Below are 144179 nucleotides of genomic sequence, written 5' to 3'. Positions count from 1 at the left end.
ATTTTTTCCAGTGTCCAAAATTGACAAATTTTATATGGAAATAAGGGGTTTTGACGTCTTTTGAAGCCAACTGTGAGGTTGGTTTGACCTCAAAGTGCGCCAAAATTAGAGACCCTCCTATTTTCATAGAAAAGACCTAAAAACAACTAGATCTATTCTGTCAAACCCTCCTTTTTCTCCAAATAAGAACAAGCTATAATAGGTCAAGTTCTAATGCCATGAAGGATTTGAGCAATACAAATCCATAAAGCCCAAAGAACACCTACATGCAAGAACCTATCACACAGAAGAAAATATAAAGAAGAGGCAAGTGTTTTGTTCTGAAAATATGGAAAATTATATTATCAGACTGAAAAGATGAATGAAATTTACAATTGATCAGTCCCTATAGAAGGAGATCGTAAAACCTAGAAGGGAAACCCTAAGAGGTAAATGACATTTAATAATTACTATTTAATTATTAAATGGAAATACAAGTGCATAAAGGGAAATCTTAAGAAGGGATTAAAGGTAATTTAATAAATTAAATTAAATTAACCCTTTACTCTAATGGAAACCTTGAGGATTTTTGACTAATAACCTTGTGTAACACCAATTACAAGCTTATATCAAAGGTGATGGAAAATATATTAAAAAGGGTTCTAGAATTGGTCATCTCTTCTGGACAAAGTGGCTTTTCCCCAGGAAAATCCATCTATGAAGGGGTGATTATAGCCCATGAAATGATTAACTCTATAAGGCTAGGGAAATATTAGAGAAAATGATGGTGAAGTTGGATATAAAGACAGTCTATGACAAGGTGGACAAAGACTTCTTGTTGAAAGTTCTTTTGAATTTTGTGTTTGATAAGAAATGGGTGGATTGGGTGGGGTGTTGCATTTCTACCCTACTTTTTTAGTCTTGGTGAATGGAATTCCACAAGATTTTTTTTGAAATAGAGAAGGAAATAAGACATGAGGACCCCCTCTCCCATTTTTTGTCAATAATTATGGTTGAGGTTTTAGAAAGATTGATTTCTAGGTAGAGAGATCAAAGCTTGTGGAAGGGGGTGAAGGTTGTAGTAGGTGTGGAGGTTGTTTCTTATCTACAATTTGTAGATGATAATTCCTTAGCAAGTGAAGCTTCAAAAAGGGAAATAAGAGTGATGAAAAGAACTTTGGGTTCTTATGGCAGGGTCTCAAGTTAGAAAATTAGTTGGAATAAGTCAAAAAGAAATTGTTTCAATGTCTTGGTGTACATGCAAAGAACTATTGGAAGGATTCTAAATATTCAATGTGAATCTCTTCCTAGTAAGTATTTGGGAATTCCTCTATTCCAAGGTTGTAATAAGGCTTATTTATGTAAAACTTTGGTGGAGAAGTGTGTAAAAAAGATGGATTGATGGTGAGTAAGATGGTTGACTTCAAATGGCTACATTTTGATGTTAAAATATGTATTATCAGCAGTCCTAATTATCTCTATGATGTGTATGAATATCCCTAAGAAATTATCCAGAGTAATAGGATAGGATATGAGATTTTTTTTGGAATGGGGCAAGTAAGGAAGATAAACTCCCTTTATTGGCTTGGAAGAGAATTTATCAGCTTAAAAAACATGGGGAATTAAGCTTACGGGATTGACATTTGATGAATGTACCACTATGAGAAAAGTTAGTGTGGAATCTTTATCATTATTCTAATTAGTTATGGGTGATAATATTTGGATTCTTAGGAGGTTGAAAGAATTTTAACTATCAAAAATCCTCCTTTGGGATCGACAATTTGGAACTTCATGTTATCTTGTTGATATGTGATCACAAATCATGTGTCTTGGCTATTGGAAGATGGAAGGAAATCTAAATTTTGGGAAGATCCTTGGAATGGCTATCCTGTGTTGAAATTACAATGGGAAAGGTAAACTTTTGGGGGGGTGAATCAATAATTTAAACTTGGACCCATAAAACTTTCACTACACATACATCTCATACATTCAATGAATAACATATAAATTATGTACATCTAAATCATGTAAACACAAATAAGTAATCACACACAAATGACACTAGATATGATTACCCAGAAACCTTCCAAGTGAGAAGGTAAAATTGGGGTGGGGATGACACCCATAGATCTTCACTACTATAGCAATAAAGTGTATCTAATGAAGGTTACAATGTTTTGACCATGAAACATGATCAACCCTATGAAAGGTTTGTCATGTTAAAGGCTTGCAAATACTGTTAGGTCTCACCTTGTTAGAGTATTTCAACACCCTATTAGAAGTGTACTTGGTTAAAGGACTTTAACTTACAACTAAGTAAGCACCCTATTAAAGGATTTCATACAGTCTGTTCGGACTACTCTGTTAAGAGATTTTACTGAAATCACCTGTTAGAGTGTCTCAGCATACATCTTGCGGTTGACACTTACTTGTCTAATAACATATCACCTCTAAACAATGTCTTCTTCATCCTTCTTGATTAGATTTCTCTTTTTTGTATCCTTTTCTCTATCCTTTGTTCTACTCTAACTAATTTTGCAATGTAGTTTCACTTCATAACTTCTAAGTCGCCATGAATGCTCTATTTTCACATGAAAACTATCCTCTTCACTCCTTCAACACTCTTAGAAAGTTTAGGGTTTTATCCTCCTGAAGAAGACTTTGGTGGCTTAGGGTTAGGTATGAATCTACAGCTGAGATTCATCCATTTTATCAATTAATCCCCCTATTTTCTAGTTGGTTGCATGTAATTGCATAGGGAATCCAACTAGAGATTTGTCCTTATCTCCAAAATATCAAAATTCAATCTTAAGTCAGCTCAAAAATGATTTACATAGTTGTTTGTACCTTAACAAAAAAATATGTCAAAACTATCTTACTTGGCATCTAAAGTCTCTGATGCTTAGTATACACTAATCTTTATGTTGTGACTCGACACCTGTATTGCTTGGGATCCACTATTTACTTGACTACTATGTCACTTGGCATCTAATTAGCACTTGAGTGACTCGACACATGAGTGACTTGGCACTCACTATGACTCAGCATGGTCTATTATTTACATGTTGTGCTCAGCATGTACTAGTAGTTTGGCATGAACTAAGTAAATGGCTTAATTGTGTTGACACTCACTTGTCAAAACCAATCTAAGATCAACAATCTCTCCCTTTGACATGAGTGTCAAAAACACTTGAGTATACATTATCATCCTTAATCTTATGAGCATAACATATCTCAACTTGGCTTACATACAAAAATTCAAAACATCAAAATTTTGTAATAACTTGTATACCTCAAAATTTGATAACTCCCCCTGAGTTGATAAGTCTACTCTATAACCAAAATTATGTACTCCTTTTGAGTAAATGTGTCTCTATTGATACACTTTGACTTCATGCTCTACTTTGCTAATACTCTTTCATCTAGTATCTCTTGTTTCATTCTCCCCCTTTGCTCTATTGCTCTCAATTTCTCCCTCAAAAATATATCTCCCCTTTTCTTTTAGTCTCCCACTTTTTGACACTTATGTCAATGGGCTATACACTTATTTTGTTTTTTTCTAGAAAATATTTATGGACATCCAATATTATCTTAAGGGCTACATTAGATTAGATTAGGTAGATTTTCTTTCATGCTCTCCTTCTCCCTTTTCCTCTCTAAGAGTAGTTAGGTGCATCCTGATAGTAAGAGGAAGCTAGCCTTCTCTGGAGACTCAACCTCACAGTTCAAGTCCCATAGCTTGGAGGTTGTTTCCATGTTTCACTAGGTTGTCCTCGTGCATAGGCTTTGGACAAGGGTGCAAACCTAAGTGACAACACCACCCAAACAAAGAGGTACCCATGATTGGTGGGTTGTAGACACATGTGGAAAAGGAGCTCAAAAAGTGCTCCACATCTCAAGTAATTCTTTAAAAATTGCCACCGTTAGCAAAAAATTGCCAATAATGCCAAAACTCATGGAAGAAGCCCTAGTGAGATCACCCAAACAGAAAATAACTTGTGTTTGGAAAGGAATGCCAATCACATGCATGGGAAAAAAAGATGGAAGTCATTCGAATAATTGCTCTTAAATAACGTATAGCATGCTATCCAATTACCATGACCGATGGCATGTAGAACATGTTGCTCCAAAGGCATTAACAGGAAGTCCAAAGAGTGCTACTAGAAGCTCCCCAAAAAAATGACATGAAGAGCCCCAAAAGTTCACTAATGTGGCTAGTGTGAGAAAATACAAGGACACATACGAGCCAAGGCAAGGATGTGCAACATGGTGAGCTTGATACCCACCAAAATGGAGGCACTCCAAAATAGTACACCAACTTTTTGGGTGATGTGGCCACTGTCAAAGGGGTTGCCCAAAATAAATCTCACCCCTGAATATTAAAAATTGTCTCCTCCCCAAAAAATACATGGCATCCAAAAAGAGAATCGAGACCCATCAACACATGAGTCTTCACGGGGGCATGAAAAAGTGTCAAGCTGGTAGGAGGACCAGCAAACATGGCAACAATAGAAGCCAGAAGGGCCATCCACATGAGAGCATGCGCAAGGGTGCAAAACACGAACAAATCTCGAAAGGGCATAGAAAAAATCATACACTCGGGCCTCCATCCATGCGATTTTGTAAGGAGAAATTTTTGTAATAAATTTTTTGATAACAAATAAACAAAAATATCATTGCCTAGATTTGTGTGCCCAGGTCAAAATGACCTCGTGCAAAACAATTTTGCCTTAGATTTCAACAATGTCCAAATTGGATGTATTTTATATGGAAATGGGGGTTTTTGAGCACTCTAAGCTCAACAGTGATGTTCATTTAGGCTCAAAGTGCTCTGAAAAATAGGTCCCCCTAAATCCAATAAAAAAAACTCTGAAAGCCATAGATCCAAAAATTGAAGCTAAATCTCTCAAGGACAAAATAGAGGCATAAAGATTTGGGGCTCTAATACCATGTTGAATTTTATGAAAGATCAACCCCACAGCTCCCAAGAATCACCTGCATGCAAACACCTATCACAGAAAGAGAGAAGCAAAAGCTATGGAGGCTAGAATTCCCAGATCCATAAATGAGACATTCTTGATGAGAAAAAAAAGAAATTGCTATTATCAAAAGTGAATCGGTTAATAATTACAAAGAGAGATAAAGAGATCAAAACCATAAAAAGGTCTAATCTAGATTGCATCATAATAAATAATAAAAGAAATAATTATTAGGCCTAAAATTTAGCTTAAGAAAACTAGAGTTACCTAGGAAATATCTAATTACTCTAACATACAAAACATGGGATAAATGTGCAACATGTGGAAGATATGGTCACATTGAAACAAAATGAAATAGGATTCACATGAGAGGAAGATGTAGAACTTGGAAGAATTTTGGCATGGCATGCTTTCATTGTCATCAGGTCAACCACCTAAGCAAAAATTGTAGGCACTAAGCATCAACACCTAATGATGAAGAAATGAAAGGAAAGAGTAAGGTTGATATTGATGACATCCAAAATTAGATGAACAAGACATGGATAAGGAAAAAAAAGAGATAGTGGAACAACAACTGAAGCATTTGGTGACACCTCATCTACCGGATAGGGTGACTCCACAACCTCAAACTAACCACAAGGTATGTATGGGAACTACATTTGAATTGTTAAATCATTTATTAGTTCTTTAGATTCATGGAATGATATCGATACTAACATATGTAATATGTAATAGGATAACTCATGTAAATTTGAAATTTAGTAAGGTTAGTGAGCCCAACTGAGCAAGATAGTTAATCATTGTTAATGCATTGTTAACTGAGCAAGGTTTTGTTAGTCAGGGATAAAATTTGTTGACATGCAACCAAGTTGGAAAAGTGAGCATTTATTGCACCCTACCTAACCCTAAAGGAACTTTTCATTATAAATAGAACATTCAAATGTTTCATTATTTGCCTTGCATACACGAGCATTTTAGATTGAATTTGAATGATCAGTGCAAGCAATTGAATTTTGAGCTATATCTAGTAAATTAGTCAGATATTTGAGTCATTAAAGTGAGTTGGTGAAATATTTGTGTGCACCTGAGAAAGTTCATTATTACATGTCAAAACCCTAGTTTGTCAAATTACAAAAAATTCACCTCTGCACATGTAAAGACATCGAATGTTAGCAAAGTGAAATTGGCAAGGAATGAGGATTGTGAAGAGTTGAACTATAAGTTGTATACGCAAATTTCCATAAAGAATGGTGAAATAGGACCATTCTCATCTATACCTTTGAGGGTTTTACTCATTCGTGGCATTCGAGCATTTACTCACTACAAAATTGGAGAAGTTAGTGATTACAAGTTGTAACAAGCTTATGCAGATTTGTGTCTAGATGGGCAGTCAAAGGATGAACATAAGAAAATTGAGATGAAGGGTTTAACTCACAACTTATATTTTCCAAAGTTTTTCAAGAATGAATGGATTTGCATTATCCTTAGCCAAGTGCATGGATAACTTATGTGCTTTGAAGGACTAATGAAGATCACTAGGGACATAATGCACATGGTTACCAATTATCCCTTCATTAAAAAGACAAAGGCTATGTGAGCATTAAGGGTGGAGATAGACAAGCACACTGATGCAACTTGGGTGGAAGAGGTCTTCCAGTATCCATGATTAGTGATCCTAAGACAAATTTTTCCATGTGTATGGTTGTCTACAAGATATTTTAGTTGAGCAGACTAAACAATGTGTCATGTGGAGCAGTAGATTTGGCATACAAGATTGTAAAGAAAGGTTTTGAGATAGACTTAATCGAGATCCTACTAAAACACTTTGAAGATAACACAAGGACTATTTGAGTGGCTGAGACCAACACATTGAAATATGGATCACTGTTGGTATGTATATTCTTTTATTTGCAAAATTAGTTCCCTACTATTATAAATTTTAACTGGGACACCATCAAACCTGTAATTTACCAAATCAATGAGTATATTGTTAGCTTGGGTGAGAATTTTGAGAAAGAAATGAATGAATATTTTGAGCAAATCAAAGTGATAATGCATCAAAGGTTCAAGATTCCACCTCAACTAGTTGAAGACTATAAGGAAACCATTGTTTTTTAGTTGACATCGACAAATGTCTGATAAATTGATGTACTATCAAATCAATATTGACCAAGCCACGTAGGATATTGAGGCATTACTAAATGAACCTATTGATATGAAGGCCAAGCCCTTTGGCACTTATGAATAATAAAAGAAAATAATAAAGATGGAAATTGATGAAGGGTGCTCCCCTTAATACCGTAAACTCATAACAGAAATAAAGAAATAACAGCAAATGCGAGAACAAAATATGGACTTCTTATTTGTGCCACAAATGCAGAATTCACAAGTACAATATGCTAACCCACATGGGCACCTTCATTACAATAAATTGCAAGACAAGCTGCGAACTATCACCTAGAGCTATCTTAGACAATGTTCAAGCCTTTCTTAAATAGGCAATTTTATGCCGCTCGGGAAGGTTATAGCTAATGAAACTGAATACCTAAGGTTGAAAAACCCTAATAATACATATAGAGTTGGCCAAATACATCTTTGACAATTATTTTAGATATTTTGGGTAGCCCAACTTTGAAAGACCGTAACTCATGAACAGTCTGACTGGCTATTATAACCACTTTTTAGAAATGTTAGCTCTTGATCTATAGGATCAAAACTACACTAGCGCCCTTCTATCAAGTTTTCAAACCTCATTCGGGCACTCTAAGGCCTCCAATAGTGAGCCTGAAGATTTTTCTACAATTTTTTCCACCAAAAATCCGCAATAACTTCTCTGATACTTATGCTTAAGCAATGAGATTTTTATGGTAGGCTTACAACTCTAAAATGAACCTTCCTATAAAAAATGGGAAAATTCTGAGCTCATATGACAAACTTACTAGAAATAGCAAGTTCCCAAAAATAGTAACCACCTTGTCTACTAGTCCTTATTAAAATAGAAAAGACTAAAATAAAAAATATTTTTGGGTGATGCAAGATTGCTCTTATACCCAAGATGCTCTTGCATCAAAAATACTTGTTCCTAAGGTAGGGAAATAGTCAAGGAAAATGGTAGATACAGTATAAGGTCAATTTGGTAAAGATGAAGGCAAATAAGTGTCATTTGAAGAGGCAACCAAGGGCAATGAGGAAGAGGCCAGTGAAGAAATTGAGGAGAAGAAAACTAAGGTAGAGTAGCCCAAAGCTAAGAAGGGTAAAAGAGCACACATTGATAAACCCCAAATTCCTAAGGTAACCTAGGCTAGAACTAGACATGTTACAACATCAACACCTCCTACTAAGAGAGGAAAGGAAAAGGACACATAAACTAAACAAAAAAAGTCTCAAACTTATCAGAAAAGAAAGAATGTTTAGTTGGTGACTGAGTCATCAAAGAAGTAAAATACTGTCAAAGGAAATGATGGTGAGAGGATTGAATATGATGGAGATCAATTTAGAATGGTAAAGAACTATATACCAAATACTATTGACAAACATGCTAAGGCAATAAGGAAATATCATGGATTTGGGTCTATGAATTTGATAAAGTGTCACAAGCTAGATGAAGAAGATAAGATAAAGATTGAAGAAGTTGTAGTTGATATTATGTATGCAAATAGGTATGCTCCTATTGATATTGTAGACAAAATTCTAGAGGAACTATATAATAAATTAATTGACAGATGGAGATATGCTCTCAACACTAAGAAACAACTAAGGGAAAGATCTCTAGTTTTAACTATGCCAAACTTGATAGTTCCTAAAATTTGGAAGTATTGGAAAACATAAGAAGATATTTATGACAAAGACAATTTCATTAAGGGTGGTGAAAGGAAGAACATAAAAAGTTGAAGAAGAAAGTGATAATTTTTAGAAAATAATTTATCATTTAGATGAGGATCCAGAAAAAGAAGACATTGGGCAATAACAAGAATATGTACAACTAGATAGTGAAGATATTGTTGATATGATTAGTGAAGCTATTGATAATATTCCACAAATGGTGAAGGGAACTGAAGAAAAAGTTGAAATTGTTGATATTATAGATAATAATCCATATAATTATGTCAATAAAGATCAAGATGTCATGGACAGTGTCAAGCAACAACTTGAAGACACTCCAATTACTAAGTCAACCAAAGCACAAGTGTTGAATGAAGTTCCAATTTTAAAAATTCATGAATATTCAGCCCCTGATTCAAAAAATGGTAATACAAATGCAAATGTAGAAAATCATTTTTATTCTTTGGCTACTAATGTTCCTTTTGATACAAATGATACAAACAAGTCAAGTGAGTAATTTCGAGACACAAATAAGGGTGAAGTACCCAAGGCAACTGAATAAAAAGATGAAGGTAATGTTGCCACTAAGCCAAATAAAGATGATACTACTGATAATGTAGTAGGAACATCTACTAAGGCATAGGCTCAGCCACACATACTATTAGGCAAGACACTGGAAAGGGCAAAGAGAATGAAAAAGAGAAAGATAATACTAAACAACCTACTAAAGAACAACCCAAACAATAGGAAGCTACCACTGGGCAAGTTACTGACACTGAGGCACTTACACAACTAGAGGATAAGAGGAAAGAAGGTTAATCTTCTAATATTGAGCCACATGAGAAAAAAGAGGAGCAACATGCTCCAGTGCACCAAATGACATCACCAAGCACAAGCTTGATCGCTTCTTAGGATAAGAAGAAGAAAGATTGGGTCACTTTGGATGAAGTCATTGAGATATCTCAATGTGAATTGACTAAAATTGATCTTGATAAATTAGGAAAGTATGGTGAATTTTGTAAGAGGAAATCTTTACAAGACAAGCTAAAACAAGAAGTAAAGAATAAACAAGTGTTGTCAAATGTTAAGGACATCCTATTGCAGATTGATCTATACACACCCTTGGATGAAAAAAAAAAATTATTGATCAACTTGCATTGCTTGTAGAGAAAGTGAATGCATCGAATGTAAATTCTTAAGAAAGACTGATGGAGGGAGAAGAGAAGAAGATGGAGCACAAAATCATGGAAAAGGTGAATGATTTCATTGTAGTTCAACACATTGAACTTGACACTAGGATAACTGAACTAGAGAATATATTGAAAGAGATTATCCAACTATTCCAAAAATTGTGTAATGTCCCCCACTTCACAAAAGACATTCTAGACAAACTAAAGAAAATAGATGAAGAATTGAAGGCTAGTGCCAAAAAAGCTAACCAAGGAACCTTGGTCATTCCAGGTTCATTATCACAAGGTTAAGCACTTCATGGGCATGCAATTAGAGTTAAGGAGAGAGGAGAATAAGTTGAGGGAAAACTTTCTTGAATTATAGGAAATCCTCATGGCACTTTTAGAAGTAATGAAAAAGAACATCAAGAAGGCCAAAGAGGTAATAACAACACAAGAGATGTTTGTGACTGATCATATGCTACAACTTTCATCACAACTACATGCACAACAACTAACATTACAAGCTTTAAAGGAAGTGTGGAACTCAAACCTAGAGAGTGCAAAAAGTGCATATAAAGTTTTTTTTGATAAAACATAAGTATATCTTGTACAATACTTTCATTTTTGGCATGACATTTTTGGCATTATTATCAAAAAAGGGTGATAGTATTGTATGAATAAAGGGGATAGTAGGTGAACAATTTTGATATGGTGATATGATGAAAAGGAGATATAAGGATGATATAATTTTTTTGGAAAACTCAAGAAAATTGAGGAGTACAAGTTTAGGGGGAGTACTCCAAATTTTGACTAAGTATAATTTTGAGCACATGAACAAGCTTTTGTCACTAATGCCAAAGGGGAATAATGCTACTCCTAAATTCTTTAATTTTTATCATTAGTTCCATATTGTGTTGAAGAGGAAGGTCAATTAATATAAGGTAGGGAGATCAATGAATCTTGACACTAAATATATGCAATGCTATCAAACAAAGGCAAATATCGAGTGAAGTATAAGTCACCAAACATAATGATAACTAAGCATAGTAATAAATAAGCAATGTATGGAGACCGAGAGAAGAGATTACCAAGCCTATCCTACTACTAAGCACAATTATGATTGAGCATGGGGAGTACCAAGGGTCACCATGCTTACCGAGCAACTTAGTTAGCATTGTCGATCAACATAAGATGATCATGAAAGTTAGTAAATGCACAAAATTCTATGTAGTTGAATCCTATCGAGCTAGGAAATGGTTTACAAAGATCAAAGATATGTTTAAGTAAGATTTATCAGGATTGATGCATGAATTTTTACATCCCAAGGTGCAAGAGTAAGCCAATGAAATAATTGCTTAATGTTCTTAATGATAAGGATGAATGAGGATCATTGATTAATTTTATCAAGCACTCTAGAAGATTCCAAACCTTAATTAGGCAATGTATTGAAGAAGCACCAATATTTCTTTGTAAGGATGGATCAAGATCAGATTTGAAGTTGTTGAAGGAATGACAATTTGAAGATATAGCTAAGTAAAAGAAGAAAAGATCTACCAAATAGAGAACAAGGATAGATTGGGTGAAATTCATCACAGGAAGGTGATATATCAATATAGAGTAGATTGAATCTAAATAGGCAAAGTAAGTTTCATATTATTATATCACTTTACTGTTATTTTCTTACCATTGTAGCAGAGAATCTCCTAACAGAGTGGACTTAACAGTCTTACTGTAAAATCTCCTAATCGATTACATACTTGAAGAGTGTTGTGAAATATTTTAACAAGGTAGACTTTAGCAGGTCCTATCGTATTACTCCTACCAATGTAAGTCACCAAAAGTGACATCATTATATGCCCTAATAGGCAAACTTTTTACTATAGTTGTGAAGGATTCGTGGGTATAGTCCTTGCCGCATTTTTACGTCTAACTAAGGGGTTTTGTGTGACCATATCATTGTGTCAAATGTGTTATGAATGTGTGTGATATATGGTTATTTAATTTGGATACTTTCATTTCTATTGAAGTTGATGAAAGATCAGCTCCGCAACTCCCAAGAATCACTTGCATACAAACACCGATCATAGAAGAGAGAAGCAAAAAGCTATGGAGGCCAGAATTGCCAAATCCACAGATGAGACATTTTTCATAAGAGAAATAAGAGATTTCTATTATCAAAAGTGAATTAATAAATTACAAAGAGATCAATCCTTATAAAAGGAGATTGGAACCATAACAAGAATCTAACCTAGGTTGCATTATAATAATTAATTAAAAGAATTGATTATTATATGCCCAAAGTTTAGCTTAAGTAAACTAGAGCTAATAAGAGGCTTAATAATTAAATCAATATGGTTTAATTAATAAGAAAAAACTTTATTACTCTAACACCCCCCCTTAAGATAAACTTAGGTAGTAGCTAAAAACCTAGAAACTACTACTAAAGGTAAATTTGGGTCCCAACAACAAGGCTTGATGAGGTACCCAAGCACAACCAAATCTTTGAAAAGAGGAGAAATAGATAAAACCACACGGGAAAAACCTACTCCAAAAAGAGATGGAAAGAATGTTCCAAAATATAGGAACAAAATGATGACCATGAAGAACACCACTGAAGCATGACGCTGCGGACATTAAAAAATTGTTGATCTAAAGAACCTCTACTGTACATACATGACCAAGGAGAGAAGACTAATTCTGAAGAGTTGATCAATCAAAGATGGAAGGCATCTTCATGGCCTCCAAAAATAGGAATCAAAGAATGTCTATATGGTAAATGATCCATCTCATCGAAATGCATAGAGATCTAGCCATTGTAATCACCTAGCACATGGGATCAAATACTGAATACATAGCTCACTCCATCAAACCAAGAAAGTAATAGAACCAACATAATCCCACTATAATGCTGAGAGGTAAGACATGAACATTGAAACTGAATGCAATATCTCCTGCAAAAAGAAGAACCAGGAACATCAAGAGTGCAAAAGAAGTATAAACACCTATAATGACGTGCATCATCGATACATCATGAGGCTAATGTCGTGGAAGGAACACTCACTTGAGAAAGGAAGATGACAAATGTGGCTAACATGAAACCCCCCAAGACACTTTATAACATAGTGTGAGTACAACAAAACACAAAGATGTGCAATATCCCAAAATGTAATAAAGTGACACTTTATCTCAATGTGTTTGCAAAAATACTACAAAGGATGTTAGCAATGATCGAAAGAGACATAAAACTGATACAAGAGATAGTACAACCCACGAAAAATATTCTAAAGCAAAAAAAAATGATCTCTAGACTTGAAACAACCATAATATCCACCAGAATGCAAAAAAAAAGCAAAAAATTGAATGGGATGTGCCTGGAGCAAAATCTAGAAAATAGAATACCTCAAGATATGTCTCCTAGAGTGTAAAATAGAACCTCTAAATTTGAATGTATAAACTAAAAACCAAAAAACATCAAAAGTCTAAATGAACTACATCATCATGATGGGCTCAGAACCAACTTCCTGGTGATATCTTGTTTGCAAAAAATGGACTCTGGATGAGCAAGTTATGACCAAAAAAACCACATGTAGGTCAAAATAGAGTTGGAAGGGCCCCCAAAAAAAAGTCTTAGGATCTGTGCCAAATGCATCAGAAAGCATGCCCATTAGCACCAGAAATTACCTCAGGAAACAAGCCAGTTTTGTACCCATGACTTGGTTTGCGAGCAATTTTTTTGATCCACGTGCAAAAATCTTGATTTGTGTGCCAAAAAATCTCTATTTTTGTTTCAAAATTCTTGATTTTTGTGCCAAAAAGCATAAAACTATTGCCTCGAGAAATGTACCCACTTTGAGAGCAATAATTTTTACCTCAAATTTCAACTGTGTCCAAATTAGACAAATTTTATATGAAAATAAGAGTTTTTGGGTACTCTGAGCTCAACAGTGATGTTCATTTTGGCTCAAATTGACTCAAAAATCAGTGACTCCCCTAATCCAATATTAAAAAGCTATAAAAAAAATTAAACCCTCTAAAAGAAAAAACATAGATCTGAAAGCCAAGCCAAACTTCTCATAAACAGTTTAGTTTCATGAAGATTTGGAGCTCTGATACCATGTTGAAGTTGATGAAAGATCAACCCCATGGCTCCCAAGAATTGCTTGCATACAAACACCTACCACAAAAGAGAGAAGCAAAAAACTATGGAGGTTGGAATTGCCAGATCCACATACGAGACATTCTTGATGAGCAAAATAAGAGATTGCTATTATCAAAAGTGAATTAATAAATTATAAACAGATCAATCCTTATAAAAGGAGATTGAAACATGAATCTAACCTAAGTTGCATTATAATAATTAATTATTATATGCCTAAAGTTTAGCTTAAGTAAATTAGAGATAATAAGTGACTTAATAATTAAATCAATGTGATCTGGTTAATAAGAAAAAAACTTTATTAGTCTAACAATTTCAACATTCAATTATTAAGTATATGCATGCAAGGCAAGAAACAATGTCCAAAGGTTGAAATTGTTTTTAGGGTTAAAAAGTTTAAAGAGGTATGGATTCACTCCCCCACCCCCCGCCCCACCCCCCCACCCCTCCTCCTCAGCACCTCAACTTTCCTAAAATTTCCAACATAACTTTAGAGTTATAAACCATGACGATGTTTACTTATCATAAAAATATTTCTAGATATCTGATTTTGATTATGTCTCTTTTGAGGACTTATTAATATTTTCTATTTTTTAAATGCATTAAAATGAGGTGTCGTGTAATGTCTACCCCTAGTTTTCTTTTCAATTATTATTGTCAAACTCTTTTAGGCTAGCTTTATGTTTATGCTTGATGATTAGTGACATTGTTTTCCAGATTGTTGGATATTATTTCATACTCAGTTGATTATATGATGAGTTACTCTAGTACTAGTTATTTCATGTATGCATGATTGTTCTTCAATGATGATGATAGTATACAGTGATTCGAGTTATTTCATGATGATAGTTAGATGGATTATTCATATGTGTTTTCTATGGATACTTACCCCATATTTGCATGTGTATGGTATACCTAGATGCTTTATTTTATGTGTGATGTTTCTGATATAGTTGAGGGAGGGAGACATTCTAGTTGGGATCTACATGATGCACCACGTTCCGCCATTGCCTATTTAGTTTAGAATATATGAGTATTTATGTGCATGGATTTTATGCAGATTATATGTACCAGGTATCAACTTCCCTGAATTGCTAGGATGAGCGTACCCTATATCACAACATTTAAATGGTAAGAGAGGGGAGATAACTCTTGAGTCCAAATCTTAACCTTCTACCATTTGTCCTAAAAAGTAGGGCAAGAATCTGAGTTGTTTATCTTCCGAATTCATCAAATGACGTAAATTTGTGATTATAACCCTTGAGTTTGATCTAGTTTTCTATACTTTATTACGAGTTTTTCATTTCAATCGTGTGAGTCTGTAATTATTTTATGTTATAATTAAATCAAATTAAAAGAATAATTAATGATTTAATTTAATGGAAATTTTATAAGGAATTTTTGATATTTAATTATACTTAATTAATTGAGAAATTAATTAAATAAAAGAATTAAATATAAAGATTTAGTTAAAGTCTAATTTTGGGCGTAATAATTTTTATTTAATTTAATAATAATATATTTAGAAATTCATTTTTAAATAAATGCTAAATATTATTATTACTTAAGTTAATAAATATTTTTATCAAAAACATCTCAAGAATTAATTAAAGAGAGAGAAAATTATTTAGTAAAGATATTTTAATTAAATGACAAAAAGGTTGTGCATGAATATTAAAATATATGTTAGAAAGGTTAATCTTCCCTTGGATGTATTTAATTGGGATATTCCAAGGATCCCTAAATGTAGTTTGTCCTATTGTACGCATGTGGAGGACATGTCATTATTTGTCCTTTATTCCACGTATGAGGACAACTCATTTTTATAATTCCTTATTAAGGAATTTAGTTTATCCTCCTTAAGAGGATTGTGACACTTTGCACACACCTATTATGAATGTGGCATTCATAGAAATGGGAGTTACACATGTGAACACATGCAACTCCTTTCTCATCTCTTTAAAAGAGATGCTCCTCTTTCTTTCTTCTTTACACATCAATTTGATGTTATTGTATTGAGCTATTTTGCTCCAACACTCTCTCTCTCTCTTCTCTAGGCATTTGCCTTCATTCATAATACTCACAAGGAGTTTTCTTTGCTTTCCCCTTATAAATCCTTGTCTCCATTGTTGAACTCTTGGTGTATGCTCTTGGATTTTGCTTATCTCATGGTAACATTGTTTCACACTTAACTTACTTGGATTATTTCTCGTTCTTTGCTCTACCTTTTCGTTTCTTTCATGGTATCAGAGCTTGGTTATTGATCCTCGTTTTAATTTTTGTGTTGAAGGTTGCCATTCATTGGAGCACACCTTATTTGGAGACGTTATTGAGAGAAGAAGTTTGTGTTGTGGTTGTTTGCTCATTCTAACATCTTTTATGTGCAGGTTTTATTGTATCATCTTTTTATCATTGTTTACTAACCCTCTTTGGAAGGCTTGCCGCCAAAGGGTTTTCCGTTCAAAAAATTTCAATTTTTTTTTGCTCTTATTTTGGAAGGTGTGCTGCCAAAACAAGAAGCATTACTTCATAACACTCATTTATTATAAATTGTGCAATTTTTTTAAAAAAATAAATTATTTATATATATAGATATATATTTTTTACTCTTATTATTTCTCCTTTATATTATTGAAGGAAATCATAATTTAAGTGTGCTTTTAAAAACTTAGGTCATTCAATAGATTAGTTTTTTTTTTTTAATTATATATTTCCTACTCATATTCTTTAAAATTTAATATATTTCATAATTGTTTTTGAATTTTAAATATATCTATATCTTAATTTATCTATTTTGTATTTAAAAACTTTTTTAAAAAATCTATGAAATTTTACTTTCTTTTTAGCTGAGTTCTCTTGAGTTTCTTTTAGGAACTTTCCCTGTCGTCCTTCTTGCTTTGAGAAAATTAGTCTCTTTCTTGTTTTTTGTTGGTCTTTTGTTCTGTTTTTCCTCTCAGCTTCTTGCCTGCTAAATTGGTTTAACTCCATTTGAGAGATCGCCCTTATCTATGCCTGCACCTCCTTGATCTCGCACGTGAGCTCCAGTGAATAGCGTGTTGTTGCAGCAATCTACAAATCACCATCCATCTCCTCATTCTTGCACACCAAAATCATTGCAGTCACCCCCTCAAGCTGCAATTTTCTCTATGGAACAGATTGGCTTGAAAGATATCTTTCTTATCGTTTCTCTCTTGCGAGTACTTTTTTTATTTTGCTCTATCTTAATCCCCTATCAATCGCCTTATTGGTTCTGTAAAACGCTCCTTTTCAATGTTTCCTTCTCCTTGCAGTCTTCAATCTCACGCTTTTATTTCTGCCCTTTAGCTTGCTCAGCCTGCTCAACTGGAAGTATAGCCGGTATCTCACCTCGGCTCTTTTTTTTTCTTTTGCCTTAAGAGGTACGAGTTTTTTTGAAACTTCTATTTTTGTGTCGTGTCTTTGTATTAACCCCTGTGCTACCATTGTTAGGTCTCTGTTCTGCGTACCTCTCGCGTTGTTTTCATTCTCACCTGCTCTTGCGTTCACCAAAAAATCAGCGCTTAGAATCCTCAAAGCCAAAGTAGCAGAATATCACTCCTGAGCCTGAGCCTGCAGCAGTTTCCTTAGCACGAGATTCGATCTCAGAACCAGCAATTTCCTTAGGTCGAGATTCTTTGACCGGTATTACATTTTTTTTCCTAAACCCTTGTTCAAGTCAGAATCGGAAGCTAGGGAGAGGTTCATTTTTTTTGCCCGAAATCCTCCTTAAATTTGCTTTAAATCGCTTTTTAGGTTCTGTATTAACATATTTTTTTTTAGCCTTATTAAGCTTTAAAAAGAGGTATATTACGTGTTTTTTTTAAGTTAAAAGTGTATTGCGTTCTTTTTAGTGTATTAACGTTTTTTTCAAAAAGTGTATTGGTTCTTTTGAGTTGTGTTAATTTTAAAACTATTAAGAGTTGTTAAAACTTTTAACTCTTAAGTCTTATTATTCCTTCTTAAAAAAAATTTAATCCAAGCTTTTGTTTTTTGATTTCAACTCAAACTTTTTAATAAAGTGTTTGTTTACCGAATCTTATATATTTATAATTAGTTATTCATAAGTAACTATAAGTTTTTTTTCCTTCAATCATTTTGAATTATTAGGGATCCTAATTATAGCTAATTAGAATCATGTGGTATTCTTCTTTTGTAATAATCATTTCATTCTGAAAATGCCTCTGCATTATTATTTTTAGATCAATCATTATTTCTAACGTTTCTTTGCAGGGCTGTATCATTCTTTTTTCAAGATCTTAATCATAGTTTCCTCACTAATTCCAGTTTTTCATTTCATATATCTATAAGGGGGACATTTTTTTTTTCATAAAAATATCAACCTTAATTCCAGAAATAAAACTTAATCATACTAATTATCATTCCTGGAAAACTCATATTTTGTTCATTTTTCATTCTAAACACCTCTTCGAGATAGCCACTGATCCTTTTTTTGAACCTGGTTCAGCGGCTACTCAAGATGAAAAAGATACTTGGAAACTTAAAAATGAAGAATCTTTAGGTTTAATTGGTATTTCCATTATTCCATATTTATATGTGTTAATTGCACACTATTCTAAAGCTCATGATGCTTGGTTAATTTTGCAAACCAAGTATGACAGTAGAGATGAATATCGCAAAATACAGTTGCAGGATCAACTTGAAGATTCTCAAGTATATAGATTTTAAGACTATGGATGATTTTTTGTTAAAATTTGATTATATTAAAAGCCAAGTTATTGCTTTAGGTTTTCAGTTAGATGACATTCGTTTAATTCATATTATTCTTAAAAAGTGTCTTCCTAGACAGTTTCAACAGTTTATAACTAATGTTCATGCACAGCTTGCTATTCCTACATTAACTACTCAGTTAACTTATGTTATTTTTCAAACTTTATTAAGATAGGAAGAAGCTAAGCTAATTCAGTTTGGTACCCTTAAATCAACTGAACATGCATTTATGTCTCAAAATTCAAATAATAATAATAATTTTTGTTCAAATAATAATAATAATCATAATCATAATAACAAAAACTATAATAATAATTCTAATAACTTCAATAATAAATCTCATGCCAAATATAACAATAATAACAATAACCATAACAATCATCATAATAACAATCGTAATAGTAATAATCAAAGGAATCATTCAAATTTCAAACCTCATTGTTCTTATTGTGGCAAAGATGGACATGTTGTCAATAACTGTTTTAAAAAGAAAAATGATAAAAAAACCTATGAACAACAGTAACCATAATCAAAAGTCAAATCATAAAAAAGGTAACTCTAATGGTTCCAATTCTTGTCATGCTTTTACTTGTAGCTTTAATGTTTGTAAACCTTTAGAGTGGATTGTTGACAGTGGTGCATCACAACATGTAACTTCTCATAAAGAAATTTTTTATTCTTTGCAACCTGATATTGCTAACATTCCTATTTAGTTAGCTAATAATCAGACTTGTAAAGTTGAAGGTTTAGGTGACGTAACTATTCCTAATGGTAAATTGCATGATGTATTGTATGTACCTGATCTAAAAACTAATTTGCTTTCTATTTCAAAGTTATGTTAGGACTATAAAGTTGAATTCTATAAAGATACGTGCTATGTGATAGATCCTCAAACTAAACAAGTGATTTCTCATGCTAAACTGGATAATGACAACTTATTTAAATTCCATGAATTTGCTAGTTCATGATATTCTTTACATACTTCCATTGATTTCAATATATGGCATGAAAGACTTGGCCATTTAAATTCGGATTATATTACTTTAATGCAAAAAAGCAATATGGTTGATGGTTTTCCTCACATTATTCCTTCTAAGATTGCTTGTACTGGTTGTATGAGTGGTAAGATGCATAGGGAGCCCTTTCCAAATGGTAAATCATGGCGGGCAACTCATAAGTTGCACCTTGTCCATAGTGACCTTTTGGGCCCCATGAAGAATAACTCCATCCAAGGTTCTCGGTATGCACTTACCTTTGTTGATGATTTTTCTAGACGAACTTGGATCTATTTTTTGCATAGCAAGGATCAAGTTCTTGATATATTCATTGAATTTCAATTATATGTTGAAAGGCAATCTGGCTTTAAACTTAAAATTCTCAGAACTAATAATGGAAAGGAATATGTGAATAATGCTTTTCATTCTTATTTGAAATCATGTGGAATTAAACACGAGCTTACTATTCCTTATACACCACAGCAAAATGGTGTGGCGGAAAGAAAGCATCGGACCATTGTTGAAATAGCTAGATGCATGTTGCATGCTAAGAATATGCATTATAAATTTTGGGCTGAAGCCATGTTTTGTGCAACTTATATTCTTAATAGGACTCCTACCAAAGCTCTCAAGGATATTACTCCAAAAGAGGCTTGGTCTGGTAGGAAACCTGATTTACATCATTTGCAGATTTTTGGATTTGTTGCTTATGTTCATATTCCTAAACAAAAAAGGCATAAATTAGATGCTAAGTCTTCTCCTTATATTTTTGTTGGTTATGATGAAAACACTAAGGGTTATCGAGTTTATGATTCTACGACTAAAAAAGTTCAAATTGCAAGAGATGTTTGCATTGAAGAAAATGGTGTCCATGAATGTTCTACTACACATGATGCAAAATTTAGTGGCACTAAAATTGTGCTAGTGGAGGACCAACCTCCTTCTCTTAACCCTACAACTCAAGCACCACCTATTATTTCTGCTTCTACTAGTAATGATATTCAAGTAGCTACTAATGATGCTTTTATTGATAATGATTCTTCCTCTAGTGATGATTCTATTACAACTAAATGTAAACCTAAATGGGCTCAAAACTTAATCAATGACAGTGATGACTACATTTCTAGATTTGGTGGAATTAAACATAGAAGGATTAATTATTGTAATTATGCTTTGATGACTACTCTTATGAATTCTAATGATCCTAAGTCTTTTGATCAAGCTAACTCTTAACCTCATTGGCAAAAGGCCATGCAAGAGGAATATGACTCTTTAATTGCTAATCAAACTTGGGACTTAGTCAATTTACCTTATGGAAAGAATATAGTTTCATGTAAATGGTTATACAAAACAAAATTGAATGCTAATAATGAAATTAGTAAATTTAAGGCTAGATTAGTTGCTAGAGGTTTTTCAAAAATAGAAGGATTAGATTATAATGAAACCTTTGCTCCTGTTGCTAAAATGCCTACTATTAAATTAGTTCTTGCTTTAGCATCTAAAATGAATTGGCATGTTCACCAAATGGATGTTAAAAGTGCCTTCTTAAATGGTGATTTACATGAAGAAATCTATATGGCTCAACCTCCTGGATTTGTTAAGAAAGGTAGTGAAAATCTGATTTGCAAATTGAAAAAATCTATTTATGGTCTTAAACAATCACCTAGAGAATGGTATTCTAAAATTAATTCTTTCTTTATTTCTCAAGGCTTTTCTAGAAGTAATAATGATCCTAATTTATATATTAAACATATTGAAGCTGATATTATCATTGTTATTGTTTATGTGGATGATCTAATTCTCACTTCTAGTTCAGATGCTTTAATTTCTGATATTAAGTTTCAACTTAAACAGAAATTTCAGATGACTGATTTAGGTATTTTACATTACTTCTTAAGTATGCAAATTTTCCAAACTCCTAAGGGTATCTTTCTTTCTCAAAGTAAGTATGCTCATGACCTTTTAGAAAAATTTAAGATGAATGAATCTAGCCATGTTTCAATTCCATGTGAATTAGGAACTAAGTTAATGGCTGATATGCATACTCCTTTTGTTGATGAAACTTTGTATAGGCAATTGGTAGGAAGTTTAAATTATTTAACTCTTACTAGACCTGATATTGCTTATAGTGTTGGTTTAGTTTCTAGATCTATGTCTAAACCCCAACAAACACATTTTAAAGTTGCTAAAAGAATCTTAAGGTACATTAAAGGAACTATTAATATGGGATTATTCTATGATGCCAATTTTGAATTTATTTTACATGGCTATACTGATTCAGATCTAGGTGGAGATCCCAATGATGAGAAATCCACTTGTGGCTATTGTTTATTTGTTGGTTCAGGTGCAATTTCTTGGAAAAGTAAAAAAGAACACTCTATTTCCCTTTGCTCAACTGAAGCTGAATACAAAGGTTGTACCAATGCAGCTAAGGAAGCTTTATGGATTAGAAGACTTCTTGACAATTTGGATCTACCTCAACAAGCACCTACCCCTCTACATTGTGACAATCAAAGTGATATTGCCTTGGCAAAGAATCCAGTTTTCCATGCAAGGACCAAACATATTTCACTTCAACATCACTTCATTCAAGAACAAGTTGAAGACAAGCAAGTTACTCTTCTTTATTGTAAAGGTGAACATCAAGTGGCTGATATTTTGACTAAACCACTTTCTAAAGAGAGATTTCAATTTCATTGTAAAAATTTGGGTTTATAACCCTTTGATGTAAACTCTCCAAGTAAAGATTAAGGGGGGGTGTTAGAAAGGTTAATCTTCCCTTGGATGTATTTAATTGGGATATTCCAAGGATCCCTAAATGTAGTTTGTCCTATTGTACACATGTGGAGGACATGTCATTATTTGTCCTTTATTCCACATATGAGGACAACTCATTTTTATAATTCCTTTATTAAGGAATTTAGTTTATCCTCCTTAAGAAGATTGTGACACTTTGCACACACCTATTATGAATGTGGCATTCATAGAAATGGGAGTTACAAATGCGAACACATGCAACTCCTTTCTCATCTCTTTAAAAGAGATGCTCCTCTTTCTTTCTTCTTTACACATCAATTTGATGTTATTGTATTGAGCTATTTTGATCCAACACTCTCTCTCTCTTCTCTAGGCATTTGCCTTCTTTCATAATACTCACAAGGAGTTTTATTTGCTTTCCCCTTATAAATCCTTGTCTCCATTGTTGAACTCTTGGTGTATGCTCTTGGATTTTTCTTATCTCATGGTAACATTGTTTCACACTTAACTTACTTGGATTATTTTTCGTTCCTTGCTCTACCTTTTCGTTTCTTTCAAAATAATTAAATGATAAAGGTAAAGGGCTTTTTGCGTGATTGCACAATCAAAGCTCTAAATTGGGGAAAAACTCTTTATTAGCAATTTAGAGTTCATTTTTCGAGGACCGAGTTTTGGAGGAGCAATTTTCTGAGAAGGGTTTCAGAAGAAAGGGGATTATTTGCGTACTCTATACATTTGTTGTATTAGCATCAGATTCAGGCAAAATCTTGTGGGTTATTTGCATAGTAGTTTTTTGTTCTTCGAATTCTTGTATTCTTTGTGTCTGGATAAATCTATTTTCAAAATCTTAGATTTGGTTGAAACTCGTGTTGAAATTTATTTTCCTGTTCTTGATTTCGTCTGTGCTTAAATAAATTGAAACCATTGTCATATATTTTAATTGTTCTTCGTTATGAGATTATCTGTACATGAGAAATTGAGAATTGGAAACCTCGTCCTGTGAATTTAATAGATGGGTTTTTAATCAAGTAGGGTTTTGGGAAGAAATTGAATCATAAAATGCAAAATTTGATTATTTATTTGGGTTTTTTCTATCAGTTTAAATTTCACAATTTTATAAAAATATATAAATAAAAATTAAATTGAATTGGGGGGGGACAAGTTTGTTTATTTTCATAAAATAATAAAAAAAAAAAATTATTAAACATGAGTGGGAGGTGGGCTACCACAGCCCACCTTCTCTCTTCTCTCTCCTCCTCGTTGGCAACGTACATAAACACTGTTGCGCAACATGTACCTCTAAACACCCCTGTCAATATCTTACATTTAATTTTTTAATTTAATTTAATTTTTGTTAATGTTTTTTAATAGTTTATTAATTATTAATTTATTAATAATTAATAATTTAATTAATATAGTTTTATATTTATTAATTAATTTAATTAATGTAGTTTAATTACTTTTTAATTAATAGTAAATATTATTTAATAAGTTTAAATTTAATTTTTGTTATGTTATTACTTAATGATTATGATTTTTAATAATCTTGTAATTATTTTATTAAATAATCAATTATTATTAGTTAATAATTATTTAAATAATTTAATGATATTTAATAATGGCATTTTTATTTTCAGAGGTTAATAGTAATGATGCATTCAAATTTAAATGTGAAAATGGGTTAAGTTGTAAGGGGAAAATTGTAAACTTTATCAAACCGAAATTTTACAATGAAATGAAAACTTGAACCTTACTGTTAACCAAAACTGGTGTTTTCAAAACCAAACAAATTATGAAACTACACTGTCAGTTGTATGCTTTCTTTGTGTTGGGTTGGGATCGACTTAGGAGTTAACCAGTATCAGGATGTTTACCAAAGACTTGGGGGTTTGTTCTGTGATATCATGATGATGTTTTCTATACGATCTTTTATACCCAACCTTGGTAATGTGTCATGTGTTTCTATAATGAGTTTGATCTATTGATTGTTATTACTTTCTAATGTTCTTATGTAGAACTAAGGTGAATGCTATGACTTTTTTGATATAACCTTTGAGTCTTCAATCAGTTATCTTTGGATTGCTTCTTAGTTGCTTGTATAGGACTGAAGTGATTATGAGTTATTATTTTTAGGTGATGTCATGCTTTTGTATATGTGTACTTGATTTTGGATTAGTCCTATTAGGACAATTGTATCGGTGAAATCTATGATTTTGATCAATGATGTTTTTGGTACTTTCCAGTTGCTTGTTTAAGAACTGATGTGTGGTTTGTGGTCGTATGAGACATTCTACTTTTACCAAGCTTAGGGTAGTTTATCTGTATGTCTTGTTGGGAAGTCGCTTGCAATGGAGGCTAGAGCCCTAAAGAGGCTACCTAGGTAACCCATTGAAGGTTATTTTAATAAGTGATAACATTACATTAAATGAGAGTAAAATGAATTAACAAGAGTCATTGTTCTTCCTCACCCATGTCTCGAGTGCTAGTATAGACTAAGATGAGAGTAGAGAGGATGCTTGGTTGCGACCTTGCTTCATTAGTATGCCTTGTTAGTACGAAAGGATACTAGTGCTACATAGAGTCACTAGGGGGCCAGAGTCCAGTCAGGCTATCAGGGTAACCTTAGAGTTGGCTCATGCGATGAGACTTGCCCACTTACATAGTAGATTTCTTACGTGTCATTGTTACCTCTGGGTTTATATGTCATTTGTGTCTTGGTACCTTGAGTTAGATTGCTTTCAGGTTTTCCTTGACTTGGATGTTGGATTTGGCTTTTGAGTTTGTTATCCTATTTGAGACTTGAAACTATCTCCTCAGTGTGGTGGGAGTGGACCCTTTTGGGTTACCACGAGGTCAGGTGGTAGTGATTTTTACTTTTACCATTGAGATCTGACAGTTTAATGTCGTGGCTAGAGTTCCTTGTTCTATATTTCCTTTCATTATGTTCTTGTGTACTATAATGGATGGCGTTAGTGTAAATAATTATTATTTACACTTTACTTAAGTTTACTTAGGATAAATGCATTATTTTATTATTTATTAGGTTAGACATCTAGGAGTGTGCATACTCATATGAGTTGTCTTGTTGACAACACAGGAGTAAGCAACTCTATTTTAGCACATGGTGTCTACAACACTATAGTATGCATAATCAGCTAAGTTGTCATGTTGACAACATAGTTATTCACACTCTTAATTAAGCACATGGTGTCTACAACATAATTTTACGTGACACACCTTTGTAGGCTTATCCTCTCATCACCGCACTAACTCCTGTGCTTAATGGAGGATAATCCACTCCTGGTGGACATGTGCTTAGTTGTGAGGCTTATCATATTGCTAACTCCTAGACATTTTAGAAGCATTCTAGAGGCCTTTATATGCAGGTACTCCTAGTGTACAATTACATCAATTGTATATCATATTGTTATTTTGATCATACTCTGTTGATCTATTTTGTGCTAGTTATTATGCTTCTTGGTCTTGGGTGATTTTGCCCTAAGGCAAATTCTTACATGGTATCAAAGCCATAGAAGTGTCATCTCATAGCCATTGGAGATCGTTCTTGCTTCACATCTCTGAGGACACCTCGATTCAGATCTGGAGTATCCACAGCTATTGGGAGCATCTAGAGCCAAAGCAGACTTCACCATTGCGTCTAGATCAGCATCGATTCGGTGAAAATTGACTATAAATATGCCTATATTGGGCCATAGTCAAATTTAAGGCAAAATTTTTTTGCAACCAACACTCGAAGGCTCGATTTGCAAATCCAGTATGATCATTTTTAGATTTACTTAATTTATTTTTCGATCTATATTTATTTTCTCTGTATTTTTCAGAGCATTTTGTTCAAAAAAAAAGGGCCATCAAGCCTGTAGAGATTTTTTTTTTGCAAGAACTGGGTAGTGAAATCCTAGGCTCTGTAGGATATTCAGTAGAATATTCCTTTTTCAACAAGCAAATATTCCATCAATCAATTTGGGCAAACACATCTACTATTTCTGGCGAACCACATTTAATCAACAGGCTAACACATCTGACAACCTTCACCAAACACGAGTGGCTTGTTTTGTTTTACATCTGCAGTTGAAGTGTTTTAAACACCCAAAAGGTGTTGCCACTTGCATGTGGGATAATCCCTCACTATCCTTTTAACCCTCTGGCGTCATGTTGTAGACTCTCGGTAGCACCTCCTTCGGCAGCTTGGATTTAACGCTCCCACTGCGACATAGAACTCTGGTACGGTATGTGTCACCCTCTAGTTAGGCCACATGACCAAATCACAAGGCACTAGCAAGATAGAATGCCACACGATGACATGTCATATAGAGCCTCCATGTCATCAGTGCTAGCACAAGCTCGAACCCGTCAACTTCTCTACCCAGTCAACAGGCCATCTCAGACCACCACCTCAACGTCGTGACAACACAACCCTTATACGTTAGCGGACAGTTAAGTGCCACGTAGCACTGCCACATCAACACATTTGTACGACATGTCAGGCATCCACGTCACAAGTCATATAATCTGACTCAACAGCTACATGGCCCTTCTATATGCTTTTGTACTATTGACATCATCACTGACATCACTACCACGTCACCTAAGGAGACATTTTTTGCTGACATCAACCAGTCATTGGTTTAAAATTAACGGTCATCTAACCATTATTTGTAGGCAAAATTGAACTATTGCGACGATCATTTGGATGTCAAATTTAACCTCACAGTTTGTTGATCAGATCCCTCTCTATATTCAGTTTTGATTTGACAATCCAACTTTGGGAGGCCATATCTCAGTTATCTGGGCTCCAAATCAAGTGTGATTTTTTTTATTTTGGCTAAAATTTCTTAAACTTTTTAGTGGTGCTATTATTTTCTAGTTTTGGTGAATGGATTTGTCAAAAATTGCAGTTTTGGTGACTGTACCTATCCAATCCTACATTTTGCAACTTCAATTGCTCCATACGGGCTCATATGGACTCCTAATCAGGTTTTGTTTTTTTTTTAAGTGAATTTTTTTTGTCTACTTTCCAAATTTGTAATTAGATTATAGGCTTGTGTGGACAAAAATACCACTTTCAAAATTAGGTCCTTTCTTTGCATTGTATTGCTTCAAAATTGTTGTACATTGCTTAGTTTCAGATTTGGACTCCAAAAGAAGGTTGTAAACAACAAATAAGAAGACCACTAAGGGCAAAATTGGTAAGTGGCTATTGTAATCACACTAAGTATAAAGTGTCAAAATCTTTCATTTGGGGGGGGGGGGGGAGGGGGGGTTTGATTGAGTGAACAGGGGGGGTGTCTCTTGGTGTTGTGTTCCTCTTTTCCTGCTCTTATCATGGGAAATCTTAACATTCCAAAATTAACACCACATAACTATGCCACATGGTCTATTAAAATATGGTGTAAATTGATGCATGATGAAGTTTCTCAATATGTAGATGCTTCCCTTCCTAATCCAATAGGTGATCAAGTATCCAAAAGTGATATTGATGCTTGGGTAAATGTAGATAGGAAAGCCTTGAGTGATATTTGGATGGGGGTTGAAGACAAGATCCTCTATCAGGCCATGACGTATGATACATCCAAGGAAGTTTGGGATGCCCACAAAAACCTATATGGTAAAGTAACTGAGGAGGATGTTTACAAAATTGAAGATCAGCTTGTCTCCCTAGATCCTAAGACCTTTGATTCAATACAAGATTTTATCATTAAGGTGAATGAATTAAGAACAAAGCTTGATGATTGCAGTAGTCCTATTAAAGATGACAGGTTGATCTATCTCATTCATAATAAATTGCCATTTGAGTACTCCACATTTGTTTCTTCTTTCAACACCACAAAGACTACATTAGGGGCTACATATAAGAAAATCACTTTTGATGATTATGCTCAGTTGTTAGAGGATGGCCAAACTAAGTTACAAACAATGGGGATTCTCAAGTCTTCGAAGTTTAAGGCATTGGTGGCTAATAATGAGGGTTCTCAAAATTCAACTAGTCAAAGTTCAAACAAAGGAAAGGGCAAGAAGAAGAAGTGGAAGAATAGGAAACAAGATGATACATAAAAAACAACACCAACATCAAAACAACAAGGTAGGTCTTCCTCAAATACTAACAAAAAGGGAGACACTAATTAGGAGAAGAAAAAGTGTGCCCATTGTAAGAAGATGGGTCATAATGAACATCAGTGTTATCACAAATAGATTGATGAGTTGAAGAACATCATGAAAAAACACAACGTTCCACTGCCTAATGCTTATAAGGAGATAGAATCTTCATCCTCAGATTCTAAGGGCAAAGGGCATGCTTTACTCATAAACATTGTTAGTCAAGGAGAATGGATCATTGATTAAGTGGCAGACATCATATGGGTGTGTTAAAGCGAGATTTTTCTTCCATGACACATTCAGAGGTACCACACATCTTTGTAGGTGATGATACCAAGGTGGAAGTTGAGGGTAAAGGTGAAGTTGAGATGAACAAGGGAGCATTCAAGGATGTTTTATATGTTCCTAATCTTACCTCCAACCTTCTTTTAGTCTACCAAATGACTCACTATGGAGGTGGAAATAAAGTTGAATTTCTTCTAGATTGAATGGTAGTGAAAACCATTAAGGATGACTCTATGATTGCAATAGGTGAAGCTAATCATGATTCAAGGCTTTGCACTTTCTCCTCCTTTGTCCCAAAATCAAATGCACAAGCCTTGTTATTACATTCAAATGCAGAAAGCAAACTGTGGCATGAGAGATTTGGACATCTTAACTACAGATATCTTGAGCAGCTTAGCAGCAAGAAAATGGTCAATGGTCTACCTCAAGTACAGTTTTCAGAAGGTTTTTGTTTAGGTTGCTCACTTGGAAAACATCTAGAAAAAATGTTCGCAAAGTTGAAGTCTTGGAGAGCATAATCTATTCTTGAATTAGTTCATAGTGATGTGGTGGGACCATTTCCAGTGCCATCATTTGGCAAGTCTTGCTATACATTCACCTTCATAGATAACTACTCTTGCTTTACTTGGGTCTTCTTCATGGCTCATAAGAGCGAAGTGTTTGAAAAATTTCTCAGCTTCAAGGCTCAAGTGGAAAAGTAGTCAGGGAAAGCCATCAAAGTTCTGCTAATAGATAATGGGGGGAGTATGTGAACACAAGACTAATAGACTTTTGCACTCAAGAGGGAATTGACCTTCAACATTCAATACCATATACGCCATAGAAGAATGGTGTTGCTGAGAGGAAAAATAGAACTCTTAGAGAGATAACCACTTGCATGCTACTAAACAAGTCTCTTGATCAAGTCTTTTGGGCTGAATCAATGAATTGTGCTAACTATATCCAAAATAGGAGTCCTCACATAGCTTTGGATGTTATAACTCCTTTTGAAGCATGGACTGACGGGAAACCTATAGTTAAGCACTTCAGAGTCTTTGGTTGTCCAGCATGGGCACAAATACCTCCATAGAAACACAAGGCATTGGAAGCTCAAAGCAAACCTTGCATCTTTGTTGGATATGCAGACTCGCATAAAGCCTACAAGTTAATGGATCCAGAGACACATGATATATTATATGAGAGGAGTGTACATTTTGAAGAAAGTTGTCCAAGCTTTACTTCTTCAACTTCTCCTCCTTCCTCCTTCATTGAAGAGAGTGATGGTGATAATAGTGACTTCGAAGATGTTCATCCCCAACCAACACAAAGGCATTAGCCAGTTGAGATTGAGGATACTCCCACTACATCTTCTTCCAATATACCTAGATGGGCTAAATAGACATTGGATGTAGCAAGACCATTGGTAGGGAATCCTTCGGATACAAGGAGGACAGGTGTTAGATTATGGTGACTAATCAAGAAAGTACTGTACATACTTCATAAATTCTTTGTGGTAAAATTTTTTTGGGCCATGGCTGACGTTGTAGCCAAAATATGGCCGACATATGGCCAACATGTTGTAACCCTAAAATGGTATAAAATACTTGTATAAAAGGGCTTAGGGTTAGGTATTTTTCATTATGTTATGTTGTGATGTGAAATTGGTTCTTGTGGCGATATTGAGCTGTAAGGGATTACAGATTGTAATTAAGCTGTAATCGTTGGATCATAATAATATCGAACTTGTTGTTTGGTGGACGTAGCCCAGGGATTGGGTGAACCACGTTAAATCATGGTGCCTTGTGTTCTTTTCTATGTGATCTATTATTTTTTTGTTATTGGTTATATTTGCATGTATTTGTTATTTCTGTTTGTGGTTTAATCCTAACAAGTGGTATTAGAGTGAGGTTGTCTTTCAATTATCCTTTGAAGGAAAGTCTCATGGTTGAGTGGGAGCAATGACAGACGAGGGTAAGCTGAGGGTTGACAGGTTTAATAGGCAGAACTTCCAGTTATGGAAGATGCAAATGGAAGATTATCTTTATCAAAAGGATTTATGGAAGCCGTTGGAAGGCAAAGCCAAGAATCAAGGATCTATGTCAAATGAAAAATGGGATCTTTTAGACAAAAAGGCACTTGGAAGCATTCGATTATGCCTGGCACAATCAGTGGCATTTAATATTGCAAAAGTGAAGATGATAGAAGAGTTGATGAAAACCCTAGCAACACTGTATGAAAAGCCCTCCGCTTGAAACAAGGTATTTCTCATGAAGCGTTTATTTAATATGAAAATGGCAGAAGGTGGATCTGTTGCAGATCATTTAAATGAGTATAATACTATTACTAGTTAGTTATCTTCTGTGGGTATCAATTTTGATGAAGAAATTAGGGCTCTCTTGATTTTGTGTTCTTTGCCTGAAAGCTAGAAAGACTTGGTAATGGCTATGAGTAATTATGTTCCTGAATCTAGTACCCTAAAATATGATGATGTGATCAGTGTTGTTTTGAGTGAGGAAACTCGTAGGAAATCCTCAGGTGGATCTACATCAAGAAGTGCTTTGAATGCACAAAGCAGGGGCATAACTACTGAGAGAGGAAGTAACCTTGGAAATCATGGGAAATCAAGAGGAAATTCAAAGGGGAAGAGGTCTCAATCAAGATGATCGAATGATTGCTAGTATTGTGGGAAACCAAGTCATAAAAAGAAAGATTGCTAGAATTGAAAGAAAAATGAAGGAGATAAATCAAATGGAGAAAACGAGGCAAATGTGGTAAGTAACAAATCTGAAGAGGATGCTTTGCTTCTGTCTTTAGAAAGTGTTGATGATTCCTGGGTTGTAGATTATAGTGCTTCATTTCATGCTACACCTCATAGAGGTTATTTCATTAATTATGTCCAAGGGGATTTTGGGCTTGTTTACTTGGGGGATAATGAACCCTGTTAGACTATTGGAAAGGGAAAAATTAAGATTAAGTTGTAGAATGGGAATCATTGGCCACTACATGAGGTAAGAAATGTTCCAAGGCAAAGTAGGAATTTAATTTTAGCAAGGCAACTCGGTGATGAGGGTTGTGTAGTTACTTTTAATGATAAAAATTGGAAGGTTTCAAAAGGTTTCCTTGTAGTAGCAAAAGGTGTGAAAGTAGGCATCGTATATCTTTGTACAGGTCATATTGTTCCTTCTACTTTAATTGTTTCGGAGAAAAATGAATGTTCAGGAACAATTGCTATAGTTGAGTAGGGAGAACAAATAGCTGTTGTAGATTCTGATATAGCGTTGTGGCACAATAGACTTGAGCACATGAGTGAGAAAGGTATGAAAGTACTTCATTCAAAGAAAGTTTTACTAGGTCTAAAATGTGTTAATATGGATTTATGTGAAAGTTGCATGTATGGAAAACAAAAGAGAGTGAGTTTTGTAAAGACTGGGAAGGAAAACAAAAAGAAAAAATTAGAGCTTGTGCATACTGATGTATGGGGACCGGCTAAGGTATCTTCCCTTGGAGGCTCTCATTATTATGTTACATTTATTGATGTCGCAACTAGAAAAGTATGGGTTTATTTCCTTAGATAGAAATCTAATGTATTTCAAACTTTTAAGAAATGGAAATGCTTGGTTGAAAATGAGACTGGTAAGAAATTAAAATGTCTCAAATCTGATAATGGTGGTGAGTATTACAGTCATGATTTTGAAGACTATTGATCCATTAATGGTATTTGTAGATAGAAAACTATTCCAAGGACTCTACAGGAAAATAGAGTGGCTGAACACATGAACAGGACTATAATGGAGCGTGAATGGAGCATGAGGTTGCATGTTGGGTTGCCCTTACACATGTGTGTAGAGGTTGTCAATACTGCTATATATTTGATTAATAGAGGTCCCTCTACTCCTTTGGGTTGTGGTATTCTAGAGGAAGCATGGAATGGTAAGCAGGTGAGTTATTCTTTTCTCAAAACCTTCGATTGTGAAGCATTTGCTCACATAGATTTTGAAAATAGAACCAAGCTGGAAGCTAAGTCAAAGAAATGTGTATTTGTTAGATATGGCATTAATGAATTTGGTTATAGGCTTTGGGATTTTGAAAATCATAAAATTGTAAGAAGCAGGGATGTCATATTCAATGAGAATGTGTTGTACAAAGATCTGTTGTAGCAACATAAGAAGAAAGAAGATGATTATGTAGTACTAGATGATACTCCAAAAGCTGATGTTCCAGCCATTCCTCATGATGTGCAACAACCACAACAACAAATACCACACACACCGATGAATGTTAGATGGTTAACAAGGCAAATTAGGCCTCCACAAAGATTTTCTCCCTCTTTGTATTCTATTTTACTTACTGATGCTGGTGAACCTGAAAGTTATGATGAAGTTGTGCAGGTGGATACTAAGATTCAGTGAGAGTTTGCAGTGAAAGATGAAATGGACTCTTTACTGAAGAATAAGACATGGGATTTGTGCACGTTGCTTGCAAGTAAAAAGGCTTTACAAAATAAGTGGGTTTACAAGTTAAAAGAAGAGGAAGGAGGTAAGAAAAGATTTAAAGCCAAGTTAGTTGTAAAAGGATTTGCACAGAAAAAAGGAATTGATTTTGATGAGTTATTTTCTCACGTTGTTAAGATGATGTCTATCTGTACTATTTTAAGTCTTGTGGCTACTGAAGATTTGCATTTAGAGCAGCTGGATGTTAAAACAGCCTTTCTTCATGGTGATTTGGATGAAGAAATATATATGGCTCAGCCATAGGGTTTTGTGGTCAAAGGTAAGGAGAACTTAGTGTGCAAATTGAAGAAAAGTTTGTATGGCTTGAAGCAAGCACCTTGGCAATGGTATCTAAAATTTGATAGTTTTATGCATGAGCATGGATATAATAGGTGTCATTCAGATTACTGTGTTTATTTTAAGAGGTTGGATGATGATAGCTATATTATTTTATGTTTATATGTTGATGATATGCTTGTAGCTGGGTCTAACATGGATCATATTAAGGGGCTGAAACGCCAGTTAGCACATGCATTTTCTATGAAGGATTTAGGGGCAGCAAAACAAATCCTTGGTATGAATATTTGTAGAGATAGAAAAAACAGAACATTGCCGCTATCTCAGGCTGATTATGTTGAGAAGGTGTTGCAACGTTTCTCTATGGAGAATGCTAAAGTTGTCAGCACACCTTTACCTGGTCATTTGAAGTTGACTAAGGAGATGTTTCCCAAGACACAGGAAGAGGAGGATAAGATGTCCAAGGTACCCTATGCTTTAGCTGAAAGAAGCTTGATGTATGCTATGGTATGTACTAGGCCAGATATTGCACATGCAGTGGGAATTGTTAGCAGGTATATGAGTCATCCAGGAATTGAGCATTGGAATGCAGTCAAATGGATTCTCAGATATTTGAGAGGAACATCCAATAAGTGTTTACAAATTGGGGGCTCTAGTACTAATTTATAGGGCTATGTTGACTCAGATTTGGCAAGGGATATTGATACCAAGCGAAGTACTACAGGTTATGTCTTTACTGTTGGTGGGGCAACTGTAAGCTAGGTTTCTAGGTTATAGAAGATTAATGCTTTATCCACTATAGAGGTAGAGTATGTTGCTGCTACAGAGGCAACCAAGGAGATGATATGGCTTCAGTTCTTCTTAGAAGAATTGGGACATCCTTAGAAGGATAATTATTTGTTCATAGATAGTCAGAGTGTCATTCATCTTGCAAAGAATTCAGCTCTACATTCAAAGACCAAACACATAAAGTTGCGGTACCATTTCATTTGGTCAGTTTTGGAGGATGGACAGTTAAAGTTGGAGAAGATACATACAAATGATAATCCAGCAGATATGTTGACAAAGGTAGTAACAAGGGAGAAGTTGCACTCCTCTTCAGCTTTGGTTGGTCTTCTAGATTGAACATGAATAAAAGAACAACAGAGTCCAAGGTGGTTTGATCCAGTGGGAGCCCCATGTGGTAGCGATATTGCTATAGGATCAGTCTCCAAGTGGGAGATTGTTAGATTGTGGTGACTGACCAGGAAAGTATTGTACATACTTCATATCATAAAATGGCATATGGTCGACATGTTGTAACCCTAAAACGATATAAAATAATTGTATAAAAGGGCTTAGGGTTAGGTATTTTTCATTATGTTATGTTGTGATGTGAAATTGGTTCTTACTGTGGTATTGAGCTATAAGGGATTACGGATTGTAATCAGGCTGTAATCACTGGATCGTAATAATATCAGACTTGTTGTTTGGTGGACGCAGCCCAGGGGTTGGGTGAACCACGTCAAATCTTGGTGCCTTGTGTTCTTTTTTGTGTGATCTATTATTTTTCTATTATTGGTTATATTTGCATGTATTTGTTATTTCTGTCTGTGGTTTAATCCTAACAGCAAGATCACAACACAACTCACTCCCACATGCTTATATTGTAGTTGTTTTAGATCCACAATCATTCAAAGAAACATCAAGTATTCTGGAATGGGATAGAGCAATGGAGGAAGAATATAACTCTCTTGCGAGAAATAATACACGAGACTTAGTCTCTCTTCCTAAGGGAAGAAAATTGGTTTGGTGTAAGTGGATCTATCAAACCAAATTTGTAGTAGATGGAAGTGTTGATAAACATAAGGCTCGACTTGTTGCAAAAGATTTTTCTTAGGTACTTGGCATTGATTACATTGAGACCTTGGCACTAGTTACAAAGATGAATTCCATTCATTTGACACTAGCTATAACAGCAGCTCAGTGATGGGTTGTTCATTAGATGGATGTGAAAAGTGAATTTTTGAATGGGGATCTTCATGAGGAGATATATATGGAGCAGCCACATGGATTCATACAGGATGTTACCTTGGTTTGCAAATTAAAGAAGTCTATGTATGGACTTAAACAAGCTCCAAGAACTTGGTATGACAAGATGGATTCTTTCGTTCTCTCCAAAGGGTTCACTAGATGTCATTCCAATCCGAATGTCTACATTCTTCAAAGGGATGATTCACATGTGCTTCTTGTGCTTTATGTTGATGACTTGATCATTACAGGGAGCACAACATCCATTATTGATAATGTCAAGGCTACTTTGTAGGATAGGTTTTCGATGATAGACTTGGGTCTACTACACTATTTCCTTGCTATAGAGATACATCAGTCTTCATCAGGGATAACATTATCACAACCCAAGTATGCTCTTGATCTACTTGCTCGATTTCGCATGAGTGATTGCAAGGTTGCATCTACTCCCTTTCTTTCAGGTGTTAAGTTAGAAACAAAGTGTTCCACTCCACTTGTTGATGTGACTTTATATAGATAGTTGGTTGGAAGCCTCATCTACTTGACACATACACATCCTGACATCTCATTTGCAGTTGGCATGGTTTCTTGCTTCATGCAAGAGCCACATGAACTTCATTGGAAGGCAACCGAAAGAATCTTGCACTATATCTAGGGTACACATACACATGGGATACACTATGCAGCTGGTACTAAACTTCAGTTATTGGGTTATACAGACTCAAACTATGTAGGGGACCTTGATTCTCGCAAGTCTACTTTAGGATATATGTCTCATCTTGGTTTTGGCCCCATTTGTTGGCAAAGTAAAAAGTAGAACACCATTGCTCTTTCATCAACTGAGGAGGCTAAGTATCAAGGAGCTATGACTATAGCAACATAAGCTATTTGGCTGCAGCAGATTTTGAAAGAGTTTGGTTTTGATCTACCTAGAGCCATAGTCATCCATTGTGATAACTAGAGTGCTATTGAGATCTCAAAACATCCAGTGCAACATTAGCGCACCAAACATATTGAGGTTCATATGCACTACATTTGAGAGCTAATTAATGAGTAGGTCATTGCATTGCAATATTGTCCTACAGAGCAGCAAGTAGCTGACATCTTCACCAAGCCCTTCACAGAGGTCAAGTATCTACATTTGCAAGATCTCTTGGGGGTGAGGGATTTTTCACTAGGGGGGGGTCACATGATCCTTTTCTTCTCTATTGTACATATCTCTCTTTTTGGGGGAAGGTTTTTCCCATGAAGTTTTCCCTCTTTCTCGATTTGCAGAGAGATTTCATTGCATTTGTACTTGGGTACCAACATGGCCTAGTAGCCGGGACCCATTATGCATTTCATCATAGCTTTTGTGAGCTTAAGTGCATTCCCCCAAGTTTCACTTAGGGGGGGGGGGTGTTAGTGTAAACAATTATTATATACACTTTACTTAAGTTTACTTAGGATAAATGCATTATTTTATTATTTATTAGGTTAGACACCTAGGAGTTTGTGTGCTCATATGAGTTGTCTTGTTGACAACATAGGAGTAAGCAACTCTATTTTAGTACATGGTGTCTACAACTAGTATGCATAATCAATTGAGTTGTTATGTTGACAACACAATTGTTCGCACTCTTAATTAAACACATGGTGTCTACAACATAATTTTATGTGACACACCTTTGTAGGCTTATCCTCTCATTATCGCACTAACTTATGTGCTTGATGGAGGATAATCCACTCCTGGTGGACATGTGCTTAGTTGTGAGGCTCATCATATTGCTAACTCCTAGACATTCTAGAGGCCTTTATATACATACACTCCTAGTGTGCAATTACATCAATTGAATATCATATTGTTATTTTGATCATACTCTGTTGGTCTATTTTGTGCTAGTTATTGTGCTTCTTGGGTGATTTTGCCCTAAGGCAAATTCTTATAGATGGTTGTATTGTATTTGAATTCATAGAGCTTATGAGATGATGTAATCTATTTTATGATGTATATTCTTTTAGCCTTTCATACCTTGTGACTTATATAGTGGATGATTGTGCATTCTGATTAATTGTCAAATGACATTTGAGATAATTGTATATTATTTAAATGGATTTGTACTTGTAGTTGTTCTTAATGTGGATGTGTTATATATTTGTTTTAGTATTAATTAAACTTAAATGTGATTCAACATCATGGGACCCTTAAGAACTGTAATCTGTTTATGTGTTGCTTATGTATGAGTGTATGTTATTGCTTCCACTATATTATATCTTTTGTTGTTAAGTTATTATCTTTCAAAAATTTTTTTTTTGGCTAACTTAGTGAAAACTTTAGATTAATTTCTTTTGGGTTCCCTAGTAGGGCGTTACATGTCACATCAATATATACATTCAAGGGGGTCTTTGTTTTCTATTGTGAGGATTTGTTAGTATTGACTTGTTGAGGTTTGAAATAAAACTTGAAAAACAATTTGCAGGGGAGTCACATAGACTTATTCACTTGTATATCTCATTTCAGAGATTATTTTAGTGGATCATTTTATAAGATTCATGAACAATGACAACTTCAGAGTAACATTCTACTCATTACTCATGCTTTGATAATTGTGCTCTTTGATCATAGTTATGTCTCTTGATATACATTCTCGAGGCTTGTTAATTTCAAAATACACTAGTTTATCTCTTGGTAGAATTTACAATTTTTTATATGCTTTAGGAGTTATTCATCATCATTTTCAACTTTATACGAGCCTCTTCATAGTACTCTCTCTTTCTCTAGGGAGCTTTGTTCCCATAGGGTTGTACATGAGTACGTTACTAGGCTATGTTGCTGAAATTCATCTTTTATTTTATTAGGTCACTCCTTAAGTTTTACTTAATGAAGAATGTGAGAGTGATAAAGTGTTTACCTAACTAGTTTGCTTTTAGTCTACTTAGTTGGGTCCTATTAACATAGTGGTTAAACTCACTTGGAAATTAACTAAACTCTTTTCTCACCTCATGTCCAAGCATCCAACACTTGTCCATAGAGTCCTACACTTATTGCATACTTGGAGGGGTAGTCAACGTTCCTCTTGTACCTTTCCACCTCTTCTTGGTTGCCTTTCTATACATGACAACTTCTATACATTTTGTGAGCTAATGATTTTTTCTTTTCAATTTTTTGTTGCGTATTGATGGTTTGTAGAGAGTATTATGTTTTGCATGTGATCTTGGTTATTTGAAATGAGCTTAAAGATAATTATGGAGGAAGAACTAACTAGATGAAAGAATAAATGAATGAGATATACTGACAAATAAATGAAGAAGTGAGGTATTAGTATATATGAATGTTCAAATTCTAACGAGGAAATAAAAAACACGAGAGAGTATAAAATCAAGATCACGACAAAGATAAAACAAATAGGGCAAAAAAAGCTTTTTAGTTTGAGCCACTATTTCCATGTGGAATTATGGGAAAAATGTTTGCGTGAGCGAATATTAGATGAGAGCAAAATTTTTGACAATTCAACTAAGAACAAGTTTGTCATCATCTCATATCTGAAACAAGTGGAGAAAGAGAATAAGTCAATTTTGTAACAAGTGAGTAGTAGAGACAAAATGACACTTCGCTATGAAGTACTTAACATACAACAACATTATAAGGACACCTTGAAATGGATAATTTAACTATTCTATTTGAAAAAACAAGGTTGAACAAATAGACAAACTTCATCATTAAAAAATCACTACAAAAAATCAATCTTAAAAAAGATTACAAACCTTTTTAGTACTTGCCGTAGGCATAGTACTATTGTAATCACTATTTGTTATCTAGTGATTAAAAACACTTTCTTCAACCAATTGAAATTGAATTTTTTTTAAATTTATCATACAATCACTATTTTATATCGTATAGATACATATTTTTTAATGTATAAATTTAAAAAAATAATTTTCAGCTATCTTATTGGCCTTTTTTTTTTTTGGGTCTTATACACAAATATATTGGAAGCAATATGTATGTTCAATTTTCACGGGATGCTTAATGGTTACCTGCACCATTAGCTAAACTTAGATATACAACAACTCTAGAAAAACACCAACAATATTAAAATTTCCATTATTATTTTCTTATGTTTACTTATATTGTACAAAGTACATTCAAGAATGAGCTATATTTCTTATGATCAATGCATCTTTAACTCGAAGTTTTTTAATTTGTGGGCCCCTTTCTCTCCCACCATTTTATCCAAGGCAAATAACACACCTTTTTCCCAACATTAAGAAATTATAAAATATATTATACTTCTTCTTTGAGTTTTATAAAACAACAATCCAATCAAACATAATATATATCAATTGATATAAATAGATAATTTTAGAATATTTTGACCAAAGAACAATAATATCTTGCACTCTATAATTAGATAATTTTTTTCAAAAGTTTTCCAATAATATTCACCCTTAAAATTATTACAAAAATAACACAAATACGAAGCTCTTCATCAAACCTTGAATATACAAAATCTATTCAAGAATGACTAATACTCCTTTGATGGAAGCATTTTAAAATTCCTCAATAGTCTAGATTTAACTATTGCATTATGATTGAAAACCTTTTTAAATGTCCATCCCCTTCTCTTCCATCATTATCAAGATGAATAACACACTTTTCTCAACAGTAAGAAATCATTAAATACATTAATCACTTCTCTAAATAATTTGTTGAATTTTACAATACAATTGAACATAAATCATAATTATATTATTAATATATTTTAAACTTAAAAGAAATATAATTAATTAATAATTATATTTACATATAAAATTTAAATTATTATTAACTATATTTAACTATAGACAAGTAGCACTTGTTAAATTTTGGTGTTGACATACTCTTAGGGCTTGTTTGTTTCACGGAATTGGGTTTGACAAAACCCGGTTTTGTCAAAATGGGTGTTTGGGTCAAAATTGTGAAAACGAAATTAGAATTGCAGTCTTCTAATTTTGACACAAAATGAGCACACTAGTCTTCCATCAAAATAGTAGGAATTGGGAATTGAATCCAAAGTTTGACATTTTGAGGATTACAACAAAATTGAAATGAAATTTTTTTGGCATTCGCTGAATTTCTAACCTAAAAGCAAACTCAAACCATCGCACCCATTTGTTCCCAAACTTGCAGACCCTGACTCTGTAGGATCTCTATTCAAGATCGACCTGAACAAAAAATTAAAACACATTTGCAGATTCTCACTATTAAATTTAGCCTCATTGGACTTGGAAAATTGTTGGTCAAGCTTAGCCCACATCTCTCCCGTGGTGGAATTGAACTTGGGAAACTACTTGTTTGCATTGGTTTCAAGTACATGGAGGTATAAATTGTTGAGCTTGGTGTGATTTTCTTCGAAGGGGTCCAAATAGGAGAGAACACTGTAGCCGTCGGTGAAGTTAGTGTTGGGCATGTAGATGTCGGTGAAGACATTCTTCTTCTCCACTTTATTGACATCGAAGAGTATGGGGAAACTCTTGGCGTAAAGAAGGATAATGATGCAAGGATTGGGAAACAAAGGTGGGTCAGGCAACATATTGACTCTGAATATTGTGCTCGTGTATTTCTCATTGTGCTTCTTGAAGAAGTTATCAACTCCTTCACAAAATAATTTAAGCGATTTGCAATGGCTCCTATGAGAGGCAAGCCATAGCTTCCAGGGACCTCTTGAACTACTTCATCGCTTGAAGAAGCCATGCTCAAAATCTTCTCAAGTCCTAAATAAATTTTATATTAAAAAAAAGAAAAAAGAAAAAAGACTAATTCCAATTTCAATTTTACAATCAAACATGGAAGATGTATCTTCCCACTCATCTTCCAGGTTAACCAAACAAAATTGTTTTCTCAAAATCAGATTTTGAAATTCAAAACCCGATTTTGACAAAATCAAGTTTTGAATCAAAACCCAATTTTACTAATTCCACAAAATAAAACCCTTAATTCCTAACCTAGTATATATGTTATTGCAACTGCCCGTCCACTAACTCGGTCTTTAACGTAGTTAGATTGTGCTGGCAATTTACACATATACACCTATAAAATATAGATAAATAAAAATATACCTTATGATATTGCTATCAAGATTTAACTTTGTGATTTTGAGTCAAACTCATTGACCCATGTTTCATGAGTAGTGATTCAACATGAATCCATCTCTCATGAGAATAAATGGAACACTTAGCACTCATTGGATCTAGGTGATGCTCACAGGGGTGAAGCAAGAAACTTCCCGAGAGGTCACCCATCCCAGTACTACTCCAACTTGAGCGTGCTTAACTACGAAGTTTCCTCCATGGTTAAACCCAAAGCTTGCAACCCCATTTGCAAAACCTTCACCAAGTGTTGTGCCTTATGAACCATTCATTATAAAGCCCCTTAAGCTCATCAATTAATAAGTAGGAGATAATTTCCACAACACATCAAATTATACTATTGCTATCAGGATTTAACTGTGTGATTTTGAGTCAAACTCATTGACCTATGTTTCATGAGTAGTGATTCAACATGAATCCATCTCTCATGAGAATAAATGGAACACTTAGCACTGATTGGATCTAGGTGATGCTCACAGGGGTGAAGCACCGGGACTTCTTGGGAGGTCACCCATCCTAGTACTACTCCAACCAGAGTGTGCTTAACTACGGAGTTTCCTCCATGGTTAAACCCAAAGCTTGCAACCCCATTTGCAAAACCTTCACCAAGTGTTGTGCCTTATCAATTGATGAGCTTAAGGGGCTTTCTAATGAATGGTTCATAAGGCATAACACTTGGTGAAGGTTTTGCAAATGGGGTTGCAATCTTTGGATTTAACCATGGAGGAAACTCTGTAGTTAAGCGTGCTCAGGCTGGAGTAGTACTAGGACGGGTGACCTCCCGGGAAGTCCTGGTGCTTCACCCCTGTGAGCATCACCTAGATCCAATGAGTGCTAAGTGTTCCATTTATTCTCATGAGAGATGGATTCATGCTGAATCACTACCCATGAAACATGGGTCAATGAGTTTGACTCAAAATCACATAGTTAAATCTTGATAGCAATATCATAATTTGACGTGCTGTGGAAATTATCTCCTACTTATTAGCAGGGAACTAATGTTTCCATTTGACCCCCTTCAATTAATTTTCATTGAATATATGCTTGAAAAGTCTAAAGTTTGGATGTGTTTATTTATAAATTAAATTTATAAAAAGCAATTGCTATTTTTCATTGGCTACAACCCATTTTCTTGGGGCTTAATTTCATTTTTCAATATAAAAAAAACAAAATGATAATCATGAGTTAATTACTTGTCACATCAGTCCACAGACACAATTCACCAGATTTCAATTATTACTGCCGAAACTATTTGTTGTGAGATCAGAATTATAAGACAAGGTAGTCACTTCAACAAGACATACTACCGACTTCAATTCATTGTTGCAAATTTTAGAAAAAAATTGCGTATGCATTTAAAGATGACAAGATAGGTCTCAAGAAATTTTTTTTGAATAGAATATATGTTTCAAATTCTTTTTAAAGAGCGGATATAAAATGTTTTAAATTATTATTATCTTCAAAACAAAAATACATGTTATTTAAAATCTTACTTTTTTATATTTTTAAAATGTAAAATTTAATTTTAAAGATATTATAATTATCTAATTCAAAATGATGATATAAAATTTATTTAAAAAAAAAAAAACAATCATCTAAATTAAAAATTTATATTGTATGAGTTTTGATTTCAAAATTTTAGATATTAACTATATTTTTAAAATATTTTATTATGTAAATTTAAATTTTTATTTTTAACATGAATTTACTCTAATTTATTTTTACTAATAAACCTCTAAATTTGTCATTCTAATTTAATATTTTTCATCAATATCTAGATTTGGTTTCATGACATAAATCACAATTATATTTAATTTTACATTTCAACTTAATTTAAAATTTCAGTTTTTATATCAATGATCAGATTAGCAAAATGGTTAAGTCGATCAGATTTATTGAACATTTTTATATTTCTCTTATTTTCCTATGTTCAATGACAATAAAAATGAACATCATTAAAACATCTACAAATATCTTATTGAAAGTTGCACAAAAAAAGCTCTCCTAGAGCTCTTGTCTACCTGTTGATGGGACAAAACACTGAAGTTCCTCTATTTCTACATCAGCGAAGGATCCTTCGAGTATTTAAGGCTTCCCGCCAAAAATTCAGAACTGAAATTTCCCCCTTTCGATTGGTAAATCACTCCATTTTTTTTCCTCTGAACCAACTTGAATCTGTTCCAGAAGGCACTGTTCACAGCCCCAAAAATGAAAGGCCAAAGTTCGATCAATTCTTTCTTCTCCAAGTCCGCTGAAAAGCCACCCAAACCCAAGCAAAACCCCAATTCGAATTATAAACAAATTTCGTACTCAGAAATGTTGCAGCGTCGCCAAGAAAAACACATTCAATTTTCTCAGCTCCAGCACAAATTTTCTCTTCCAGGGGCTCCGTCTTCTAGTGCGGAAGGGTTCCCATCCGATTTACCGGAGGCTCAGGCGATTAAAACGCCGTTAGGGAATAGAGAACGGTCTCTCGCTGGAGAAAATGAAGATTCCGGTCTTCATGCGTTGCAGAAAACCACGTTTAAGACTCCTCCATACAAAGGAGGATTTGAATTCGACAGTGATAAATATTCTGGCGTTCAAAGGTATGCTATTTATTAAATTTGTATAATTCTGAGGCAAGTTTTAGAGTTGTGAGAATGTGGAGGGTTCAGCCGGTGGGAAAGGATCGATATTTAATCCTAAAGGGAAAAATGAAAAATGTGAAATTTTAGGGAGATGGATGTTCAATCCGTCCGAGCTATAAATATTTAATAATAATGATAAATTTGACGAAGCTCTTTACAAGAACGTTGTGTTCTAGGGTGCTATTTAAATAATATTAACAAGAGATTAGGCTTAACCTGGATTTCATAGTTAGACGTTCTCACTTTCTCTCCTGGCGAATGTCATTACTTTATATATTAAAAGATAGTTATTTGATCAATTTAGTGACATTGTTCTGAGAGGTGGTAGTCATTTGATTAACAATTTTGTGATTTATTGGGCGGCTCTTTTGAAAACGAGTGGCATATTTAAAACCTATTTATCAGGAATTTTATTAGCCGATAGGCTATTATAGGTGAGCATTTCATATAAACCTGTCCGATGCTTGAAAACAAGTAATGGTTTTGGAGTGGTTTGCAGATTTCAATAAATGCAATATCTAGGGAAATCAAAGTTTGATTGGATTGCAATCTTTTGCAATAAAGGTGAGATCTTGCGCGGAAACAAAATGCAAAGGAACGACGCTTACAAAATTGAAAATAAGCGTACCTAGAACCTTAACCTGAATATACTCCTCTTTGCTCGTATTGCTTACATCGATATTCTCTGCTGGTTTATAAACTCACCCTTTCTTCCACATTTTGAGTGAAACTGAAGCGGAAAAGGTAGAAATTTAGCTCAGAGATCCTTCTGCACTGCAACTCCGATGTGAAATTCAATCGCTCGCAAATAATATACTCCACGCCGCAGATCGATTTGCTGGAAAGCAGGAACTTATAGACTGGTTTGTACAGACTACCATGGCTGCCTAAAGTGAATGTGGTTTTTTAGCTTCTGTAATTGCTTACCTACTCGCATTGATTAAATTCGAAGAAATTTGATAAGATTAATTTGATCAACAACATGCTGGTCCAAGAAATAATGTTGTGGTCGTTTAAATCTGCTGCCCCTTACCCATCGGTGATGTCAATGCAATGTTCGCTTGGTGCTTAAATTGTCGTAGGTTTTAATATTTAGTCCATGCTTTGTATTAGTCCTTGTGAACCCACGATATCCATCCTGGTACGTTTCTTCAGATTTTCTGTGCCCTTGCAAATTTTTTTAGTTTCCTGGCTGAGTCTTAGTTTGGACTTGTGAGCATGCTCGTGCTTCTCCTCCAGGGCTGGCAATTCCTTTAAGGCTTTACGACTGTCCAGTCTTAGCTCCTCTAGAGTTGGAAATGCTCCTTTCTTTCCAGACTCATCTTGACATAATGGAGATTAAGGAAGCAACAGGAAATTTCCTGGAGTTGAATCTGATTTGGGAGGGGAACTTCGGTATAGTGTACAGAGGCACTCTGGCCGACAGAAGGAAAATTGTTTTGAAGAGATTTGAAGGACTCTAAGCAAAGAGTGGAAGAGGAGTTCAACCACGAGGTCCAGGTCATCAGTAGTGCTAAATATCGAAATTTTTTACCGCTAAAGGGCCACAGCGTTGGATCATCGGTCAAGAGCCAGAGCAAAAGTGTGAAAATGTCTTTGAAAGGTTACTGATTTTTTCTTTAGCTTTACCCAGCCCTGTTTGACGTGGCCAATTATTTATTTACATCTTTAGCCTCCATCATATCTGCATACATATGTTATTTCCAATTTAGTGATGATCTTATCGATCAAGTCACTTGAGTATGCAAGGTCCTGAAAGGATAGTGTTTGAATAGTAAACTGACTATTGAGTAAATCAATATTGGTATTTTCACCGTCTTCAACTAAGTGATATATGGTTTTTTGTTTTATCAGTTATCGTCATCTTTTCAATTTTAGATCATTGAGTATAATTCAAGATGTCTATTGAGTATATAATCTATGATTAGAATAGACACATGAATGAACTTATTGTTTTGTTTGACTATTATTTTGAATCCTATAGTTTTTAGACTGTTTTCACTGTAATTCAAAGTGATTGAACATGTAACAGTAGGTAGTTTTTATAGTACTCCAAGAATGTAAACTGTTGTTAGTGGCAGTAATTTCAAGTTTCTTCCTACGTCAGAAGTAAATTGCGTTGAATTATAGATGTAATAAAAGAATAGAGATTTGGTTGCAACAAAAGGCTCAAAAATCTTAGCACATATAACAAAATACGTGTAATGTGTAATTCCTTACATTATAGTGGAACATGGGATGTATCTTGCATTTTCTTATGCAAAGAACTAGTTTCATCTGCCTCCACTACACAAAGGTCAATCATTACATTAAAACCCCATTAACCATGTGCATCAAGCTTGGAAGGACTTTGGAAGGAATTTTCATGGTGAAGAGCCTCTCTCTAGTCCATAGATGAATCAAGTCTACCATCTATTAAACTTTTCAAGAAATGTGACCAAGTAGAGGAAATCTATTCTCATAATTGAAGAGAGAGATCCATAACTGGAGTGAAGACACTAAAAAATGCACTTTCTAACTCTAGCATGATTGCCAAAGAAACTATAATCATTTTGGGCCCATTACAAAGCCAACCACCATTATCGAGGGCCAATCTTTCTAGCCATGGTGGTAGGAAAATCCCTTTTAGGAAAATCCACACACATCTCCTCAAAACGGATTTTCCTGCACCCCCATTTCATGGATGGCTAATGTATTGTGTTTTTCGTCCTCCAGTAATAGTCTTTGGAACTTACTAACCTCTACATTTGGACAAAAATCTAGTAATAGTAATTGTGCACAAATGTTCTACTAAAAGTGTACAAATTGGTCAATTAGCAATCAAAAAGTTAAAATATGATGATTCCTTAAATACTCTAATAAAATTAGTAATTGGGGATCAATTCTATGCAGAGCATGCGAGAATTACGCATGCTCTTCCCCAAAACTAATTGGTAGACTTTGACATTTATATTGTTGGTATTTTAATTGGTAAATAGATAATAATAAAAGTACTTTATAGAAAAATATACAAATAAAGGTGGATTATTTACATTTCAGTTATAATTAAATATTATACAATATTTTTTAATATTAATGTCAAAATGTATATTTCCTATTTTTTTCTCATTGTTTTAAACTTAATTTGTTCATTTTTTCTTTCTAATGCATTGATATGTGTCAAACCTAACTATCAAGTGAAGAAAGTAAAGTACTAAGTTTTTTAATTGTTCTATATGGTAGTTATTTAGGTTATACGAATTCTATAGGAATATTTTCAATATTAAAGATAGTTTATAAACTACATCATGAAAACCAAATTTATATCCATCCATAGTATTAGCAAAAAAACTAAACTATGAGAAATTCCATCAGAGTTTAGTTAGCTATAGTAAAATTATACATGTATTATATCGCATTAAAAAATAATAATTAATAGTCCTAAGCCTACTAAGATTAAAATAGAGCCCTCGTCATCAATAATCCCAAGACCCTATGATGTTGTTAGTTCCTTCAAGTTGATCAATTTCATATGTACCCAAGGGTGGTTCAATATCTGAAGCAACTTGTCTTTCCTAATTAGGAGCATCTTTTTGTTTAGGTACTCTATTTTTTGCACCTATAGATCAACTTTAGTAATGTGTCTATCCTTCAACACCCTATTCCAAGGCTTGGAGTTCATCTTTATCTAACATATCTTTATATGCACTAAATAAATGGGTAGAAATAACATCATATTTGTAGAGGAGCATAACACCAATTGAATACTGATAGCAATATTACAATTTGAGTTGCCATGGAAAATATCTCCTACTTATCAATTAAAGAGATTTTAAGGGCTTTCTTATCAATGGTTGATAAGGCACAATACTTGGAGAAGATTTTGCAAATGGAGTTGCAAGCATAGTCAATTTAACTATGGGGGAAAATGCATAGTTAAGTACGCTCAAGCTAGAGTAGAATTGGGATGGTTGATGTTCTACGAAGTCCCAGTGATTATATTAAATGTTTAACACAAAATATATGTGGCCAAACCTTCTTATCTCTACTTGCACCTTTTGTCACTATCGGCGTACCCCTTGCTCCTTCGGGTGCAAGTGCTAGTTATTATTTAAAGCAGACTGAAGGATGCTTTTCACTGTCAGACAGAATTACTTTTTGACTTTGTACATCCACTCGTGGGAACTACGAATAGTTTCGCAAAGAGTAATGTTACAAGGCCTAGACTGCTCAGCTTTCCCACCTAGATTTAGGACTTCATATTTTTTGCTCAATAAAACTTAGGTATAAATTCACAAATTGGTTTCTTTCTGTTCAAAATGTCAGTGGGCAGACCAAGTCGCCTTTTAGAAGAAGAATTATTATGAAACAAAACTAGTGCATGTCCATCTTCAAAATAATTTGACACGGGGTGCTGTTTATATTTTGTTTTTAAGTGATGTGGCTACTTAGAGAATTTGGTGTCAGCTCAGTTATTTGTTAATTCTGTTGCACTAGTGCTATCAACATGTGACGGTTTCTCGCACCCAGGGTGTAGGATGCACCTCTTAGTTCAAAACATATTCCTTCAAGATTTACCTTGATTCATGGTTCTGTGTAAGCTACGCCTACTGTTTTGATCTTTATACAAAATGTACATGATGGATTACAGATTTGTCTTTATAGATAATTTTTTTAAGACTTTTATCTTAAGAAGAATTCCACTAATCATTTCCTTACAGGGATTGCGACATTGCATAATTAGCATAAATGTTTTATGTGCAAAATGACCTATCTCTTAATAATGTTTGAATATACAGTGAACGGCCATGAGATTCATAAAATTCATTAATCAAAATATAAATAGTTAGCCTTTTTTGGTACAATATTTGAACCTGTATTGCTTTACTTATTCTTGGAACCATAGATCAACTTATTGCCGATATGTAGGCAATAAGTTTTCTTGACGTGACAAGTTCAACCAGCTAATAATTTTGCTACAAGATATCACCCCAAAATATCCCCTATAAATTGGCAACTTATCACCAACTTATCCTCAGACTTGGCAAGATGAGGAAGGAACACTCAAACCCTGGGAACACTCAAATCCCAAGTACTTATCCACTTGAGGATGCGATTTTGTATCCTATTTGCATTTATGTATACCTAGATCAGCTTGTTTGGTTTCTTTACACATTTACTGACTCATTAGATGCATCTCCTTATTGAATTTTGCAAAAAAAAACCATTTTTTAAATTGAACGATTTTTTAAGTTCCTGATATTTTCCAGATTTATCTCCAATAATTGCAATTTTTTTTTGCCCTCGGCGATATAATGATAAGTTGAACTATGCTTGGAACATTGGGGGCTTTGAAGACCATACTCCGTTCTTCTAAGCAAGGGAAAACATGTAGCAGATCAAATGAGCTCTTTCATAAATACAAGTGACATTTTAATTTGTTACATGCTTCTACACATCGCAACAAAAATAATAATTGATTATAGTAAAAATCTGTTGTAGGTTCATGGAATATGCTTTAGCTTTTATGATAACTTATCAAAGTTTTACATGTGAGAATTTCTTGGCATGTTTTATACAGTAGGCATTTCTGTTGGCTGTCTGCATGCTCCAGGGATCGATTTACTTTGTCATCTTGATTCCTTGAAACTATTTTCTCATGGTAGCATCTGATATTGTTTGCTTCTTCTGCAGGAAGCATGAATTACATGCTTATGAACAAACATTTGAAGATCGGTTAATGGCTGTGCAGAATGATGCAGAAGCAGGTTGTGATTGGCCAGATACACCTGCTGTGAAACCTTTTATACCTAGAATCAAAAGGATTCTTGAAGATGATTTAGAAGTTACCAGGTGTCAGGACCTTTTACCTGATTCAGATTCTAACAAAAGAAGAAAACTAATTGAAATTTTGGGGGAAGATGGGCTGAAGCAAGGGGGAGCCTGGGAAAAATCAAAATCGAAATTTGAATTTCTTGATCCTTCAGTCATAAGGGATGCCAAACTACGGAGGCCAAGTGATCCTTTGTATGATAAAAGAACTCTGCATATTCCCAAAGATGTTTTAGTCAAAATGTCAGCATCTCAAAAACAATACTGGACAACAAAATGTCAGTATATGGACACTATACTATTTTTTAAAGTGGTAAGTGGTTTGTCAGCATACCTACTGATGTTGTTATATTGCGGTGATTCTGTCATATCTTTGCACAGAACTACCGTTTTTAGATTCCTGGTAACAATATAGGATCCATTCATTTTTGTTTGTTTTTAAGGTGTTTGCTCACACCATTCCTCTCTTTTGTTTTATGTTTAATTGTATATGAAATATTTATTTTGGGCATTAGTATAGCAGATTGCTGGTTGGTTGTGAAAATATTAATTTTCTATATGGTTGGGACCTCTTTTTATATTGCTATATGCAAACTCAAGTATATCAAGGATGATATTTTTTTTTGTTATTTGCCCACTTAGTTGTTCTAGTTTGATATCTATAATGATGCCTTTGATAATTTTATGTACATTTTATTTTACATCATACGTTGCTTGATCTAAATAGAGAAATATGTTTTCTGGAGGTGTTTCATATTAGACTTAGATGTATGTTTCTCATTGCTACAATGAGAGTTTTTGTACTGATATGCATTCTCTGTTCTGCATAATTGGGAGAAATCAAATCTTTAGAGAATAATCAATTAATATCAAATGAAATATATAATGTTGAATTTTTTATTATAATTGTTTGTGATAAATATCTGAAAGTTCAAGAGAAACATATAGTTTAATCTATTGAAGCTTGTAATTTCATGCGTCAGATCACAGAAGTAATTTGATGCTTTTATTTTCATGGTTAATAGATTAGAAACAATCAACTCTATGATGTGTATCATTGCCCCTTGGATCTAATAATTAGCAGGTGATCGTTTAATTGTACCAATTGTTCTGGCTTAATATCTTAATGCATGCTTGTACAGGGCAAGTTTTATGAGCTCTATGAGGTGGATGCAGAGATTGGACAGAAAGAGTTCGACTGGAAAATGACTATTAGTGGTGTTGGCAAGTGTAGACAGGTAATACTGCAGAATTAGCAATTATAAACCTTAAAAAAAACTTGAGAACTGTTTTTAAGCTGCTAAATCAACATTATATCTTGAGAACTGTTTTTAAGCTGTTAAATCAACATTATATTGTTTTATTGTAGCACATTTGTATTTATTTCTTTTTGGAATAGGAGATCAATCTACAACGACAATTTGTGTTAACACAATATCAGTTATTATTCAGAAGTAAATTTCTCAGCTTTATTATTTATTATTTTTTGATAATTCAAAGGGAGGGTATATCTTTGAGGACTCTCATCTCATTCTAGCTGAGAACAACCCTGCAATCTGCAATTTGGATAGAAACAAAACTTTTTGCTGCTTTTATGAACCTTCAACTCTCCTTCAAAATATCAAATCACCCATTAGAAAGGGCAAAGTCTAGTTTTAAATGTTATACATTCATTATCAAATATAATTACTGAACTGTGCTGTGAATGTTTGACAAGATATCAGAGTGTTAATATTCAGTAAGTCCTGATGAGGACTTCCAATTACCAAAACTTAGCAAGTTTCAATGAGGACTTGCATAACCAAGTCTAAGATTCGTTGTGTATGTAGCTTCAACTCACATTCTTAGCATAGTCTGGCAGAAAATAGTCACATGTTTCAGTACTTTGTGTGTCCTGGCTGGCCGAATCTTCTCATCATGGAAAGAAAAGAAATTCAACTCAAACAGTTTAAAAAAACTTTCAAAAATATTATTTTGATTTTTACCCATATTTGTAATTTCCCAGTTTTGCTTATTTTTGTGCTTCTTTCTTTGCCAAGTCCAAGTCAGAAAACAAGTTGCATAGTTTTTGTCAAGTCGAAGTTTCAATGCTATGCAAAATATACACTTAGATAAAAAAACAACTTTCGTATATTCTGTCCCTGAAAATCTTCTCCACACCAAACTGAAACATAATAACATACTGACAAAAATAAGACTACTAACTAGGAATGCTGAACGATATAATAGTGGAAGGAATTTATGAAGCAAGAGAGGCAGCAGAAATCATTTTCCAACAAAAGCTGTCATGTTTATTTCTCTTTGCTGGCTGGAGACAACTTATTAAATGTCTATTCAAACAGCCATAGACATCTAGAAATAGAAGCTACACTTTTTTTGAAAGGTATTGCTCTTAATCAAACAGTGAGAGTGAAGGAGTCTCAATTACACTTATGACAGGCAAATAAAGCAGTCATCCAATATGTTCAGATATGACTAACATCTTTTTATATACTTTTTATAGTGGAATGATATGCTACTTAAGGATCCTTGAAATCCTTGAAGCATAATACCCCAAGACTGTCTCTAGCATTTGAAACTACAATAGTTTGTGTTGTCCTAGGGCCTTGTACGCATTGACCTTGTCACTTTTTTCCCACTGTACCAATCATATTCTTTACCTTTTTCTTGCCATGTGGCTTAATTGGCTTGAAAATTGACCGTTTCTGGGTACAATTCACTTTGGATTTGATTACATATGGAATTGATTATGGCTTGTACAAGGCTTGATTTGGAGCTGTTGGATTCACCTGGAAACACTGCAGCCTGAACTTGGGTGATTTCGAGGCTGATATGGTAAATCTAGAAAGACTCCATAATGAGTACAGAAGTTAATGAAGGTTCCAACGCATTTTACGAGTCTTCAACCAAGGAATCTTAACGAGTATTGGGCAATACTAAACACTATGCCCACAATTTTCTAAGGGTGGAGATTGTGAGAATTACATTTGTACATGGGTGATTATGGCATTTATCAATTGCAAATGTTTGGGCAGGGTATTTTGGGGTTGAAAACTTATTGAGATCTCACGCCATTTGCATGTTCCTATGCTTGTTCAAGTTTCGGGGATAGGGTAGAAGAGGTTGGGGAGACATGTTTGCAGCATGGGGGTATTTTTAGGCCATCTTTTGGGAACGGCTATTAAGAAATAGGGTAATATTTTAACAAATAGAAAAATTGTGATATTGCTATCTGGATTCAACTGTTTTTGAGTCAAACTCATTGATCCGTGTTTCATTAGTAGTGGCTCACAACAAACCCATCTCTCGTGAGAATAAATGGAACACTTAGCACTCATTGGATCTAGGTGATGCTCACAGAGGTGAAGCACTGGGACTTCCTGGGAGATCAACCATCCCTGTACTACTCCAGCTTGAGCGCGCTTAACTACGGAGTTTGTTGACTTGCTGTGGAAAATATCTCCTACTTATAAATAGAGGAATGTCAAATATTTATATTATAACACTGATAAAGCATTCATCAAAGACATTGTAGAAGCTTAATACATAACATTAGACTTGAATTGAAATTTTACATTAGAATTTACAAACATTTTTTTTTTCTATTGAGAATGATATAAGGAGCATTTACGTCAGTTATGGAGTATCATACACAAGTGTTCACCATTACAAAATCATATGCTTCTGATAAGGAGATCAGTCTACAAGGAATTGTAGTAACTAGCTAATACAAAATTAGAGAGGATTACTATATATGTATCAAGATTCAACTATCACTGGTTAGATTTCGTTGTCCTCGTGGTCCTTCCATGCTGACCATCCATTGCTTCCTCCCATCCACTTCAAGATCTTATCATTCTGGATGAAATGACAAACAAATTAACAAAATTCAAATGTTTTGATTCTCAATGTGCTTACATATTATATAAAATTTATAACAAAATGCCCAAAGGCTACAAGTTTTGACCATGAGATGACATAAACATAGAAAATATATGGATTTCCCTAATTAGCAGATGCAAAATCAAAATTGAAGCTTGAGTTTGAGGCACAACTTTTAGGCAATGGAACCCCAGCTGATCCCTCGTAATCAATTTGTATAGCATCTTTGGGATCAACATCCCTATGTAAGATTGGAGTCCAACGATATTTAAGAGTTTCATTTTGCATCCAAAACAAAAATATTTCTCAGCTCTGCCTGTAGCAGCGAATTCCGACCACAGAGACAGTGATCTTATCTATATTTGACATAGCCACATACTCTATGTATAGGCAGCAAGTACACCTGTAGCGGGCAGCAGATTATCTTGGGGTGAGATGGGTTGTCATTGGCAATGAAGTTTCAGTTTGAGGCAGCAGGAAGGAGTAATAAGTCTGACCTAGGAAAGAAACAATTCCATTAACTCAAGACATCAAATTTGAGGAAAAAGGGCGTGTTACTCTTGAAATCTGAGATGAGGAAGGTAATAAGGGTAAAACCTGGGATTTGTTTGATTAAAGGGATTCAGTTATTTCCAGATTTCTAGCTGTCAGACCAAGTGTATTTTAAAAATCCATTCTTGCTGAATGCTTTTGTTTCATGAAAATTTCAAGGCCTATTTCATGTTTGCTTGTTGCTTAATTAGCTTTATACAATCTCTCCTCTTGTTCTGCAAGGTCAATTTCGAAGGAAGAGAGGTTCGAAAGCTAGGAGATGCTCAAGACTCCCAAGTAGATGCTATAGGAAGACTAGATCAAGCCTGTGTTAGCATGAATGCTGATAATATTCCTAAAGGGGAGATTGTTAGCATGTTTGGAGAGATGATTGAGTGCTCATGTGTTGCATGCATGACTTGGTTTGTCATTGATGTCAATATATTGCCTTTTTGGACAAAACAGTCAGAGCTGCAGAGAGTTTTGTTTAGTGCAGTCAGAGGATGCAGAGTTATGTTCAGCGGGGTTAGCAAACTATTTTTGGATATGACTTTATGATGTATCTAAGTGCCGAAATAAATATGAGGATTTGAGTTAGTGACAACAGCTTTTCGGAAGATTGGTTGCAAGTCGGTGTAAAGGAAATTGTATGCTGATGTTTGAGTTGTATCTTTTCAATGAGGCTAACACTCATTTTGTGGGCTTGGATTTTGGTCAGAGACATGTTCGTGGTTATGTTTTTGAGGTAGCAGAACTGGTTGATCATTCCGTGAAGGTTGTGGAAGTGTAACATGTCGTATGTTCATTGTCAGGCCGACTGTGTTATATAATTGATGAAGTATGTATTGTAGTGTGTGGAGCTTAAGTGTAATATCTTATGATGGTCCTATATTACGCATTGTACATTGGGGAAGCCTCAAGGCCAACTCAATTAGTTGTTTTAGGACTATATAAAGGAAAGGTGTTTTCCTTGGTTGTAAGTGTGACTGTGCATCTCATTGTGAAATTGTGAATGTATGTGAACTTGATGAGATCGCAACAGAGGATGATGTATTGAGAACTTCAAGAAAACTGTAATGGCAAGATATAATTCTGAAGCATTTTGGACAGTGGGTTTAGTTGACTTCTTATGAGCTCCTAATAGGGTTGAAGCAACTCCTAACAGGGATGAAATCTTCTAGCTGGGATTCAAAATCTCCTAACAGGGACTATATGTACTGATTGTATTTGATTGAGTCCTAGCAGGGTATTATCCTTTCACAAGGAACTTTTTATATTAGTACATCATCTTGTTGGCATCGTTCCCGCTAGGTTTTACCTTTGATCAAGGGTTTCCCTAGTTAACATATCTTGTGTCATTGTGCATGGTTAACATGTTGTGGTTGTTGTATCTATTGCTTATATGTTTAAGTTTTGATAAACCTTATTTAAATTGCATAACTGATTCACCCTCCCTTCTTAGTTATATTGGTGGACTTTACTTTCTAACAACCTGTGGATTCCAAATGAGAGGAGAGAATTCAACATGAAGTCACCCAACGACCAATCTATATCAAGCTTAGTTACATGAGAACTTGAAGAAGTTCAATTGAGTTTACAACTCAAAATGCAATTTCAAGTGTGAAAAGGAAGATTAGAATGTTCAAGTCCAATTTAGGTCATGAGGAAAACTTTCAGAGGATGAAGAAGATTCATGAGATGAAGCCATGAGGAAGATTGAGCCATTGCAATCATCGTTAAGGAGTTGATAGTTTCATAAGAGTTAATTGAAGTTCGAAGGTTGAGTACCAAGAGATTCCTTCATCCAGAGATACTTTTTGACAATCGAGTAAGAAATATTTGTAGTTTTAACATATACAATCTAGAAGCCAAGATTCAAAGCACATTTTCTCAAATAGATCAATAGGATGAGGTTGATGAGGTGACACCTAGCTGCCTTCTCCAATTAGAAAATTCCAGATTCAAGCACATTCAATCATATAATATGAAATGTCTAATTTTCTCATTGGTTAACAAAATCACTGTAATTTCCTTATTGGCCCATGAATTGTTGCCTTCAGGTAATTGGTTGATATTCTTGCAACCCTAATTAGGGTTTGTAGGGAGAAATCGTGGCCTTCAATATGGAATTGATCTTGGCCCTTCATTGTAATTGAACACCTATAAAAGGCCAAGGCCTTTTCATTTGTAACTGATTAGATCGGGAAATATAATCTTAGAAGTTTAGATTAGAGAAGTAGAAGTAGGTTAGCTAAGCTAGAGACTTGATCAAATTGTTGCTATGACGTTATCAAAGTAATGGATAATTCATTGTTGGTTCTTCATGGTGGATTACTTAATATTGCTTTCAAGTGTTGCATGGTTTTGTCAATCTTTCACCTAGAGTAGATTTCTTTTCATGAAGTAGTTTAGTTGGATGAAAGTAGTTGTGGATGTTCACTTGCATGACTCGAATAATTTGGGCCACTAGCCCCTTGCTGATGGTAGCAGTGCCTTGTATGCTAAGCTGATGATTGAATGAACTTAACTTCAATTGATATTCAATCTTTAGTTTGCATCCATCTAATGGGATTGATGAGGAGTTTGAGTGTTCCTTAGAAGCTTGCACTAGGTGGGTGGAGTCACTGATTAAGCTACATCTGCTAAATTTATGTCCATCCATGATTTGTTGCATTCATAGTTATGAGCAGACGTATAACTTTAAGTTGAAGTGGAAATTGGAAAATCAAAAACTATATTTTCATTGCACATTATGAAGCCAAGTCTTTAGAAATGCAAGAGTTACTATTTAGTGAATGCATAGCGTAAGTCCCCTAAGTGATAAGCAACAACTCACATTATTTCATTGAGCGAGTATCTACAATTGAAGGAACCTTGAATTCATTTCATTATCTTACTTTGAAAGCGTGGCATGAGAGACAACCTTATATCAAGAGAGGATTGAGTATTTGATGTTTCACTTTGAAACATTGAGTGTTTGATTTTTTATGTCGTAGTGGAGGAAAACTCACACCAGTAGGGGGCGAGATTTCTCGTTTATTTCCCTTTCTCATTTTCTAAGGATCTACTTTCCTCAATATAGTGGCATTTGTTTATCATGTGAAATTCTTTCATTCTAAAGAATTGTTCAGTTTGATTCAGGATTCTCTCTTATACAAAAGGTTTGAGTCCTTGATCATAACCTCTTCTTTATTTGTAAAACTTTGTTCGTCTTGCACTCAAAGTATGTCATCCTTCATCAAGAGTCCATTTTTCACCTAGCATTAGGGGGCTAAAAGGGTGCATTCTTGTTCTCTTCCCCTCTTTGTCTTGAAGACATTATCTTTGTTCAAGAACTCCTCTTGAAGGCATCTTGCAACCAAGATCTCTTCCATTCAAGGGTCTCTTCACACAAGTAGAACATTATTTCATGATTATCTATTTTCTTAGCACATAAGAGTCAACACTATTAGTTGAGTATGTGGCATACATTGTTGCTTTCAGGATATCTTGTTGTTGTTGGAGGTATGTATCCTTGATTCTCTTTCCTTATGATGTCTCCTAAGTTGCTATCATAAGGAGTATACATAAACCTACCTTGTACATTATATGCAACATATTGTTTATCGATCCCTAAGGAGACAATGATTTCCTTAACCATGATTGTTTTCATGGATCCACGAGGCTGATCCCTAAGCCACCCCAGTGCACAAACCATTTTCAACGTCGATCCAGTGTGCAAATTTTTCAAGGTAGAGTTGACTAGCATAACACTGTTTGCTGGACCATTAGTTCACCTTTCTTTGTCTCTTTGAGATGAGTGAAACTTGTTAAAGTTTCCAACCAGAAATGAAGTTAAACAACAAAACAAAATAATGCACAATAAGACACAAAGAATTATATAGGGAAAACTCTTCGACTCAAGGGAGAAAAACCCAGCCACAATATATCACTTATATATATATAATGAATGTGTAAAAGACTGATTTAGAAGTTGCCCAAACACAAGCCAAAACTAAAGTGATGATAATAGCATGTATCGATACGCAAACAATAATAAATTCCTTTGTTGGTCTTCTTGAAAAAAAAAGATATCAAACTATCATCATATGAATTTCTCATAAAAGAATATATTAAATTGTCTTGACCCTTCATTGTCTTGTGATTATGAAGTGAAGACAATTCATTGTCTCGACCCTTCATTGCTTTGATGTTACAAAGAAGATTATGTGTTGAGTTGGCTTTAACATTATATTTATTTATTTTGAATATAGGAGAGAAAGATGACTCCCACAGCTATAACATCGACACTTCTTAGTGTGGGCAGCGAAATAAGTAGCAATGTCTTTTCAGGTGACTCCTGAAACAAGAACACCACACTAACACTAACAATTCACAATTTTTTTAGTGGCAAGTCCATACACTTGGCAAATTTTGTCACAAAGATTCCAATAAACTACATGCAGTCTCATTAGTAAGCTCGATGATAAAGGAGCATATAACAAATCATAGTCTGTGATAGCCATCGACTTATCAAAAATTACAACTTCTAATTTGTAATATCAATTTAATAATATGATATTATTTGAAAGCGCTTAGAAAATATATCAAGCTGTCATTGGCCCGTTGCTCGACATATGAAAGATCATGCCAAATCTTGTTAAACCACTCAAGAGTCAACATTAATGTTTCTCCAAGTCTATAAAATAAGTTAGCATTTCTCCTCCATGCACCTCTTCGAATCATTAATAAACTAGAAACACAAAAGGTATGAATGAGGAAGCAACATCTAGTAGTATGTAACACACACGAATGCACACACAATCTACTATAAATCACAAGTATAAACGCAAGACTACAAATGCGGATAGAGTAGAATATCATGTAGATTGTAATGTCAATCAAGGACAAGAAAGACCATGATAAAATCATAAAAGACCATGCAAAATGTAACTGTTAGAATAACACATGGACAACCTAATATAATGTATGCAGTCTCAACAGATGATACACCTTCTCAAGTGGGGCTAAGGCAGGATAACATGGTTAGATGCTCATGCAGAACAATGGAGATGCAATGTTTACAAAGAACAAATGAGAGATAACTCAAAATAACTTTACATTCATCAAGGTATTTAGAGGAAATACAAGTAAGAAATGGGAAGCACATGTATGTCAAAATGAGAATTCTATAGATTGCAACATAAAAGGTTTGAGATAATGCTCCTAGGGATACTATCTCAAGAAATTAATGAAATGATTTCAGAATGTGTTTTAAGTTGATAATCCTTGGACTAATGATATATTTTGTAGCGCATATACACAAAGTGTCAAAGCATTGATAAGGTACGTGAATGCTTAACATAGATAAGTTGTGGCTTGTAATAACCCCAATTGGTTATAACTTCGTGAAACACCAAATCCTTCTCAAATTCAATTGTTTGACATTTTGTCAAACACTTTGCAAGCAAGAGATATATTGCATATGTAAATTTTGATTGCTTTCTAAATGTCAAACTTTAATAAATATGCTTCCAAAGAACACATCAAACAACTAACAATGAAGATGCAATTGTTTTTGAACAACACTGATTATAGATAGGAAAATATGCATCTACATCAATAAGACATTAGGGCAACAAATTCTGATATAAATCAGATTACAATAGATTTTACAAACCCTACCAATGCCCTAAATATATATTCTCAAACAATGCAAAATGTAGTAGATAAAAACATAGAATTGCTCCAAAAACATGAATTTTCCTATAGCAAATCACTGTAGCAAATTCCAACTTATTCCTTACTCCACAAAGCTGGCCCTAGGCCACAAATTTGGCCCAATGAAAAGACTGATTTGTCTTCTCCAACAGTCGCAACCCTTCGAAAGATATCTCACCACCTCAGTTATGGAAATCAATGGGAGTGTTCGTTCCCAACAATCAATGAAACAACTGCAAAAACCCTTGGCTCCACAAGTTATTTGGAAGAGTAGAAAGCAACACATTCAATGCTCAACAATGAGACTGCCCTCTCTATTTATTCTTTTTCTTTACTCTTCTAGAAGGAAATAAAATATTATTTAATTGCACTCTTTAGAAGTTTCCCCCTTTCCAATACAATAATTAGTTATGCTTCTAGAAAATTAAATTAATTAAATATAAAGTCACTTTTGAATTTTAATTTATTTAATGACTTTATAAGAAATTAATTTAATCAATTTCTCATTATTTTTCCACTTAGCCTTTGGAGAACGTAAAGGCAAAAAACTCCATTGAGATGCTAAAAAGATGGGGACATTATAGTCCTCCCCTCTTGAAATTGCTTGTCCCCAAGCAATCTCAACTCTGGACGTTGCAAAATTTTTTCATTCTCCCAAGTGGCATCCTCTACTGATAGGTCCTTCTACTTCACCAAGTACTCCTTGATAGTACGTTTCCTCAAATTTCTCTCCCTGAACTCAATGATAGCCTCTAGTACTAAAACCAATTTCCCCTCATCGTCCAAGGGTGGAAGCACTGTAGAAGGAACAATCTAGTGTCCTAATGCCTTTTTGAGACGTGACACATGAAAAATATTATGGGCTCTGCTCTCTGCTAGTAAATCCAACTCGTAAGCCACCTCTCCAACTCTCCTTATCACCCTAAAAGGCCAATAATAACGTGGCTTAAGTTTTTCGGCACCACTCTTCTTGAGAGTGGATTGACGGTAAGGCTACAACATCAAATATACCATATCACCTACCTCAAAGGTCCGCTTAGTCCTCTTTTGATTAGCATAATGCTTCTGTTGATTCTGTGCCTTGGTGATGTTATCCTTAAGAGCCTTCACAATGTCCCAACTCTCCTGTAATAAGTCTCTAGCACTAGGCACTCTACTATCTGATAGCAACAGATCCATAAAACTAGGTACCTCATATCCATATAATGCCATGAATGGTGACATTTGGATAGACATGTGATAAGTGGAATTATAACAATGTTCACATAGATATATCCACTTAACCCAAGCCTTCTGTTGCCCTACTATGTAATTCTCGAGGTATCCCTCCACCCATTTGTTCACTATCTCTCTCTGACCATCTGTCTGGGGGTGGTAGCTAGTACTTAGAGTGAGTCCTGTCCCACAGAATTTGAACAACTTCTGCCAGAAGTGACTCATAAACCTGCTATCCCTGTCGTTGACAATGCTCCAAGGTAAACCATGCAACCTAAATACCTCTTTGAAGAATAAATATGCCACCTGTGTAGTAGTGTATGTAGTGCTGATTGGGAAGAAGTGGGCAAACCTTGTAAGCTGATCAACAACAACATATATACAGTCTTTACCCAGGGCTCTTGGCAGTCATGTGATGAAGTCCATGGATAAACACTCCCACTTCTTGTCAGGATCGAGAGTGGCTTAAGTAAGCCGACTAGGTAAGAGTGCTCTTGTTTATTCTATTGGCAAGTAGGACACTCTCTAACATATTGCAACACTTCATCTTTGAGCCCTTTCCACAAAAAATGCTCACGAATCTGTTGGTAGGTTTTGTAAAAGCCTGGATGCCTGCCATAGGTGAGTCATGATAAACTCTCAACACCATCCTCTTCACCTTTGACCTTGGCACTAAATAAATGTGCCCTTTATAAATGATGATCTCATTCACAAGGGTGAAATCATTACTCTGGATCAATCCATCTATGAATCCCGATGCCTCTGTATCCTTTGCATACTCTGCAAGGATCAAATGTCTCCAATCCTCTGGTATATCTGTCATCAAGCTCAAGTGGGGTCTTCGTGACAAGACATCTGCCACTACATTTTGTGTCCCCTTGAAATAGGTAATATCAAAATCATATGCCTGTAATTTACTTACCCATTTCTGTTGCTTGTCATTAAGATCTCGCTGCCCCAGGAAATGTTTCGGGCTATTGTGGTCGGTTTTTATGCTAAATTTGCTACCCACCAAACACTGCCTGAATTTGGCCAAAGCATGCATTATGGCCAACATTTCCTTATCATAAATGCTGAAGTTCGTCTCTGGCCCCCTAAGCTTCCTACTCTCATAAGCAATTGGGTGCTTATAGTGCATAAGAACCGCTCCAACACCTTCGCCAGATGCATCACAGTGCAACTCAAAAGGTTTGCTAAAATCTGGTAATGCTAGCACTGGACAATAAGTCATCAACTCCTTGAATTTATCAAAACACTCCCGTGCCTCAAGAGTCCATAAGAAAGCCCCCTTTCTCATCAAGCTCGTCAAGGGTGCTGCATGCTTGGAATACCCACTAACAAACCTTCTGTAGAACCTACACAATCCCAAAAATCTTCTCAACTGTGTCAGGTTTACTAGAGTAGGCCACTTAATAATAGCACGAATCTTTTCAGGATCCATGCGTACTCACTGAGCACTAATAATGTGACCCAGATATAATAACTCTGATAATTCCAATTCACATTTGGACTCCTTTGCATACAAGGACTCCTTGCTCAGAATGCTCAACACAGTGTCTAAGTGCCGCACATGCTCATCCCATGTCCTACTATACACCAGGATGTCATCAAAGAAGACTAACACCAATTTCCTCAACTGATGCTGAAAAACCCTGTTCATTGTGGACTTAAAAGTAGCTGGAGCATTAGTTAGCCCAAATGGCATAACGAAAAATTCAAAATGGCCACAATGACATCTAAATGCCGTCTTCTCTATATCCTGTTCTCTGACTCGGATCTGATGATAGCTTGATCTCAAATCAATTTTGGAGAAGAAACATGCTCCATGTAGCTCATCTAATAACTCATCAATCCGTGGGATGGGGTACTTATTTTTTATAGTTTTCTTATTCAAGACCCTGTAATCTATGCACATCCTAAGAGTTCCATCCTTCTTCTTCACCAAAACCATAGAACAAGCGAAAGGCGACTTACTTGGTCTAATGTGCCCCATAGCAAGTAGTTTCTTGATGATTTTCTCGATCTCATCCTTCAATCTCTAGGAATGCCTGTAGGGTATGATCATAATGGGTTTAACACCCTCCTCTAACTCAATAATATGCTCAATACCTCTATCTAGAGGTATACTTGGTGGTATTTCACTGAAAACCTTGTAGTGCTTGATTCTCAGTTTCCGTATGTCTGGTTGATATTCTGATTTTTGCTACCCTTGTGATGGCATTAAAGTGCAATGGGCTGCCCACTCAACCTGGTCATGTCTCAACAAGTTTTCCATGCGTTTGCAAGACATCATCCTAAACCCACTGTCACGAATGACCTTAAGTATATGGGTTTTCCCCTCTGATTGAAACTTCATCTTCATATCTCTCAAATTGAGAGTGAACTCCCCTATGTCATGTAACCAAGTCATACCCAAGACCAAATTTGCATCACCCATGTTAACAACATAAAAATCTGCTTTGAAATCAAAATTGTTGGCAGACCTATAATCTTCCTGTCACATTTGAGGATGTAGCCATCAACTACCCTCACTCTCAGACCCTCAAATTGCTTTGTGTATATCCCACGCCTCTCAATCAATTTGGAATCAATAAAATTGTGAGTAGCACTTGTATCAAGCAAAGTAATAACTTGTTGACCAGCCAATACCCCTCTCATCCTGAATGATCCCTCTTGTTGTACACTAGTGAGACGGGCCTCTTTAAGTCTACCCTCAATCATCTCATCACCTATATCATCTGTGCCTTTCTTTTTTTCAATTGATTCCTCATTTTCAGATTGTTGGACTGAATTTTCAGAATTAGAATCCTCATACTATGCCCACATAACCCTGTTTGCTTTCCCCTTTGGCCTCAAGGGATAGTCATGGTTTATGTCATAGGGTCCTTTGCAATAAAAACAAAGTTTTTTCTTCCTTAAATCATTCAATGTCTCTCTATCCAAATGAGCAAATGATTTATCTTTATTTTCAGCCTTTGTTTCATTCCTGTCAGATTTCTTGAAGAATGGTTTGTCTTTGCTAGATGATGCTCCCTTTGACTGAAATTTATTTACTAGGGTTGCTTTATTCCATACTTCTAGCCTTCTTAATCGCTTCATGCAAATTGAATGGATCAAAAGGTTTTTACAAAACCCTTCAGTGGTTAGGATAATCCCACTGTGAAAAAAACAACCAATCTCCTAGCTGATATATCTGGCATTATAACGGATAGCCTCTGAAAATCACTAATGAAATACTCCAATCCGCCTATTTGTCTCAACTGTGCCAACTCCTTGAAGTAGACATCTGGACCTTCTTATCAAACCTCTCTACCAACCTGTTCACGAAATCCTAATATGAAGTCACTTGGTTATATTGAAGGGTAACCATCCCATGGTACCACCAATCATGTGCAACTCCCTCTAAATGTAGCGTGGCATATTTTATTGCCTCCACTTCTGTCATAGGTCTTAGTGCTAAGAAGTTATCAAGCATGTGAATCCAAGCTTGCACTGTTATTTTGCTACTCCCATCAAATGTAGTCAAGGAAAGCTTCCCTATAGCCTGCTTTAATTCATTATCCTTGCCACAAGGTCTCCTATTTTGTCTGACTGCACGGTAGTGTTCTCTTCTTTAGTTCACAAACCTCTCAAAAGTCATTCTCTCTAGTACCTGCGGTGTCAGTAATTCCCATTCATCATTAGTAGTTATAAGGATATCTGCAAATGTCCCATCCTCAGCTTCCTTTGCTGGCTCCTATATTGGTTCCTCTCTAACAAACGTAGGACGTGTGGGCTTGTCTGCTGTTCTGGAAAGAGTTCTATGAGCTCTAGGTGATCCCACTGCACTCCTGTATCCCCATGTTCCTGATTCTATCTGTCTTGTGGGTTCATGCGCTCAACCATGGTGGTGAGTGCCTGCAAAGCTTGAGCCATTCGCTCTTGTCTTGTAACCATTGCTCTAAAAAATTCCCTTGTTTCCTGATCCTCATTCCTATTGTCTCTTGGTGGGCTATGCTCTTGCTTGTCACCCATGGTGTTTGGTTGCCTGTCAAAATCTTGTTCTCTGTCAAACAAAGCTTGCTTGCTAGTGGAAAATCTATGAGAGTCAACCCCAGGCGGCTGGATGTGATTGCTAAACCCTCAGGATGGCAGGATTTAGCTCTGATACCAATGTAATAAGCCAACAAGTTATAACTTCTTGGAACACTAAATCCTTCTCAAATTCAATTGTTTGACATTTTGTCAAACACTTTGCAAGCAAGAGATATATTGCATATGTAAATTCTGATTGGTTTCTAAATGCCAAACTTTAATAAATATGCTTCCAAAGAACACACCAAACAACTAACAACGAAGATGCAATTGTTTTTGAATAACACTGATTATAAATAGGAAAATATGCATCTACATCAATAAGACATTAGGGCAACAAATTCTGATATAAATTAGATTACAATAGATTTTACAAACCCTACCAATGCCCTAAATATCTATTCTCAAACAATGCAAAATGTATTAGATAAAAACATGGAATTGCTCCAAAAACATGAATTTTCTTGTAGCAAATCATTGTAGCAAATTCCAACTTATTCCTTACTCCACAAAGCCTCTAGGCCACAAATTTGGCACAATGAAAGACTGATTTGTCTTCTCCAACAGTCGCAACCCTTTGGAAGATATCTCACCACTTCAGTTATGCAAGTGAATGAGAGTGTTCGTTCCCAATGATCAATGTAACAACTGCAGAAACCCTTGGCTCCACAAGTTATTTGGAAGAGTAGAAAGCAACACATTCGATGCTCAACAATGAGGCTGCCCTCCCTATTTATTCTTTTCCTTCACCCTTTTGGAAGGAAATAAAATATAATTTAATTGCACTCTTTAGAACCTTCCCCCTTTCCAATACAATAATTAGTCTTGCTTCTAGAAAATTATATTAATTAAATATAAAGTCAACTTATAATTTTAATTTATTTAATGACTATAAGAAATTAATTTAATCAATTTCTCCTTATTTCTCCACTTAGCCTTCGAAGAACATAAAGGCTAAGAACTCTATTGAGATGCTAAAAAGATGGGGACATTACATGGCTTGAAGAAGTGCACACTAGACAATACAAACTATTAACAATGCATGTGGGAATAGCTAAATATTATGCGAAGGACATCAAATGAAATCTTGGACAAATCTTCATGTAATCTGCCGAAATAATTTTTCAAACACACATCTGCAAACCGAAAGTATTAAAAAATTAAACAAACACCATGTGCTCATTAGAAACTTGCAAACATTTGCAATAATCAAGCGAAAATAGAAGGGCAAAATCTATCCCACTGGGTGTGTGAGATGTAGATGAGGGAAATGAGGATTTATCTTTTTAAATCCTTCCAACAGCCAACAATGGAAATACCTTATTTCTTTGCATAAACCTCACTCTGATACCTTGTTAATGTTTCAAATTAGAAATGAAGATAAGAGACAAAACAAAATAAAGCACAACAAGATAAAATTATCTTGAGAAAACCCTCCAACTTGAGGGAGAAAAACCCAACCACAAATATATATATATAATGAATGTGCAGAAGATTGATTTACAATTTGCCTAAACACAATGCAAAAATAAAGTGACTATAATAACACCTATCAATATGTAGACAATAATAATTTCATTTGTTGATCTTCTTGAAACAAAAGTTATCAATCTATCATCATATGAATTCCTTATGGAAGATAATAAAATTGATATGTTGATCATTGTCTTGCCATTACAAAGTGAAGACCCTTCCTTGCCTCGACATTGCAAAGAAGATGATGTTATGTGTTAAATTGGCTTCAATAATATGTTCTCCTTTCTTTCTCTCTATGAGATGAGTGGAACTAGCATAACACAACCTTGTAGCCTTTCTAGTCATTTCCTTCTTCTCTTCCCATGAATCAACTAGCGTAACACAACTTGCTAGATTGTCAAATTTGTGGTCTCTCTTGTTAAAACTTGAGCCTAGAAAATAAAGATAATAAACAACAATAAAAATCATAAAATAGAAACAAAGAACACCAAAAGATATCCTGGGAAAATCCTTCTAGAATGAAGGGAAAAACCCAACCACACAACAAAATTATTTGATTGATCATAAAATATTCAAGTGCACAATGCTATCGCTAGATGCAATATATATATATATATATATATATATATATATATATATATATATATATATATATATATATATATATATAGAACTTAAGGAGACTCTTCACATTCCAACCGAAGGTCTCTTGAATTTCCCATAATATAACTCTTTATTTTAAATACAACTCTACGTATTTCCATTCCTTAATGCATGTTGAATGACACATGTCATTATATTTAATATTATAATTTAAACATAAGTGTCCTTTTCAGCTAAGGGAGACAATAATGCTTATAACGTCCATATTTCTAGAGATAAAGATCTCTATCGCAGCTACAATCTTGAACATCTCTCTCTTTCCATGCTCTTCTGGCTATGCTAGTGGGTTAGATTGTGACGTTTTGTATCATCTTTGGCAATGCTTTTACCCTTACTATGTGATCACTTGTGTGCTTGCAATAGATTTCTAGATATGATATTAGTGGATGAGACATTTTTGATGGAGATTTCTTTCTCTAGTTGATATGGAGTTCTATTTTTTTGTCCTTTGACAAAGTCAATAGCATCTCTCTTCATTGTAGGCCAAAAGATTCCATCCTATGGATTTTCTTAGCTAGTGCTAACCCACTTAAATGTGACCCACAAATTCCGTCATGAATTTCGTATAAGGTAGTTTTTGATTCCTCACTCTCTAAACACCTAGCAGTGTTCCATCAAGACTATATCGACAATTACTAACCCCTTTTGTGTGTTGTGTCTCTTGTCTTTCTTTTCTTTTTCTTTTTGCTTTGTTTTGGTGCCCTTGTGCATGGATATTGAGTTAAGATCCTTGGTTTGGGGGCTTACATAGTTGAACTTAATGTTGTCCATGATAATCTCTTTTTAATGGTCTTTCTTTGTCCATCTCTTCCTTTATCATGAGCATGAGCTTGTCTCACACTCTTACTAAAGTGGGGGCTAAATGTATTGTCCTAAGAAGTAAGCACTCAATTTGTGCTTCTTTTGGGGCCATTTTGTGCCTACTTTAGTGTGTTTCCTATGATAGGACCTCATATTGCACTTAAATGCATACTTAATTCAGATGTGGGTCCTTCTTCAATCTTGCTTTAACTTGAGGTTGGCTCTTACTTCTAGGCATGATTTTCCCATTTTCCATCCAATCCAATAGGCCATTTCCTCACCTAGAACCCATTCATTTGTTTTCTAATTTAAGGATCCGTCCTGACCTCGCAACAACTTGTATTTTCTCAACCCTCTTCTTATCACTTTCCTTGACCCCATGAAATTTGAGCTCATTTTAGCTAGGACTAGTTGACTAGTCGACTTGTCCTTTAAACAAGTCAACCAACCAACTTTTCCTAAGGGTTTTAGGCCCGAAATTTGCGTGGCACCTAATAATGGGGTTTTCCTCTGAGATTTAGGTTTGCAATAGATCGTGATTTGATTTGAGCCCCGAAATGGATGGAGTTCAGTATAAATGGACATCCCATCACCTCATTTGATCTATCCACAATTATGCCATCTACAATCGTGTAAGCAATCCATTATCAACAATTGTTTAGGCAAGTGCAACTCCAAGCAATCAAGCATTCAAGTGCAAGGAAGTCGTCAAGGGCCATCAAGCATTCAATTCATCATACAATCAAGGTGTTTCATTCCATAGATCTAGCTTCTTTCCCCAATTGGAGGCCAAACAAAGTATCTTTCTATCAAGGAAGTAGATCCACATTCATCTATCAAGCTTCATTGTTCTCTCTCTTCCCCTATCAAACATTGTGGTAAATTGCAACTTATATTCCACGGATTTTGTCTTACATGATTTCCTCTTGGGTTTTTTGTGTCTAGTCAAAGCCATTTCATCAATGGACTTGATCACATTTAAAGAAACAATTGCATATACATGGTATGATATTCTCATTGTCTAGATCTAGCCTCTATCACATGACAACACACGTTTCCTTTATTTCATTTTATTTTCAAGGTTGATTCCTAAATAGGGGTCTAACTGAGGCAAAACCCTTTCTTCAACCTTCTTCCCGATTTGTCTGTCTAGGATCAAGTTGTGGAGCAGCGATTCTGGACTTGTGTAGTATAGCTGCAGACTCAAGATCTAGAGAAGTTTAATTAGTTCTTGCTTGAAACAAGTCGGCTAGTCCACTTGTCTCGAGAAACCCAACTTGTTCCAAAAAAAGTCAAATTGTTTTGTACAATTTTTCAGTGAAAATCTCCAAGCTGGAAGTGGCAGGTTCGTGTTTGCCAGATCAGCAGTTACAGCTGGATTCCAGATTCCGGCAGCCAGAAAATTCAGCTTCAAAGTATCATTTCCTCCATTTCATTTTTGTTGATGTGAGTTTTGTATCACTTACATAACATATTAGCAATTGAATATTTGATATGGGATATCAAACATGCAACTCCTCTCTTGAAAAGTTAATGCTCATGAGACATGAGTATAACTCCAATGTTCCTTACACCGTTGGATACTCGCTCAGTTTTATCGATGTAATTTGCTGGTAATCATGTAGGCGGCCTTATGCTATTCATTCAAGGATGACTTGGACTTTGGTGGAATGAAGGTGATGGTGACTCGGTTTGTGAAATTTGCGGAGGCAGATAATGTTGATGGTGGTGATGATGGAGGGTGTGTTTGCCAATGGTGATGTTGATGGGAAAGTGATGGTGGTGGAAGGTGAATGGATGTATTCTAATGCTTGACCTACTCCTTCTAACTTCCCTCTCTAAACTTCAACTACCCAGCTACTCACTATTCTACTCCTTCTCCTATGAATGGAAGGTTAGCAAATGGACGGGATCGAACCTAATGAGAGCTGAACAGCGGCCTCACTTCCACAGGTGCAATGATTCAAAGGAATAATAAACTAGTTTGCCACACAAAGCTTCCCAACCAGCCGCTAGGATGCTAGTGGTTTAGTATTGATCCCTATTAAACATTTACCAATGCTACCATACAACTATTCATTTACTTTAACCTCACTTAAACAACTTGAAATGAAACCAACTTTAACAACTTGAAAAGAAATCTAACTAAGTGGAAGTAGAAAACATGCAATAACACCCAATGTTCTTAATCAACATGCAAATCGCAACAATGAAAAAGAGATCAATTTTGGTATTATCTTCGCAACAATTTCTCCAACACTTTACAAATGAGAGCAAATGGCCTTTTATAGGGGTCAAAAATACAATGGATAGTGGAGATCAAAACAAGATCAACAATCCAGATTGGATCCTCAAAACCCTAATTAGGGTTGCCACCCCATCGGCCAATGAGAAGTTGCCACTTTATCAATGGACCAATGAAAAAAGTGCAAAAAGTGGCAACCAATGAGAAGGCACCAAAATGGTGGCCAATCAGAAATAGACACTTGTCTTATTCTAGAAGAAAGGGGAAATTTGCCACTTGGGCTTACATCAAATGATCCTCTAATATAACTCTTCCCATTTCTTTCATTTTTTTAGCTAAGGCAATGAACTTAGCTAGCCTTTTGTTAACTTCTTCCATAAGGGGACAAGGTGTGTGTTTCGCTTTGAGTTCTGCTGACTTCACCACGCTGCTTGCTGCTTGTAGTATCCTTTCATGGTCCTTCTCATATTCCTTCACAAATCCAATAAAAGCATTGAGAGAGGAAAGGGTGCCCAAATGCTTCTTCTTGATGGAAACTTTTCCCAACTCATCCAACTTCGATCCAAAAATTTGTCTCATTGACATCCTCTTTGCCAAGGGGGATTGTCCTTCCTTTAGTCTGTCCTTCATCTGTATCATGTCCACTATACCAATATTGGTGTTGGTTATTCTCTTCATTTTTGAGAAGAAGGGCGTTTTGGGCATCATATCCTCTTTGTCTTTCTTAGTCTTGTCTGCTTGGGATTCTTACTTGCGCTAACATCCTCCATGCTCGTCGCCCTATTACGAGATGGTAGAGTGGTGGACCAGAAGGCAAGTAGAACCAAGGGAAACAATCCTAAGACTAGAACGAAAGAAGGATGTCAGCTTAAGGACCCCTTGCAACTCTAGATGATGAAAATTCACCTTAACCAATAATCTTACAGCGACTTTTCGGAATTAGGACTTGACCTTAAGAACTTCAAATCCCTTGCAAATCAGAAATCTATCATGCAATTCACCTCCAAATAAAATTACCCAACCTAGGGCAAAAATCGCAGCTTCTTGCAAAAATCAGAATTTTATCTTCCACAAATTTCAGCTCCCACAAATTTCACCAAGCAAGAAGAGTGCAGATCTGCTCTTGCAAAATCACCAACACCTTGAGAAGGAGAAGTGAGAAGTGAGGAAGAAATGGGAGAGAGGCCTCCTCTTATACCCAACTTTCTTACTCCCCCCAAGCTAGCCGACTTGGACCCTGGGAGCAAGAAAAAACAATAATTAATGTAAAAATTATGGCTCACAATTAAATACTTAGCTAAATATTAATTTTGATAAAATGAAAATTGCCTTTTAAAATTGCCAATTAGTTCTAAATTGCAAAAGGAAATTAAATGGTGCCTTGGAGATGTTAAATATTTCCATTTAATGAGGATTTAGTAATTAATACGTCATTAAAATTGGATTTTGGCTAACCAAAAGCCATTCTTCAATATTAAATTACCAATTTCATTAAAGGCAAAAAGTTTTCAAGGCAATTTTAATCTATTAAAGCCAATTTTTTGCAATTTTTACCCAAATTGATTTTGCTATGCCAATAATTTTTTTTTGACCAAAATAAAATAAAGTTTCTTCTAGAGCCAAAAATCGATTTTTGCAATTTTATTTTACCAAAATTAAAATTTTCACGAAATTTTTTTTTGAGATTTTCCAAAACTTAAGTCTAACAATTTTTTTCTCTTTTGAAAGATTATTCAAATTTACACAATTATATCCAGACTTTCAAAGGAAAATGTCTAAGTACAAACAAATTTACAATTTTATCCTGCCAAATATTGCTCTTTAAAATTTTGTTCGGCCTAAGGATGAAATTGGTTGCTCTGAAAAATCAAGTTGAAATCAGGTGAAAATAAGCTAAGCCTCCCCACATTTGTCCTGAAGGTGCCAAGGCGTGAAATTTTCAAAACTCAAAAATTTTGGGCAATCCAAAAATTTGCCGAGGCGATTAAAAAAAGGGGGGTCCCCAAAGAATTTGGGGCGATGGTGTGAGAACCTCACAAGAATTTCCAGGTGCACTTGTTCTCACTTCTTTTCCCTTGGACTTACTTTCTTAGATCTATCATTTACAATATATCTACTCATATTATATCATTAAGGAATCAAAAGCCCCACAAAGCCTAGATCTTGCATTGACACCCATCCACCTTTGGTTCTGCTAATCAAGTGAGTCTTGTGGGAGGTTTTCACATTCCAATGTATATATGAGTTGATGAGTGATCTACATTGTAGCATTGCTCACCATTTCCTATCATACATAACCATTTCCTATTATACATATTGTAATTCCAGAAGTGTAGATTTTTAAAAGAGGTAAATGCTGTCTACAGGGCATGCTGGTAATTCCGGAGTTTTTTCTTTAAGATTTAGTGTCATGTTGACTTCCTCTAAAGTCTTTGCATCTGAGGGCCCAAAACCTAAGTGATAGAGGAAAGGCTGGAATTTATTTAATGAGCTGATTTCCCTGGATTATCTCAAAGATATAAGTCGTAGGCAAATGTCTAGAAACTCCATGATTCACATATTATTGCAAAGAAAGCTACATGCTAATTAGGGTCCACAACATATTAGATTCTTTTATATGAAATCGATAAAGAGGAGCCTGAATCCAATCCTCGGAGGCTAGGGTTACCTCAGTTAGTAGCTCTCAACATCTTTGTGAATTTGGACTTGATTAGGATAGTTGCAAGAGTTTATGATGCTAAACTTAGACTTAAGATTGACTAGTTGAATTTTGCTCCCAATTATTAGAGTGGAGATCTGTGAAGTGTTTGATATGGAAGACTGTAAGGTATGATCAGAATTTTGATCTTGATAGCCTAAGAGCAGAGTACAAGAGTATTAAAGGAAATGGTTGCCAATGCATAAACCTAGGATTGGCAAGGATCTTCAAAATTTTAAGGATACAAAACCGGACCCTTATAGTGTAGAGTTGTTTCCAAATACTTTCAGATGACTTTTTATGCTTACTGTCAGGTGCTAGGTTTTGATGGAAATTTACATATGCTTGAATGACTAACAATACCAGTTTGTCATATTCAAAGCATTGCAGATAATAGACCTTTTGCTTATCCTCAATTTGTTGCAGAGGGAATCCATAATCCCCTAGCTAATATTCAAAGGGATAGTGCAGTGGTTACATTTAGGTGGTATTTTTCTTAATGCATATGTTGTTATTTGAAGGAAAAAAGTATGGTACTTGGAGCCACGGTCACATCAAGGTTTTTGATGGCAGAGGATTAATAAACCAGTACAATTGTGGGCCTCTGTATGGAATTACGGATATAAACACGCCCAATACTTTGAAGAATTTTTCGTTCAAAGGTTATATGGCATACTTGGCTATGATCCCCCAAAATTGCAGATTTAAACATGCAAATACTTTGAAGAATATTTTGTTCAAAGGTAATATGGCATACTTGGCAATGATCACCCAAAATTGTCAAGCAAGATAATGAGTTTTTTGAGGAAGGGGAGGGATGAAGAAGTTAAAGCCAAAATTGATCACAAATAGGCTGATTGGTACATGATAGAAAAATATACTGACATTAGGGTATATTGGTTTGAAGGTTAGACACATGTATTGTTTATGACAGTATCAGACAGATTGGCACTTTTGGAGCTTGTATGGTAGAAGTGTGAAACAACAATGCCCTTTAGGAAGCATACCAAGGGTTCACTTCTTCTAGCGTATTTATGCTCAGGTGACTTTCAATTTAATACAATGCAAGGATTTGAGCAAACAATTTAACTTTTGAATACATATAAGTTGTCATTGCGGTTAGAGGGAGCGAACTTTGATTTAGAGAATTATTTCAATTTTGTAAGAAAATATGTAGGCTTGGGTGCATATTCACATGAATTTCTATTCAAAGAAGAACTGATGAGGAATTGCCATTCTTACGAGGAAGGGGAAAGGAGGACAATAACATACTTGAAAATTCAGAAGATAAAGAATGTTAAGACGATGTTTGATATTTCATACAAAGGCGCTTTCCCTAATGAGGATGATCAGGTTAGAAGAATGGAGCTCTTCATTCAAAGTGAGTCTATGTTGACATCTGATCAACCTATTATTCCCCCACCTTCCCCACGTGTTTTATCCATTGGGATAGAAGGACCAAGAGCTGTAACACCTTTGGCCAAATGTTCCCTGCTCCATCAGCTGGAATAGAAGTGTCTTAAGAAGTTGGTGAGAGTACAGGGCCACATGAAGAAGTATTGCATTAGTTGCATTTGCAGCCATATCAGCCACCAAATGTTCAGAATGATGATATAATTAAGATTGCTGAGTATCTACTGAGGATGTTTTGAAGGCTTTTGAGGGATTCATGTCTGATGATGATTTCATAAATTTTGAGGAGATCAGGCTATTTGTTCATAAGATGAAAGGGAGAAAGTTACTTGAGAAAACCAATAGAATTCTCCCAGAACAACATGATGAGGTTACCAAGCAGTTTTGGGCTGGTTTTGGGCACCAGAAAAGGGGAAGAAAGTGCTCAAGGAAATAGAATGCATACTTCTCCCAGGAGTAGATTTGTCCTCTTGTGTAGCCTTTCTGCGATTTAAGGAGGTATAAGAGAGTTTATGTTAGGGTAACTGATGAAGGAGTTGATAAATTATGGTATGGTTCTCAGTTTAGGCCTGATGATAATACCTTATCAACACGGTTCCTTTATCCTCCATGAAAAAGGCCAATCACAATCACAGACCCACAACATATTTTGGGGCAATTTTTGGAGTTTACAGGGTACAGGATGTGTCTGCATGACAAGTGTCTGATTTGAATGTCAGTGCAACATTGTCTACTAGGGCCACAGTTGAGAGGCTTTCAGAGAAAAATGAAGAATTAGAAAAGTGGATCAATGAGCTGAGTGAAAAATTAAATACATCTCCACAGAAAGGTTTGTTGTCTGCAGAGTATGAAACTACAAAGCTGAAAACATATGTTGCTATTGAAAGAGAGAAAATAGTTGAAGCTCAAAGGCAACTTATTATGGCACAAGTGGAAAACATTAGACATAGGAAGGAGCTGAAGACACGCAAATAAATGGCCAGGTTTGCACAATTATTGCCTCCTATGCAGCCTATGTGGAAAAGATATCAAGAAATTGTAAATGGAGCTCAGCTTGAAGCTTGATTAAACAGATTTGTTGTTGGAGCAACAATTCTTGTAGTGTCTTGAGCAACATTATGATCATATTGAAGAAAAAGCTATAAAGCAACTGGTAGTTATAATTGATGAGGTGAAAATTATGTTAACAGAAGTAGAATCATTGTTGAAGGAGCATCATAAGTACTATGAATATGTAGCACAATCACTTGGCAGGTTCAATAAATTGCTAGATGATGTAGCTAAACTAGAGGAGACTTTGCTCAAAAAATTAGATTGGTTAGCATAGTTGGAATATAGTGTCAGATTTTTGAATAGACAAAATGCTATATTGGCCAACCAAGCTTATGACACTCATAGAAGGCTTGTGATGAGTTTTTGCAAAAGGATAAATGATGGTTTGAAGATAAATCTTTTGGTCAAGACATTTCAGTGCCTTGATCATTTCTTTGGTTATAGGTAATTTGTTGTTATCTGATTCTTCTCCAGCAAGACTCCACCCTCAACACATGTATGTGCAACTTAAGCTAGTTCTCCAAGTCAGTTTTTAACGATTCAACTAAATAGATCGATTCATGAGAGATAACCAGTTTGATTATATTTGCGCTTCCCTCTCTCAGATGATAGAATGTTGTCTAATGTGCAGCACAAATATGCCTAGTGGCATATTCTAGGAAATCAAACCAAATTTTGACACATGCAAATGGATTTGAATGTGATAGGACTTGTTTAGTGCTTTTGTCTATCCATAGCTGCTTTTTTCAGTTTTTCTGTTCAGATTCCTGAATGCTCTGAGGGAGACACACCACAAGGATTTTTGGCTTCATTCACAACCATTTGAAGATTTGATTCTCCATTTCTTTGCTGTATTTGAGCTTAACAATCTCGCAAGGCTTCTTTGTCTAGCTGGAGATTAGTTAGGATAGTATTGTGATCTGATTTGTAAATGATCTGAAGCTTGTTTGCATCCTTTGTTTTATAAAGGATACTAGGATTATATTTGCTTCTTCTGCAAATGATATTTAGACATTATAATAGAATAAAGCAGAACTTTTAGGGTGTAAGTCTAATGTCTTAAGTTGTGTGGAATTTATTGGTGCAATAATAATTTCAGGAATGGAGGGATATCATTCTGTCATTTCATTATCTCCTACATGAACTCAAACTTTCTTCTGAATTTAAATATAAAGGATGTTTGAGTTTGTCGACTCATTTCTTATGAGCCCATGTCATTTTTAGCTTTCTTTCAAGGAGAGAATTAAATGTTTAAAAATATTGACAATGAATATGGGTGCATTATGGATTTAGAAGTAGAATGTGATGTCAATCTGTGATGACTTTAATGCAAGGTATTGTATATTTGTTAATTCCTGATTTCTATTTTTACCTGCTGAGGGATTTGTATGAAACTCATTTTATGCGGCTCTTTGCCCCAGTGGAATAAGCACTATTGTAGGATGTTGAATCAACATTGCTACAGAAGAAAATCTCAAAATCAAATCAAATTTCAATCTCTATTTTAGGAGTAGATAAAGTGTAGTGTTTACCCTGGATTGTGAATTGATGATATTTGCCAAGAAATTAATAAATTGGAAGCTATGTTTATTGCCTTTGGCATAATTTCATTGGGTAATCTGCCTTGTTATGGCACATGTATATTTGAATAGTGTTGACTGTTGAGTTTCAAGGTTCAAAGGTATACTTCTATAAGTTTGGTAGAGCATAAAGTGCAGAAGGCTTTCATGCCTTGTTTGTTAGCCACTGAGTCCAGTTGTCTGTTGATAGGGGATGACAACCTTTTGGATTTTGTAGAACATTAGTTGGAGACTCTAACACCACCAGGGGGAGGAACCTGCCATTTAGCTTGTCTTCTCCTCTGTAGAGAATCTTCACCCACTAACATACATATATGACTTCTATATGTCTTTTGTATGGATGTACCCAGAATGCACCCAGCCCACCCAATTTTTTTCGGTGTAGCAGCATATTATGCCCACATACCCATACCTCACTCCAATTCGGTGACTTAGCTGTTTTGTCAATTTTCATCCCCACTCGAACAATGACATTGAGCCTTTTGATTGCTTTGGCACTCTAATTTGCTCAGCTTGGGTCTCTGATTTGATTACTTCGAGAATCTGATTTTATCAGTTTGCCTCTCTGGTATGACTGATCTGGATCGTCATTTTAAAAAGTTTTTGACCATTTAAAGTAGATGATTCATTTACATTGTTGCTGCAGATTGGTCTCTTTCACGGAATTTCTTCTTCCCTTTTTCTTCTCTTCTATATTCTCCCTTCATTTCTCTTAGATGAAAACCTGAACAATTTTCTTTCTATTCAATGCAGTCCAATCTTTTCTCCTGTACTTTTATTAGCAGAGCTCTGGTTATTGACAGACTTCTGTTCATTGCTAAGTGCAGGAATCAAGAACTATAAACCCCATTTCTCTCCATCAAACTAATGTTCTCTAGCTCTATTAGCTAGATGAAATTCATTTCCTTTTGCAGACATCCTTTATTCTGAGGGCCCGCTTTGTGTTCAAAGGAAGAACCTGCATAAACCTTAGTACTATCAGCTGAAAAATAATTAAAGTTTGATTTTGGGAGTATTGTGCCTCACAGTTCTCATATGCTATAGTCCATTGCACAGTTATTAGTCATCTTGTTCGTGTCAAGTAGCCTTGTAGATAATAAACTGTTGTATTACCCATCATAAAACAAAAGATCTATTGCTTGTATTTAAATTAATTGTAATTGCCAGCAAATTTGAATATGGTGAAAGACAAGTAGTTGCTAGGCTAAGTGCATACCTTGTGTAGAATTATTAGCCTCCTTTAATTCCATTATGTAAGTTTCAAATCTATGCTAATCTATAACATTTTTTGTCTTTTTCAAAGCTGCAAACACTTTTTCCTCTCTCAAAAGTCTGTCCTTGAGATATTAGTCCAGGTTTGCATTTTCATACAGGAATCATAAAGATTCAGAAGTTGCATGCTGTACTTCAGTTCAATAGAGCATCAAAATTTATTTGTGATAGTTTTGTTACACTTTTATGATAGAGATTGTGTTCTGATTAAACTTATTTAACAGCTTAATGCAATGTTAATCCTAACATTAATAGCATTGCTTTTCTAATACTATTGTTTAAATTTTTACTTTGCTCCATTTAGCTCCATGCTTGAGTTTCACTTAAACATTATTTATAATAATTTTCTGGTAAATCATGTTTTACTTGGTCAATTTGTTTTTTATTTTTAGAAAATGCTGTAATGGTTTGTAACTTTAATTATATACCTGTTCAGGTTGGTGTCCCCGAAAGTGGAATTGAAGAGGCTATTCTGAAGTTGCTTGAACGGGGGTGCAGTATTCTCTCTTGTGCAAATCTTTTATTATGCACTCTTGATTTTTGATATTTTTCAAGGTTATATGATATTAATGCTAGTATTCTTCAGGTACAAGGTTGGGAGGATTGAACAACTTGAAACCACAGAGCAGGCTAAGGCAAAAAGGGGCTCCACAGCTGTAAGTAGGATTAATAGCTCTGTACTGGAATGAACTTAATCTAGTTTCACGATGAATCTTGTTTCCTATACATGTTCTGAGTCCAGACAGAAGCGAGGCTGTATTGTTGCTAAATACTATTGCTCAATTATACGTAATCTGAAATGTGGTGCATGCTTGCCCCTAGGAGAATAATAAGGTTATCCCTTGCTAATGTGTCAAGATAAATAATCTCATATATTAAATCATGCGCTTTTATCATATAATAAAAAAGGCTTATTGTTTTCCTGGAAAATCTTCATAGATCTAGATAGTTATCTACAGGCCATTGAAATGATTGTGTAACATTGTTAATATTTTCAAGCTGCCTAATTTATCTTTCTTAATAATATTGCAGACAGTCCAGCGAGAGCTGGTTCATATTTCAACACCGTCGACAGCAATACATGAAAACTTAAAGGCTGAAGCAGTTCATCTCCTTGCCTTGAAAGAGGTGGCTTAGCTTTACTTCTTCCATCAATATTATGCCATTTGGTTTCAGCCTTGTGTTACAAGATGCTCCTCCAGTGTTTGATGAGATCTTGATGTACTTTATATTACTCAAAATCAATGTTTTCTGCTTTTGCATCTTTGCATGAAAGTAATAATCAGCATATTTTTCTTATTCAACTCTTCAAATTAATTGTGTTCCAACTCCTATGGATACTCTAACTATTAAGCATTAATCTATACCATTCTTCGACGAAATCATAAATATACAATACTAAAGATCTAGCCAGATCTAGCCACCATAATTTCCAAAGATAGGATCGTAAATGTCTGTTTTCATATATTCTATTGTTCACATTGCTTTAAATTTTTTTAAAAATTGGGATCTATGGGGAGCTACGAAGCTGTAAATTACATCTCGCAGGGTTCAGATTCACTTGGGTACCTCTTGCAAGAAAAAAAAACTTGCCTGGAATAGCTGACGAATCTTTGAAAAATGGCCATGATGATTGAAATGTTGGGGACACAAAATGGTATTTCTTTAATGTTATATGCTTTTCACGAATTTGCAGATTCACAAATATTCATTTTAGGGTCTTTTGAAATCTCAAAGTCATTAATAAAAGCTGGGAACTGGCAGATTGAATGTCAAGGGTAAAATTGATTACCCATGTAAAAGTATGACAACATAATGACAATAGGCCTTGTTGTCATGGCAGTCGTTACTTTTTTATTGATGAGCCACTCAGAAATGTTGTGCTTGTAAGCTGTAGTAAAATTAGGGAGAGAATGGACAAACTTGATGAGCAAGTCAAATTATGATATTGCGATCAGGATATAACTATGTAGTTTTTTCGTGAGAGATGGATTCATGTGTGAATCACTACTCATGATATGTGGGTCAATGAGTTTGACTCAAAAAACTACACGGTTAAATCCTGATAGCAATATCATAAAACTTGATGATGCTATGCATGACATGTGCCTCAATAAGACTACAAACTGTGGGAGAAACATGGAACATACCTATTCTTTGTCATTGAATGAATGATAGATTTTGGTGTCTTCTTTCTGAGGATAAACAATGCAAGAGCATCCTAATGAATTCTACCACATATGATTGTGTAACCTCAATTGGACTTGTGGCAGAGATAGAGTTGCACAACTTGTCATTCACAACATATCCAAATTTCGGCAACTTCAGATCAGCTGACAGAAAGAACAAGTTGACTGTGTTGCTAGTAGAAGTGCTATAGGACCAGTGTTGCGTCAAGAAGGGAGAGAAATGGCATATCTCAGTGAGAAGTTTAATGATGCAAAGAAGAGATTCTCTATCTATGATCAGGAGCTCTATGCCATGATTCAAGACCTGAAGAAATGGAAAGATTATTTGCATCTAAGGAATTTGTACTATATATTGACTATCAAACCTTACTATTCTTGAATAGTCAAAGGAAAATTGAACCAACGACATGCGAGCCAGGTTGCGTTCATACAGAGCTATACTTCTGTATTGAAACATGGGTAGGAAATCAAACAAGGTAGCAAATGCATTTTAAGTAGTAGAGACTTGTTGACAGAGATGAAGATAGCGGTAGTGGGATTTGAAGAGTTGAAACACTCGCATGAGTTTGATCTAGATATTGTGGGAGCATGGAAATTAAGTAGAGAACCAGTGTCAATAAATAGATGCAAGTAGCTAGATTTTTTCTTCCAAGGCAATATGTTATTCAAGGGTAACGCACTATGCATTCTTAGGGGTGCAATGTGAGAGAATTTGATTAAGGAGAAACATAGTGGCGGATTAACAGAACAGTTTGACATTGACAAATATGGTGGCCTTGGTAAGTGAGCATTACCTTTGGCCTCAAATATATGAGGATGTATGAAATATGTTCAAGAGTGCAAAACTTGCCAAGTACTTAACAAAGGGAGTTGTCATAAGACAAGATTGTAGAAGCCTTTGACAATACCAGAGAGACCTTGAGAAGACACAAGCTGGGTTATCATATTTGGGATTGCCAAAGACACGCATTAGAATATTGTAATGTTTCTTTAATGGTCATCTTAGTATTTAGTTTTTAGATAACATTAAAACTTTCCTGTTAGCTTTTTAGTACGTTTCTATACAGTTCTTAATTATTCTCTGTATAAGACGTTCCATTTCTAATTACTTGTTTATAAATAATGAAATATTGTAACATGGTATCATAGCGGGTCAATGGGCTTCTTTAAGTATTGACTAATTACTTTAAAGAAAAAATTATAGCCCTTTTTGTTCTGGATTTACTCCTGAATTTTTAAATTGTTTTTACAAATTCATTGGCCGATTTGAAGGTTTTTTCAGTAGTTGTTTCTGGAATCGATTGTGTAAGAATTTTTTTCATCAACGTTTTGGATCACACTCTGTGATCCATCATCAAGATGAAAGATATAAAGCAAAAGGAGAAAATGAGATGTGGTGCAGACTGAAACTCTCTAAAAATGGGGAGTTTGATGAGAATGGAGAAAGGTCAAAGGAGATATCAAGAAGTCAACACATGCCAAAAAAGGAACCAGAGAGATTGCAAGAACCATAATAAATAAAAATGGAACCCCAAACAGACACGTAAAAAATCAAAATAAAAGAAACAGCTTGGATACAAAGATATTTTGCTGAAAATTGCAATCTTGGTCAAGGGTTTTTGTCGCATGTTTTCCTGGTTTGAGCAAAGTCAACAAATTTTGCAAGTTGCATATCCTTACATGTGATGTTTTATCATGCAAAGTCTGGTGTTTTGCTGTGTGAAGGTTTCTATTAGGGGTTTTATAAGGTTTCTATGGTGGGTTTAAAATTGTCCCTAAATTTTTTTTTGGTGGGTTTTAATAAATATTTCCCATTAAAGATTCAGTAAGGGTTTTCATAATTTTTTCCACAAACAATTCAGAAGAGTTTTCATATTATTTTCCTGTTTAAAATTCTGGGAGGGTTTTATAAATTTTTGTCCTTAAAAAATCATGTTTTGTTTTTTGATTTTATCGTCAAAAATTGTTTCTGTGTTATGTAATTTACAAAGTCGTGTGGGATTCCTTTCTAGTCTCCATTTGTAATTACCCATTTATGAAAAATGAAATATTGTAACAACAAAAAGTGGACATAATTCAATATTTTGTAGCAGTGGATAATTTTTCTGGAATGGTTCATTCATTCCTCGTAGGAAACCACATGATGCTATGCATCTTGTCGATCTATTTCTTAGGGGAATTGTGAGCTTGCATGGATTATTACAGAGCGTTATTTCAGACAAAGACACCAAGCTCACAAGATATATATAGAAGACATTATGGATGAAAATAGACCTCAAATTCTGTTCAACATTTTATCCATATATTCATAGACAAATAGATGTATTAGACGGGAGTTTGGGCAACTTGTTTAGATGTTTAGTAAGAGATGATAGAAAACTGGGATGTGATTCTAGTGCAAGCAGAGTTCACATACAATAACTCAGTGAATATAAGTACAAGGAACACATCATTTGAGATAGTGATTGGATTGCATTCAAGAGGAGTAGTGGAAGCTAGAGACATTACCAAGGAAGATAAAAGGAGTATTAAAGCAAAGGAATCTGCATGATGCATGGAACAATTCACAAATAGGCCAGAGAACACTTGGACATGATGAACTGCAAATACAAGAGTCAAGCAGATGAAAAGTGAAGACACGGAATTCGCAGTTGGGGGATGAAATCATGGCACATTAAATAAGCTAAAGATGAGCAAGTTTGGTCCATTAAGGTTCTTCGGAAAAATGATTTTGGAAATCCTAATGAAGTTGAGTTATTGGAAGATCTCAATCAATATTGTGAAGGACAATCAAACATCAACAAGACAAAAGTTTGTAGCTAAAGATAAGGAAGTCTGGTCCATTAAGGTTCTTAGAAAAAAATGATTTTGGAAATCCTCGAGGTCAAGTTATTGGAATATATCAACAATATTGTGAAGGACAATCAAGCAGTAGCAATACAAAAGATTGTTTTTAGGAATAACTGCTGGATCAACCATAGGGGAAAATAGAGGAAAATGTGGATAGCAAAATTGGGCACAGCACTAGAAATAGATTGTATGCGAAATATCTTGTTAAATGGAAAGGAAAACGAACAGAAGATTCATCAAGGATTTCACAAGATAAGGTGGAACAATTTGGATTATCTACAAAACCAGCGAATTGTGGGATTCACTTTTCAAATAACCTGAGGTATTTGATCTAGGGGCATTCTAGTGAACCCTAATGCATTTCCTTGCTTAACCTCAATTTTGTTTGGGAATAAAAATAAAAATTATATAATGTCTTATTCACAACATATCTAGATTGTAGGCGCTTCTGATCAGTTTATAGAAAGTTACTATCTCCAGAAGATCACTGTGCAGAGTAGTTGACATTAAGTTCATCAGGTGAAATTTGAAAAATCTTTTTGCAGCTTGTGGTATTGATTTCAACGTATTATAAGTCACATGGGACTAGGGTAACCTTCAAATGAATCCAAAATGAATCTCACCAACTCTTGGAGCTTCATCCTTGGATTTAGCCTTTTAGGTCTACCTACATATTTCACAAAACATTGAGTTCTGGGATACCCTGCAACCAACATGAATCATTGTTTAAGCTTGGGACACACACTCACACACGCACGCGCACGCATGCACGCACACGCGCACACATGCACACGTACGCACACACGCACATGCGCACACAAACACACAAACACACAAACACAGACACACACAGAGACACACGCAGACACACACACAAACACACATAGACACACACACACACACATGCACACACATGCACAAACACACACATTCACAAACACACACACACACACAGACACACGCGCATGCGCACACACAAACACACATGCACTCGCACATGCAAACACACGCGCACGCACACACACAAACACAAACACACAGACACACAGACACACACATAGACACACACGCACATGCACACATGCGCACACACACATGCACACAGAGATGCACACATACATGCACACACGCATGCACGGACACACACGCACGCACGCACACACAGAGAGACACACACACACATAGATACACACAGACACAGACACAGACACACACACACACTATATATATATATATATATATATCTTGCATTCATGGAAAATTAACTAAAAGAGTTTTAGTTCTCAAGTCTTAGTTCCTTGTAGGTTAGAAAGTGAGTCAGGTTGTTGAGGTTTGAATTCATAACATTAGATATAAGTTTCACTATTTGCATGTAAGCTTGTAATAAGCCTGTGTTGACATGTGAGCCAATCATTAATTTTATTGTACCAGGTGAATGGGCATGTTGCAATCATTCTGTTGTATTGAATCAAGAGAAGTTCCTTTTTTGTTCATGAAAAGTTTTCCACGTTAACTCATGGTTGCACAGTTGAACAGTTCTTCTTTCTGATCCTCCCTTTGTGACTGCATCAATAACAGGCAATATCTTGAGTAAAAAGAGTTTATCCAAACAGCTTTAGGTTCTCTTTAGAATTGTCCTTTTAGACCTTGGGCGATTAATTGAAATTATAATTGTTGTTTTGAAACACTTGCTCGATTGGTTTGTGACTATATATAATTTATGTTTCTGAGTGAAATATGCTAAAATCATTAATCCTTCTTGAAAGGGAATTGTTTTGCCTCTTTTAACTTATTGCCACTGTTTTTGTGGTCATACATCCAGGAATCATTTGACAGGGCAAATGATGGTTCTGTCGCATATGGTTTTGCTTTTGTTGATGCTGCAGCTTGTCAATTCTTTGTTGGCTCAATATCTGATGATTCATCTCGTTCTGCTTTAGGAGCATTGCTTATGCAAGTGGGTATTAGAAGTAGTCTTTGTTTTCTTCCTTTATCAGATTTTCCAATTAATTTTGCACTAAATGTACTTTCAATAGTCATATTGATTAGATTGAAATTTTGATTTGTTTTCAATCCAGGTATCTCCTCGTGAGCTACTATTTGAGCTTGGAGGTACACTTTCTATATCTTTTGTTGCTTGTTTGTTTCCAAAACTGACGATGGCATGCTAGTTCATTTTATTTCTTAAAAGTTTAAAAGCATTGGTACAAATCATTTGAAGGAATAACTCAATGCTCATTGCAGGACTTTCCAAAGAGACTCAGAAGGCACTAAAAAAGTACACTAGTTTAGGTAAAAATTAAACCTTTAGAAGATCTATGTATCTGATATAGGAGCAAAGTATTACTTAATTTGTGGATATTAGTGAATTTGGCATTTCCTGTGATGCAGAAAAGATGATTTCATTTACGAAAGTGTTATCAAATCTTCACGTAGTTCAAAAAACAGAAAGAAGTACTAATTTGATAATGAGATCTAAAAAATGCTAACAAGCGTGATGATTAATTAATGAGGGCAATGAAAATTTGGAGCACTAAGATATTGCTTTTACAGCACTTTTGATCAATCTGAATTTGTGTCTGGTTATCTATATCTTATGGACCCCACCATTTGGGGTGTTCATGCAGAATTCAGTTGCACAAATATCTTATGGTATGGGGATTGTAGCTAATATCTTTGTCTACAATGTTCAGTAGAGTTCTTTATACGATTCTTAGTCTACAATGTTCAGTACAGTTCTTTATACGATTGTGTTTTTCTTTAGTCTTTTTATTGTAGCTAATTGTAGGCAATAACAATTTTTTATGTACACATTTATGGCTGTTGCCATTTGGAAACTATCTTGGCTTTTGATTCTTTGTTTTGTTTTTAGATCGGTCATAATAATTATTCCATTAATATCTACTGAAATAGAGTACATAGGAGTAATTACAAAGGATAAAGTACACCACTGACAACCATCTGGCCGTTACCTGCAGAATCTACCCGCCTACCTCTCAACCACCACTCAAACATCCCCCTGCGGAAATCACCCGAACACTACCAGCTTACAACACCAGCTATAAACCTATGTGAACACACATCCAGAAAGGAGACACAAACAGAGCATAACCCGTCAAAGCCTCTGGACAAGAGTCTTGGGAAGTTAGACTACCCCCCACCCAATCTGTAACAGCCAAAAATGTTTGAACAAGAATATGTCTAAAACAGTGGCTAATTCTTACAAAGAAAAAAAACAAAAAACAAGGAATAAGTTGAAGTGACTAACTTCAGAAATAAATAAACCATGAAATCATAAATGAACTTGCAAATGCATAAATTCAGACCAACTTAAGGAAGCAACAGCATTAAGAGTAACTTCTCATTATTTCTAGGCAGGAAAGCAAATTAGTTACTATGGAAACTTACATTTCTACCTAAACAATTAAAATAGTATAATGATAAATTGAAAAAGTACTTACAGAGCCTTAAGAAGCAGAGAATTAGGCTTCCCTGATTGGCTTTGACATGGGGTGGGGAGGGAGTTTAACAACCCAACCACAGATCAACCTGATCCTCCCTTGCACACTTCTACTTGAAGTGGGCTCGGCCCTCCACAAGGGATGGGGTAAATAGGGAAACAAGCATTCTAGGTTTTTCTCCAGAACCTCATCCTCTAGGAAAATGATAAAATATGTCGCAGATGAGATCTGTATAACGGTTGTGTTTATGAGTGAATGCTGGTTTTTCTTCATTTCAGTCAAGGCAGTTCAATCAAGCTGTTCTTTCATGTGAGAGTAGTAGAGGACATGTGTAGGATTGTTGAAGACTTCTGGTGATCTAGAGCATCTTGAGAAAGAAGATGAACTTGTATACTTCCAAAAAGTTAAAACTGATGTATTTTGATACTTCTAAGGAGTTTATTTCACTTCCTGAGGTGACAAACATGTGTCATTAGACCCACAAACTCATTAGCCACATTACAAACATTTGTAAATATTTTGGATTTGCCACATCAAGCTCATATCACTTAGGTTTTGAGCTGCAGCTTTTGTAGGAAAATTCAACTGCTCCAAATTGAACTTTGTCCCACAATTGATTCCATTATGTACCCAGTTTCTGGTATAACTTGTACTTAGAAACAAACATTTTTAGGTTGATTCAGTAACATAGATATATTTAATGGTGTTTAAATGCTTGTTTGAGGACTCTCCCCTTGTTTATAAGAACTATAACACTAATTGCATTCAAATGGAAGTTGATTTAAGTTGTTAACTTTTTGCAATCCGTAAGTGTAGAACTATTTGAGAGCTTTTAATGTAAGCTTACAGATCAATATTCCTTAGTTATTGGAAATTACTAATGTTTTTCATATTTGGTTTAAAAAAGTATATTATGCTGATTTATAATCAGTGCACAGATGAATTTATTGGGGACTGCAATCATTTGAACTTGTCAAGCTCTTTGATTGAAAAATAAGTTTGATTTTCAATCACTTTGCAATGCAATCCTGGTTGGTGGTTAGTATTTTTAATTTTTAAAAGTGATATGACATCTTCATTTATGCCATCTTGTATAACTAATGTTGGTCTAGGGTAAATGCCAACATCAATCACAACTACCTGCTTAGTATTATTTCTCATAACACTACCTTATTTTGTTGAAAAAATATTCGGGATAAAATCACCCCATATATGACGTAAATCACCCCATATATGATGTAATTTTAATAAGAAAATTGTGTTACAAGTTACAATCAACCAGAAACAAAAAGAATGCTAATATGTCAATAATTCAATGCTGCTCTTTTGTCATTAGTAATCTCTATAGTTTACACCATACCTCCATGAATCCTAAGGGCCCGTTTGTTTGCTGAAATACAATGGGATTAGGAATAGAAAATTAGAATTTGTTTTGTATTCTTTGTTTGGTGCATCAAATTGGGATTAGGAATAGGAATACGTATCCCCATTTTGACCCCAAAATGAGGTTATTTCCATTCCAAAAAAAACCTGTTATTGGAATAGGCCAATCCTATTCCCATTTGATTTTTTCTTATTTGATAATAATTTCAGATCCACTTGTGACAGGCCCCAATTTCAAGCTCCTGTTGAACCTGCGTAGCCAATGATAAATGATGCTCCATCACTACCAAATGCACATTGAGAAGATTGTGTGCTCAGCCCATTAATGGTGGATTCCCTTAAATTTTATTGATACCCAAATCAATGGGAAAATCGCTGGCTATGATTGAAAATAGTGGCCAAGCACTGTACAGAAATAGTGATTCACATCTTGATTCAAAAATCATGCCCCTTCGTCTTCAGTATACGTGCCCACACAGCTCACAAAATACAATCATTTCAAAGGAAGAACAAAGCTCATATATAAACCAGTGTAGGTTTTCCATCTGTATTTTAAGTACCGCCCCCCTCAAATAGTGATCTCCATTCGAACCAATAGATGTACATGCCTTGCATAGTTCAAATGGGAAAATAAATAATTTATTCATTCATATCGTGACCTCCTTTTTTACATTGCTATTCCAAATCATTGTTGACTGGCATTTCTCAGGTGCTGCTCTGTAATGAACAATCCCTATTGTGAACTCCGTAATCAGGTATCTGTCGTTTGAATTAACGCTGCCTTACAGCCTAACCATAATTTACCCCAATGAGATGCCATATTGTCCTGCTAATGTATTCATCCTGAGCAGCATAGGGTATTTCGGTCAGAGTAATTTCAATCGTTTGAATGCATTGTGTACGGCAGTTTGCTATATACTATTAAAAAATTTAAATAAATTACTAATATCAGTTTTGCACAACCAAACACAAGATTACCATATTCTCATTGTCATTTTCCATTCCTATTCTCTATTCCCATTTTCATTCTAATTTCTGATTCCTATGCCTGCAACCAGATGGGCCCTAAGAGTCAAACCTATGTTCGTTGGCATTACGAATGGCAGTCTCATAAGTGTATACACTAAAATTTCTACAAGTTTAGCTGTTCATGACATACAAATTTTAGCTAGACATTTATATGATGTATTAAAAATTTAAATGTGGATTGGATCATTGGTTGTTTCCTTTATTTTTTGTGATAGGTATAACTTCGGAATGAGAACAGGTAAAGTAATAAAATATTGGTACAATGCACATTGCATAAGCCGTATACATAAGAAAAAAACAGCGTACTTATTTTTGTAAGACTGACAGGATCTATGGGTTTGGAGTTGACTGCTCTTCAACCAGGCTTGGATTTCATGGATTCTTCTGCAGTATTCCAGTTGATCCAGACAAAGGGATATTTGAAAGGATCTGGTGCTACATCATGGCATGCTGTAGTTGAAAGTACAACCCATGAAAATCTTGTCTCAAGTGCCCTTGGAGGATTGGTTATACATCTGCATAGGATGAAGGTGACTGATAATTTTGTTAATCTACCTTTACATGCATAGTCGCAAGTTTGTTGTATCTGAGTAATGACATGCTGTTGTGTGTTTTCTGTGTGAATGCTAGCTGGATGATGATCTTCTTTGCAATGGGGTTGTTTATCCTTATGAAGTCTATAAGGGTTCACTTCGGCTAGATGGTCAAACTCTTTCAAACCTTGAGATTTTCAACAATAATGCAGATGGAAGTGTTGAAGGTTAGTTCACTATCACAATGGGTATGGCAATTTTTCTCAGCATTTAATTATTGTTGATTAGTTTAGATTTTATCCTAATATTATGGCATGCTTACTAGTTTATTTTCCAAAATCTTTGTAAACAAGCATCTCTGAATTTTGAAATTTTCTGTTTCAAGAGTTTGCTAGATTTATGGATTTTAAATTCTAATGGTGGTGATCATCATTTTGCAGGGACACTTTTCAAATATCTTGATCATTGTACAACTTCTTTTGGGAAACGCCTTCTTAGACGTTGGATTTGCCATCCTTTGAGTAATATTCAGGATATTAATTATAGGCTTGATGCTGTGGAGGAGCTCATTACTCGGCCAGAAATTGCAGTTTGTATCTGCGAAAGGTTACAAAAATTACCGGATCTTGAAAGACTTGTTGCCCGTGTTAGGGGATCAGCAGGGACATTATCTGCTGGCCTGGGGCCTTTGGTTGGGCTTAGAAAAATTAAACAAAGAGTACGTATGTGTTTGGTTGCTCTTCATTGCCATGTATGCCTTATGTTATCAAACATTTTTTTCTAACTACTACAGGCGTCTTGAGTAACTAGCTGTTTTTAAGTTTTGAAAAAGAATAAGTTTTTACCATATGTTCTGGATGTTTCATTCACCATGCATACCCTTCAACACAGCACAGAAGGCAACTGCTATTCACTGTAATAGTTGTTTTCTAGTACTCCCCATTCAAAATTTCAATTATTTTCGGAGTGAATTTTATGCCGAGTGCGCCTTGCTTTGGTGTCTCTGATGGGAGACATGTTTACTACTCATGTAGAATTGTCCCGTCTAATTCTATTGTACTCTATCATGGAGAGTCGTTTGATATGTAGATATGTCAGCCCTTGATTACCATCCCTTGTCAGCAGAATATCATATAAATTTCCGTATTGAATGTAATAATGTTAATCTAATCTGCCTTCTTTTCAATATTTGATCCTTATGATGTGAGTTTTCTGCTGCTATCAAACCATAATTCTCACAGTTTAATATCCCTACAATTCTGGTTTTGTGTCTGGTATTCCTCTTTGTCGCTAGAATTTGATTTTGTCCCATTGATTAGTATTCAACTTCCATTGCCATGACATTTTAATATTACTAACAATATTTATGGTTAAGCACTAGAGACTGCTTTGCATGGTACTTCCTTTGTTGTCTCATTAAATGTTTTTGTAAACTAGAATTTTCTTATATTGAAACCATATATTTATCTGCTTTTACTCAATAATCTTCTAGATAAATCCTTGTTGTCAAATTTTGTTTTTCTTTGTCAGTTTAGCTAGTTACATGTTTAGCAGGAGTATTACTTTTGGTCCATTGTTATAAGTACCAGGGACAATGTTTTAGCTTTATTGTTTGTAGAGCTTGTCTAGTTTTGTATTTGAAGTTGGTAATTTGTTACCTTGATTCTCTAACGTATATTATTGGCTTATTTATATAGTTATTGTAGTGTTATGTATTATATTCTGTGTGTAGGTTAAGACACTTGCCACTGCTGTCAAGGGACTGCGAGATGGAATGGATTTATTAAAGGTCCTTCACATTGGAGACCAGGATGGACCTCCAAAAACACATTTGCTTTGGGAAAAATCAACCTTGAGAAATATGATTCAGCTCAACCAACTACTTGATCAGATTGAATTGATAATAGAAGAGAAACTGTCTTTTGATGCAAATGTTCCAAAGCAGGTCAGTCAATATTGTTGTGGCACTGTAGTCGGAAATCCAATGCTATTTTTTTACCATGTCTAATCCATTTTTCTCAGAAATGGTTTATACTTGACTGGAAATGTTAGTTATGGCTGCTTCAGGCTGTAGATTGAGATAAATATCTGCCCTTTTGTCTTTCCTTTTCTTTGTCTCAGCATTGCATGCGGTCTTACATATCTAGCTTGTGAAAGATCTTCAACTTGTCCTTTTGCTGATTGAATTGCACACAGAAAATGCTATTGCTATCTGCCAGTTTTGTCTTTCATGTGTGAACATCCGATCTTCAATTCTTAGTTTGCAGATGATGCTATTACTCTGTTCATTAGTTTGATTTGTGTGTGATCGTTTTGGCTCATTGATACTTAAGAAGCATATGGTACTTCCCAGTTGTAATTCTGCTGCATGTGAAGGCAGTTAGGATCTAATATATTCATATCAAGTTTAAAGAAAAAATTCAGTATTTGTCAGTGCTTTCAGGGAGGTTACATTAAATCATTGAATTAGAGGTTGTTTTTGGTTGTTTAATTGTGAAGGCGATTCCTTGTCTTTTTAAACAGTGGCAATGTGACTTATTGTTATTTTTATTGTTCAACAATGAACAGTAGTGTACAAGTTTTATAGCTCTAATGTAGTTTATCTTTGCCAGGACAAGGATCTTGGTGAGGATGGGGTTGAAAGTTTGATTTCAATTGAAAACTTGTTTACTCAAGAGATAGCCTGTTGGTCACGAATTGTTGATGCCATAAGCTGTGTTGATGTGCTGGTAGCCTTTGCTAGATCAGCAATCTCAACAAATGGAACTGCATGCAGGCCAGTTCTTGTTTCTGTCCAGGAAAACAATAGTATGTTACATGGTGAAAAAAAAGGTTCTATTCTCAGCATGAAAGGGTTATGGCATCCTTATGCTGCAGGAGGGCAGGGAAGCCTGCCAGTTCCCAATGATATAGAGCTTGGGAATGAGAGAGCATATGGGTGTCCCCGTGCAATGCTTCTAACAGGACCAAATATGGGGGGTAAATCAACACTCTTGCGTGCTACCTGTTTAGCAGTGATAATGGCTCAGGTGAAGTTAAAGTTAGAAAATTAAGTCACAATAATGTTCTTATTTGCTATCAAGGTGTTTGTCATTCATGTTTTGCAATTTGATTTCCAGCTTGGATGCTATGTAGCATGTGAATCATGTATCCTGTCCCCAGCAGATGTTATTTTTACACGTCTTGGTGCAAGTGACCGCATAATGTCAGGAGAAAGTGAGTATGCTTATCTGTTTTGTGACTGATTGTTATTTGAAATCATATTAATGGAAATATATGTTTGAGATTGATTTGATATCTCTAAAATCATTACATATCAACTGGAGCATTTAAATAAATACCCAAACCATCTTTAAATATTCATAAAAAAATAATGAAGGGATGCAATGATTTATGTTTTCTTGCAGGCACATTTCTAGTTGAATGCATGGAGGCAGCATCAGTATTGCGACATGCTACACAACACTCCCTTGTAGTGCTAGATGAACTTGGTCGAGGAACATCTACATTTGATGGATATGCAATTGCGTATGCGGTAAGTCAAGCTGCCTTAAGACTGTTTGTACGACTTTGTCTAGCTGAGTACAAAGGCTTGAGTTTTGTTACACTGTTTGATGACAGCCTAGTGTTTAACAGGTTATCTTTCCCAGTCATTTTCATGCTTTCATGTCAGATCAAGTTTGTTATAACTTATGATTATATAATATAATCAATTTTCTTGAATTGTAGGTTTTTCGACATCTGGTTGAAACAAAAGATTGTAGGTTGCTTTTTGCTACACATTATCATCCTCTAACTAAGGAGTTTGCTTCTCACCCTTGTGTACGTCTAATGCACATGTCGTGTTCATTTGAGGCAAAATCCACATTTGCTGATTACACAGGAATGTCTAATTTGGGGTCACAGAAAGCAATCAAAACCAATGACAGTCTCAATTTGGATTTCTTTGACACTGAGAGGTACCTTGTCTTTTTGTATAAGCTAAGGTCTGGTGCATCACCAGAAAGTTATGGCTTGCAAGTAGCCTTACTCGCTGGAATGCCAAGATCTGTGGTCAAAGCTGCATTTGATGCTAGTCAAGTCATGAAATCTTGGCTTTCAAGCACTTTTGAATCAAGTGAGCAAAGGGCTGAATTTTCAACCCTACATGAGCAGTGGTTAAGGACTGTATTGGCAACTCCAGATGATAAATCTCTTCACAACAGCTTGGAGTTTACTGCTGAAGATGCATACGACAATTTGCTGTGTGTGTGGCATGAACTTAAGAATTTCACACAGAAAAGTGTTTAACCATAAGAGGCCACCCTGCTGCTTGAGTGGCTGTAGATTTTGTCAGCTGCAGTTTCCTCTTATGGATATTTTTTGTTGTAAGCTATACTTTTTGCATCAAGTTTTGACTCTTTAAATCCAGTTCGAACCAGTTGCTGTTATCAAGCAAAGTTTCTTCTTATGTTCTGGGGTTCTTGGCTCTAGAATTACAGATGCAAGAAATTGAATTTCTGGAGACTAATTGTAAAGGGGTTTGTGAAATTGTTGTGGTGCATTGTGAATTTATTAGCTTGGAGCATTTATTCCTTGCACTTCACTGCGTTGACTGTCAGATTTTGACAGAATATTTTTGCATGCATGCAGTCCAAATTTTGAGATAACTGTGGTGCCCTATTAATGCAGCAGTAACACAGTTTTTCGAAGAATCATCCCACCTCGGCAGTCTAAAATTTGGGTTAAGGTACCATGGGTCAGTGTGAAAATTTTATTAGTGCATTTGGCACGATGGGAAAATATGATGATTGTCATATCTGTTTTCCCAAGTATGTACTTTTACTATTTTTGATGGTGCCAAATGATAAAGCCACCATCCTCACAGTTGTCAGATCTAGTTTTTGTATATGCACACAAATATTAATCTAGTTGAAGAGTGTGAAATCTATATGGTGAATTTTTGATAAGATTCCGTTATCTTTTTGTTATGCATATACCAGCTTGCTTGGGAAAGAGCAGCTTCAAGTCTCATTCAAACTTGTGAGACCTTCCTGATAGCAATATCACAATTTGACTTACTGTGGAATTATCTCCTACTTATCCATCCATATTTGTTATTTTCCTTATTTGTAATTTCTATTACTTTTGTTGCTTCTCATGAATACTTTGAGATGCTGATTTATCTTGGTATATGGCCTACAGTACTGTTTATGCGTTCAATGGAGTTCTGTAGCCTGATTTATTCTCTCGCCTTGAATATATATGTAGCAAACTTCTGAACTACAGTAGCAAGGTTTGCCTTCTCGTTTGGCATACTGCCTCATTTACGATATGCCCAACCTTCATGTTAAATTCATTTTGAAAGAAATGTCTTAAATAATACAGGTCTTAATTTTTCCACACTGAACTGGCGTTTTCTCTTGTGGCGAATTTTTCATCATTTTAATTGTTTCATCCATCAAAGTTGGTTGCACCAATAGGCTATTTCAGGAGGTTGTGGAATCTCTAGTTATGGAATTTGCCTTGCTATAAATACAAGCATTCTTAGAATTTGAAATATGACTCACGAGTCTGCTGATGGCTGTCAAATCCCTCCTTGTGCTAAGGTGTCCAATATGAATAGCAGAATGTAAGTGCATGTTGACCACAAGCCTGCGCATCTATCTGCCTGGTATTCTGAGAATAAATACAGGAGAAGATTAAGGAAGTAAAACCTGCATTACTTGGCTGTTGATTTGGCAGCTTACTTCCTTGCAACTTGAAGCTTTATGTCTGCCCTTACTGATCTGATTTTTGGATGCTATATATTCTTCGATTTTGATTTAAGGGTAGAATGTGAAAATGGATATGCAATTGCTGCTTGTGCCCTGGAAATGTTAGAATTGGGGGACAGATTGAAGGCAACCATAAGAAATGATATGAATATTGGCTCTTGTTTAGGAAGAGAGAAAGTTCATGGTGTTTTATGATCTAGGTATTATAAGGTCTGCAGCATTTAGTTTTGTGGGCTGTAGGAAGGGTTGTTTGTGTCTTCAGGTGCATACTGATGTTGTTATTATCTGATGTCATATTGCTTGCTGAAAATATATATTTTGGCATTAAATGAATGATTGCTTTTATAAATGTTCACTAGACCAAGTTGTCTGTGGGACAAGGGTAGTACAAAATTGCATTTTATATAAACACCCTGATAGAAGCTGCCCAAATTTGCTAGGAATCTTTATAAAAAACTTAGTTGTGTTTTTAATCTTCTCTGTGCAAACATTGCATTCAAACAGGGCATTCGAGGAGCTAACTTTCAAGATGCTGATCTAGATATCTTCATAAGCCAGATATTCCACAATATAGTGCCATTTCAATTGTACTAATACCAAAATGAAAAAAAACCAACATATTCGATTTGCCTAATCTTAGGTGTTTTGTGCCTTCCATTAGGGGTGAATGAGGGATTCATATTGTGGAATCTATTCTCAATTCGCTCTGGTGAGTTTTGAGGATTATTTACAAGTAATGTACCCATTATGGAGAAGAGTAGCCGAGAAAATTGTCAATGTAGGGGGCTTAAATAATATAGCACGCTAATTGGAAAAATACCAACAACATTGAAATAGCCACATTTAGAGGGATGGCAGATCCAAACAGTGGTGGTCTTACTATTTTGTTTGGAGGTTTGTAGCAAAGTCTATTATTTTAAAGTCGGTGAGTGCTTGTCTTTTGTCTTAGAGCTTCCAAATATACATTTTATAATGGAAAAGAATCTGCGAACATATTTACTTAACAAATAATGACCCATTCTTGCACTCATGTATTAGTTTACTTGGAAAAGCTTTCAATAAGCCAAAGCAAAGTTGATGGGGACACAACCCAAGAACAGAATGGACACAACAGAAAGGGAAATTGTATTAACTGAAAAATAAGCTAGTACATTCAGTACAGAGAAAATAAATTTCAAAACATGCCCTAAGGGCTTACAATAGCATAAATGTGGAGATAATTTCTCCTTTCAGTACCTCCTCTCAAACTCCCTCCGAACTGCCTTTTACAATGCTAGGAATCTCTTTAAATAGACCCTGGAGGGTTAAGGACTAGGAATACATTCTAGAAGGTGCTAGTAGGTATCCACCGACCAAATAGAAGGGTCCAGAAGCTGCGTTAGAAGTCGACGCAAATCTAGAAGAATCCAGAAACGGTAATCGAACTTTCGGGAGACATAACTTTTGAACCGTAGCTCCGATTGACGAACCGTTTACATTTTCGGAAAGCTCTCGAAGCGCTCTATAGCCCTATGGACGAGCTTCGCTCGTCCACCATTTTTCGGCCCTTTTCGAGGTCATTTAATGCTCCTAACTTGACTTTGAAACATTCTTAGGAGGTTTCCAAAACTCGAAAAACTGCAATAACTTTCAAACCGTGGGGCCTTTTGACCTGATTCTTTTTTTGGAATGTTCTAAATCACAATTACATTCATCTGGCCAATTCACACCTTTTAGTTTACCAAAATGATGACCCAATTACATGCTCCTATTTTTTTGGGATTTTCTAGCACATTGATAGTGGGACTGTGAGAGTTGGAACCTTTATTTGACCCAAATGGGTGTCCAAAAACGAAAACACATGAAACAGAAACTAAGTCTAAGTACATTTTTTGGGTGACACAGGATTACCCTTATAACTCTGGATGCTCTTGCATCAGACACCCAAGGTAGATTGAAAAGTGACCCTGTCACTTTATGAATGGTAGAGGAAATCCCAAATGGAAAACCTCAGCTGCTGAAATCCAAGTTGAGTCCTCGATCGGTCGTCCTTTCCATTTGACCAAATACTCTTCATACTGCTTGTTTCTGGTACTCCTACCCACACGATGATCTAGAATGTTTTATAACTTCTCCTTTTTAGAAGTAGGAATTGGACATGGCTCTAACACCAGCTCCTCATCTGCACCATCATCATGATACTCTGTTAAATCTGCAATGTTGAAAATGGGAGAAATGTGAATACCATCTGGCAGCTCCACCTCATATGCATTTCCTGAGTCATGTTTCTTCAAAATTTTGCAGGGGCCAAATTTTTTTCATTTTCAGCTTGTAAGTACTGGCTGGAAATCTTTCTTTTCGTAAGTGCACCATGACTAGATCCCCTACTTGGAATTCCTTATGTCTTCTCCTTTGATCAACCCTAGCTTTATACTCTTGATTCATCTTGGTAATGTGTGCCTGAACCTCCTCATGTAGACGCTTGATATGTTTAGCAAATTCTTCTGCTTTAGCACTTGTCCTCTCCCCTTGCTCTATCTTCCTTAATTCTGGTGCAGTCCTTGGGCTATTCCCATATACAATTTGGAATGGTGATTTTCTAGTACTCCTATTTATAGAGTTATTGTAAGCAAACTCTGCTTGTGGTAGAATCAAATCCCATCCCTTGGGCTTATCCCCAACTAAACATCTCAACAAATTGCCCAGATTTTTGTTTACCACTTCTGTTTGGCCGTCAGTTTGTGGGTGATGCGTGGAACTGAATTTCAAGTTTGTTCTCAACTTTTTCCACAATGTCCTTCAGAAATACCCCACAAATTTAATATCTCTGTCAGAAACTATACTCCTTGGAAGTCCATGTAGTCTTACCACCTCTTTGAAAAACAAGTTTGCAATATGGATAGCATCATGAGTTTTGTGGCATGGAATGAAATGTGCCATTTTGGAGAACCTATCAACCACCATGAATACTGAGTCATTACCCCTTTGTGTCCTTGGCAATCCAAGAACAAAATCCATACTTATGTCCTCCCATGGCCTTGATGGAACAGGCAATGGCTGATATAGGCCAGTATTGTGACTAAACCCCTTGGCAACTTGACAAACCTGACAACTCTGTACAAACTTCTTCACATCCTGTGAAATTTGAGGCCAAAAATAATGTTCTCTAAGAATGGCAATGGTCTTATCTCGACCAAAATGTCCTGCCATCCCTCCACTGTGTTTCTCCTTAATCAGATTTTCCCTCATGGAACTCCTTGGAATGCATAATTGACTACCCTTGAACAACATGCCATCCTGAATCAAATAGTCCAACCACTTGGTTCTATCTACAGCAACAAGTTCTTTACAAGCTTTCCATGCTTTAGCAAAATCAGGATCCTCGGGGTACAAATTCTCGAGTTCATCAAACCCAACTACTTCAACCTGTATTATTGTAAGCAACAACTGTTTCCTACTTAGTGCATTTGCAACGCTGTTAGATTTTCCACTTCTATGCTTCAACACAAATATATAACTCTGCAAGAATTTTACCCACTTTAGATGCCTCTGATTCAATTTACCTTGACTATTTAGGTACTGTAATGCCTGATGATCAGTATACAAAACAAATTCTTTTGGCAATAAATAATGCCTCCATTTCTTTAAGGCCTGAACTATTGCATAGAACTCTTGATCATAAACAGAATACTTCTTCTTTGCATCATTCAATTTTTCACTAAAATATGCAATAGGCTTACCTTCTTGGCTTAATACAGCCCCAATAGCGCTGCCACTGACATCACAATCAACCTGGAAAACCTTTCTAAAATCTGGAAGTGCCAACATAGGTTGTTCTGTTACCTTCTTCTTTAGCAATTCAAGACTTCTCGCAGCTGCTGCAGTCCATTTGAACTCTTTTCTATCCCCTCTTATTGTATTAGTTAGGGGTGCACATATGCCACTGAAATTCTTAATAAACTTCTTGTAAAAACTAACAAAACCATGAAATGATCTTACCTCAGTAGCAGATCTTGGAGTAGGCCATTCCAAGATGGCTTTTACCTTCTCTGGATCCATTTTGAGACCTTCGAGTGATATAACAAACTCCAAATAGACTAACTCCCTTTTTGCAAAGATACACTTCTTCAGATTAATTAACAGTTTCTCTTCCCTTAGCCTTTCAAGGACACTACGAATATGCAATAAATGTTCTTCCAAAGTCTTGCTGAAAATTAAAATATCATCCAAACAAACAACAACAAATTTTCCCAAGAACTTCTTAAGTACCTCATTCATGAGCCGCATGAAGGTGCTTGGGGCGTTCGTCAACCCAAAGGGCATGACTAACCACTCATAAAGACCCTCCTTGGTCTTGAAGGCTATTTTCCACTCATCTCCTTCTCGAATCCATATCTAATGATAGCCACTCTTGAGATCTATCTTTGTGAAGTACTGAGCTCCACTCAAGCAGTCTATAAGATCATCCATCCTTGGCAAAGGAAACTGGTACTTGATGGTTATCCTATTTATAGCTCGAGAATCTGTACACATCCTCCACTTTCCATCCTTCTTTGGTGCGAGTACTGTAGGTACTGCACATGGACTCAGGCTCTCTCAAATCAAGCCCTTCCTCAACAGCTCCTGAACCTGTCTACTTAGCTCCTCTGTTTCAGTAGGAGTCATTCTGTGAGCAGCCTTGTTAGGCAAACTAGCTCCTGGAATCAGATCTATCTGATGATTGATTTGCCTTACTGGTGGCAATCCATCTGGAACATTATGAGAGATAATATCTCCAAATTCTCCTAGTAAATTTGAAACTTCAAGTGGTATTTCACTACTACCTTCTTTATCTTTCCTAGGAATCAAAGCATAACACATATGCTGATGTTTCATGCCATCTAAAAACTCCCCTCCATCAACAAGACAAATCCTAGCACTGCTACATACCTTTTCACCTTCCTTTTTCATGGGTTTCAATTTGTGGCGAACTCCATCCTTTGTCAGAGAGTATGTGTTTGCATGCCCATCATGTACTGCATGTCTATCAAACTGCCATGGTCTACCCAACAATAGATGGCAAACATCCATCGGAATAACATTACAGAGAACTTCATCATGGCAACTCCCAATTTTGAATTTCACTAAACATTGTTCACTTACAAAGACCTTATGATCATCTTTTACCCAAACAATCTGATAGGGCTGGGGATGTTTCTCCCTCTTGAGCTTCAGCTTGGAGACCATCTCTTCTGATACCAAGTTATCAGTGCTACCACCATCAATGATCACGTCACAACATTTATCCTCACACTTGCATTTGGTACGGAACAAACTCCTCCGTTGTCTTGGTTCAATCTCACCACTTAGTAGGACTCTTTCATTTACCAAGGTCTCTCCTCTTTTTGCATCCTCTGAATGTGATGATTGTGCATCCTCATCCACATGAGCAACCCTAGCTTGGCCCTCAGCTCTCCTATCTGTCCTTCCTTGTCGTTGAGGGCATTCAAAGGCACGATGACCTTCTTCATTGCAATGGAAACAGGTACCACAGAAGCCTCCTCTTTCTTGTCCACGTCCTCTACCTCTTCCTCTCTGATTTCCAAAGTCTTGATCATGGGAGCGGTTGAAACCCTCATTCCTCAGATTCCTGCTAATACCCACATCTTCATTTTTTTTTTGGGTTTCATTGCGGCCTCTAGATGATCTACCGCTTCCTCTTCCTCCTTGACCACACCCTCTTTGTCTTCTTTCAAACCTTTTATTCAGCTTCTCTTCAACTCGTAGGGCAAACTGGTATGCCTACGCTGGTCATTCTTACCAGACTTAATTCCTCCTAGATGCTAGGTCGCAACCCACTGATATAATGAGCAACCTTCTCCTTATTTGCTTCTGCATGCCCCACTCTAATCAAGAGTCGGTAAAATTCCTCTGTATATTCTTGGACTGATCTTCCTGCTTGCTTTAACCCATGCATCTTCTTAAACAAATCAAGCTCATAGTCCACAGGAATGAACTGCTTCTTCAATTTGTCCACCATGCGATCCCATCTTGTGATCTTCTCCTTTCCTCTTCTGTTTCTTTCCAATTGAACCTCTTGCCACCAGATTTTGGCATGGCCTTTGCAAACTTAACCCTATTTGGGTCCCTGATATCCTCATACTCAAAGTATTCTTCCAGTTCATTGATCCAATCGATCAACTCATTTGGTTTCAGATTTTCTGAAAATACACCCACTTCAATTGTAGGTTTTTTTTCCAAACTTAGTAATTGCCCTAAAAAGCCTTTCCTCTGCATGATTCAAAACTTCCCCATCAAATTCCCTTCTGGTCCCATTTCTTCTTCTTCATTGTCATCCTCACTGTCGTCACCTGTGGCAACATTTTCTCCTCTACGGAGCTCCTCTTGCAATGCCTGTACCTGCCTTTGGAGGGCTCTAACCTCCTCAGGATTAATAGCTTTGGCTCTTCCGCCACGCTCTCTTCGTGGAGGCATCTCCTAACTCGAACCCACAACCACACAGTCCTGGTGCAAACTGCCTCACAGTCGGCGCTCTGTCTACACACTCAGGAAAACTAGCTCTGATACCACTTGATGGGGACACAACCCAAGAACAGAATGGACACAACGGAAAGGGAAATTGTATTAACTGAAAAATAAGCTAGTACATTCAGTACAGAGAAAATAAACTTCAAAACATGCCCTAAGAGCTTACAATAGCATAAATGTGGAGATAATTTCTCCTTTTAGGACCTCCTCTCAAACTCCCTCCGAACTGCCTTTTACAATGCTAGGAATCTCCTTAAATAGACCCCAGAGGGTTAAGGACTAGGAATACAGTCTAAAAAGTGCTAGTAGGCATCCATCGGCCAAATAGAAGGCTCCAGAAGCTGTGTTAGAAGTCGGCGCAAATCTAGAAGAATCCAGAAACGGTAACCGAACTTTCGGGAGGCATAACTATTGAACCATAGCTCCGATTGACGAATCGTTTACATTTTCGGAAAGCTCTCGAAGTGCTCTATAGCCCTATGGACGAGATTTGCTCGTCTCCCATTTTTCAGCCCTTTTCGAGGTCATTTAATGCCCCTAACTTGACTTTGAAGCATTCTTAGGAGGTCTCTAAAACTCGAAAAACTGAAATAACTTTCAAAACGTGGGGCCTTTTGACCTGATTCTTTTTCTGGAATGTTCTAAATCACAATTACATTCATCTGGCCAATTCACACCTTCTAGTTTACCAAAATGATGGCCCAATTACATGCTCCTATTTTTTCGAGATTTTCTAGCACACTGATAGTGAGACTGTGAGAGTTGGAACCTTTATTTGACCCAAATGGGTGTCCAAAAATGAAAACACATGAAACATAAACTAAGTCTAAGTACATTTTTTGGGTGACACAGGATTGCCCTTATACCTTTGGATGCTCCTGCATCAAAAGTATTTAAGTGGCCATGTCAAGCTCAAACTTGAATGACAAAGGATGGAGGTGGTTGAAGTGGTTTGACAAAAAAACTGTTTTGCAGTGGTAGAATTTGATGACAAACTTGGACTCGAGGCATGACTAAGAAATGAGAAATGAAAGTAGCACTTGAAAAATGTGTATTACTAAGTCACATGACGAGAATTCCATTGGGGGACTTTTATAGAGGAACTGACTTGCTGTAGACAAGATTAGATTGGACTTGGAGTCCTATCAAATAAAGATGTAGTACATTCAGTTTTTTCAGTGACCTTGGTTATGCTTTTTAGGGCATTATTAAGTGGAAGTCTTCACAACTAAAAGGTTATAAGAAACAAATGTAGAATTTCTTTAACAATGCCAACAACCTCTTCTATAAAGACATGACCAATCAACTAATTATTAACAGCTACTTCTAAACAAGATAAATGCACATAACAGAAATTGACAACTTCAGAAAAGTTTCCTCATTATCTAGTCAACAGAAACTATATGCATATAGACCTTAGATACATGAGTTGATGGTATAAAATGTCCATGTGGATTGCACTTCTTCAATACACAAAAAGTGTCCAAGAGGAGTGCGGGACATATAGTGGTAGTGAAATTTTCAGATCACGACTGCCTTCACACAAGAAAGCAAAATTGTTCATGCATATAAAATATTACATCAACTAGCCACCCTAAATGCAACTTAGAGAAGAAAATAAATGGGTTTTTCAAACAAATCCCATGTTAGAAAACTATTTGCCCTACCAAAGAGGGAAAACAAAGGAAGGGTTAGGTACCCGAGAAGGAACAACTTCTTGAACCTCCAACAATATTTGTAGATAAAATATTTGTCTTATGTAAAGTTCTTGGCAAAGAGTTCACAATTTGCTTAGGAAATAGTGGTAAGTTAGTGGGACACTCTTGAGGTTCTTTCCATATAGAAAATTTGACTTGACCTAGATTCACAGAGTCTTGTAGTTTTCCACCTTGCTCCATCATGCCTATAGAAAAATGGAGTGGATAAATTGAAATGATGGGGGCTCAGGAGGCTCAATCTCAAGAGTCAAACATAAAGCCTCTAAGACTATGGAAAAATTGGAATAAGTATTGCTTGATAACTGTAGCGCCTCATTTGAGAGCACTGCAAATTATAGATTTTTCCCTCTAGTTGAAATTGAGGAATATTCTTAGATCTCCACTCAAATACTTCAAACAGAATATCCTAGGTCAATCTTGGGCTTGATGACAATATCTCTTGTAGAGTCTTGTTGCTGAGGCTTGGCCTTTAAGTCTTGTTTGTCATAGATTTTGACCATCTTCCTTCCTCAACTGACAAAGTGCCACTAAAACAAACTCCATTCCTAAGAAGAAAAATTACTAGCCCATATAAGTTGTCGAAATAGGGCATCAAACTCATGAATGATACTAGGGACAACTTGAGCAAAACACTTGTATAAATAACCTAAATAATTGACCTTAGAAGATGTTAAGCACAACAAAACACTATGTGTCGGTTGGGGGAGGTGGTGAAATAACATTCAATTTAAAATAAATTCTTGACATTATTAAATAATTAACAAATACCTTATAATAAATATATTAAATAATTAACAGATACCTTATAATAGATCAATAATAATGAAGACAAAATATTCAATAGGGAAAAACTACAATGATATATCTCATAATATAGAACACAATTTTAACTTTTTTTAGGGCTACAACGTAAGGAAGCAACAATTCTAGGAAATAAGTATACGCCACTACATAGGTGTTGGGTTTTCTGACCTTGATTCATTGGAATGCCAAGCAAGGTTTCCAAGGTAGAAGAAGGCTAGATCTTGGTCAAAGGTTAAACATTTTAAGAGATCTTCACCTTCTTTTGACATGACCCTTCAATCCCATAAGAAGGGTTCCAAAGTGAAATTTTAATGATGAATTGTTATTCCAAGTTGAGGGAGCCTATCATTAAAATCCTTATGTGCAAATTGTTCTTTGCCTACTTGTATGATTGTGTTCCACTGCATATAGGCTTTTCTAATGGGTATTTACTTTTTCCATGCAACATTCCATTTTGATGGGGGGAAAATTCTTGTCTTTTCTCCCCTTTCTTGGCTTTGTCTCAACTTTTCTTTTCTTAAATATCTTTAGATATGGGTTTTGTTGATGTTGTAGCTTCGATCAGATAAGTTTGATCAATGGAATAAAATGTTTTAACTAGTAAATTAATCTTGAATTCATTGCGTTCAATATATGAACATTATTACCACTAATTAATGTTTATTAGAATACACACACATGTGCGTGTGCGCGTGGGGGCGCACACCCACCAATGTTGCTATCAATATGTTTGACTGTACACACTCATGCATGCACAAACATGCATGCGCATGGCCCCATAGACACACACGAGCACATGCACGCGCACACACACATCATTGTTCCTATCAATTTAGTGGTATCAATATGTTTATGACTTTGTGAAATGATTTCATAACATACAATAATTATGTTGACAGTAACAAAGGATGACATTTCTAGGATAAGCGACTCCTTACCAACAACGATAATCATTGCCTTGAAATGACACCTTCTAATAGTGATATTTGTTATGAATCGGTCTGTAATATAGTCATGGGACATGTCTTATGAGACATGTCCCTACATGGACTAAGGTCATGTCTCTACATTAGATATGCCTCATTTGCACACATATTTTGAGATTTTCCCAAGCAGTTGAACATACAGAAATAACCAGTGTCATTACAAGTTGCAACAGTCTCCAACTTATACATTTGCATTCTATATTCAACGCAACCATATCATCTGTGTGTGTGTGTGTTGAACAATAAGACACATAAGAGGATCCTGACACTAAGCTTTAGAGGGAGATACTTGTAGAAGGTATTGAACTTATGGATCCCACTCCTTAACCTCATGAATATATTGCTAATAGGAAAAGACCACTCTAGGAAAGAAAAGTAATTGAAGAAGTAGAAAAGTATGCAACACCAAAGGATACCTTCAGAGAAAGCAAGAAACCAAGAGGTTATTCAAACAATGTTTCCCTTATGAATGAACTCATTAATTTTGAGCCTTCAAATGTCGAGGAAGCACTAAAACATCAAGTTTGGAAGGACTCCATGATCAAAGAGTACCAATCTATTTTGAAGAACGATGTCTGGGACATTGTGTGCAAGCCTAAGGGAAAGTCAATTGTCTCATCCATATGATTATTTAAATTTAAACATGCAACATATGGAAGTATTGAAAAACAAAAAGCTACATTTGCTTCTTGAGGATTCTCACAAAAAACAAGGATTGAATACAAAGAAACATTTTCCCCAGTTGCTTGTTACACTTAAGTGAGATCTATAATCACTATTGCTGCCACTAAAGAATGGAAATACATTAGATGGATGTAAAGACTTGAAGAAAATGTGGGACAAGCTGAAGACCATATATGGAGGTGATGACAATGTCTTGAGAGTCAAATTAGAGAGCATGAGAGGTAAATTTGATGACATGAGAATGAAGAAAGGGTTGAACAAGTATAATACTACACAAGAGTCAAAGAAATTGTTAATGCTATTCGTGGTGCAAATGCATAAATCAAAGATGAAACAGTGATAAGAAAGGCATTGAAGACTTTACTCCCTATATATGCCATTAGAGTATCTACTATTCAATAACTGAGATGCACACTAGGTGACACTTTGAATTTGGAAGGTGTAATTGGTAGACGATATGTCTAACTTTGATAACTATACACTTGCTACTATTGAATATGCTTTTAAGTCACAATTGGTTCTTAGCAAAAGGAAAAGAAAACATGTGAAGAGTGACAGCGACAATTCTAATGATGAACTTGAAGCCATTATTGCAAAAATATTTGGAAGAGGTAGACGTAAATACAAAGGTAAACTACCTATTATTTGTCTTACATGCAAAAAAGTTGGTCATATTGTTGCTAGGTGTCCTGAGAGAGAGGATAAGGATGAAATGAAGGAACAAAAAAAGTACAAAGGAAGAAGAGATGACCAAGACTACAAGAGAAACAAGGATGACAAAGGTAACAAATCTTTTTATATTGCTGAAGAAGAAACTGACAGTGAATCTGAAAGTAATGACGGTAATGAAAATGATTTTGATGAAGATGAGAAAACTACATTAATCTCATATGTGAACAAAAGTGACAGATGGATAATTGATAGTGGATGCTCCAATCATATGACTGGTGATAGAGATAAATTTGAAGATATTGGTCCATACAAAGGTGGATGTGTTAAATTTGGTAATGATATTACATGTGTTCTAAAAGGTTAAGGGATTATTCAACTGTTTGACAAAATAAAATGTGACAATGTTTATTCGGTTGAAGGACTTAACTATAATTTGTTGAGTGATTCATAGTTGAAGAAGTCAAGAGTTGAATTCCATCTTAGGAAGGCCAAGATATATGATGCTGATGGTAAGTTGATTGGAAGTGGTGATCAGCCAAGAGGTAACTTGTTCTATCTAGATATATCTAATGAGACATGTTTGCTTGCACAACAAGAAGATGTTTGGTTATGACACAAGAGGTTATGTCATGTGAATTTGGAAATATGATAAACATTAGTAAAATGAAGAAAGTAAGAGGGTTACCTAAATTGAAGAAGCCTGATAATGTTATGTATAAACAATGTCAATTGGGAAAAATGACCAAGTCTAGTTTCAAGAGCAAAACATACACTTCTAGTGATATTTTGGAATTGGTTCATACTGACCTATGTGGACCTATTGATGTTCAAAGTTGTTGTGGAGATAAGTATTTCATTCTATTTGTTGATGACTACTCTAAGATGATGACTGTAATGTTTCTTAAAGATAAATATGATGCTGTTCAATTATTTAGGTGGTATTTAGCTAGAGTTGAAAAAGAAACAAGGAAGAGTCTAAAGTTTTTGAGATTTGACAGAGGTGGTGAATTCATTTCCAATGAATTCAATACATTCTGCAATGATAGAGGAATCAAAAGATAGATGCCAAAACCAAGGATCCCTCCTCAGAATGAGATATCTGAAATGAGAACTAGATCAATAATGGACTATGCAAGAACATGACGATGGAGAAGAGTATCAAAGACATATTGGAGAGAAGCTGTTAGTACTGCTGTCTATGCCCTAAACAGAGTACAAGTCAAGAAAGGTGCAAATGCTACACCTTTTGAACTATAGTATGGGTATATTCCTAAGGTGAAATATTTCAAAATATATGGAAGTAAATGATATATAATAAAATATAAGAGGAATGGAAAACTTGATATAAGGAGTAATGAAGGTATATTCCTAGGGTATTCCACCAAAAGTAAAGCTTAAAAGTGTTTAAATTATAATACTAACAAAGTTGTGGAAAGTGCAGATGTGAAAGTTGATGAATTTATAGAAAGAAGTGGCATTTCATGCAAAGAAGACCCTGAAGATTACAATACATTTATCTATGCGGATGATAATGCTCCCAACACTCCAAATGGTCAAGAAAACGAAGCTACAGTTTCTCGACAGACAAAAAATGATGAAGTGCAACAACAAATTTCTGAGCAAAAGATAGTGGGTGCTGAGAAATAGATTGAAGATGCCAAGTCACAAATACACAATACTGATCATTAGAGAGAAAATGCCGAGCATGGAGAAATTGGATCAGAACCTGAACAAGAAAGAGCAAATGAACTTGAAATTATTTTTCAAGATGAACCCGTTGAAGAACAAAGAAGGAAAGCACCCGTGCTAACCAAATTTGTAAGAAGACATCACAAACCTAAACAAATCATTGGTGATCCTGAATCAAGTGTTATGAGAAGGAAAAGACTCAAAGATGATACAAGTTTACTTTATGAATTTGAGCCTAAATCACTAAAGGATGCACTAGACAATGAAGATTGGATTCAAACAATGAATGAGAAAATTGAACAGATTGAGAAGAACAAGACTTGGACCTTGGTACCAAGACCTAAAGACAAAATTGTTATTGGAACAAAGTGGGTTTTCAGGAAATTTTTTAATGAAAATTGTGAAGTTACAAGGAACAAGGCAAGATTGGTATGCAAGGGATATGATTAAGAAGGAGTTGACTATGAAGAAACTTTTGTTCCTTTGGAAAGATTTGAAGGAGTTAGAACCCTACTTGCATATTCAACCTACAAGCATTTCAAGGTATTTCAAATGGATGTCAAATCTGCATTTTTGAATGGTATATTTGATGAAGAAGTGTACATTGATGAACTTGAAGGATTTGTAAATCCAGACAAGCAGAATATGGCATGTAAACTAAACAAAGCTCTTTATGGATTGAAAAAAGCTCCAAGAGCATGGTATGAAAGATTGCATAATTATTTGGTGAAGATTGGTTTTGAAAGGAAAATGACAACAACAATCTATATTTGAAGACTGGCAAGAACAATGAAGTACTGCTATCTGAAATATTTGTTGATGATATCATAATTGGAGGAAAAGAAGCACTTTACAAATCATTTGCTAATAAAATGAAGAAGGAATTTGAAATGTCTATGTTTGGTGAAATCATTTTTTTGTTGGATTGCAAGTATATCAAATGAAGTTTGGTATTTTCATTACTTAGTCCAAATACATCAAGGAGAACTTAAAACTTTTGGAAGACTAGTGAGTACACCTATGTCTATAGGACATAAGTTATCTAAGAATGATGAATCTACTAATGTGAGCCAGACCTTATATAGATCCATGATGAATTTTTTTTAATACGTTCTTCATAGTAGACCTGATATTGCATTGGTAGTTGGGATAGTTGCTAGATTCTTAGCAAATCCTAATGATATTGAGATATCTAAAAGGTACATAAGATTATAGATTGTATTACAAAAGAAGTGATAGATTTGAGCTAAAGGTAATCACTGACTCAGATTGGGTAGGAAGTATTGATGACAAGAAAAGCACTAGTGGAGGTGCATTCTTTCTAGGAAAGAGATTATTGTCATTAACAAGTAAGAAACATAATTATATTTCCTAATTAATAGTTGAAGGCGAGTATGTGGAAGCTACAATGAATTGTTCAAATATTATGTAGATCAAGAAATTACTGAAAGGAATGAAAGAAGAGATTATAGATCCAATGGTTATCTATTGTGATAACACAAGTGCTATTAACATTTCAAAGAATCTAATGATGCACACAAAAACAAAGCACATTGCTATCAAGTATCACTACTTGAGGGAACTAGTTCAAGAAAAAGAAGTGAAGTTAGAATATGAACACACCAAAGAAAAAATTGTTGACATATTCACTAAAGCCTTACCTAAAGATCCTCATGAATATCTTAGAGGTGAACTAGGGGTGATCCCCCTAAGTAAAGCTACTTAAGTTGAAGAGGTGCACTGCATCAAATGCACTAATGAGAATATCCTACACATTGATGTAGACATCTCTACTTTGGGAGGTGCCTAAGGTAGACAATCAAGGACAGCATAACAGATCAATCATAGATAGATGACAAAGAATTCAACCAGACATGCAAATATCTGCATAATTAAAATGTATGAATTGATTGAAGAAAGGAATGCTAAGTATCTTTGGCATTATTGTCAAAGAGGGAGAGATATACAAAAAGAGAAAAATATATATAAGCCTACAAAAGAGAGACAAATCTATACTGAAGGAGAGATGTACGAGAGAGGGAGATATGTTAGAGGAAGTTTTTGAACTTGCAGATATTAGAATCAAAATGAAACCAAGGATATTGCTTTTTGGATTGTATGGTAACAAAGAGGGAGATTGTTGTAAAGATGCATTTAGATGTTACAATATTGAGGTGTTGCCATCAATGCCAAAGAGATAGATTATTGGAAAATTACAATTGGAACAATTGTTGTTTTCTCATTGATGTCAAATCTATTGATAAGACATATTGCTACCCGATCTAAATGTCATATCTATTGATTGAAAAGAAGAGGATTTGAGAGATTACTCATAACAGTAGCACATAGAGGAAATGTTGAGTTATGGAAAGGAATCTACAATGGACATTTTATTAGTTAGACCTTGACAGGACAAAGTGATTTTTTTTATCAAGCTAAGTTGAGCAATAAAGTAAAAGTTTAAGGAATGCCGAGTGATTCTAGTGTCAACCAAGCCACAGTAAGTACTGAACAAATTTAGTGTCGATCAAGCATTAGCATCAACCGAGAAAGTTAGTTGATGTTGAGCCAAAGAGTTCTACAATGATTGAGTGATTAAGTGATCAACAAGTGTTAGAACTTAGTGATTGTCGAGTGACAATATTTTGAATATGTTTTGAGGAATCATGATTTCTAGTTGACTCAGTTAATTTCTTGGGATATGTAAACCATGTTGAAGATAAGATTGATGAGTTGGATCATTAAATTCAAGGAAAGGATTAGGTATTATATCTATGATCGAATTCGATGGATGAGAAGTTTCTAGAAAAGAAAGAAGATGAACAGATACAATGCATATGATGAACCATATTTTAAACCCTAAGATCTATGGTGATCATGGAAAATGATAAAGAAAGAATTACCTATTTAAGGAGGTATTGAGCTGAAATTTTAAAAGAGTGTGGAGAAGAAAAGAAAGTATGCACCCAGAGAACATAAATGCACAAGGGTGAACACAAGTGTAAGTGTGAGGATGAAGCAAAAGGAAGTTCTTGCACATATGTTGCTAATGTTGATAAGTGAATTTGAGCATAAGGCTTAAGTTTTGATGTGAAGGGGGATGACCACTTGAAGAGCTGATGAGGGAGTTAAGGAACATAGATGACAATGGAGAGCTTATCAGTGAATCAACACATGAATCAGATAGTGATTTGAACTTGCAAAAGTGAGTTGTAATCATACAGATCAAAACCCTCCTATTTTCTTTCTAATCATTGTAAACAATTTGTATTGAAATCCTTTTAATAGAGGTTGACCTAACAGTCATTTGAAGGGCTTAACAGTTTATGAAAATCCTTTAGCAAGGTGACATTCAAAATGGAATGATCAAAGTCCTCTGATAAGGGTACTCCTAACAAGGCAATTAAATCCTCTAACCAGATCACATTTAACAGTGTGTATTGCAACCTTTAACAAGGTTAGATCCTAATAGAGCTCACTTTGAAAGAGTGAAAAGGTGGTGACATGTTACTGGACATTTTTTCCAAATTGGGTTTCAACATAAATTCCTAGTGTTTTTTTAAATATTTGATAAAGTTTACATTCAACAAAGTATGTTATGATTAGGACAGTGATTTTTTTTATCAGTACAATAGAGACCAAGAAACAACAGGATAAGTAGAACGATGAATGTTTTGATGTTTAATTGTTCAGATGGTACTTATGGACCTTGAGTAACTGATTCAACCCCCCTCTCATTTATTCTAAACATTTTTAACAATTGGTATTAGAGCTAATTGCTTACAGAGAAAAAATTGAAGGTACTTGAAGCAAAAGATCATGACTCACAAAAGAGAGGTACCAAAGTTGAACAAGGAGAACTTCCCTGCATGGAAAACCTTGATGAGGTTGCATATATCCAATATCAGTGATGCTTCTATCAAATTTGCAGATAATGAGAATGTGGATATAACAACTACTCCTCTGATGAATAAACAACTAAAGCAAAAACAAGAACACAATCAAGCAATGTTGGAGATTGCCTCAACCCTAAGCTATGCTGAGTTTGATGATATAAAATAATTTGACACTATAAAGAAAATGTGGGAGAAACTAAAGACCATATATGGAGGTGATGACAATGTCTTGAGAGAAAAATTAGAGAGCATGAGAGATAAATTTGATGACACAAGAATGATGAAAGGTGAGAACATAGTGCAGTACCACAAGAGTCAAATAAGTTATTAATTATATTCATGGTGCAAATACAAAAATAAAAAATGAAACAATGGTAAGCAATGTATTGAGGAATTTACTCCCTATATATGCCATTAGAGTATCTACTATTCAAGAACTGAGATGCACATCAGGTAACACTTTGAACTTGGAAGGTGTAATTGGTAGACTTACTGCTTTTGAGATGTCTAACTTTGATAACTATACACCTACTACTATTGAAGACGCTTTTAAGTCACAATTGGTTCTTAGCGAAAAGAAAGGAAAACATATGAAGAGTGACAATGATGATTTTGATGATGAACTTGAAGCCCTTATTGAAAAAAGATTTGGAAGAGGTAGAGGTAAATACAAAGATAAACTACCTATTATTTGTTTTCCATGCAACAAATTTGGTCATATTGCTGCTAGGTGTCTTGACATAGAGGATAAGGATGAAAGAAAGGAAAACAAGTACAAAGGAAGAAGAGATGACCGAGACTACAAGAGAAACAAGGATGCCAAAGGTAAGAAATATTTTTATATTGCTGAAGAAGAAACTAACAATGAATTTGAAAGAAATAATGGTAATGACAATGATTTTGATGAAGATGAGAAAACTACATTAATCTCATATGTGAAAAAAAGTGACATATGGATAATTTATAGTGGATGCTCCAATCATATAACTGGTGATAGAGATAAACTTGAAGATATTGGTCCATACAAAGGTGGATGTGTCAAATTTGGTAATGATATTCCATGTGTTGTAAAAGGTAAAGGGACTATTCAACTGACTAATAAAATCAAATGTGACAATGTTTACTGGGTTGAAGGACTTAACTATAATCTATTGAGTGTTTCACAGCTAAACAAATCAGGTTACAGAGTGGAATTCTATCTCAAGAAGGCCAAGATATATGATGTTGATGGTAAGCTGATTGGAAATGGTGATTAGACAAGAGGTAACTTGTTCTATCTAGATTTATCTAACGAGACATGTTTGCTTGCACAACAAGAAGATGTTTGGTTATGGAACAAGAGGTTATGTCATGTGAATTTTGACAATCTGATAAACATTAGTAAAATGAAGAAAGTAAGAGGGTTGCCTAAACTAAAGAAGCCTGACAATGCTATGTGTAAACAAGGTCAATTGGGAAAAATGACCAAGTCTAGTTTCAAGAGGAAAACATACACTTCTAGTGACATTTTGGAATTGGTTTCACTTTGACCAATGTGGACCTAGTTTTTCTCAAATCTATTATGGAGATTTCATTCTATTTGTTGATAATTATTCTAGGATGATGACTATAATGTTTCTTAAAGATAAATTTGATGCTTTATAGTTATTTAAGTGGTATTTAGCTAGAGTTGAAAATGGAATAGGGAAGAGTCTAAAGTGTTTGAAATCTTACAAAGGTGGTGAATTCATTTTCAATAAATCCAATACATTATGGAATGATAGAGGAATCAAAAGACAGATGTCAACACCAAGGACCCCTTCTTAGAATGGGATAGCTAAAGGATAAACATATCAATAATAGACTGTGCAAGCACAGTGATGATGGAGAAGAGTGTATCAAAGAAGTATAGGAGAGAAGCTATTAGTACTATTGTCTATACCTTGAACAAAGTACAAGTCAAGAAAGGTACATATGTTACACCTTTTGAACTATGGTATAGATATGCTCTTAATGTGAATTATTTCAAAATCTTTGGAAGTAAATGCTATAGAATCAAAGATAGCGGGAATGGAAAATTTGATGCAAAGAGTTATGAAGTTATATTCCTAGGGTATTCCACCTAAAGTAAAGCTTACAAGTGTTTATGCTCTAACACTAACAAAGTTGTGGAAAGTGCAAATGTGAAAGTTGATGAGTTTACAAAAAGAAGTTGCATTTCATGCAAAGAACCTGGAGATTATAGTACATTCATCTATGTCAATGATAATGCTCCGAACACTCCAAATGGTTAAGAAAACCAAGCTGCAGTTTCCCAACAAACAGGAAATGATGAAGTGAAACAAAAAATTGTCAAGAAATAGATAGTGGGTGACAAGCAATAGACTAAAGATGCCAAGTCATAGACAAGAAATGTTGACCATCAGAGAGAAAATGCCAAGCTTGCAGAAATTGGACCAGAATATGAAGAAGAAATAAAAAATGAGCTTTAAATTAGTTTTCAAGATGAACTTGTTGAAGAACAAAGAAGGAAACCACATGTGATAGCCAAATTTGCAAGAAGACATCACAAACTTGAACAAATATTTGGTGATCTTGAATCAAGTATTATAAAGGGAAAAGACTCAAAGATGATACATGCTTACTTTGTGAATTTGAGCCTAAATCACTAAAGTATGCTTTAGAGAATGAAGATTGGTTTCAAACAATGAATGAGGAAATTGAACTGACTGAGAAGAACAATACTTGGACCTTAGTAACAAGACCTAAAGACAAAAATGTTATTGGAACAAAGCGAGTTTTTAGGAACAAACTCAATGAAAATGGTGAAATTACAAGGAACAAGGCAAGAATGGCATGCAAGGGATATGATCAAGACGGAGTTTACTATGGAGAAAATTTTTCTCCTATGGCAAGATTTGAAGGAGTTAGAAACATGTTTTCATATTCAGCCTACAAGAATTCCAAGGTATATCAAATGGATGTCAAATCTGCATTTATAAATCGTATACTTGAGGAAGAAGTGTACATTGAACAACCTAAAGGATTTGTAGATCTAGCCAAGAAAAATATGGTATGTAAACCAAACAAAGCTCTTTATGGATTGAAACAAGCCCCAAGAGCATGTTATGAAAGATTGCATAATTATTTGGTGAAGATTAGTTTTGAAAGGATAGATGACAACAACAATCTATATTTGAAGAGTGGAAAGAACAATGAAGTATTGCTATTTGAAATATTTTTTGATGACATTATATTTGGAGGAAAATAAACACTTTGCAAATCATTTGCAGATGAAATTAAGAAGGAATTTGAAATGTCTATGTTTGGTGAAATCATTTATTTTGTTGGATTGCAAGTATATCAAATGAGGATTTGTATTTTCATTACTCAATCCAAATACATCCAGGAGATACTAATTTTTTTTGGAATGGAAGATTCAAGACCAGTGAGCACACCTATGTCAATAGGACATAAGTTATCTAAGAATGATGAATCTAGTGATGTGAAACATACCTTATACAGATCCATGATTAGAAAATTACAATATGCTTTTAATACTAGACTTGATATTGAATTTGTAGGTTGGATAGTTGCTAGATTTTGAGCAAATCCTAAGGATAATCACATGATGGTAGTGAAAAGGATATTGAGATATCTGAAAGGTACAAAAGACTATGGGTTGTATTACAAGAGAAGTGATATATTTGAACTGAAGGTATTCAATGACTCTTATTGGCTAGGAAATATTGATGATAGAAAAAACAATAGTGGAGGTGCATTCTTTCTAAGAAAGAGATTGGTGTCATGGAAAAGAAAAACAGTGAATATTTTAATGTTTAATTGTTGAATGGTACTTATGGACCTTGAGTAGCTGATTTACCCACCCTTTCAGTTATTCTAAACATTTCTAACAATATATATGTACACACACACACACGCACGCACGCACACACACACACACACACACACACACACACGTGTGTGTGTGTGTGTATACATATATGTAAATTTGTATGTGTGTATATATACACACAGACATACACAAACATATATACATATACGTAGACATGTGTGTGTGTGTGTTTGCACACACACACACACACACACACACACACACACAGAGAGAGAGAGAGAGAGAGAGAGAGAGAGAGAGAGAGAGAGAGAGAGAGAGAGAGAGAGAGAGAGTATCTAATAAACATTAATCAATGATAATTGATAAATTCAAGTATCTTAATTTTATATCGATATGTTTATAACCGTGTATCATACAAATTGATCATTGTTGTTATTAATTTAAGGTATTGATATGTTTATGAATATGTGATTTAATTTTATAACATATGATGATTTTGTTGGTGGTAACAAAGGATCACATTCCTTGGTTAAGAGACTCTTTACCAATAACGATAATCACTACCTTGAAAAAATACATTCTAATGATGATATTTGTTATGAATCATTTTGTAAGGAAGTCATGGGGCATGTCTAATATAGAGACATGTTCCTACATGGACTAAGGCCACATAGAGACATGTCTCTACATGAGATATTCCTTATTGGAACACATATATATTGAGATATTCCCAAGCACTTGGAATACACATAATCAATGCTATCACAAGTTGCAATAGTCTCCAACTTATATATTTGCATTCCATAATCAAAGTAATCATTTATATACTTACAATTTGACAACCCAAATCTCTTTTATAAATTTGCAAGGAGAATTCACACCAACAAGGAGATTCAAGAAGAGATCCCAGTCATCATATCAAAGTAAAGAAAAATAAAAATCTATCAATGATTTGATCCTCATTCCTTAATAGGTTTTAGGACCCCCCAAAACTTGTTTTGTAGAGGTTTTTGGGTCCCTTCAAAATAATAAAAAATAACTCTATGAAATAACAACTTTATGGCTATGCCAAATGATTTTAACTACTCTATAAGAATGATATGTATTTTATATGGAGGTTGCAACCTTGTAATATTATGAAAAGTGGTTGAACATCCACTACAATACAAAATCAACAATGAAGTAGTGCAAGGTAGGAGAATACCCAAAGGAGATGTCCTAGACTCCAAAAAATAACCACACAATGGAAACACAACAACAAGAAACAATAATGCAAGATCTAATACCAAATAACAACTCTTTATTCAAAGATATAACTGATTACATGCAATATGCCCGGCTGTAAGGCCTTCTAGGTTAGGGCCAAATACAAACAAAAAATAAAATATTAGTTCTGTAAGATCCCACAAGATTCAACTTACAATCACAATCCCAATTAGTGCAGATCTACAACTGGATAAGAATACCAAGAAGAATCCACACTTGTACCCTCAGGTCCACCAAACTATCCTTTGGTTCTCAAGCTGTAACTATTAGCCCTTCAAAGTCCACATCCTCTTCTCCAAAATAGATCCCCTAATCCTCATAATTCCTAAAGACTCTACAAGACCCCTTACTTATACCCAACTAAGCTAGAAGTCGACATAGTTCGTTACAAACTAAATTAAATCCCTTATATTAAATTCATGTTAAGCCACAAGTCGGCTACAAAAAAAATTAAATACCCATACACAAATTAAATGCCAAAAATTGGCTCATAGATAACTCAACATCAATAGGAACCAAGACCAAGTTGAGTGTTAGCAAGACCAAGTCGAGCACCAACAAATTCTCAAGCATTGTCGAGCTCTTAGTACATGCCGAGCACCACAAACATTGCCAAGCTCCTAGACCTTGATGAACTCCATAGACTATGCCGAGCTCCATAGTGTATGCCAAGCTCCTTAGTCAAAACTAGACCCTTCAGCGACTGAGCACCACTGTTTGGTGATCGAGTCCACAACACTTAGCCAAAATACCTCCAACTATGCAGGATTGCAAACACCCCTAGGATTCTCTTGCATCAAACAACTTTCAAATCACTTCCTTTGGTACACTTCTGGGATCATCTAAATGTAGACACCATAACTCACTACTTCTATTATGCATTAAGCATTTTGTTTTCAAACTTCACAAAAGAAAAAACCACAACTTCCACACATTTGCAATTGATTTCATCTTCTATTTGAAACCTTTGCAAGAAAAAAAAAATCTTCTACAAGTCTATAGAGATGGAATGCATAGACATGAAATGTATTTTTTTAGACTTCACAATCTTTGCATATCTCTTATATCATATGTAGAGAAGATCTCTACATGACTATCAAAGTTATTTCCTATTCTCCTATACCATAAGTATCTATCATTTGTTTGTCCCAAAAGTCCCAAAAGACATTTTCTCTTTGCAATGAAATCAAATTTGGTCATAGGGGGAAGGATGTTTGCTAGGATGGATAACTAAGGCTAGTAATATCACCCCCATTTTAATTTAAAATAATTAGGAAGCAAAACAACCAACTAGGTTTAAGAAAACCCAAGTGCTGAACGAGTGTGAGGGTTTTCCTTTGTTATATTATTATTGATTATCTAAATGGAATAAGGAAATGAAAATGTATAATTCGAGTAAAGGGATAGGAGAATTTTTTGTTATGTAAACGAAACACAAAGTGAGAAACCAAATTCCAAAATTAGATTTGAGAAGCCAACAAAAAGAATATCCTACACACCAATATCAACCTAAATTTCCTATTTGGGGTGGCTTGGAGAGTAGGGGATATTGGAATTGCCCTCTACTATAGGAGGCACCCTTAATATAATAGAAAATAATGAAAATATAGGTACCTATAACATATTGTTGGACCTTCTTGTAGCCAAATTTGAAACTTTGTCACCCGTGACCTGTACATTGAAAATGAGGAAAATATTCGGAGAAATAGGTTTACTAAAGAAAAATCCTTGTTTAGGAATTAACCTTGAAATCAAATTGAAATTTCATGAAGGAAATGAAATACATTGTAAGAAGAAAAGACTTGATAAATATCTTAAACCTTTTTGGTGCAAGTGCTTCTTGAAATGAGATCACATGTATTGATACTATAAAAAAAGTCATAAATACCTAAATGGACATTATAAAAGGCATGCTTCCATAATATTTCTAGGCTTTTAGGAAATAACTGAATATACTTTATTTCTCCTTGAATCCCTGATATTATGGATGCTTGAGTGCTTGTGTCTTGATAGGATGGATGGAATTGAAAATGAGGGAATTAACCTTGTACTTATACCTTAGCTATTCTTTTTGGGGCACAAAACTCAAAGGAAGCTGAAATTAAAATGGAATCTCACCTAAAATCAAAAGACCCCCCTCTGATTTAAATTTGGGGCCAATCTAGAATGCAAGGGGCACCTCTGAATGTATGGGGCAATATGAATCACTCCACACACACACATACCTTCCCTTTACAAGTCAATCAAGGCTAAAATTCAAATTAGAGTTCACTATATCATGGGGATATTCAAAACACATGAGAAATTAAGGTGGCATTAATGGAAGTATATAGAAGATCACTCATAATGAAATAGGGACTATGTACACAAGAGGTTATTATTGAATTAAATACTTAAAGAGAACACATTAAAATTAGTGCCCATAGTAATTAGACAAAGAGAAGGGGCTTAATGCATTACAAAAGTCCTACAATTCATAGAATAATGATCACTCACTAAAATAGGCACTACACTTGTGGAATTAGACACACTAGGAAGTACAAAAAATCAATGATGCTACACTCTCACTAGCCTCTTTTTGGTGCTATACATTGTTTCTACTCCTAGAACATTCTACCAAAAATCTCCTAGAGTTTTCCTTTTTGAATTCACATCCTCCATTATGCAATACAAGATTGTATCCTTTGTTATCCATGTGATCTAATCTTAGGAATTTATGCTTGAGATCCTTAACATAGAGAGTATATTTTTCCTTATTCTTCCCATCAATACTTATAATTTATTTTCCTAAAATATTATTGAGTTACCATCTCCAAACTTTAAAAATCCTCCATCCATTCTACATGATCGATAAAATTTCTCTTTTCACCAGTCATGTGGTTGGAACACCCACTATCAATTACCCAAGAATTTGTCTCCTCTTTCATATGAAAACCTCTAAACATAAACCTTTTAGTATTATAACCATTTTTTAGAGTGTAAGGCATCTTAATAGGATTAGGGATTCTAGAATAATATTCTTTACACACATCTAGGATTAGTAGCATTATTTCCAACATTTAGTGCCTTGGAACTCAAGACAATCTCTTCACACATTTCTATGGGTATTAGTATTATTTTTGACATTTAGTGCCATGCAAAATTTTTCTATGCTCTCATCGTAAAGAAAACAATATCTATCATCTTTTGATGAATAATAATATTCCTTGGTATTAAAATCCCTCTTGAAACTATTCCCTTCAAAATTCCTGTAGCCATAATATGCTTCTCGTAAGATAAATTTAGAAGCACAATGAACGATTTTGCCACAATCAAAACATTTGAAGTATAACTTACTTCTACATTTACTAGTTTCCTCTTTAGCCTCCTCACAAAGTTTGATTCTTCCTCATGAAATCTATTTCTTTGGTCAGTGACATCATTTTTCTCCCTTTTTCCAACATCAAAATATGCTTCCCTTTTTAGATTTTTTATTATCAAATTTCTTCATTTCAAAAGGAACAAGTGCTCCATACATTTGTTTCATGAAAAACTTATCTAAATCTATAGCTTCTTCCTCAATAGAAGATATCATAGAACGATAATATTTTGGAAAGATCTAAGTATCTTTTGTACTACTATTATTTGTTTAATTTTTTCACCAAGTCTTCTGATGGTACTGCTCACTTTACCCAAAAAAGGTAACCAATAATTTCTTCATCCTCTAACATTCTCAGAATTTTAAATTTTCCATTGCATATCTGTAACTTTTCTTATATAACTTTAGTGTCTCCTTCATACACACTTCTTTACAACTAAACAATGGATTAACAATCAAATGAGAGTATTCACCATGAAGCTCATTACAAGGTGTAGGCTGAACCTCAACAATAGCTTCATCAAACATTTCGTTATCAATTTCAAAAAATGCAACATCATCATCATTATCAATATCAATCTTAGAAGAGTAATCTATTTTTTGTACATTAGTATGATAATGTATCATCATTAAAATCATGGCTAACCAAATCTGAAACTTTAAAGTGTTCTTCATAGAGGGGGTTAATAATTCCATCCAAAAATCCTTTATACACATCACGGAAAAGGATGGGCTGATTATTATCAAAATCTTCATCATATAAAGTGTTATTAAACAATTTAAACTTGCTACACATCCCACTGTCATGGAAAATTTCAAAATATGAAGAAAAATAAGAACTACATGAAGATTAATTGTCTATTTCACCTATAAAGCATATATCATTCATATCAACATCCTTTTCATTCTTTTGTTCAAGATAACCAATATGAAAAGATGATGAATCATCCTTAAACTCATCACTATATGTTGTAACATCACCATTGAATGCAAAACCATTCAACAATCCTTCATTTTGATCATCATATTCAACTTCATAAGAAACACAATGACTTATCATTTCCTTATCTTCATACCTTAGAGACAAATCATTCTCAAGATCTTCACTATCAAACTAATTTGTATAATGCAAAGATTGAAATATATTTTCAGATTTGAGGGAACAATTCATACCTTCGATTATGGAGGAATATTAACTCATAATTTCTCTCTTCTTTCCATGTTGTGTCCAACTTATATGAAGACACATCAACACCATAGTTTTCATCCTTCTCACTTGCATAAAAAGTTTCAACACTCTCATCATTACGAGTCTGTGGTAAATACACTACAACTTCATGATTAGTAACATCTTCAACACAATGAAATTCATCAATAGAAGAAGCAATTTTTGAAACTACTCAATGTATTTGGAATTTATCAGGTGGATCAAATCCATCATCTACTACTGTAGCACTCCAAACATATGCATTCTCTTCAACAAGATAGGAGTATCTCTATTTTGCAACACATAAACTCCATCAACACATATTTTTAAATCTAAATTTTCAACATGATTATTTACCACAATAGGGATATCTACATGCTGATTTGAATTTTAACTCTCAACATGAATTTGATTTCTATTCTCAAATACATCTTTCCAAATTTTTTTTATAGAGAAATGACCCTTTTTTAGTCCATACTTTATATTATTTTCAATCTCTATAGCTATCATGAATGCCTGATTTAATGTCTTGGGTTCTTTATCCCTCAATAAGTAGCTCATTTTCCCATCAAATGCATCAAAGTAAACAACCAAACATACTTGATCATCGAGTCTACAATTTTTAGGGATTTCATTTAAAGCTCTTGCAAATCTAATATTGAATTTAGGAACAAGTTCAACATTCCTATTATGAATCTTCAAAAATTTACCAAAAGAATTAGATATGCTTACCTTTCTCCAAATTGCTCCATGAAGGCAAAATGCGACTCACTCCAAGATGAGATAAAACATGCTGGTAGAAAAGAAAACTAGTCCCTAGCATCATCTTCTAGAGATTGAACAAACAATTTCATGTGCACATCTTCATGAACAATTTCAAAGTCACCCATCAAGTCACAAAACAATTGAATATGATGACTAGATGAATGAAATTGGCTCCCACTAAAATTAGGAAAATGTTTTTTAAGATCATATGGCACAACATTTGGGAAACCATGAATGACATCAAAACATAGTGGCAAATATCTCTTAGTAGAAAAAGATCTATAAACATCATTAACGTGCTACATGCTAGGTGACATGAACTTTGCCATACTTCACATATTTACAACTCATTCACCAAAAAAAACTTTTAGATTTATACCTTACAGTAGATCTAAATAATTTTCCACCAATCTATTCTTCAAACACACTTCAAAACTTTCACAAAATTTCTTAATTTTACTCCAATGAAGTGTGTGAAAACATGTCAAATTGCTCTCCTACTTTGTGCTAGAAATCACTTGATGGAGAACACTTTTATGTAACTTACTTTCATGAAAGGACTGCTCATGAAAGTGGAAATTCTTCAATGCACGATGGTTGCAACTACTTCAATGCTGAAAACAACAACAGATCTAAAACCTCATCAAGATTAGAAACTCTTGCATAACACACCACACATTTTCTTTAACCATTGCCAAGAACCGTATACAAATTCTTCAATTCTTCTCTCCAACTTCTATACTCTTAATTATACCTTTAGTTTCAAAATGCACTGGTACAGAGATATATAACTTGAGTCACCACTCACTTAGTGAGAAAAGATTTAACCAACTTTGCATAACTCTACAAGTTGATCTAGAATTTACAACAAGTATGTCAAGGACTTTATACAATAGCTATGGAGTTTCATACACTTGATAAGGTTGAGGAAAATGACAAACATTAACTCAAAAATTTGACAACAAACTTTACAATAGGATGAATCACATGGAGTATTTCACGAATGATTTTAGGAGCACAATATATTTTAGATCTGCAAAGTCATTGCTATCATGGACAAAGTATCAACTGGTAGGCATGATTGTAGCAATGAAATGGAAATTACTTCATGAACTTACTGTTGTAACAAATTTCTTCATGTCTTTATACAAAATATTTGAGTTCTTTTACAAGGTCTTTTACAACCTTTTCCCTGGCAGAGTTTCCATTTTGTTGGCTCCCGATTTAACAGATTTTGAATAACCCAATGATAAGAAAAAATACATCTAGGATAAAGCTACTTCCCATATTTGACACACTTATCCAAACATCGGGGCTAATTGTAAGGCTAAACTCCTTCTTCACTTCAGGCTGTGTAAAACCTAGGCAGGTAGATCTTAGATTCACCTATATGACCAGGGTAAAATATAGATACGAATCTAGAAAAAGCAGATAAAACCCTTGACTCTTGTCCACTTATGTACTAACAAAGGTATTAAATAGCTAATAACATGACCTATGAGATTCACAAGCTAAGTGAGGGTTATCTTTTCAACTCTTCAACACAAAAGGAAAGATGTCATTGATTATATATTGATATTAGCATAACCCACATATGAAACAACAAGAAACATGTAGATCCTGTGACTGATCAATGCCCTATCCATTTGGTATTCCACAAATCACAAAATACATCAAGGTATTAGTGATCTATCCATTCACTTTGTGAATCAAACATCTATGTTCAAAATTGAATATCATACTCATCAAATCTTTCCATGAAATCTGCAACCCTATCAAGATACATCAAACATTTACTTGATTCTTTGAATAAATGACAAAACACATCAAAACATACAACCCAAAATGAATTGCAACTGAGATTTATTTTCTTTGTCCATAAATCGCAAAAGGTTACAAAGAGAAGAGATAAGAGACAAGAATTAGAATGAAACTAAGTCATTTGCGGCCTTTGTATTCATTTCTTTGAAGTAGATACATTCAAGATACATGAAAATAACTCATAAAACACTTAATAGATCATAAATAAACACTATAAATTCATTAATGCTATTCATACAAGAGAGAATACTAAAGAAAAATGGCGGAATCACAGTTAGAGCCATGATCAATAGATTGGAACCAACCCTGTACAAGGAGAGAAAGAAGAAAGATATAGGAAGGAGAAGAATCCCAGATGTGCTTTGAAAGTGCCAAATGTCCACTTGAAACTCTTCCACATGCTATTGCAAAACATCTCTTCTCTTTCCTTGTTCAGCTGAAAATCAAATCTTCATCATTTGCCCCAACAAAATGATCCAAATGTTTCCAAATGAAAAACAAACCAACTGCTAAAAATGATCAGAGATGCCACTAAAAATTGTACCAAAATACTCACCAAATGGTTTCAAAGGCAAAATAACACCACCAGTGACATCTCTACCATGTTTGGGACAAACCCACTTAACCATTTGCCCAAAAACTGAAAACAAAACCCCAAGGTAAAAACAAGAGAATCTATTTGAGAATGCCCCGGTTTTACAAAAATGCAATCGACTTTTGCCTAGTTGGACCTACGTACATTTAATCTACAAAGAGGGAAAGTTCACCTCAAGACCTTTCCAACTGTATATGATACTTATATTTTTGGATCAAATTGACACCCATGACATGCATTTGAATTTACAAGTTTTTGGCCATGAATAGACCCTTTTAAAAAGTTGAAAATACTTCAGCCTTTTATATAGTCAAAGCTATATCAAAAGTAGGCAATACAATCCTCTCATTTCCTTCATGCGCACATTTGAGGGGATTATTTTATTATTTAATTGTAACTTTAACTTCAATTTTCCCTCCAAACTTCCTCTTTGGTCAAACCTGTCAACTTACTTGGATGCTACATGGTCATACCATATTGGCCAGAATTCGCCACCTCAAGATCAAACTTAACCCTTGGTGCCACTTGTTATTGCTTCGTTGGCTATTTCTGCCACTTGTCTTTCCTATTGTCAGTGTGTGGGACCCATGTGCTCATCAATGTTTATCTGAATTTTGATTCTATTTAGTGCAACATCTCGCCCGTGGCTAAAAAGCAGAGGATTTGCACCGGAAGTGACAGTTTTCCGAATTAATTAATTAATTTATAAATTATATAATAGTTGTAAGGTGATTTATAAATTAATTAATTAATTCGAAAAACTGTCACGTCCGGTGCAAATCCTCTCCTGTATAGACATCGCCCAACATCTCTCGTCATTTATTTTCACATGGCCAAATTGGGAGAGGAAATGTATTAGAGACCTCTTCATCTTATAAAGGCTAAGTGCACATGTATTTCCACTCCTTTTCAAACTAGTATTGTATTTATACTCACTCTGTGCTACTTCGAGTGCTCCATAGACCATATCTCAGATTGAGTGGCTCAAAACACAAAGCGAGAAACTAGACAATTTGGCGGATTTAGTTTGAAACAATCGACTTTACTTTCTTGTCTTGAGCAGGCTAGTCAAGAACCTTTATAATACAGCTGAAGAAAAAGTAATAAATACTTTCTAAAGGAAGGTTTTAAAACTCCAGCTCATAGGAATGGTCATCAATGAGAGGAATCCCAACAAGCGTGAGCTTTGAGATCTCCCAGCATGGCCAAATCATTGTTTCATTTAAATCCCATGCACAAGCTCCATTTCACTGCTGGTGATACAACTTCATCAATACTAATTCCTGATTGGGCAATATGGACAAAACAACGCTATTTAGTGGAGGACAGATGCAAAAACTACTTATTTGCTTAAAATAATAACGCAACCTCTTCATGACAGAAGTCAACACAACATTGGTTCATACCCACAGATAAATCTTGCAAATCCTGTGTTACTTCCCCTTACACATTTCTTTCATTAGCTTTGAATTTTTATGATGGAAAACAATAGAAACAAATAATTTTATTTTTGTTTGTATGAGCAGGATGGGAAAATTAGAAATGGAAGCTCCAAATTCTAATTTAGAATCAGATAAAGGATGACACACAATTGCTTCTTGGATTCAAAATTTAGCCCTATTTATGAGGGATTCATAACACATTATCTCAATGAGAAAAAGTTGTTATATAGCATTTTCAAACTCAAAGTCCATTAGTGAAATCCATTTTAAAAGCGTGAGTTGTGGAACTTTCCCTAGCATGCTACATTTTATCTTTTATTGTCACTATATTTATCACCTCATACATCCATTTGATCTCAATTGATAATATGTGCATTATTATACCATTTCAATAATTAGGGCCATTGTAACGCCCTTGGACATAATCAATCCCCACATCATCTTATCAATCTGGAGAGATCAATCGGGTCCCAAAGTACGTCTAGCTATTTTTTTTTTTCATTTCAAACAACTGACTCTGTCAAATTATGCTCTGAGTGATCTGCTCTTCTTGATAGAAATTGAATTTGATCATTGATTGATTAGATATAACTCATTTGTTCACTCTTCTGAGAAATGTCAATTCTATGCCAAGAGGCCTATAGGCTGGTTTTAAAAAATTGACCAAAACAAATGATCAGAAGTTGACATTGGCATATTCATTCTCTAGTGTGAACTCTTTTAGTCTGCAAAATCTCATCTTATGATGACGTATGGGTCAAAATTTGTTTACTATCAAGGTTTCCTTCTCCAAATTATCCTGCAAGTGAACAAGTTAAAAAAAGATAATTACATTCAGTTTTGGCTTTGAAAATCAGTCAAATGACCACTTGGGGGTATAAAACTTGAGACATTAGTAGAATTTCATATGGAGAATATAAGGATGCAATTTGGGCTCATGACAAATAATAGGGAAAATTTGGCAAGTAGGCAAAGTTAGCTTCTAAAAATTGTAGAATTGGGAGCACTAGCAAAATAGTGATTTTTGCAAACGAAACGAGCCTAGGAAAGTATGCATATGAATTCGTCAAGATTTAAAAATTGACACACTAAGTTATAAATCAGATTAGATTACAGTGGTAAAATCCATTTAGTCTCATCTATCATGGTTTAAAAGCTATAACATCCCAAATATACCTCCTAAAAATCTGCACATCCAATTACCAATAAGAATTTAAAAATTGCATTTGGAATCACATTTGAAAACTAGTCAAACAAATTCATCATGATATCAAATTTGGAACATAACAAGACTTTGACTCCTAGAATACAATGGAAAAATAATTTTCTCAATAGGGTCAATTGGGTCAAATTTGTAAGTAGTCAAACAAGGCTACTTAAAAACTGTCAAAAAGGGCACAGTTTCAAGTTTTTACAAATTGAATCAATTTGGCAAAGTCATCAAACGGATTCACCAGACCTTGAAAATACAAATATACAATGTATTTAATAACTAAAATACAATGGCATAACCATTACTTCAAAATCCTTAATGAGTCATGAAATATTCACTGTCAAACATGGCTTCTTAGAATTCTGAAAAATGTGCATCAACATGACAACAATGAACAACTAGCTTCGAGGGATTCAAAACCTTGTCAAAACATATTGAAATGACTTGAAATTTGAAAAATAGGTTCTCTGATATACATAATAGAAACTCCCAAAGTGGTGAGTCATGAACATTTACTGGGTGCACTATATTCAATTGCAAGGTTGGCTACTAAGCTTTGTTTGACACAAGAAAAAATGTGGATTATGAAAAGTGCTCAAAATGACACCTCACCGAATGACTCAAAACTTCAAAGTAATGACCCAAGGTGCATGAATATACTGAATGAATGATAATAAACACTTGAAAAATATCCCATGACTCAAAACGACAACTTCACACTTTCGCACAAAAAGCATTTATAGGGGTTCATTTAGCAAACAGGGTATACTTTAAGAAACCCCTCCTTTATAAAAGGTCTAAAAACTTGGCGAAAGGTGTAAAACACCTACAAAAAAAATTATTTTTTGTGACAAAAAAAATAGTTTACAAAGAAAAAATAATAATCTCCATTGGCGAAACATTCATAGTCTCTTAAATAATGTGTAAAATCTAAGCGAATTGTGATATTTTAAAACCACAAAAAATTTATACATTGGGGAACAAAAAATAATAATTAGTAAAATTTTAATTTTTTGGGCAAATCATTTCATTGTATTCAAGGTTAAAAAAAACATATGCGAAGTCGACCCATATAACATTGTTAGAAGTGCTCTTAAGCAAATGAGGGGTTATAATGTTGTCATTGTGTTGGTCTGATTTTTACATATTAATTTTTCTTAGAATCATGGTGAAAAAATCAGATGTGAGGTCTTTTGCTAGGTCCTAGGGTTTTAGGTTTTGGTCTTGTACTTTTGATATCTTTTAAAATCTATGTAAAACCCTCGGTCTTGCCTTTTAAATCTTATTCTGGCACGAAAGTCTTAACAACAACTGAATATTCTTTTCCCACCTACGTCAAGGTCATTGCTGGGTCCTTTTGAAAAATCTTATCCCACCGTTGGATCTTGTTAAAATCAACGAATGTTGTGTACTCGCTATAAAAAGTTGCGAGGTTGTTTCCTATAGCGATGTAGTGACCATCGAAGAACTATGTCCTGGTGCTGAAAAGTGAAGTCCAGCGCTGAAAAAACTATCTCAATATGAAAGCATTATGGTCATGTGCTATCGACGCACGAGGAGGAATTCACAAATGGTGTCACCAGAATTGAAGTTTCTCCGACAACTCGCTAAGTCGCTATCGAAAAATCTATGCTACCTGCCAGTAGCGACATAGCGAGTGCCCAAATTTTAAAGGAAGCGGCAACCTTTTTTAGAACTAATGTGATCGTGAAAATTCCCATGCAAGTTCATAAATATGCGTGACCACCTTCTCTGACACCAGTATTAATCGACAAATTTTCAATCAATGTGTTTTTGTTCTCTGTCGCTAGAATTATGAATTCGTTGGAAGTCACTATCTCGCTAGCTAGGAAGTTGATGTTTTCATTGGTAGCAAGGTAGCGATTAGTTGGAAGGTTGTGATGTAATGGAAATTTCAAAAGATGGGCACTGGCTAACTAGCCAAAAATTTGCACCACCTTGATCCTTGTGTTTTCCATCATGATGCATGGCACTCACATAAACCGTACACATCCACAATGTCAAATACATTTTCCAATGCGAAAAGAAATGTATGCGAGAACAATACCATGCCTGGGTCCATGTAATGTTTAAAAATGATTTTTTTTAAAGTAACGTTGTTTTAACTTTATTCTTTTTTCTTTCCTTCAGAATATTAAAACAAATTTCTCTTTGATTAAGTATGAATACGAGTAATTTTTTGTACTTTATTAATTTTATATAAATAAAAATACTGTATTATTATTTTAATTTATTTTTAGTAGATACATTCAAATAGATTTTTTTTATAGGTTGTGTTTAAATAGTTTTATTATATTTATATCATTGTTAGATAATTTTAAATTGAAGACTTAAATAGAGTATTTAAGAAAATTTTATAATTAAAATATTAAAATTAATTGACTAATGTAAATATTTAATATATTTATAAAAATTAAATTTTATTTATTTCTTTTTAAAAAATAATACATATATTAATTAAATTTTTTTATACCATTTTAATTATTATTATATTAATCAATTTAATTTTTGATTAACATGAATCTAATATTAACAGTTTCAAGTATGTGTGATCTAAATCAATATATATATATATATATATATATATATATATATATAAAGTTGTATTTATTTAATTATGTAAATAAATATCAAATATTTAAATTATCTAATAATATTATTATTAGTGTTATTATTGGTGATTTGTTGATTTATTTTTTAATATAAATTATCTTTGTATTACTGTTATATATTATTTTAAAAATATTTTTAATATTTTTGATTTTGTAAAATAATATAAACCACATTAATCAATATTTATTACTACAATATCACTTTAATGCTAATTATTTCACAATTTATTTAACTAATGTATTAATAGAAATTAAATATAATTTATTAATTCAAAGTAATTAAAGTTTATTAATACTTTTTCACTTTATTAATTTCTTGATTTTAATGTTCACTTAACATTTTGTTATAAATAAATTTAAAATATTATAAAAAGTTAAATAGATATATCAACAAAGTAGTTTAATATTCATTATTAAATAATTTGTACCAAAAAACTAAAACAACTTTAAAAATTACATAAATTATGGTAAATACCACATATACAAAATTGAGTTGATTAATTTTTAATGATCTAAATATAAATATATAAAGATCCATTTTCAAATACAACTTCTATCATGAAAATAATTAAATTTTTACTACTAATTTTTAAACATAAATGACGTATTTAATACTTGTATAAATTTGAATATGATACAAACATAAATTAATAGTATTTAAATTATTTACTAAATCTTAAAACCAATCATAACACTTTATTTTAATTTATATAAAATTAATAAACTATATACAAAAATTACTCATATTCATGAGTAATCAAAGAAAAATTAAAAAAAACAATAGATTTGCAAGCGTTAATTTAAAAGAAACATTTAAAAATATTATGTAGACCCAGGCATCGTACTTTTCTTTGCATACATTTCTTTTCACATCGGAAAATGTATTGGACAGTGTGGATGTGTATGGTTTATGCAAGTGCTATGCATCATCATGGATCAAGGTGGTGCAAATTTTCGGCTAGTTAGCCAGAGCCCAAAAGATGGGTCCCAAGCGAGTGATTTGTCAAAAATGAGTTGTGCAGATCAGATGACACGGTGGCATCCTGCTAAGCATTTTAAAGCCAGAAGTAATGAATTTGCCAGAGCTCTCTATGTTGCTATCGGAAGGTATTTGACTTTCACCGGTAGCGAGGTAGCTACTTGCCTGAAAAATGACAGACACGACGAAGCGGAGGAAGTGTGATGTCACTGGAAGTTTTAAAAATAATATATGTGTGATTACATGTTAAGCCAGCTCAGCACCAATGGTAACCTGGACCCACTCCCCATGCATAAAATATGTGAAGGATTCTGATCGTCAGATCAAGCATAGATCAAGGATACTTGCTAACTCGCTATGAAAAGATGTGTGGAGATTGTGTATAGCAAGCTAGTGAACAAGAGACCCACCATTATTCTCTTAAGAGTTGTATCAAATGGCTGCCACATGATCAAAGCAAAATCAACGGTTATCGCTATCTCATTATGGCAAGATGCTCGAAGGTTATGGATACCAAGGTAGTAATTTGATGACACGTGTCCCCAGTCATCAGTGGGCCCAGACTAAAGCAATAGAATTTGAAGGAAAAGTACAGATGGAAATATTTTATTGGGTTGATTGCCAGCGTGTTAAGAAGAAAAATGAGTCAGCCCAGTTTTCATTCCTGGATCGTCAAAATTTTCAAGGATCAATGACACAAATTTAAAAAAGAAGTATGGTGCCACTCTATTTTTCCATTCTGTGCATTTATGGTGAATGAAAGCTTCGTGTGTGAGAAAAATAGAGTATAATACAGAAAATTTTTCCATTTCGAATCTCACACAAACAAAGATTTAGAGCACAAGAACCTGTTGATCATATTGTGTTGAATTTGGCAAAGACGTGAAGCAATTTTTCATCTATTCGAAGGTGATTGTAGAGGTTCAGAGAAGAACGAGTTTGGCAAATCAAGTAAGTAACCATATTACAATCTTTGTAGCATTCCAATTTTTAATATTACAGTCAAGATGCCTCCTAAGAAAGCATTTTCTAGGCAAGTAAATTAAATGGATAGGAATGTTCATGACGACTTGCTAGAATTACTCCTAGAATCCACCACCAAACCTGCCCAAGTTAAAAAATTAATTTCCTTAAACCCTAGGCTTAAAATTGCTGATGGCCTATATGAAAAAGGGAACTGGGTTAGGGATGCAACAACTACTCAAACTAGTCTTGTCTTGTTTAAAAAATGGTTTTCAGAGAGAAATTTGTTTGCCCCGCAAGCTAACGTCTGGAATTTTGATTTGGGAAAGCTAGTAGTACCAAGTGTTTTCATGGATTATGATTTGCTTGAAGCCATTGCCAAGAATTATGACCAAGCTATTAGGGTGGTGAGAAGAAGTGATGGTGTGCCTCTGATCTCAATTAGTCATGAAGAAATTAGAGAGGTTTTTCACCTAGAGCCATTGTCAGATTACCACATGCCAATTAATTTACCAAAACTAGAAAGTGAATACAAGGCGAAGAAGGATGTGATTAGGGGAGGTGCACTAAGGGCACATATTGGCACAATAGGAGCTTTGCTAGTAATTACTACAGCCTCTAGAGAACCTTTTAAGAAGAGTCTTTTCACTTCCCAGGCTGTAGAGATATACAGAACCCTATGTCGTGTTTTTGGTGAAGATGAGAAAGATTCCATGCCCATTGGCCTTATGTATATGATGGTTCAAATTGCTTCCTTTGGTGTGGATGTTATTTTTGATTTTGCTTCCTATTTGGCTAAAGAAATTCATACTGGTTTAGTTGGAATTGCAAAAGGGAAGGTAGAGAAAACCTTTGGACACTATTCTCTATTGATGCACATGTTGTAGTGCCTGCCCCTAGTTCGCATTTTGTTATCGTTGTTGAACTCTTTTAGGGATAGTTTTATGTTGATGGTTAGCAACATTGTTATGAGATTAATAGATATTGTGCTATGGATTCAATTTATTATGTGATGAGATTACTTAGATTTTGAATTTCATGTATGGATGATGATTATTTTTAGTGTTCACAATTATTGATGATGGTCATTACATTGCTTTCAGTTATTAATGATGATTAGTTAGACGATTTATTATCATATGTGTTTTATTATGGATACTTACCCCATACTTGCATGTGTATGGTGTGCGTGTTGGCTTTGCGTGTTTGCTTTTGTATGGTGTGTCTGATGTGGTTAAGGAAGGGAGTCGTAGTCACCTGCTAGTCAGGATCTACACGATGCACCACTTCCTGCCATTGCCTATTTAGTTTAGTATATATTGTGCTTGTACATGCATGGTTTTTATGCAGGTTGCAGGTACCGGGTATCGACTTCCCTGAATTGCCAGGATGAGCGTACCCTATCACACTATCTCAATGATAAGAGAGGGGAGATAAATTCTCAAGTCCAAATCCCAACCCCTTAAGCCATTTGTTCTAATTGGAAAATTAGGACAAGTATTTGAGTTGAGTACCCTCTGAATACGTTGGATGACGTAATTCGTGATTTAAACCCTTGGTTTGATTTTGTATGTATTTTGGCTATGATGGGTTTTCATATTTTTACCTTGTGAGTCTTTGATGTATTTTCTATTAATTAAGCCTAATTAAAAGATTTAATTGATGGTTTAATTAAATAGAAAATTAATATGATATTTTAATATTTATTTTATTTAATTAATTGGGAAATTAATTAAATAAAATAATTAAATTTGAAGATAAAAGTTAAAAGTTTAAATTTGGAATGTGACAATATTTATTTTAATAATAATATATTTGGAGCTCATTTTTAAATAAATGACTAAATAATATTATTATTAAAGCTAATAAATATCTTAGCAATTAAGTTTTGGAAAATGAAATTCAAAAGTGGAAGATATATTTAAATTAATAAAAGATTCTAAATCTCATGTGATTAAAATATAAATATATTAAGATTGAAAAGTGGAATTATTAAAGTTAGTGCATGAGATTTAATAAATTAATAAATTAAATTGGGAAGAGTAAATTAATTATTATATTAATTAATGTGTATTATTTTATTATTTGCTCACATAGGAGTTGGCAAATTCTCGAGAGTTGTCATGTAGACAACACTGGAGTTTGCACTCTAAGTTTGCACAAGTTGTCTACACTTAGAAGTTGGCATTTTATTTGAGCACATGGTGTCTACAACCTTAAGACTCGTCTAGAAGGTTGGATAAGACCCATGCTTGGTTGTCATGCTTATCTTCTAGTTGTTCTAGAGACACTCTAGATGCATCTTAGAGGCGTTTAAATTGAGGCTCTCCTAGTGTGTTTGGACAAGCTTAAAGGAAAGCTTAAATGGAAGGTACAAGCCACAAGCTAAAATGGAAGCTTCAAGCTTACATGCATTGGAGAAGTTCATACGCTTATATATTTTCTATATGCTTCTATGCTCCTTCTAGTCACTTGGAGGATTCGATTGGCTTGGATCTTGGAGGAATTGCGAATGATGGAGAAGGAAGGAATTTTCTATGGACTTCTGAGGCATGGCAAAATTAGCATCAGTGTCCAGGTGCACTCGTGATAATCGCATATTCTCTTTGCACTATTTCTCTTCCTGTCTTTATCATGTCTATGTGTCTGAATACTCTTGTGATTGAATCTATAATTGAAATTGGTATCTAGATATGTTATTGGTTGAGAAGAAAATAATAGAAAAACCCTAGTTTTAATCTAGGAAGGAAATTAGACCTAAATCAGGTTTGGGTTCGAATCAAAATCAAATTGATAAATAAATTTGGAAAAATGGTTTCTAAAACTATAGCCAAACCTATTAGAAGAATTGGATAAATTTAGAGAAACAAATATTCTTAGTTTTGGAAGTCTTTTTAAATTGTGTATATGTTCTATACATGATTATTTACCTTTTCGATTTTGTAATATATTTACGCATTTGTATATATATATATACACATATATTAATGTTGTAACACAAAACTCTGCGTGTATATATATATATATATATATATATATATATATATATATATATATATATATATATATATATATATATATATATATATATATATATATATATATATAGATACACTCACACACACATATATATACATATATACTTATATATATATACCTACATATGTATATATATACATATATATTTATTTAGTGGAATATCGAAGATTTTATCACAGTCGAAATTAATCCGAATTCGCATATGGCCAAACGTTTAAAGAAAACGTTGTTTGAAAACATTTTTTAAAAAATATATATAGTGGGGTGGGCGGGCTTTACCCCGACCGCACCCCCATCCTCATTAATCCCGGCGACAGTACAACTCTGTGTATCGCAGGGTACTTGCGTAAGCAAGGTACCTGCGATTCGCAGGGTACTTGCGTAAGCAAAGTACCTACGATTCGCAGGGTACTTGCGTAAACAAGGTACTTGCGATTCACAGGTCGCGCGAGCCAGCAAGAAATGATTTTAAATCGCTGATGTTTAATTTTAGTTTAAATTATATTAAATGACGTTTTTAGTAATATATTTATATTATTAAACATTATTAAATGTTAATCTATTTGTTATATAAATTGTTAATAGTTATTAACAATGTTGAATATGCATTTGTTAAATAATAATTGAATAGAGATATTCAATAAAATGATCAAGAATCTATTATCATAGATTTATATATAAATTGTAATTAGCAAGTTATCATTGAACTTTAATTCAAGTTTTAATTGAGTTGTTCATTTAGGTTATGGAAACTATGGTTAATTAATAAATTGGTTCAATCTCAGGAGATGTGAGACGAAGATTTAATTAGATGTTAGATAATGTAAATTGTCATTGGACTATCTGTATAGCTAGAATGAACCTTAATATTTAAGTGATTTGATAAGTTGGGGTTCTCAAACGACCAATTTGAGAATGATAAATGATTAATAATAATTGTCAAATATTATTAATAGGGGAAAGATATTAATATAGTTTATGTAGTGAACTTTTAAAGTATGTTAAATAGTTGAAAGGTGGAAATATATAAAAATGTTTAATAATGATTATTAAGAAGACTTAGATAGTAGTCATTGTTATAATATTTAATAACCTTGCTATGATAGATTATATCTTAAAGGTGTTTAGAGATTAGCAGAATATTAACTAATGAAGTTTATAAAAGGATTCTCTAGATTGATTATCTATAGATAAGTTTAATAAATAATGGTATTAATGGCCTAAATAGTTAATTAAATTATAATTAGCGTACCATGGGAGGAATTAATTTGAAATGATAATATTTGGTATTGGGGATTTATTACGTCTTGTTATTAAATATTAACAAGTTGTTATTATTGAACTATTAGTATGAATATTAGAGATTTGAGTTATAGTTGACTTTTAACATTCAAGTTATAGTTAGATATTAGTCAACTAATATTCATTGGGTTGAAGGTTTGGTTGTGAAGTTATTAATTAAATCAATTAACTAGAGTTAAATGGATTTAATTAATAATTAAGTTATGTAATGGAGATTTAATTGATACAACTCTTTCAATGAGATTGCAAAAGTATTGATATCAAAGTTGATGGGTCTTATTCTGATAACTTGAATAATGACCATAGATGTTTTATTGATGAGACTTAGTAATATTGATTTGAAAACTACTAGAATGTTAATAGGCCATGGATTGTGTACCTATGTTAATTGAATGATTTAATTGATCATTTTAATAAAGTTATGATCCTCTTATTCAAAGGTTGATAATTGGTTCTCTTATAATTTAAACGAATAATGAATCTTTGATTACATTGAAGGATGACGTAACGTTAAGGAAGAGTGATTCAACTAGTGATCTCAGTAAAATAAAGTGAATGATTTTATTAAGAGACAAATGATTTAATGAGTAAATAATATCCTTAAGTCATTCTTAGGATAATGCTATCGGGGAACAAATGAGTTGACTTGTAGGTCAAATGATGAAACTTAGACACTTGAAGTATACTTGAAATGAAAATCGAAGCTCTACACATTATTCAACTATGAAATATTAGTAAACCAAAACATGTGTTTGCATTGTGTATTCTATATGTTTCTTGTTTTGGGTTTTTGGGTTGACTAGTGATGACCAGTCCTAGGTTGTTACCAGAGGCTCGGGGGTTATGAGATGTGTTGGCATGTTGATCTTATTTGGTCTCGATCTTTATAAGCCCAACCATGGTAATGTGATCGTATGCTCTATGAAATGTTTCTATTTGTTCATCAGTCTTCATGTGTGAAGCTGAGATGTATGTGTATGAGACATTTGAGCTAATCATTTTTGAGTCATCGATCAGTTATCCTTGGATTATTTTCTAGTCGCCATGATGGGACTGAAATGTTGATTTATTTCTTGATGATGTCATGTTGTGACATGTTTGACTCAACCATTTTGGAGTCTTCGATCAGTATGATTTTGAGATATTCTTGGTTGCTTGTTGAAGAACCAATAGATATGGTGATTATTTTGAGATATAATTTGGTTATTGAGAACGAATGGATACTTATGATTATCAGTGATGCCTTCAGTTGCCAATAGAGAACTGTTGTGGTCATGATTTTCTATGGATGTTTGCTCATGGAGATTTTGATGATTCTTATCTTGGAGATTTGATGATTCTTATTATGGATATTTGATGCTTATATTGTGGATATTTGATGATTCTTTTTATGGATTATCTTTACAGTCGCTTGTATAGGACTGCGGTGATTTTATGATTCCATGAGCATTAGGGTAGGTAATCTACTTGTAGTGTCGGGAAGTGGCTTGCAATGGGGGCCGGGGCCCTAAGTGGCTGCCAGGGTAACTCATTGTAAGTTTGGTTAATAAGTGATAACATTTACACTCTAAATGGGGATTAAATGAACCTAAAAAGATAACTGTTTTGGTTCTCGCCCATGCCTTGAGCACTTGTACAGGCTAGGATGGGAGTAGTGAGACGCATGGTTGCGACCTTGCATTCCATAGTATGCCTCGTCAGTATGAGAGGATACTAGTGGTCGCATGAGATCTGTATGGACTCGTGGAGTTTAGCTAACTACCAGGATAACTTGTACGAGATAAATGCGATGACACTTTTCCACTTGTAGAGTAGGTTTCCTACATGTCATTGTGTGCCTCTAGGAATTAGATGTCGGTTTTGTGTGTGTTGGAACCTTTGAGTTAGTATACTTTTAGGATTCTTGGAATCATAGAGATTTATGCTTTGTGGTTTTGATATCCTGTTTGGGACTTGAGATTATCTCCTCAGCACAGTGGGAGTGGACCACTTAGGTACCACGCGGTCGGGTGGTAGTGTTTTATCACTCTTATCATTTGAGATCTGTTGGAGACACCATGGATGGAGTATTCTTGGTTGATATTTATCTTCATTATGTTCTTGGAGCATTATGGTAGATGATATACCTTATGATGGATGTATTTATTGGTATGTTTCTTATATTGATGATTTGCATATGTTAGATGATGTTATCTTATGCTTTACTTTGCATGTTAGTAGGATGTTTTTAGGAGTGACATTCCTACTATGTTAATAACCGATGATCTCTTCGGTGCTTTGGAATGTTACGCATGGAGGGATGGCTAGGATCCACGATGGTCTAATGATGCTATTTACAGTTGGGAGGAACCGTGCATTTAGTTAGTTATGTTTGTGATATATGGTTATCTTTTGTGATGGATGTCTATATCTTTTGTGATGATGTATCATGTATAATATGTGATTTCATTTACTTTTAATTGCATCATGGATTAATATTGGATGATGTTGTACTTTATTTGTAGGGATGTTATTCTTTTAAGCTTTTCATACCTTGTAACATGTATAGTGGATGATTGAGCAATCTAAAATGTTCACTTGTATATGGTTTAAGAACATTGGATGTATCATTGTTATTTCATAAGATGTGATGTTAGATGATTAGAAGTAATTCAACGTTAAGGGATCTTTAAAGAATGTAATCTGTTATGTTATGTTATTTTCAGTTGGATGTTACTATTGCTTCCGCTATCATGTAAGTGTTGTGTATGGTTTTACTTTCATGTTTTTAAAAAAAAATTGTTAGGTAAACTTAGTGTAATTCTTTAGATCCCTTGGTGGGGCATTACACATGTTCTTGTTCAAAGGGGTGACCTATTTTGGTAAAGAGATGGATTTGAACAGAGAAGAGAATGGGGAAGCACTGCCAGTCCAGTTGTGGAGTGCAGATATGACCTGGGATGCTGATAATGCTAGTTTTGTTAGATTTGATAGATATTTTGCTTCCAAGTTGAGATGCCTCATATTGAATGACAATCCTAGGATCCCCAAGGTACTAATGAGTCTCATCAAGCCTATGGATAACCCCCATAATTTGAAAGTTTCACATAATTGGGGAGATATCATCCCTTACTCTATTTCTACTATTTTCAGAATTTATGGTTTTAAGGGGAGCCCTCATGTCTTGCCCTACCACGCACCTTTAAAGGTTGGGATTGCTGAAATTTTGTGGCAACTAGGAGGAGTAGAAGAGATGTTTCTGTTGAAAAGGCAACTAGGGTCAATTTTCCCTACCTACACAGTGGCCCATCAGTTTGTGATTACTAAAGGGGGTTGGCTCTTTTTGCATAAAATTTTGGATCAATAAAAAATGGCTGTTTCCCATCCCCGTTTTTGTGATACTGAGGGGTTTTATAATTGGACTCTAAGACATAGGATTAAATTGGGAAGTATCAAACATGACTCATATTATCTAAAGGACATTATAAGGAATGAGTTCTCATTGCAAGAATAGGAAACCAAAAAGGAAAAGTGGAGAGTCTATTCCTAGGTCTTAGAGTTCATTCATTGTTTTGATCAGAAATATAGTCCTCTAGATAATGCTAACACAGAGGATGATAAAATAAATAAGCTCATGAATACCTTCCCTGGAATAATGGAGGCTATGAATGAGAAGAAATTTTTTTTTATTGATTCATTCCTAGATAAGGCCAATGAGGTCATAAGAAGGTTGACTTTTACTCCTAATGTAGGAGTTGGTCAAATGATTGTACAAAAGAGACTAGGTTACACTGTGATTTAGAATAAAAAAGCTCCTAGTGATAAGGGCAAGCAAATAATGGGATCCACCAGTATAGCCCAAGAGGAGAGACCCGATAAGCCTATTCCCAAGAGACAAAAGGTAATGAAGGAGGGAAGGCCTCAAGGTGAGGAATATTCACCCACTCAATCCCCTTTAAGGATTGGAGAAGAATAACTCACTGGTGAGCAAATTGAATAGATGGGATCACAGGGAGGTATTTTTATTACTCAAGTAGAATTAGATGAAGGTAACCCTCTAGAACCTCCTCTACCAAGTCTGGACCTTACAATAGCTGACTATAGAGGTAGGGAATTGGACCCTGTGTTAGAACAAGAAAGTCATCAATTTTTGGCTAATGACAGCTTTGTGAAATCTAGGGTTTTTCAGTAGTTTACATGGAGGGAAAACATGAATATTTTTGAGGAAAAATGTAAAAGGTTGAAAACAGAGCATTTAGAAATGGATGAAGCTTCCATCCAAAACCAAACAAAAGAAGAAATGATAAAATAATTCCAGAATATAAGCCCCGAGGAGGGAAGGCAAATGGTGAAGGCATCTAACATTTTGTTGTTACCAAATTGTGATATTGCTGATGCCTTAGTTTTTAGTTCTATTTCAAATAAATTGAGCTTGCAAGACCAAAATAAAAAAGAATTCCAAGGCATTGCATTTATTGAAGATCAAGTTGCATTGGTCAGTTGGTCATTGAGAAGAGGATCTAGAGCCACATCATCACAACCAGATGAGTCTGGATTGATGGGAAGCATAATTGTGAGAAAAGTTGCTGATACCTCACATGTGTAGGCAACACATTGGAATGTGGATTCATCCCAATTTCTTTTGGCCACTACTAAGAAGGAGGAACAGGCTATGCTTGAACTACAGAATAAATATGAAACAATTCTTGAGGCCTATAATAAGGAGGTAAAAAGGAGAATTGAGCTTGAGGACAAGCTAAAAGGGAAACCCACAAGGACGAGAATTGCATACCCCCCAAGGCCACCTGTTGAACCCTTCAAATCAACTCCAATTATTGAAATACCAGACACCTCAGAAAGGCCTCAGTTCTACACTGTAGAGGAGTTTGAAGAGGAGAAAAACAAATTATATGTACTACATGTAGAACTAAATGATCAGTATCAAGAAAAATTGAGGCAGGGTGTTCTATATTTAGCGGACAGGATAGAATGACCATCATTTTTTGATTTATTATCAAGGATTGCAATTATCATGGATGAATTGAAAAGAGATGAAGCCGTGTTCAAACCCCTTGTGCAGAGGTGGACAGAAAGAAATGAAGATATCACTACTATGTGTATATCTGTCATCCAGCTACCTTGTCATCAAATAGAAAAAATCTTTGACTTGTTGAATAAATTGCAAGGATTTGATGATAAGAAAAATTCTTTAAAAAAATATTGATTATTTGTTTTTCCAAGTATATTGCAGAAAAGTTTGATTTATTCCCTTGTGCATTAAAGACTATTGATAAAGTGAAGGAAAAAGAGGAATGGAAGAGGGAGTTGGATGAGCTTTTTTGTGAAAGGATAAATAAAGTTATAAATGAAACTGGACACTTGTTATGGGCTATGACAAATGAGGAGTTGGTTAAAGTGCAAATATTTTATAACTCCATCAGAAAAGAATTGGTTGATATAAAAGCAATTGGAAATTCTCTGATAATAGTACACAGAGATGTCCTCAATTTTGATTGGCCTGATGATACTGCCTATAATGAATGGAAAGATAAATTTATGTTAGAAGAGCAGTTGCTACAAGATGATGAAGCAGAATATGATGATGAGGAGGAAGGTGCAAAAGTAAAAGTTACCCTCACAGTTAATGATGAAGATAAGGAAAATCCTCGGATTAAAGTAAGTTTGCAGGTAATCAGAGATGACTCATCACTTTCAAACTTGATGGCCACTTACTTTGAGGGATCAAAGTAATCAAAGAATTAGATGGTAAAAATTTTGTTTGTTCAGGTGGAATAACAGAAAGGGACCCACAAAGGAATGTTTGATGTATAAGTCTTTCTGTTACTCACATTTTGTCATTTTGTGATAGGTGTATGCAAATATCTCTTGTAAAGGACACCTGTCAATTTCTCTTAGCCTGAAGCTTGTTGCATCTCACACTATATAAGTGAGATTCTAGGGTTAGAGAAAAGGTCTGATTTCTAATGTTTTATATACTTAGGTCTATTTTCGGTCCAATGTTTGGAGCAAGTTTATGATGTATTTTCTTTGTTAATTCCTGAGAATACATTAATACAAAATGATCTCTGTGTTTCTTCTGAAGGTCATCCTGAGTTTATTGCAAGTGTATATAATTTTCAAAGAAAATGAATACAAATTATGAGCTGTCCCCATATTAGTTCTATTTGAATTTTGTCTCCTTTTAGTTACTTAGTTACCTTGATAATGTATGAGTAAAGGCTTATGCAATTGAATGCAATCCATTTAGGTTGTATATCTGTTCACCACTGCTATTAGTTCAATGGATTAAGTAAAAGCTTTGATGAATTTGATAAGGTTGCTACAATAGTAGGAAGGATGTTTTGAATGATGAATTTTGATAAGAATTGCTGATAATATTTGTTGTAAGGCAACAAATTAGATTTGTGTCAAGTTCATAACATTGTGTCAAGTTCAACAATATGAATAGAGTAACAACTAACAAAAATCTTGAACTCAAATCAAGAGAAAGGTACAAAAATAACATTATGTCAATAATAGAGTAACACAAATCTTGAACTCAATTTTTGTAAATTGTAATTGCAATATGACTGAATATGGAAGAACTGAAGTAGACTATACCTATAAAGTCCTTAGAACTAAATGCTACATTGCTAAATCATGATTCACTTCAATGTTCATTGACTTAGTTT

General features: G+C 34.7%; 1 protein-coding gene across 1 annotated transcript; it reads left to right on the top strand.

The window, feature by feature from the left end:
* Positions 1-43861: 43861 nt before the first annotated feature.
* On the top strand, positions 43862-95486 carry MSH7 (MUTS homolog 7). Its single transcript, XM_089822266.1, has 17 exons — positions 43862-44477; positions 50193-50643; positions 51473-51568; positions 79370-79425; positions 79520-79589; positions 79966-80061; positions 85795-85929; positions 86051-86084; positions 86217-86264; positions 90173-90375; positions 90476-90605; positions 90819-91096; positions 92111-92323; positions 92991-93407; positions 93498-93594; positions 93786-93913; positions 94108-95486. Exons 1-17 carry the CDS (start codon positions 44098-44100, stop codon positions 94666-94668), a joined length of 3393 nt encoding a protein of 1130 aa, XP_089678392.1. The 5' UTR covers positions 43862-44097; the 3' UTR covers positions 94669-95486.
* The last annotated feature ends 48693 nt before the right edge of the window (positions 95487-144179 follow it).

This window comes from Cupressus sempervirens, chromosome 3, assembly GCF_028749045.1.
Source record: "Cupressus sempervirens isolate cs-2001-9-10 chromosome 3, ASM2874904v1, whole genome shotgun sequence".
NCBI classification, from domain to species: domain Eukaryota; kingdom Viridiplantae; phylum Streptophyta; class Pinopsida; order Cupressales; family Cupressaceae; genus Cupressus; species Cupressus sempervirens.
The sequence above is the reverse complement of the archived record's forward strand: the minus strand, read 5'-3'. Positions and strand labels throughout refer to the sequence as shown.

Excerpts from the sequence above, each read along its gene's own strand:
- MSH7 (XM_089822266.1), top strand. The coding sequence starts at position 44,098 with ATGAAAGGCCAAAGTTCGATCAATTCTTTCTTCTCCAAGTCCGCTGAA. Across the intron at positions 44,478-50,192 it reads AAATATTCTGGCGTTCAAAG|GAAGCATGAATTACATGCTT; the intron begins GTATGCTATTTA and ends CTTCTTCTGCAG. Across the intron at positions 86,265-90,172 it reads AAAAAAGTACACTAGTTTAG|GATCTATGGGTTTGGAGTTG; the intron begins GTAAAAATTAAA and ends TAAGACTGACAG.